This window comes from Elephas maximus, chromosome 23, assembly GCF_024166365.1.
Source record: "Elephas maximus indicus isolate mEleMax1 chromosome 23, mEleMax1 primary haplotype, whole genome shotgun sequence".
In the NCBI taxonomy this organism is placed as follows: Eukaryota; Metazoa; Chordata; class Mammalia; order Proboscidea; family Elephantidae; genus Elephas; species Elephas maximus.
This window is the reverse complement of record NC_064841.1, coordinates 30675951-30820129: the sequence shown is the minus strand read 5'-3', so window position 1 is coordinate 30820129 and position 144179 is coordinate 30675951. Positions and strand designations below refer to the sequence as shown.

Sequence of the window (144179 nt, the reverse complement as noted above, 5' to 3'; positions counted from 1 at the left end):
TTGTACACTTAAATGGTAAATTTTATGTTACATATATTTTAGGACAATTAAAAATATACACACCTTTGTTTCAGATTACTGAAAAACTATTAATTTTTGAGGGAGGAAAAAGACTAATTCTTAGTTCCTTGCTCTTATAATTTAATAAACTATGTTTTGGAGATCTTTTCATATTAGTATATGCATATGTACCTCAATTTTTAAAATAAATGCATGATATTCCATTCTATGGAATAACAATTCATATAATTAATTCTCTCTTTGCTTGTATGATTAATACTGCAATGGACATCTTTATGTGTATATATGTGTCCTCTTTCCCCCTTCAAATTGCTCATAATCTGCATTTCAATGTGATTCTCCTGAAGAGAGATGTTGGGAGAATTATCCTAGCCTGCACTTTTTTTTTTTTACCCCAATTATTTTCTCTTTGAATTTTTTTTTTTTTGACACCATGTGTTTTCATTAATGGAAGACATGCTGAATCAAGGAGTATTTCGGAAATATTGTTATGAAATATGGATTTTGATACATATTTTGTGGGGCCCATATTTCCCTTTGGACTCTGGGGGTAGGTTATTTGGGGCACATATATCCCTCTGGACTCCACACTGCCGTGTAGATCCCTTGATAGGCACCTGAAATGTATGTATGGCACCTGAAAATGAGGTAATCATGCAAACCTGAAACCACTGCAACTTCCAAATAACTCACAGGCTTATCTCCCAGTAAAAAAGCTAAGAAAGGGGAAAGTTTTGTAAAATCACACCTCTGGGATGCAACACCTAGTATAATACCCCCTCCACAGTAATGCAGCGCCAAGGCTCGTTTCTTTTTTTTTTTTTTTCAGTTTCACACAGTTAAACAGGTCCTCACCTTGCAGCACGCACTATAAGTGGAAAAGCAGCTTCCCAATAAACTTCAGAGACAGAAAATGTAGGTGGTGATATATGTCCCAGGGGTTGTAAAAGGGTTACTAGGATAGACCAGGACTGATAGACTTCAGGCAGTAAAGTTGAGTTGGTAGGAATTTTTGCAGGACGTTTCTATCTACCAAAAACAGAATGGATCCCACTACATTTTTCCAGGGAAGCATCTAATTAATAATGTCCAGTTTCATCTGAGAAAGTTATTTAATCAAACAAAATGGGAACATTATCAACTTGCTGAATAGCAAAAGTGTCCTTGACAGCAATAAGTTCAACTTATGGCAAAGAGAAGGCCATCCCAATACCCTGGTCAGATGATCCGTGCTCTACATCCTTGTCCAACCTCCACTCCCCACCCCAAACTTGCTTCCTGTGGCAAACAGCAAGCTGAATTGGCCAAATATTTTCCTCTTGGTCCGGAATCTGTATTTTAAGGGAAATTGAATCCTTATGCTTCTGAGTCATTTATGCTTAACTCATTAAAAAAAGAAAAAAAACTTCACAATAGAAACTCTTTGGTTCTCTCCTTTAAATCGCAGGTGGGAAAATGTAAAGAAGTTTACAACAAGTATTTCAAGCACTTAACGCAATGGTGAATCTAATTTCAGGCCTGGAAATCACGAATAATAATCTCAATGTTAACAATACCATATGGTACATAGTCTTTTAGATCTAGCATATTCAGACCACACCATATCCACAAACCTTTCGGGGGCAATCCCAGAGAGAAAGGATGTCTCAGCCTTTTGAATGCTCAGACCGCTGATTGTGTCTACCCACCTCGGCAATTACTTAAGGTTACCCCCTCTGCTTTCTCTACGACTGGAGTGTCAACTCCCCAGAGCACGACGGTACCTCCTAGCTAGGTACGGACACTGCATTGCCCAGCACAACACACTTTAATAACCACTGGCCAAGCACATAGTGGGGGTTCAAGAAGCATTTGTTGAGAACAAAACAATTTATATTGTTATAGGTTCCTTTTGCGTATATTTATTTGATCCTCACAACGCATAGTAAGTTCCTTTGTTCTAAGCATGGAACATATGCTCCCCCCCTCCATTCTTTAGTTCCAAAGTCTAAACTGGTGCAAATGGCTAGGCACTCAGCTGCTAATCAAAAAATTGGCAGTTCACAAGTCTACCCAGAGGCTCTCCTGAAGAAAGGCCTGGAGATCTACTTCTGAAAGATTATAGCCATCGAAAACCTATGGAGCGCAGTTCTATTCTGAAACACATGGGGTTGTCATGAGTAAGAATCGACTCCATGGCAACCGGATTTTTTTAAATATGTATGTATCACTAGTTCCAGTAAGAACCAACTCTTCGGCACCTAACAACAACAGCCGTTCCAGTAGAGCCCTCAGGAATAACATTCTATACCTAAAAATCACACATCTTTTGCACTACACTGACAGAATGAAACTAAATATGATTAAATGGAAACAGAAACAATCCAAAAGAACTACCGGGGTGTGGCCAAGAGGGATTTTGCCATCAGGATTTTGCTCTGGTTTCTAATGAAGGGTGTTTTATTTTTCTCCCCCACTGAGAAAGTATGCAGTTAACCTCAGGAACGAACACACATTCAAACCCTGCAGACTTTTGTTCCGTACATAGCCTTTACGTAATTTGTAGATTAAATTAAGTTAGACCTTTTCTGGAGACACAATCGCTACCCATTTTCAAATTCTGTGGCTGGAACCAGCATCATTTACACACTACTGGGTTTCTGTTACATAATTATATAAATTAATCCTCTGGCTTTGGCATGCTGGGAAGACCATGTTCTGACCTAAAGGGGCCCTTAATGACTAACTTGTTGTCCAGGAAAACACTGGAAACTCAGTCGCCATTCAGGAAAAATGTGGTCAGGGAACTGCTCCTTTCGTTGCTAAAACAAGTCCAGGTGTTCGATTTCAGTGGGTCAATTTTCAGAAAAGTCTGACCATAATAAGGATGTTAAATATCCAGTATCAGATACATTCTTAAGGCTTTGGGACAAATATTAGACATACAACGTTCCTCGTAAAGTTTGACCACACACGCATTTTTTCGAGCCTTAACATTTCTGAGGCTCCAGCTGGTTTATCTGGTAAATATTTTGTAAAACTGGGCAAGTGTTGACTGTCTTTCAATGGTGCTCTTTTAAAACAGGATAGATTTTTCGGCTGTGTGCTGTGACTTAAGTGTCATCCTACAAGACAGGAACTCCTGATCTCTCCTAGAGAAGAGAACTTGGCAGACAAATGCTTCATCACTGAGGTTCCTGAAGTCAAAACAATTTTCATAACAATACTGAGATGTTATTTGCCTGCTTCACTCTCATTCTCACCACTGTACAATGGAGTTTCCTAGGGAATACCTAACAAGTGACATTGCTGCAGATTGAATGAAGAAGCAGATCTAAGAATTAGCTGGCTTTCAAGTCAGACATTACAAAGGCTGGCAAAAATGTTAAAAAAAAAAAAAAAAAAAAGCCACTCTTCTCTCTAAATATTTTTTTGTTTTGGAAAATAGTTATTTTTCATAAAAATATGTTTTTATGTTTATTATTGCTATTTTTATATGAATTGATAATTTTTTAGAATTCTGTTTTAATTTCTAATATGGCAAATATTGATATAGGAGTCTCTGGGTGGTACAAATGATTAACACACTTAGCTGTTAACCTAAAAACCTTTAGTTCAAGTCTACCCAGAGATGCCTTGGAGGAAAGGTCTGGAGATCTACTTCCAAAAAAATCAGCCATTGAAAGCCCTGTGGAGTACAGTTGTACTCTCTCTCATATATATATAGAGAGAGAGAGAGAGAGCACTGGTGGCATACTGGTTAAGTGATATAGCTGCTAACCACAAGGTCGGCAGTTCAAATCCACCAGCCATTTCTTGAAAACTCTATGGGGCAGTTCTACTCTACACACACACACACCCATTTAAACAAAAACTTTTCAAGACACTAAATAAATTTTAAGAGTGAAAAGAAATTCTGATACCAAAAAAGCTTGAGAACTGTTGATACAGGAGAAACAGCAATGGCTTTGAATTGAGACAGCCTGCCATTTACTGGCCCTCTCTCCACATACTCCACCCTGAAGAGCACACATATATACACATCAACCAAGCTCTTTCTCATTTCCTACTTAAAGAAAACATCAACAACAAAAACCCAGTTTAATTCAACAAATACATATTAAGTGCCTTGACAAAGTAATTAAAAGAAAAAAATTCCCTGAGTAATGAAGACATGCTTAGTTTGGATTTCAGAGTAGTGAAGGAAAAGTACAAAACAAGAGCTAAAGGCAAATGAATTTTAGATTATTGTGGTATTATATGTTATATTTACTCAAATTGACTGTATTTGAACATTCAAAAAATTTTAATTTTTCTATTAGCTTATTATGGGTGCTTTAACTCTTTTTGTTTGGAATACTGTGATGGTTAAGATTGTGTGTCAACTTGGCTGAGCCATGATTCTCAGTGTTTTGGCAGTCATATAATGTTGTGATCACTTCTCTGTTGACCTTTGATATGTGATCACCCCCATGATGGGATCTGCTATGAGTAGCTGATTAATTGAAAGGGAGTTTCCTTGGGCCTGTGGCCTGCATCGAATATAAGCAGTCATTCTGACAAGGCTGGGAGGCTTCTGCAAGGCTTGGGACTTTTTGCTTGAGCTGCATCCTGCAGCTGGCTCCTGTTCGCCTGACCTCTGGCTCTTGGGACTTGAGCCAGCAACTTACCTGTGGTCTTGCCTGCCAATTTTGGAATTCATCGATTTTTGAAGCCTGTGAGAAAGAGCCCTGCTCTCTGACCTGCTGATCTTGGGTTTGCCAGCTTTTTGGGTAGCTACATGAATCAGAAGAGACCTCTATCCTGAACCATGGACTTGGGATGTTCCAGCCTCTACAACTGGGTAAGCCATTTCCTTGATATAAATCTCTATGTATATTTATACACTTTACTGGTTTTGCTTCTCTCGAGAACCCAGCCTAACATAAATACATACGGTCATTTTCTCTGTTCCTACTCCAAATGTACTGAGATACACTTAAGTATATTAAACCACATATTTAGACTGCACAAATTGATAAGTTTTGACATATGCATATACCTGCGAAACTATCACCAAAATCAGGATAATAAATATATTCATCCCTCCCCAAAAGTTTCTTTGTACCTTTTGTAATCTTCCCATCTCCTCATCTCTGCCTCCGACAAACACTGACCTGCTTTCTGTTCACTATAGAGTAGTTTGCATTTTCTAGAGTTTTATATATCAATAGTCTATACTCTTTTTTCGCAACAGTATTTTGAGATTTACCCATGTTGTACTTATTATCAGTTGGCCATTTTTATTTCAGAATAGTGTTCCATTGTACAGATTTACCAACATTTGTTTATTCATTCAGTAATGGACATTTGGGCTGTTTCCAGGTTTGGGCTATTGCAAATAAAGTGCTATGTACATTTGTGGACAAGTTTTTGTATAAACATATGTTTACATTTCTCTTGGGTAAATACCTCGGAGTGGATTGCTTGAAGCACATGGCAGATGTTGAACTTTATAAAAAACTATCAAACTCTTTTCCACCAAGACACACCATCTTACGCATCTATCAGCAGTGTATAAGGGAGTTCCAGACACCCCCCAGCCTCTTCAGTGTTCACTATGGTCGATCTTTTTTATTCTAGCCAATTAAGGATTGTACTGATAATTTTTTACTTAAATACCACCCTTTTTCTAATTTCTTAATCCTGCTCATCATTTCAGGTTGAGTACAATGCAGTATGCTCTTCAATGAAATATTAAGCAATTATTAAAAAGAGTAAGATTCCTTCAGCTGTGATGATATGGAACAATCTCCAAGATATATTGTTAAGTGAAAAATAGCAATACCTAACACATATTGCGGAGCCCTGGGTGGGGTGGTACAGTGGTTAAGAGCACTGCTGCTAACCCAAAGGTCAGCAGTTCAAATCCACCAGCCGCTCTCTGTGGGGCAGTTCTACTCTGTCTTGGTGGGTCGCTAAGAGTTGGAATCAACTTGACAGCAATAGCTTTGATTTATGGGTAATACATAATTGCAGTGCTTTCTACATGCCAGGGGTTGTTTTAAGCATTTAATGTATATTAACTCATTTAATCCTCAAAACAGACTTGTGAGGCAGATACTCATATTTTCCCCCATTTTAAAGATCAGGAATCTGAGCCTCAGTATTTGCCCAAGGTGTCAAAAATATGCAAAAAGCTGATAATATTGATTGCCTTTGAGGAGAGAAGTTAAAATTGAAAGACAGGGGAGAAAAGATCTTTGGAATTTTGAAACTGGTGAATATATTATTTACTCAAAATTTGAAGTAAAAAAAAAAAATACAAGTCCAACTTTCTTCCAAAGTGCCTCCCAGATACTCAATCCCAGATCCACATTGCCCACCACTCTGACATTTGATTGTTGCCTCCTTTTGAAAGGCTCATGAAGCTTCAGCTTGGGCCTTTTGTTTCCAGTTCAAAAAATTGGTAGTATTTTATTTTTCAGTAAAAGGTCGGCATTACAAAAACAGGACTTAATTGCTGGTATAGAAACTAATCAGGAGGCTAAATGATTTCCTGTCAATTGAAGAGGTTATCATCCAAATGTTGCCAAGAGCCCCTGCCAGGGTCCCTCTAATCAGTAAGAAAATACTGGCTCCCTCCAATCAATAGGGTCGCTACGAGTTGGAATCAATAAGAAAACACTACTGATTCACACCAAGGGTTAGCAACTTCATGGTATGCTTCTCAAGCATACTTACATTCTTATAAAGCCAACAATCCTTAACTCATAGGAATGTCTATTTCAGGGTGGAATTTCAGTTGATGGACTATTTAGGGTTTCTACTTCCTTTTAAAGATCAGCCCTTCCAACTCTCAACTTTCTTTGCTGCAGTTGCAAATTACCAGCAAAGTTCCGTGTTACATTTAAGTTTAGAAGTTGTCAGAAGAGAAATTTTATTTTATCCAAGCTTGCTTTTACGTGTTTTTGAAAGACAGGCAGGGAACTACGACTACTATTTCAAAAGCAAAATGCTATTTGGACATTTTTAAATGGTTTTATTGTTTTGGAGAATAAAAGACTTTTTCTGTATGTGGGAAACATCAGAGTTGGTCTTAAAACAAATCTCAAGAGATGACAACAGACTCCTTGCATCACTCCCCATACCAGCTTTACCTTTTGATAATAGTTCATAATTTTCTAAACTTACTTCAGAGTTATTGACAAAGCCAAAGGTTTGCAATTTTGATAGATATCAAGAATTTGACGGTCCTCACATTTTAAACTGAATGCCATAAAAACAGAGGAAACCTGCTATTTGTGAGAGCAAAATCTTGAGTCTTGAGAATTTGTCTCAATAAGATTACTTAGAAAATAAGTCTTTTGTTTAGCAACCTGAGTCAATTTTTTTTTATCCTTTAGTTTCCTTTATCAGCACAGAAAGCCCATAAAAAAAGTACTTTCATGATAATTTGCTTTATCAATTTTTTTTTTTTTTTTTTCAGTTAAAGCCGATTCCTTCTTAAAGGCAGTCAGACTTTTCTAACTTGCAAATTTTTCCTTCTCAGAGAGAGGAATATATGATTCTGTTTTCACATCTATGAAGCCAGCCTTGTGTCTTTAGTCTTTTGAAAATTTAACCAATAGCCCTGCTCACCAGATTGTTGGATGTGGAAAGGGCCTAGCTGGCGGCCAGGACACTTCAGGAATCTCGGCCCTGTTCGTGGCCAAGCTATTGGCAGGAAACTAGGCTGAGTGCTCCAGGCCCCAGGGCAGGAACCTAGCAGCAGGGCCTCCTTGGTTTTGCCTGGCCTCTCACCATGCCAAGGTGGAGTTCTCTGTCATTGCCGAGATTCTTTCCCGCTCTGTTGTGTTGGCTAAGAGAGCTATACCAATGACCACATAAGTGCTTATCACTTTTACGACATTGTTTCTTTCATCTTTATCTCATCAATTAAAATTTCTACTTAGGGGTGTTTTATTATGTATATCGTATGTTAGGAAACTAATAATTTCTTTTATAAGGATCAGCACAAAGCTGGTTCCTGTGAGGCAGAGGTTAAAGATGTCCCAAATGTCCAACTTTTCCAGGCTGCTGTACCACTCCACCATCTCTAACATCAGCTACTCCCTCTTGCCCAGGCCTCTCCCTCTGTCTTTGGGTTCCCTAATTTCTTGCAACATTTCACAGAACTCATGGACCATATAAAGGAAATGGCTCACCAGGTTTTGGAGGCTGGCAAGTCCCAAATCTGTAGGTTAGGCATAGACTTCTCCCTGGCCCTCAGTCTCTGCCCAAAGGCACTCAGCTTTCTCACTCCGTGGGGCAGGAAGCCCACTGCGCCATCTCCTGTGGGTCCCTGCGACCAGTTTCTGCTGCGGGTCTTCTTCTATTGATGGTGGTGGGCTCTCCTCTTTGCTCTGGAATTGGCTTTTATTTAAGGCAAAACTGACCAATTACCTTGGTACACCACAATTACCCTATCACATAATCACCTGTGTGGGAGTTAAAAGACCATGGGTATAGAGGCCCCGCACAAAAGTAATTAATTCACAATTAGGTAATAGTAATGTCTATAATAGGAAACCCTGGTGGCTAGTGGTGGGCAGTTTATAATCCACCAGGCGCTCCTTGGAAACTCTATGGGGCAGTTCTACTCTGTCCTATAGGGTGGTGATAAGTCGTAATCGACTCAACGGCAATCTTTTTTTTTTTAATGTCTATAATTTATAAATAAACACATAAATACAAAAACAAGTATATATAGGTGATTCATGCTTGAAAATATTTTCTGATGGGCGCTCACAATCAAAAAAGTTTGGATATCACTGCTCTATAAGTGAAAATTCTAGAAAGATCCTCGTCCCATAAACAGTTAAGAACCTTATTTCAAGTCTCAAAAATCAACATAAAAGGGCTCCAAATGACCAAAAAGGCACAATTTTAGCATTAATATCAACAATGGATTAAAACATATCAAATAAGATAAAAATTTGCGAGTTCATCTATTATTTTAAAAACAAACTCATTGGTCCTTTTTGGAGGATATTAGCAAACCAATTAATTCTGGGAGGAACCAAGAACTTAAACGGCCTTTCCTGTGTGAACTGTACCCTAAAACAAAAACAAAAAATCAAATCCGTTGTCATAGAATCCAAGTCATAGTGACCCTATAGAACAGAGTAGAACTGCCCCACAGGGTTTCCAAGGAATGGCTGGTGGACATGAAATGCTGACCTTTTGGTTAGCAGCCAAGCTCTTTTGTCTTTTTTTCTGTGTGTGTGCTTTAGATGAAGGTTTGGAAGCCCTGGTGGCGTAGTGGTTAAGAGCTACGGCTGCTAACCGAAAGGTTGGCAGTTCGAATCCACCAGGTGCTCCCTGGAAATCATATGGGGTAGTTCTACTCTGTCCTATAGGGTCACTATGAGTCAGAATTGACTCGACGGCAATGGGTTTTGGTTTTAAATGAAGGTTTACAGAGCAAATCAGTTTCTCATTAAATAATTAAGACACATATTGTTTTGTGACATTGGTTGCCAGCCCCGCAACATGTCAACACTCTCCCCTTCTCGACCTTGAGTTCTCCATTACCAGCTTCCCTGTCCCCCCCTGCCTTCTTGTACTTGTCCCTGGGCTGGTGTGCCCATTTAATCTCATTTTGTTTTATGGGCCTGTCTAACTTTTGGCTGAGGGTGAACCTCAGAAGTGACTTCAGTACTGAGTTAAAAGGGTGTCTGGGGGCCATACTCTCAGGGTTTCTCCAGTCTCTGTCAGACCAGTAAGTCTGGTCTTTTTTTGTGAGTTAGAATTTTGTTCTACATTTTTCTCTAGCTGCGTCTGGGACCCTCTACTGTGACCCCTGTCAGAACATTAGTGGTGGTAGCTGAGCACCATCTAGTTGTGCTGGACTCAATCTGGTGGAGGCTATGGTAGTAACGGGCCATTAGTCCACTAGCAGCTGAGCTCTTAACCACTGCACCACCAGGGCTCTAAATTGTACCCTAGAGTACCAAATATTTTATGAGTAATAATTTCTTTCTCTGTCTACACACACAGAGTAATAGAATTAGTATATCATCAAATAAAATCAGGTCTAGGCTATAATTATCAATAGTCACTAACATCACAAGGAGAGAACCAAACATGGTGTGCCTCCTGATGGATGATCCTTGTGCAGCAGTCCTGCCAAAGAATCAAACTTCAATCTGAGCAAGCATCTAAATCTAACAGCCAGTTTTTTAGGAAATCCGAAGGCCTGGGGAACATATTAACAACATCATGGGAATGCAATAAGCAAAACCAGACTGTGGGAGACTCAACAGGAAAATTAACCTTTTTTCTTAAACAAACATATTTCCAGGAAAAAAAAAAAAAAATGAAAGGAGAGCCTATAGCTTAAAAGAAATTTAAGAAACATAAACCAAGTGCATTGTGTGTAGACCTTTTTTTTTAATTCTCATTCAAAAAATCAACTGTTTAAAACTTATTGAGATAATCAGGAAAATCTGAACACGGACTGGATGATAGAGGATACTAAAAATTTTTGTGTTTTAGGTGTGCTTATTGTACCATGGATATTTTGTTTATTTTTAAATAAGAGGCCTGTCTCTCTTAGCAATGCATACTAAAATATTTGTGGATGAAATGACATCATAGCTTGTACTGGCTTCAATGTAATACAGGGAAGAAGTAGAAGAAATGAAGCAAGAATGGGTAGAGTTTGTGATTGTTGTAGCTACATAACTGGTACATTTAGATTTACTGTTCTATTCTCTCTCTTCAGTCTGTTTGAAATTATCCATAATAAAAGTCGTTTGTTTGTTTTTTTAAGGGCTTATATCCAAACACTATCTTCCTTTGTCCTAAACCATACGCCAGAGAAAACGTTTCTCAGGTAAAGGAATTTCAAATGCTCTGGTGAAATCCAGCAACAAAATAACTAGATTAAATGGACCTGTGAATCTCTGCTCTGACCTCATCTCTGGGGAGAAGCCAAGAAAAAAAAAAAAGGAGGATGTGATTACCTTGATCCTTCCCGTTCTAGGAAGAGAAATCGTAGCATTTAGTGCTCTTGATTAATTATTCTAGAAATCACAAAGTGTTGTTGAAGGAAGCAAAATCTTGTTGTATGCAGTTTCCTGCTGTCTACTACTTTGAGTTCTCTTCTCTACCCCCAGCATACATCTGGAAGCCTGGTCAGGGCAGCAATGTCAAGATATGAATCTGTTCATTCAAACGTTTTTAAAGGGAGACTCCTGAGTTTTCCTACCACCCATCTGTCAGTTCATTGTACTGTGGAGGTTTGTGTATTGCTGTGGTGCTGGAGGCTATGACACCGGTATTTCAAATACCAGTGGGATCACCCATGGTGGACAGGTTTCAGCAGAGCATTCAGACAAAAAAAAAGACTAGGAAGAAAGGCACGATTATCGACTTCCCAAAAATTGCCAAAGAAAAGCCTATGGATCACAACAGAATATTGTTCAATATAGACCTGGAAGATAAGTCCCCTAGGTTGGAAGGCACACAAAATACCCAACAGCCACAACAACGAATTCGAGCATAACAATGAATGTGAAGGTGGTGCAGCATCAGGCAGTGTTTCGTTCTATTGTACACAAAGTTGGCGTGAGTTGGAACCAACCTGACTGCAACCAACAACAGTAACAACTGAGTTTTTGACCCAATTTTTCTTGTCATTTTTTTTTTAAGTTTTAAAGGTTGTTGGATATACAGTAGCCCATAAGCGTTCACTGAATGAATATTTGCTTGTGCTTCAGCAGGGAGGAGATCCTAGCCTTTCACCGGAATATGACCTGGACAGTGAACATAATTTAAGGGGCATAACCTCATTGTGAAAGTGACAGCTGCCATCTGTATGGTTTCCTGGTATAAATAAAATATTCCAGTACCTCATGCTCTGAAAGCTTTACTGGGTGACACTTATATCCCTAGGCCTCCCCGTCTTTGGGGATGATTATAACCAGTTGATCTCTGAGTTTTCCAAGCAAGTCACTGGGCTACAAGGCCCCAAGGTCACTTCTTTTTCGTGTTGGCTCCAAGGTAGCCAATCTTGGTCTTTCTCCCGAAGACGTCTCAGTGCTGCTGTGGCTAAAGTTTCCTGTTCTGGCTCCGGTGGCCTGGTTTTGCGGCTGTTATTTCTCTATCGCTGGGATATGGTTCTCAGCTCTCTCTTCTTTTCCTGCTGATAATCCTTAAAATCAAAGAAGGGTTTCTCCCCTACCAGCAAACACAGCTTTTTTTGGGGGGGGGGGGAGGGGTGTTAAACTTCCAGTGATTTAGCCTTATAATGGCTATTATATTAGTCATGCCCTAAATTTTTTTTTTTTTAATAGGGTACAAAATTACTTTACCTCAAGGAATTTGGCCTTTGTCTTTCCTTCCTGAGAGAGAACTCTAAACACTTGGAATTTCCTTAAAAATTAAAATGCCTTTCTTATGTAAACTATATCTGAGGGTTTGTGCACTTGGCCTGATATCAGCTAACCTCAGCGAAGAGGGGTGGGGACTGACCCAATCAATCATGACTTCTTAATGAAGCCAATAAAGGCTCTCAACACAGAAGCTCCATGGGCTTCCTGGTTGGTGAGACATGATGTACATGGGAGGGTATCAGGCCCGTTGGGACACAGATGTTCTATGCTCGGAACCCTCCCAGACCTCATCCTATATGTCTCTGTATCCTTTTTGCTATAATACAGCTGTAATCATAAGAATAGCACTTTCTGTGAGTTCTATGAGTTGTTTCAGTGAATTTTTGAACCCAAAGAAGTAGTGGGAGCCAGCCAGTCAGAAGTGAGGGAGCCCAGGGCAGACTCCTGAACTTGCCACTGGCATCCTGAATGGGTAGAGGAAAACCCCAAATTGGTGGCCAGCAGGTCAGAACTGAGGGTGTCATATGGGCTCCCAAACTTGAAGCTGGCATCTGCCTGTTTGACAGTCTGAAGGACCTTTTAACTTGTGCTATCTGGCTCTGGGTGGCAGTTGGTGTCAGAAGCGATGCAGGCCTCTTGCAAAAGGCAGCCTGATCTTTTAAGGAACTTGAGTAACATTTTCCTGAACTAGAGAAATATCAGCAGGCAATACAGTATTTCTCCCCGATGGGCCTTGAACTCTTCTTCCAGAATGGGATCAAATGTCCCTCCTTCTTTAACCCTTTGAGGACCCAATTGTTTTCTGCTTTGAATTTTTTGTTGATACCATGTTTTCATTAATGGAAGCATGCTGAATCATTGAGTATGTCTGAGTTTTTGGTAGGCAGTATGGATTTTTTGGAAACCCTGGTGGAGTAGTGGTTAAGTGCTATGACTGCTAACCAACAGGTCAGCAGTTCAAATCCACCAGGTGCTCCTTGGAAATTCTATGGGGCAGTTGTACTCTATCCTGTAGGGTTGCTATGAGTCGGAATTGACTCGACGGCAGTGGGTTTGGTTTGGTTTTGGTATGGATTTTTTTTCTTGCCCCTTCCCACAAGCCTACCCTAAGTGTTTAGTGGTACTTTGTATGTACCACTAATTATACCCCAGAGTTCCCAGCAGGGTCTATTGGTACATATGTGTAACATATAAAAATTTTCAAAATTTGAATTTTTCTTACCAAACTTTCAGATGCCTCATACAATACCTTGTAAAAAAAAAAAGGTAATCTGCACCACATTCCCATTTCTTTGGTTTCAGTCATAAAGGCCCCTGCCTTGTGGCAGCACACACTGCCAGTGGTACAGGAGCTTCCCAATAAACCCCAGAGGCTTATAAGTACCACCAGGCATGAAAAGGTTAAAACAAAAAACCAAACCAAACCTGTTGCCTTCAAGTCGATTCCAACTTATAGACATGGTATATTTTTTCCTCTCAGGGTAACTGAATCCATCGAAATTGGGGGTAGCCTTTATCTATTTGTTTGAGATACTTTATCTTGTTTCTCTAGGGATCTATTGCTTCCCGAAATTCACTACTCCATTTTCTCAAGAACCTGAGGGACTGTCATGCAAATAGGAGACCTAGTAGCCTGCCATGATACTCAAGACTTCCCATGGCCTATGTACAAACCAGGTATCTACCTAGCCCTCACTACAGGAGAAGCATCTTCCCTGATGGTTTGGGGTTTGTGCCTCAGCAAGCAAACAAAGAGAAAATCTTAACTTTTCACATATGCAAATTATACTTCCAGCTAAGTCAGCTGAATTTTTTAATCACAATGCTTCCAAAATTAGAGCGAGAAAGATGGCAGCTCTGGACTTCTGATTCGTTGGCTAAAGTGTGCCAAGCATCGTTAGCATAGATCTTTAAGAAACTTACATTTCTTTGTGTTTCCTAAGCATGGACAGTTAGTTATACTTCCGGTCACCAGACAATGGTAATACTTGCATGCTAAGGCCTCAACTGCAGGAAAATGTGAATAACCTGGGTAGACAGGGCCAGTGAGGGGCAGGAGAACCAAGAAAATATCAAAAAATTGCAATGGCAGAGTCCTGATGTCAGCTGGGGCATGCCACAAGTTTTGCTCCAATCCACTCAAATCCAGGCTAAAGCAGTGTGAGCGGTGAGGAGCTTTGTGAGGGCAGATAGACTTGAGTTTGAATCCCAGTCTTACCTCTTACTAGTTCTGTAAGCTTAACTGTATCTTTGTCTCAGCCTCTTCCTCTATAAAATGAAATTAATAAAATTTTCCTGCCTCACACTTCTGTTGTGATGAATACATAATATAATGTATAAAAAGTACATGTCATAGGGCCTAATATGGAATAAGTGCTCAATAAATAAATGTTAGTGGCCAGCTAAGATACATTTATTGGTCACATCCTGTCCAGATTAAAGGAGAATGAAGAAAATCAAAGACACAAGGAAAATGCTAGTGCAAAGGACTAACAGGACTACATGAACCACAACCTCTATGTGAGCTCAGAAGATGGTGCCTGGCTAACACCACTGACGGCTCTATCAGGGATCACAACAGTGAGGACCCACTGAAAAATGTAGAACAAAATTCAAAATCATGAAAAAAGACCAGACTTACTAGTCTGACAGAGGCTGAAGGGACCCACGAGACTATGGCCCCCGAAAACCCTGCTAACTGAGAACTGAAGCCACTCCCGAAGTCCATCTTTCATCCAAAGATTAGACAGGCCTATAAAACAACAAACAATAACACACGTGAGGAATATGCTTCTTAGTTCAATCAAGTATACAAGACCAAATGGGCAACATCTGCCCAAAAGCAAAGATAAGAAGGCAGGAAGGGACAGGAAAACTGGATGAATGGGCTCAGGGTACCCGGGGTGTAAAGAGACAGGGGGAGGGTGCTGACACATCCCAGTATTGCAACCAATGTCACAAAACAATCTGTGTATAAATTTTTGAACGAGAAACAAATTTTCACCTAAAGCGAAATAAAACTATAAATAAATATTAGCTATCATAGGGTCACTATAAGTTTGAATCTACTCAGTAGCAAAGGGTTTTTTATCGTTAGTACTACACTTACTTCTAAGCTCAAAGTGGTGTGTTCTGCCTGAAGCAACAAGCTCCTTTGGCCTTGTGTTGTTAACTGCGTTGAGTGGGCTCTGACTCACAGTGACCCCCTGTACAGCGGAATGAAGCGTTGACTGGTCCTGCGGCATGTTCATGATCTTTGGTATGCTTCAGTCAATCTTTGTGGCCACTGTGTATTTTGAGCGCCTCCCAGTCTGGGGGTTCATCTTCCAGTCTATACAGGACAATATTCTGTGTCCCACAGGTTTTTCACTGGCTAATTTTGGGAAGATGATCACCAGGACTTTCTTCCTCGTCTTTCTTAGTCTAGAAGCTCTGCTGAAACTTGTCCACCATGGGTGACCCTGCTGGTATTTGAAACATTGACATCATAGCATCCAGCATCATAGCAACACAAAAGCCACCACAGTACAACAGACTGACAGTCTGGTGGTAGATTTTGGCCTTAGATGGCTGCATTACAGACCAACAGTTTCCTCCCTCTAAATTCAAATTAGCACCAGACGTCAGTGTCATCCTATGAAAAACATACTGACAAATTTCTCCCAAAGTCCAGGGCGGAAGAGCTGAATTTGGCATTTTGTAAGATGGCGGTGCATTTTCCAGGGTTACATTTCATACTTGCCTTCTCGTCACAAATTCAACAATTTATCATAATAAGGCTATCTGGCCAATTTAACCAAACTAAAAAAAAAAAAATCCTTGAAATTGCATCCCAAAAGGCAAGGCTGGAGAGACTTGGCCAGAGGTGCTTTTGCTAATTGAGGGCAGCCTTTTCTTCAATGAATAACAAGGGTCAAACTTTAGCTGTAATCTCCCAGGTGGAAAGGCTGTTCCCATGGTTTCTGAGGCTGGTGTAGAGGCAGAAATACCATTTTTGCACTAATAAGTAGAAAGGGTAAGACCTCACCCTTGCTCCTCTTAGTACATCTTTCAGAGGGCAGCCACAGATGAACACAAAGTAGGAGAAACTAGTGATAAGAAAGAGCGATGCGTTAACCATAAGGGACATTATTGTCTGTTCTACCTAATAATTCGTGATTTGCCACAGAAAATCAATCGACATACTGGCCAGCCAGTTGCTGTGGCGTGGCAACCCCCACGTGTGTAGAGTAGAACTGCTCCACAAGGTTTTCAAGGCTGTGGCTTTTGGAAGCAGATTGCCTAGGCTCCTATGGGTGGGTTTGAACCATCAACCTTTTCAGTTAGTACTTGAGCACTTAACCGTTTGCACCACCTAGAGACTCTTGACAAAGTAATGGTTACTTGTGTTTTTTGATTGACTCTTGCCTGCTTGACTGACTGGTTTTGGTCCATGTGGCTGGTCCCCATTGCCCCAGGTCTCGTCTGGGCTCTCCCTGTGTGGGCGAGCTGAAGGAAGTCATGCTCCTGGGTTAATCATCACGGTACCCTGCTGCAACTTGTTTTTCCCTCTGAAGGGTGTTTTTTTTTAATTTTTTTCATATTGGGAAAGCCTGGTTTTACGGCCACAGGGTGTGACACCCAGTACCTGCCTATGATCAGGGTTTGTTCCTGTTGCGTCAAGGTTAATTTTGTCTAGTTAAAAATTTGGAGCATTTTATTATCAATTTTTTGTGTATCTCTGCTGCATTTTTGACCAAAGACCTAAGAGGCGGACACTACAAAGAAATGAAAGCATAAACAGTACTTGTGCAAAATGGTGACTAATGTCTACATGTTTGGGGGGCTCTGGGTGGTGGGGGGAGTATGGGAAGGTTGTGGTCATGTGTGTTTGCTGAATAATAAGTGCCAGGGTGTTTTTCAATTCAGGACTTCCCAGATAAGTTTTCAACCACTTCATCTGTCATTGGTTTCTAAACCTTGACTCAAAACCACATGGTATTTAGAGCCTTCCTGCGGGTGATGAGTTAAAAAAAAACCCATTCTGTTGTAGAAAACAGAACTCTGGCATGAGATAGGAAGGAGAGGAAGCACAAATGTTTAGTCTGATGCCTGGGGCCTGAACTCCAGTTCTTAGGACTAAAGCTAACATCAAAGATATTATTTCCTTCTGTTGTTATTCTTTCCAGATAACATCCATAGGTGTATATTTAAAACTACATTTCGAAGTGACATCTAAGGTAATAACTCCCTTCGTTTTGCCAGGTATTCCCATTGTGCTTTGCAGTCATCGTTATTAGCATTCATTTCATCAGACACACTGGCTGCAGTGTGCCAGCTACACATACCAGGCCTTGGGGCTCGAGATGACAGAACACAAACCCTGCCGCAAGGGTTCAAACAGTATCAAGGAAGGCCGGCAAGCAAAACAAATAAAAACCACAGCAAAGAAACCAGTTTCTCATAGAGATAAAAATATGACCTGTCTACTGAAGGGAAAGAGATCACTACTTGAGGTGGTTTCAGGCTGGTGTGGGCCCTCTTCAGTGGCTCTCATCCCTGTCAGATCGAACACCTCCTTCTCATAACAAATATTTTAGAACACTCCCTAACATCCTGAGATGGAATTCATAAGTATATACCCTACCTAGCCAAAAAAAACAAATCCGTTACCATTGAGTTGATTCCGACTCATAGCGACCCAATAGGACAGAGTAGAACGGCCCCATAGGGTTTCCAAGGAGCAACTGGTGGATTCAAATCTACCAGGTGCTCCTTGGAAACTCTGTGGGGCCGTTCTACTCTGTCCTATAGGGTTGCTATGAGTCAGAGTCGACTCAGCAGCAGTGGGTTTGGTTTGGTTTATTATCTGCCTTGCCATTGAAGTAGGTAAGGACAAAAATGGTGGGAGTATTGATGCCACAGAAATTGAGAAATGCTAAAAGCTGGAACTTGGTTTATTGTTTTGTTGACTGTCCAGACTTAAGAAAGTGACAGAGAAAATGTTAATAATCCAAACTAAAACTTAAAAGTGTGTCATGACTGTAGCTATCACTTAGCGAATAGCACAAAAAAATTTAGGAAGTGTTCTTCCAATATTTGTAAGATTATTTGATTTAACAAAGAAGTTGCTCACACCATTGACTAATGAGTAAAGTTCCAACACATACCTTTGTTTTATTTCACTTTTGTCTTATTCATTAAGGTAGATGAACATATGAATCCACATTCATGTCAGAACTATACTTCTTCATCAGTTGTAACCATAGGCTGGCTATAGATACAAGAGTTCAGCAAAAATAAATGAAAGCATTCAGTGGGAACCAATGGATTCTTTGGAATTTACAATTAAGAACATTATATACTTTATTATTACTTATAAATCATGTGCTATATATATCCTTTGGGGAAGATGGAAGGAATACACAGAGTCACTGTACCAAAAAGAATTGTTCAATATTCAATCATTTCAAAAGGTAGCATATGATCAAGAACCAATGGTACTGAAGAAAGACACCCAAGCTGAACTGAAAACACTGGCAAAAACCAAGGCTCCAGGAATTGACAGAACACCAGTTGAGATGTTTCAACAAACAGATGTGCACTGAAAGTGCTCACTCGTCTGTGCCAAGAAGTTTGGAAAGCAACTATCTGGCCAACCGACTGGAAGAGATCCATAATTATGCCTATTCCAAAGAAAGGTGATACAACCTAATGTGGAACAATATCATTAATATCGCATATAAATAAAATTTTGCTGAAAGTCATTCAGAAGCAGTTGCGCCAGTACCAAAGCCCAAACCCAGTGCCGTCGAGTCAATTCTGACTCATAGCGAGCCTACAGGACAGAGTAGAACTGGCCCATAGAGCCTCCAAGGAGCGCCTGGCAGATTCAAACGGCTGACCTTTTGGTTAGCAGCCATAGCACTTAACCACTACACCACCAGGGTTTCCTGTGGCAGTACATCAGCAGGGAACTACCAGAAATTCCAGCCAGATTCAGAGGAGGACTTGGAACCAGGGATATCATTGCTGATATCAGATAGATCCTGCCTGAAGGCAGAGAATACCAGAAAGATGCTTACCTGAGTTTTATTGACTATGCAAAGGCATTTGACTGTGTGGATCATAACAAATTATAGATGACATTTCCAAAAAGCGGAATTTCAGAACACTTCATTGTGCTTATGAGGAACCTGTACATAGATTAAGAGGAAGTCATTTGAACAGAACAGGGGTATACTGTGCAGCTTAAAATCAGAAAAGGTGTGCATCAGCGTTGTATCGTTTCACCATATGTCTTAGGCTGGGTTCTCTAGAGAAGCAAAACCAGTAAAGCATAAAAATATACAGAGAGATTTATATCAAGGAAATGGCTCACACAGTTGTAGAGGCTGGAACGTCCCAAGTCTGTGGGTCAGGATAGAGGTGTCTCCTAATTCACATAGCCACAGGGGCCGGCAAACCCAAGATGGGCAGGTCAGAGAGGAGGGCTCTTGCTCACAGGCTGCAAAGATTGATGAATCCCAAGATCGACAGGCAAGATGTAGGTAAGCTGCTAGCTCAAGTCCCCAGAACCAGAGGTTAGATGAACAGGAGCCAGTTGAAAGATCCAGAGTAAGCAAAAGCCCACCAGCCCTGCCGGGATGTCCACTTACATTTGATGCGGGACTCCCTTTCAACTGACTGGCTACTCACAGCAGATCCTATCATAGAGATGATCACTTTATATCAAATTTCATTGTGGAAGTGATGACAATATCATAAGATTGCCAAACCACTGAGAATCATGGCTCAGCCAAGTTACACACAACCTTGACCATCACACCATACTTATTCAATCTGTATGCTAAGCAAGTAATCCAAGAAGCTGGACTATATGAAGAAGAACTTGGCATCAGGATTAGAGGAAGACTCATCAACTACCTGCATTATGCAGATGACACAACCTTGCTTGCTGAAAGTGAAGAGAACTTGAAGCACTTATTGATGAAGATCAAAGACTACGACCTTCAGTATGGATTACACCTTAACATAAAGAAAACAAAAATCCTTACAACTGGACCAATGAGCACCATCATGATAAACAGAGAAAAGATTGAAGTCGTCAAGGATTTCATTTTACTTGGGTCCACAATCAACACCCGTGGAAGCAGCCATCAAGAAGCCAAAGGATGCATTGCATTGGGCAAATCTGCTGCAAAAGACCACTTTAAATTGTTAAAAAGCAAAGATATCACTTTGAGGACTAAGGTGCACCTGACCCAAGCCATGGTATTTTTCAATCTCCTCATAAGCATGTGAAAGCTGGACAATGAATAAGGAAGACCAAAGGAGAATTGATGCCTTTGGGTTGTGGTGTTGGTGAAGAATATTGAATATACCATGGCCTGCCAAAAGAACAAAAAAATCTGTCTTGGAAGAAATACAGCCAGAATGCTCCTTAGAAGGGAGGATGATGAGACTTCATCTCACATGCTTCGGACATGTTATCAGGAAGACCTAGTCCCTGGAGAAGAACATCATCTTGGTAAAGAGCAGGGTCAGAGAAAAAGAGGAAGACCTTCAAAGAGGTAGATTGACACAGTGGATGCAACAATGGGCTCAAGCATAACAACGATCATGAGGATGGTGCAAGACCAGGTAGTGTTTCGTTCTATTGTATACAGGGTTGCTATGAGTTGGAACCAACTTGACGGGACCTAATAGCAACAACGTACATCCTTTATATCAGTAAAATTGATAATAAACTTATGTATGCATATAAACGTATACTTTCTTTTTTTGAGAATCTATTGTTAAACAATTATTTAAGCATTGGGAAGTGACAAAATGGAATAGTGATTACACACATAAATGTTAGGCCAAATAGCCTGGTGTTCAAATCCCAGCTCTGCCTCTACTAGGCTCTTGGACTCTCTGTAAAATGAGGCAATAATAGTGGGTGCCTCAGAGGATTTATTCTGAGGATAACATAAGCTGATGCATATGAAATACTTGGTGCATAATAACTATTTGATAAGTATTGATCATAAGAAATGTTAACTGTATGAACCCAGAACTCATAGGGTGCATAGCGTGGGAAAGTATCTTGAGGATCCTGTTCTCTGGTCATATTCTTTCTTTAATTATTTGGTTCATAGACCTGCTATTTTCAGGGGTGGTAATTAAGGAAAGTACTTGGGAGGGTATGATTTTCCTGGTATGGAACTTAATGTTTGTTGGTAATCTGTTACTCCTTTTGTTCCTTTCATAGAAAGGAAAATATTGGCATAACAATAAGGCTGTGGCACAATTACTGCATAGTCTTAAAAATAGGTTTTTTTTTTTCTTACAGTGCATGTGGGGGAAGTCTTAGGCAGAGAGGAGCGCTTTGAAGTTATTTGAGCCAATCTTTAGAGATACTGGGTGTGTCAACATATCCCAAAGCTGCATGAATATAACAATCAGCCAGGGTACTTGTTAAAAATACAGATCTCCACCCCGCAAAACTACTGCTCTGAGATAATCTTTAAACCTTAAGCTTTAAACCAAAACTATGCCCTGAAGTCTTCTTTAAGTTAAACAATAGCTTAGCTTAATTAATAAAGAATGCCTGCCTTGAACATTATCTCCATTAAAGAATTAACTGTATGGGATCAGACTGACAATGGCAACTTGAAGGGTTAGATGAGAAGCTTAGGGATTACCGAGTACATGTTAATGGTGGTGGAATAATTTGGAAAGGGATAGGGAGAATGGTTGCACAATTTGAAGAATGTATTCAATATTGCTGAATTGTACGTGTAGAAGCTGGTGCATGTTTTGCTGTGTCTATTTTTACCAAAAAAAAAAATAATAAAATAATAATAATAAAAGGAATTAAAATTTAAAAAATAATAATAATTTGTTAAAAAAAAAAAAACAGGTGGCCAGGCCTCTTTCCTAGAAAGTATAGCTCAGTAAAGCTGGTTTTTTTGCTAAAGCAATTATAAAACTCAATAATAGTTGCTAATGTTTCAATGCCCACTATGCACCAGGCATGGTTGCAAGTTCTTTTTATGTAAAAACTTGTTTGATCTTTGCAGTAATTCCAAAAGACTTGTTCTAATACTGTCCGCATGAGATGAGATTAGAAGCTGAGACATAAAGAGGCTAAGGTTACAGAGCTAATAAGTAAAGGAACCAGGATGTGAGCACATGTAGTCTGGCTCCGTAGCCCATGCTTTTAACCATTACAGTTCCCTGTCTTACCTTACACAGTAAAACCTGAGAAAGCTGGAATCTGTGTGTCTTAGTCATCTAGTGCTGCTGTAACAGAAATACCACAACTGGATAGCTTTAACAAAGAGAAATTGATTTTCTCACAGCCTAGTAGCTAGAAGTTCAAGTTCAGGGCGTCCACTCAAGAGGAAAGCTTTCTCAGCTCTGGAGGAAGGTCCTTTTCATCAATCTTCCCCTGGACTAGGAGCTTCTCTGCACAGGGACCCCAGGTTCAAAGGACATCCTCTGCTCCTGGCAGTGCTTTCTTGGTGGTATGAGGTCCAGCCCGCCCCCACTAGCTTTCTTTTCTTTTTATCTCTTGAGAGATAAAAGGTGGTGCAGGCCACACCCCAGAGAAACTCTGTACATTGGATCAGGGATGTGACCTGGTGAGGGTGTTACAATCCCACCCTGATCCTCTTTAACATAAAATTACAGTCACAAAATGGAGGACAACCACAGAATACTGGGAATCATGGCCTAACCAAGTTAATACACACATTTTTGGGGGGACATAATTCCATCAGTGTCACACCATGAGCCCGTGTAATCTGGCTCCATAGTCCATGCTTCTAACCGTTGCAGTTCCCTGTCTTACCTTACACAGTAAAGCCTGCAAAGCCTGAACCTGCATAAGGCAAAAACTTGTCAGAGAAGGAAAACTCAAATATTTTCCGCTAAAACAAGTGATGGAAAAGTGCATTCTGTCAAAGGCGGAAAATTTATGAGATCTGAAAAAACAAGGCAGGCCTGTTGAGTTGGGGCTCTCACAGGTTTCACTGTATAAAGATATTTTATGCTATAGCTTCAATGCTTTCTTGATCTCACCAAAGCAGGTAAAAATGCGATGTTCTATTTTGCACATTTAGTACTATGTTGTTGTTTTTTTTTAAAGTACAGAAAGAATCTTTGAAGAAATATTGGCAGAAAATTTCCCAGCATCATGAAAGACAAGGTTTCTACCCAAGAAGCCCAGTATAGATCCCCAAAAGAAACTCAGCAAGACATATCATAATCAAACTTTACAAAATCAAAGACAAAGAATTCTGAAAGCAGCTCATGGAAAATGAGGCACCAGTAAGACTAAGCATGATTTGTCAGAAACCACGCAGGCAAGAAGGCAACGGAATGACATATATGAAACCCTGAAAGAAAAGAATTGCCAACCAAGAATCCTATATCCAGCAAAATTGCCTTTCAAAAATAATGGTGAAACTAAGACATTCCCAGGTAAGCAGAAATTAAGGGAATTGCAAAAACCAGACCAGCCTTATAAGAAATATTAAAGGGAGTCTTTTGGATAGAGAACCAATGACATCAGACAACAACCTGAGATACAAAAACACAAGAGCATCAACCAGACACCAACTCAGATAAAGATTTCACAAAAGTAAAATAAAGCTACGAAACTGACTACAGGGAACCAGAGGTGTTAAGCTGTAAACAATGACAACTTCAAAACAGAAAGGGGGAACAAAACGTGTGGTTGTAGAACTTCCATATGGAGAGGAAGTCAAGGAGATTTCAAGATATAACAGACTGTTCTAAATTTAAGGGAATAGTACTACGTTTAAGACAGTAATGCTTTGAACCAAAAAATAGCTTAATTAGTAAAGTACATCTGCTTTGAGCTTTGTGCTGTTTTAAAGAATTACCTAGTAAGCTCCATGGATACATCCAAACTCCCTGAGAGACCGAATTGCTGGGCTGAGGGCTGTGGGGACCATGATCTCAGGGAACATCTAGCTCAATTGTCATAACATAGTTTATAAAGAAAATGTTCTACATTCTACTATGGTGAGTAGCATCTGGGGCCTTAACAGCCTGTGTGCAGCCATCTAAGATATTCCATTGGTCTCACTCCTTCGGGAGCAAGGGAGAATGAAGAAAACTGAAGACACAAGGCAAAGGTTAGTCCAAAGGACTAATGGACCACAATTACCACCAGACTGAGTCTAGCACAACTAGATGGTACCTGGCTACCACCACTGACTTCTCTGACAGGGATCACAATTGAGGGTCCCAGACACAGCTGGAGAAAAATATAGAACAAAACTGTAACTCACACACACACACACAAAAAGCCAGACTTATTGGCCTGACAGAGACTGGAGAAACCCTGAGAGCATGGCCCCCGGACACCTTTTTAACTCAGTAATGAAGTCACTCCCAGGGTTTACCCTTCAGGCAAAGATTAGACAGGCCTATAAAACAAAACAAGACTGAAGGGGTACAATAGCCCAGGGGCAAGGACTAGAAGGCAGGAGGGGTCAGGAAAGCTGGTAATAGGAAACCAAGGACAAGAAGGGAGAGTGTTGACATGTTGTGGGGTCATTAACCAACGTCATAAAGCAATATATGTCTGTTTAATGAGAAACTAATTTGTTCTGTAAATCTTCATCTAAAGCACAATAAAAAAGAAACAAATAGAATTATCTATGTGAGATCAAATTGACAAAGGCAACTCGAAAGGTTAGATGGGAAGCTTAGTGGGCAATGAGTTTAAGACAACGGTGGTGGAATATTTCAGAAAAGATTACAGAGAATGGTAGCACAGCTTAAAGAATGTAATCAATGTCACTGAACTGTACATGTAGAAATTGTTGAAATGAATACTTTAGCCAAAATAAAAAAATAAATAAAGTATGTATAAAACAACTTAAGAGAAAAGGAGTATGTATAAAAATGAACAGAACATCAGCAAGAGGCTTAATAAATGAGCAACTGGCCTTTTGAACCAAAAGGGGAAAGAGAAAAACTATTTGAAGAAATAATAGCTGAAATTTCTGAAATTGAAGAAAACTTCAATGAATCCCAAGCACAAAAAGCATGAAGAAAACTGTACCAAGGCACATCATAAATAAATTGCCTAATACCAGTGGTAAAAAGAAAAATCTTAAAAGCAGCCAGAGGGGGGGAAAAAAAGACACATTATGTATAGAGGAACAAAGATTTAAAAAAAAAATACAGCAAACTTCTCATTGAACAAAATGTAAGCAAGAAATAATGGAGCAGTATCTTTAAAGTACTGAAAGAAGAGAAAAATGTCAATTTGGAATTCTATACCCAGTGAAAATATCTTTCTGATATGAAAGTAAAATAAACTATTTCCTCTCAGACATACAAAAGCTGAACAAATTCATCACCAGCAAACCTGCATTATAAGAAATATTAAAAGAAGTCCTTCAGGAAGAAGAAATTGGTACCAGATAGAAACCTGGATCTACTCAAAGGAATGAAGAACACTGGAAATGTTTTCATGGATGATGATGATGGCTTGAGTCTCATTGATCTCATTGGAGGTCCACAAGTATTGAATTGTTTTCTACCTGGATCTAGTAATAAATCTAGCAATGATGCCTTGAATAATGTGAAATATTCTGCATTTCAATTTTCCCCAACCCTAGTAACACTAATCCTAAATAATCCCTCAGAGACGTAAACTTGGAAAAGGGCCTAGTGGACAGACTGCCACTTTCGAGTAGCCTTCAGTGTCCTGACAACAAACTTGAGTTTTCTCCTCTTCTCAACATTCTTTTGAAATTTTTATAGGAGGCTAATATCAGTGAACATACAATGGTAGAAGAGGCATATTTGGATGACAGTATAGACTCAAGTCAGTAGTTTTCACAAGATCAGCTTCATCCTTCTTCATTACCATCCTTAACTCAAGCCTCCAATGTTTATAATTACTCAGGTGACTTGCTGCATTCTTCGTAGGTGACTCACTTGCCTGTTGGAGCATCATTTGCAAACAATGCAGTGGGTGTGCAACATGACTTTATGCAACATGTGGAAATCAGTGTTCCCACCCAGCATTTGTCTAATAGCAGTCATTTTTGTGGGTCTGGAGCCCTGGTGGTGCAGTGGTTAAGCATTCAGCTGCTAATCAAAAGGTCAACAGTTTGAATCCACCAGCCACTCCTTGGAAACTTCCTGGGGAAGTTCTACTCTGTCCTATAGGGTTGCTATGAGTCAGAATTGACTTGACAGCAGTGGGGTTTTGGGGGGCCAGATACAGCTAATTGGTTCATTGGGTAATCACCCTCCTGTGATGACTACTAATAATCTAGATGTATTTAAAATCATGTTAAAGGGAAGTGCATAGCAAGCCCCAACAAATGTGAGTGGAGGGCTTCAGATTCATAGACTCCAAATGGCAACTTCTTGTTTGGGAACTATGCTTCCAGTCCACTAGCATAGCCTGCCATCAGTCTATTTAACAGAACAAATTTTCAAACATCTTTACCTGTGCATAACATCATCATACAAAAGGGACTTGCACAAAATTTGAATAAATTCCCAATTACTGTCCAACCAAAATGTATCAGCAAAACACAACATGAACAATTCGGGACTACAGCAACACCATATGCAACAAGGGATCTCTTTTGCATCTGCATGCTCACCCCAGGGCCCTGTGCTTAGTCCCCATATGTCAGTGAACATCATAAATTAACAGAACACAAGAATATCAGGCAGCGAGCAGTGCTAGAGATAGTAATCATTATTCATACTCCCATGGACTGGCTTCACACACCCTAAAGTCAATTCCTTATACCACAGTCAACTCCAACTTGGTGCACCACATTCCAAACCATAAATGGGCAGCTTCTTCAAACTCAGCCCTCCCAGCTCATTTAAAAGCAGGTTAAACAGAAACTCTTCCAACACTCTCAGGACCAACCGACCATCTTCTGTACAAATGCTTAACTAACTGAACACTACTGTCCAGACAGCATCTGGATAGTCATTCAGAGCCTCTGGTAGCCCAGTAATGGTCAATCATGCTTCTCCCCAGATAGTTGGTGGACACATATCCTTGCAGCAGGTGTCACTAGCTAACACCTATTGCCCGGGCAGAGCGGCATCTCTCAAGGAAGACCTGGGGTCACCACCATGCCCTCAGTGATACCTATGTCAGAGCCTAGTCAGTTCCTTGCTGTCAACTCACCCAAAACTGCCCATCCTAGGCTTGGGTCTGCACCTCAGTCTGGCGCATTAGGATCAAAGTTTCCTGGAGATCCACTGACCCAGCCAAACAAGACTTCAGTGCCCTTCAGTGTGTCTCATTGTCTTCCAGTTTCTTCTTCCAAATCTACTAGCACTTTCAGAAAGAACCCAGCAACAGTTCTTCTTTCAGGTATTATTCCCTTAAGAAACGTTTGAGTGATTACAGAATAAAATATGTATTTAATAGAAAATAATTTTCATCCTAGTTTCCCAATGTGTTAATTGAAAAATTTGAACATATGGTTGATGGCTTTTCTGTAATTAAAATTTTATGTCCAGCACACAGAAAAAACTACATCGGGAAGGTTTACAATGTAATAACAAAAACGTCCAAGTATGTTTCCCCCAAATCTAATATTCTTCCTCTGTTTTTTACCCCTAATGTCACGAGTTTCTTCATGGACCTTATCCACACCTATCTGTACTGCTTCATGAAGGAGTGAGGAGTTGACTTCCTATTTTTCTTTTCTGGTGTTTGCTTCCAGAGTTCCCTGGCCAACAGAAACAATAAAGAAGATAACTAGAGCTTCCACATCTGTTTTCATGCTCTTCCTCTGAGAAGATCTACTGTCTCAGATCCAGTTTCCAGACACTACCCTGATTTAAAAGACAGCATTAAAAAAATATTTCATAACATGTGACACTCATAAAAGTGATTCATTATTTAGTTACAAAAGATTGACATTTGAGGTTGCTTTAAACAGGAGGTTGTTCATGCCAGGAGTTAGAATACTGAGCTGGAGGAGTGCGACCTCAGAGAGCCTGACGGACACTTCTGATTTCATCAGTAACCCACTATGTGTGAAATATATTATTCCACCTTTTCAGGATTTGATCAAATGCTATTTCTGCCTTCCGAAAAACTGAATGTTTTGGTACAAATGGGGCAATATTTATAAAACAGAGGCTCTTAACCATAAGGAAGCCTTTAAGAAAAAAATATTATCATTACTGTCCTTAGGCTGCTTCTGTAAACATAGTTACACTGTTAAAAGAAAACCCATCTATTTAACTGGCCTGGGCTAAATATCAATTAATGATAGGCCCTTTGTTACAGCAAGTGATATTTAGTTTCCAGGAATGAATCTTTAAAAGCCTGCTTTGTACAACTGTTGAAGTCTATCATTACAAGGGTTTTTTTGGCACTGAATCCTGGAGCTTTGGCTAATAGCAGTCAACTGGGGGTAATTCTAGCTTAATTTTGCAAGTGTTCTAAGGGCGATAAAAATGTTTCCCAGGAATCATAATGACACTCAATGAAAGAGCTCAACGTTTTAGAGAGCCAGAGAACATGGCAACTGCAGTTCCCATTTACCACGGCCACCCCCTCTTAAGAATATTTTTATTATTTATAGAAACAAAAATCAAATTTTGCTGGAACAAATTCCACTGTGATTAGTATCCACATAACAAAAAATGTGTTCAATTCCAGAAGCTTTTGTGGCATGGCCAAGTAGCCTAGATTCAAATTCCCTGGAGGAGTTTTCATCCTGGGATCTTGGTACTGAAGAAAACATCACCATCAACAACCAGTTTACAAGTGCAATTGTTTTAATGATTTTTTTTTTAACTCAATTTACCTGTCTGAGGATGCAGAAAATGTCATTTCTTCCTGTTTTGTAGTCTATCTTCTTTTCCATACTTCAGTTATTTTGCATTTTTAATTCGTATGCTATATCAGCATAAGAATGACATCATGTAGTTTCTTGGAAGTATTGAAGAGGGAAGAATAGACAATTCAGAGTAACAGAATTGCAAAAAAAAAAAAAAAAAAGGCATAGTGTATAAGCTAGAAGCAAGGACCATGCCTTCAGCATGCACCTCAGCATTTTATGGCCCTTCAAAAACTGTTATTTAAGATGCCAATTGTGTCTTAAAATCACTTTGCCACGCAGGAAATAATTTTTGGGTATTATTTTTATTATTCAGGATCTATGGTCCTCCAAATCTTAATAATTGTTTATTTTTTTAATAGTATAATGAAAATTTGGAAATTAAAATTTAGTATCTAAAAAAATGAAAACCTCTATGTTGGTTATCTTTCTCACCTGTTTCCAAATTATATGTTCACTTCTACAATCTTTATGAGCAAGAGACAAACCAAAGTTCACTAAGTCAATGGAATTGCCATTGTAACAACAATATACTTACAGGTAAGACGACATGCAAATTAATATAAAGAATGATTATCATTTCTAACTTAATTATCTACATATGCAAATACCTTCATTTGTGCAAGGTTTATGCCAAATATTCACTAATGCCCAGGATATCAATCTTCAAGTGTTCTGTTTTATTTTGGACAACTTCCAATTTCCTAGATTTGTACTTCGTACATTCCATGTTCTGATTATTAATGAGTTTGCAACTGTTTCCTCTCGTTGAGTTGTGCCACATTAGCAAATGAAGATCTCAAAAGCTTTACTGCATCCATGCCAACAAGGCCAACTCTTCTTTGAGTAGGCAGCTCATCCCCAGCCATATTTTGAGTGCCTTCCAACCTGAGGGGCTCATCTTCTGGCACTGTACCAGTGTTCTGTTGCTATTCACAAGGTTTTCACTGGTCAGTTTTTTTAGAAGTAAATCCCTCTTTGCCAGGTTCTTCTTCCTAGTTTGTCTTAGTCTGCAAGCTCTGCTAAAACCTGTCCACCATGGGTAACCCTGCTGGTATTTGAAATACCAGTGGCATAGTTTCCAGCATCACACACACACACACGAAAACCAAACCTGTTGCTGTCAAGTTGATTCCAACTCATACTGACCCTATAGGAGAGAGTAGAACTGTCCTATAGGGTTTCCAAGGAGCAGCTGATGGATTTGAACTGCCTAACTTTTGGTTAGCAGCCTGAGCTCTTAACAACTACACCACCAGGGCTCCTCCAGCATCACCTCAACACACAAACCATCACAGTATGACAATGTTTTATTGACAATGAAAAGGCATTCAGCTGTGTGGATTATAAAAATTATAGATAACATTGCAAAGAATGGGAATTCCAGAACATTTAACTATGCTCATGTAGAACCTGTACATAAACCAAGAGGCAGTCATTCAAACTGAACAAAGGGATACCATGTGGTTTAAAATCAGGAAAGGTGTGTGTCAGGGTTGTATCATTTCACCATGCTAAGTCAATCTGTGTGCTGAGAAAATAATCCAAGGATCTGGACTATATGAAGAAGAAAGCGGCATCAGAATTGGAGGAAGACTCATTAACAGCCTGCAATATGCAGATGACATACCTCACTTGCTGAAAGTGAAGAGAACTTGAAGGACTTACTAATAAAGATCAAAGACCCTCACTTGCTGAAAGTGAAGAGAACTTGAAGGACTTACTAATAAAGATCAAAGACCACAGCCTTCAGTATGGATTAAGCCTCAACATAAAGAAAACAGAAATCCTCGCAACTGGACCAATAAACAACATCACGATAAACAGAGGAAAGATTGAAGTTGTCAACGATTTCATTTTACTTAGATCCACGATCAACTCCCACGGAAACAGTGAAGAAATCAAACGATGTATTGCATTGGGCAAATCTGCCGCAAAAGACCTCTGAGAAGTGCTAAAAAAAAAAAAAAAAAGATGTGACTTTGGGGATTAAGGTGCACCTTACCCAAGCCATGGTATTTTCAGTTGCCTTATATGTGTGTGAAAGCTGGACAATGAGTAAGGAAGACCGAAGGAGAATTGATGCCTTTGAATTATGGTGTTGGTGAAGAATACTGAATATACATGAACTGCTAGAAGAACAAACTAATCTGTCTTGGAAGAAGTACAACCAGAATGTTCCTTAGAAATGAAGATGATGAGACTTTGTCTTACTTGCTTTGGACATGTTATCAGGAGGGACCAATCCCTGGAGAAGGACATACGCTTGGTAAAGTAGACCCAAACCCAAAAAAAGTAGAGGGTCAGCAAAAAAGAGGTAGGCCCTCAACGAGATGCATTGACACAGTGGCTACCACAATGGGCTTAAACACAGCAACGTTTGTGAGGATGTGGGTTGTGTTTTTTTCCACTGTAAATAGGGTCACTGTGAGTGGGAACCTACTTAATGGCACCTAACAATAATGATATACCGAATATAGTCTTCTCTTGATTGTTAACAGCATATAACAATTTCAGAATAATCTATTTACTGTTAGCATGTTTTTTAAAAAATGAATCACAATCTCACTGATCTAGAGATTTCAGCTTTTTGATAATTCCTTAAAACATAAAAAATTTAACATTCTGGGCAAAGAGAGGGAAAGAAGAAGAAGAAGGAATATTTCCTATTCTTTGTTTGGAGGTCTTCTGTTTACATAGAAAAAAGTATATTTGGAATAAGTTCTATTGCTTTCGATTTCTATATTTACACGTCTGTCTTCCAGAAAAAGAGCTCTCAACACTAAAAGAGAAAATAATTTCAAGCACATGGAGGGTAAGAAACCAATGATGATATAAAATAGTTCTAAAGCAATCTCTTTCTAATGTATCCTGACCACATTTAAAGAAGTCACTGATGGTATGTCAGTAAAAGTTTTAGTAAAAGATGAAATTTGAAAGCTAACTTTATATCTTTGAAACAGATGGAGATAATGTAAAGATGAGAAGCTATAAGGGCAGCCATTTCTTAAGATGGCAAGGAGGCAGAGGCATAAGGCTTATTGTCCCAGGGAGGGAGAGGATGAGAACTCCATCATCAAAGAAGCTGGGGTGGACTGGTGTTGAGCCTCAAGTTCCTTCTTTACCTACTTAGTTGAGAAATTTGCCTTTAAAAGTAGACTTTGTGGAAAAAGAATAGATAAGTTCATTCCAGATCATTCCCACTGATTTATCTATAAGGAGCCAGAACTAGAGAACCTGATTATAGTTACATGTAAGGGAAGTCCCAGCAAATCAGAAAGTAGTTGGCATACTCTTTGCATCCCGGAGCATCCAGAGTATTACAGAGTCCAAGTGTGGAAAGGTGTGTTAATGATTTGAGAGGAAAGATAAGTGCCAAGGGGCTCTTGTCCCACGTCTTGTGTGGTTTCTTGGAAGAAAACCTACAAGCAGGATGTCTGTCACAACCCAGGGTGGCCAAGAAGCCAGGCAGAGAGAGAGAACCCAAGTTAGATTTCCTGAATGACTCTGAATGGTAGGTGTAGAAGGGACCCAGAAGTGCCTACATCTCCCTGGGTAAAAGTAGCAGAGACTGTCTGGGAAGTTGCTATGGTGGATCACTAAGGCCTTGGCCAAAAAAAAAAAAAAAAAAGAAACAGTGGTTAAGAGCAACAGGGAGGACCACCTAGCCCAGGGGATGAACAGGTGTCAAGGACAGACCTCAGGGGATCTTCTGTGGCCCTGACACAACAGGGGACAACATGTGCTGAGTCAGCAGAGTGGGCCACCTAGCAGGCTGACCATTGATGTTGTCCACATTGAAGCCTGCGGAGTCTCCAGGCTGGAGGCAGCAGGGAACAGTGTCAAAGGGCAGTACGTGACCCTCAAGGTCCGTTCTCTCACTCCCCCCCTTCACAAGGACTCTGTAAATTCTCCCCTACACTCAGGTGCCATCTTGGGAAAGAGAGGAAGATGGAGAAAAAAACCCTAAGGAGACAATTTAACCTCAGAACAGACTGGGAAACTGTTTCTTTACATTATCAGACAGGTTTAAATTCACCAGATTGAACTAAATATAGTTTTCTTACCCCGTACCTCAAAAGCAGGACTTTGAAGGAAATTAGATGAACTGTGGGAAATAAAGAGGGTTTTCTTTGCACTGGGTGTAGTGTGAAACCTTACAGCACTCCTGAATGATTAACAAATAATTCCCAAGGCTTCTGCAGGTCACCTATCCTCACTCATTCCTCTCTTCCTGTGGAGCATCTATTCCCAAAATAGCCAGTACCCTGGGAGCCCTCCATGGCCCTCTCCTTTGGCAATCATCAGAGAGCCCACTGCTTCTCACGCTATGGTCTTTCTCATTCAACCATTTGTCCTGGAGTCAACTCTGACTCATAGTGACCTCATATGTGTCAGAGTAGAACTGTGCTCTGTAAGGTTTCCAATGGCTGATTTTGGGAAGTAGATCTCCAGGCCTTTCCTCTAAGGTGCCTCTAGGAAGACCTGAAACCTCCAACCTTTCAGTTAGCAGCTGAGCACATTAACTGTTTGCACCAACTGGGCACTCCTATCTCACTCAAAGGCCCCCAGTACTGACCAGTCCGATTGGATGCTGGACCAGGTGCTGGTCTGTTGTACCTGGAAGTATTCCTTTAGATGCTGTACTGTGTGGAGGTGGGAACGTCCAGGTGGAAGCCTGGAGCAACTGGTGTGGGAGAGCACTTGGGGACTCAGGCAGTGGCAATTTTCCAAGCTGAATGGGAAAAATTCAGTACTTTAACAATCAGCGTAGCCACACTGCTGTGTACTGACTGAATACCCGCTGCTTCCACACTTTTTCCCACTTTCAATCAGAGCCTCAGATTGCCAGACTCCCCAGAAGCCACTGTTTCTCCCACTCCCCCTCCCCAATTCCACCTGTTAGGGCTCTAAGCCTTCCCTCCTTCCTTAACATAGTCTCAGCCCTACACTTATACCAGGAGTAAGAGTAACAACAACTGCAAATGGGGGAACAGGAGAAGCTAAGTGTCATTCTGAACCCCACTGGTCCTCTGATCACATTTTCCAGAGAAACAGATATATAAATAGTGGCTCTATATTGGAATGAGTTACCACTGTGGCCTTGTTAAGTGGCTAGGAAACCTAATTAACCTTCATGATATTGTTTGCATGAGAAAAAATGCAATTGTAAGTTTTCCCTGAACAATGTAGAAGCAAGCCTTTTAAATATAAGCTCTGCTAATTTGGGGACTGCCAGAGTGATGAAAAAATATATGTATTCATTATTTATTAGTAGAAACTTTAAAAAATATATACAGCTCAATAAGAAAGACAGCTTTGCAAAGAAATCAAGGCAAAGGGAAAATAATGTTAGGAAAAATAAGGTGAAGTCATAGTTAATTTCTGGTCTTAAAATGCATGCCTAAAGGCTGGCCACAAATTTGACCCTGAGCTTTCTGGAAGCCAATGCAGAGAAAGAAATACGCCAGTTATATGATTCCTAAGATTTTGTTTGGCCTAACTGCTCAGGGAAAGCCAATTATTCCTAGTCCTGAAGGCCGAGAAAAATTTCTTATATAGATCCTCAAAAGAGGGCTGTGCGTACTTAATTATATAACGTAACAGCTAACATTTACTGGGAACTGTCCAAGCACTTGGAGTACCTGGGTGGTACAAACTGTTAACATGCTCGGCTGCTAACCAAAATGTTGGAGGGTCAAGTCCTCCCAGAGGCACCTCAGAAGAAAGGCCCGACGATCTACTTCTGAAAAATCAGTCTTTAAAAATTCTGTGGAGCACAGTTCTACTCCGACACACCTGGGGTTGCCAGGGGTCAGAGACGACTGGGAGGCAACTGGTGTCCAAGTGCTTTGTCTACATCGTTGCCCTCGCTTCTCAGAAAAACCCTGCGAGACTCTTCTGAGATGAGTAAACTGAACCGCAAAGAAGTCCAGTGACTCGGTGGGTCACACAGCTCATAAATGGTGGGGCTGGAACTTGACCAGGTCTGTTAGTCAGCTAAGCCCCTGCCGCTGGCCACTGCTTTAAGAACAAGAACCCTAGAGCAAGCATAACAAGTTCCATATGGCAAATTCTCATACCTAACGCAATAGTCAATGATAAAAATGTTTGTCAACAAAGGAGCATGTTATCTTCAAATTAGAACCATAAAACATTACTTGTAGCACAACATTAATTTTCTCTAGTAAATTACTACAATTAAAAAATATGGATGTTTCTTTTGAAGACTATAAATATTTCTCTAGTAAAGAAAACAGGTCATATTTGCAAAAGTCCATGTTTTATGTGAGCTGCAGTTCCCACACAGGCTCTGAAGGGTTTTCTCACTCACTATGAGAATTAAAGTACATTTGTCAGTTCTAAAGCGTCTTCCTTAAATAGACTGCCATATTTTATTTAATTTTGCAGCTCTGTGGAAAATAACTTTCTTTCCTACTCGCCAAAGGAATTGTGCCACTCAAAATTTGTTGTAAGTATGAAATAGGTTATGTATCCATCAAAGAAAAGCTCATTGCTTATTAGTGTAGTATTTTCCTTTTTGTCAAATTGAACAGTGGCACTAAGTGAATGCCTACAAAGCATCTTAAAGGCTAAGGAAGGATTAAACTAAAGGCTAAACTCTGAGATAGCTTTATGTACACTGTAGTACACTTTCCTTGAGCTTAAAGTCTTTGAGCCTATCTGTAGAGGATATCAGCAGGCAAGGTGTTTCTGTCATGAAACAGGACTAATCGAATTAGTTGAATTTGTATATAAAGCAAGGTTAATGTTAACTAAGACCGGTTCTGAAACAGTTGTCAGATGTGTTTTTCAACTTTCAATCAGAGAAGCTTCTGCAGTTGAAGAACAGAAAGTCTTTGGATCGTTCTTCCATTTGCAATGTCAAAGTCAAGAAGTCTTCATAGAGCAAGTAAGTATATAAATCAATACAACGATTAGCCCAGGACTGAGACTAGCTACTCTCAGTACAAAGTTTGCACACATAAAATAAAAGGACAATTTTATCTTAAGCCTAAAACAGTTCTATTTGGGTCTAATGAAAGATGGAGAAGTAAGAAAACAATCGTGTGTAAATACTGTCAACAGCGTTCCTCCCAAGATCACTGTGCAGACGAGGGAAAAAAAAAAAACAAAAACTCAGTGTATTTTGGCAAGATAAATTTTCATGCAGAAATGCTTAGGTTCACCTATAAACTCCATTGGCTCCATTACTAACAGTATGTTAGCTAATAACGTTTTAATTTGGCCGACGTCAGTAAAGAGTAAGGACGATACACTACTTCTGCCAAATAAATACTGTCTAGACTTAGGGTCACTGTGAGTCAGAATTGACTCCATGGCAATAGGTTTGGTTTGGGTTTGGCCCTAGCTTTTAGTTGTCGCTGCTGTTACTGGGCTGTTACTGTTTTTTAAGTGAAAGTAAAAGGAAATGTATCTGAGATGAAGCCAGTTCAAAAGCTGTATATGAATTTCTTGTTCAGAGTTTCATCACCTTCAACTGGGTTAAGTACCTACGTTTTTTTTTTTTTTATGTGTGTTACCGTTAGAACATACATTTACTGTACCTGACTATTTTAATGACTTCCCATTACTGCATATAACTTGATTCCCAAAATCATCATGGACATTATATGTCAATTACATGAACCTTGAAATGTCAGAGCAGAAAATTTCAGAGACAACATCCGGGAACAATCATGATAATCATGAAAAAATCTCTAAAATTGTTATTTCTTAACTCATTCTAACGTAACTAAACTAAGCTAAATTATCTTAAACCATCTAAACTAAAACTATCTAACTAAAATTTAATTCAATTACATGAGTGCTATTAGAGTTTCATTTTAGTCTACGTACAAATTTCTGTGTACAATGGCCTTCACGATCTTTTGGAGAAAGTGAACATAATGCCTGCAAACTGTGTTGTTAGTTGCTGTTGAGTCCATTCTGACCCGTAACGACCCCGTGTGTGGACAGTAGAACTGCTCCACGGAGCTTTCTAGGCTGTGGGACCTTTCGGAAGCAGATCCCCAGGCCTGTCTTCTGAGGCACTTCTGGGTGGGTTCGAACCACCAATTTTGTAGCTAGTAGTAGAGTACTTAACTGTTTGCACCACCCAGTAGCACATAAATTATATTGAATCCGAGCAGTAATGTGAAATTAAAAAAAAAAATTATATAATTTCTACTTTTTAATATAACAAAGATTTATCCCTTTTCATTAAAATATCTGTGAGTGTGCCTAGAACTCCACATTGCAAGAAGGCACGGGTGGATCTAATGACAGTGAGCTTCCGGAATGAAGGGAATAGAGCTGAGAGGAAGCATGCACGCAACCATCTGTCTTCAACAACACTTTTCAGAACATGCACTGTGGTGTCAGGCATTTAGAAATGTGCTAAAAGCATATGCCTTTAGGACAAATAAAACATCCTCTAGGGCCACTGCCAAGTGCTTTGATATTAACTGCTTTGTTGGTAGCACTCACTACTTAACACTATCTGATAACTCATTTTCTTTTTATTGTTCTAACATAACAGAGAAAGTGCTTATTGTTGTTTAAAACCAAAATTAAGTTTAGCTGCTTCCTAAAATGGGGGTGGTAACAGAATTCAAATCAGTAGAAAATAAATTTTCTAAGCTTCTTCCCCATACCTGGCAGAGACGGGGAGGGAGGGAGGTACAGAGAGACCCAGAGTTGCAAACCCATTTAGAAGATGCTCAGAGAAGTCTGGACAGAGAGGCTAGAGAGGCCTCTGCAAGACAAAGTGGAAGAACTGTTTTGGAGTTGTTGGGGGACCAACTAGGAAAAGGTCAAGAAAAAAAAAAAAAAAGCCAGAGTCTGAATTGTTCAAAGCAGTATGCAATTTTAAGTTGGTTTTGATACCCCCTCACACACACACCCATCAGCCAAGACCTTGGTAAGCTGGCAACACTTACATCTTGCCTTGTGTGAATGGTTTTATGTAGCTATTAAGGAAAACGGAATGCATTCTAGGTCACAGTAGAGCAGACAGTAGGTCCATTCGTGACACAAATGGTTTGTGCTCAACTGCTAACCTAAAGGTTCACAGTTCAAACCCATCCAGAGGTACCAGATTACAGCCAAGAAAACCTAATAAGGCAGTTCTGCTCTGTAAGACATGGGGTCACTGAGTCAGAATCAACTTGGTGGCAACTAAGAACAACAATAGAGCCAAGATAAGGGAACAGCTAAGGAAAGTCAGCCTTGGGGTGGATTGGGGGCCACACAAGAACATGAACTCAGAACCAGAAGTGGCTGTGAGGATGTAATCTCCAGGATGGGCAGACGTCTGGCAAAAGTTGTGGGATGGGGGATGAAGGTGACACTGGGTTTACATGTATACGCATTGCAGATTCAATTTAATTGTCCTATTACATATGACCATAAGGCACATTTGGGTTGAAGATACATTAAATGTAATAGTTTCTTCCACTTGAAATGCAGCTGGTCTAATTTTAGAATTCCTTTATAATCTTTTCAGGAAATATGTGTATCTATAACTGGAAACAGTAAAATATTTTATGCCAATTTATTCATCTAGTCTTACCTTAAATTTTGTTTCAATTACAAGATATACTTTGAATATCAGAAGTCAATTTTAAAAACTTTTTTCTTGATGGATATAGACTGTTCACACTTCTATTTATAGCTATGAGACATTTGCATGATCTTTATTCTCAGATAAATTTTTCTGTGAAAAGCATTAGATAATGAGTGCAGCTCTCTTAGCCTTCCTATTTTTAAAAAGATCTCCATTCGTTATTATTAAAAACTGAAAATATACTTAAGGACATGTGAATTAGGTTTTCTCATTAATACGCTTTTCAGAATTCACATTAGTACAGAACACCTGGAATAGGGAATACGTGAAGCTACTGAGGATTGGTTTGTGAAAACATCTTAAATGCCTTAAATAAAAAACCCCATGGGAGACACAAAAAGAGAGAATGGAGGGAAGGAGTGTGCTGTCTCATTAGGGGGAGAGCAATTAGGAGTATATAGCAAAGTGTATATGAATTTTTGTATGAGAGACTGACTTGATTTGTAAACTTTCACTGAAAGCACAATAAAAAATTTTAAAAAAGGCCATGAGAACCCTCCCTCTTATTTAGTTTATATTTATTTTGCTCAGAAGAATTGTGGAGACACCTAGCATTACTGATATACTTTTCCAATGGTGTCCCTGGCTAGTGCAAACAGTTAAGTGCTCAGCTACTAACCCAAAGGTTAGCAGTTCGTGTCTACCCAGAGGAGCCTCAGAAGAAAAGCCTGGTGATCTACTTCCCAAAAATCACCCACTGAAAACTCTGTGGAGCACAGTTTTATTCTGCCACACATGAAGTCACCGTAAGTCAGAGTCAACTCAGATGACAACTGTTCTTTTTACCTTCCAAATGCAAAAACATAGCCACTACCGCAGTTATTTAAAAATTAATTAACTTTAATGTACATAATCCTAGGATACATACAGGCAACAAATAGTCTATATTTAATTACTCAAACCCAAATTAAGCAAACTCAGATTGCACTGATAGTCATGAATAGTCGTGGTACAGCCAACGAGAGACGGAAATATAATCAAGTCGGCGCGCGGACACTATGCAGAAGGCAAGCGTTCAGAGAAGATCTGCTGACGTGGCAAGCGCTCCGGGTCATGAAGTTCACGTCTTACTTCTACAGCCCTAATGAGTTGAGACAGAATTAGCACTGGCTAAGTCGTCTGTGTGCTGCCCAGAGGGGTTCATTGAGGGTAAGAGTCTGAAGGTAGAGATTAAGGCGTCCTCATCCCGCTAATGTGCTGGCATCCAGGATTAGAGCTCTGGGTCAAAGAAGTTCGACAGGATGCAGACCTGAGCACCACTGCAGTCCGGGACTTCGGGATGACTACACACTGCATTTAAAACTGGTCGCCGAGGCTGCACTTCCGTCCACTCCAGAGCGTTTCAGCTGCTGCAGCAAAGTGACCTTTGTTCACAGTTTGTCAACGTGTTTCCAAAATAGAAGCAATGCCCTGTCAATGTGAGCATTAATACTTGAAGACTCACTGGCTGAGCATATATATGATTCAGTACCCCGAAACGGTGGGTGTGTAGAAGCACAGATTTGAAGCTTCAAACATCTACCTGGCTGACAAAGGGAAAGATCTGGTCAACGTGAGAATATTTTTCTTGGTAGTGCCCTGATTGTAGTTGCTTTAAAATATAATTTGGGACATACAGATGATAATAGGCATAACATTAGGAGATAAGACTTTTTTTTTTCTTTTTAGGAAGTTTGGGCACAGTAAATATGGTTGTTGATGTAGTGTGCCATCAAATTGATTCAGACTCTTAGCAACTCTATACGACAGCGTAGAACTGCCCCATAGGGTTTCCTAGGCTGTAATATTTATGGGAGCAAATCACCAGGTCTTTTCTTCTGCAGAGCTGCTGGTTGGTTCAAACCACTGACCTTTCACTTAACAACCAACCACTTAACTGTTGTGCCATCGGGGCTCCTTACAGATATTATGATGATAAGTAAACAAGTACTTGCTTACAAGTGTGAGGATGAAAAGAAACCAGGAAAGCAAAGTGGAGCCCACAACCCTAAAATGCAGGTGTTTGGGATGTCAATGACTCATTCTTCTCCCCAGGGGCCTTTATGACCTATGGACTGTTATGGATTGAATTGTGTCCCCCAAAAATGTGTGTCAGCTTGGCTAGCCCATGAGTCCCAGTATTGTGTGGTTGTCCTCTATTTTGTGATCTGATGTGATTATCCTATGTGTTCTAAATCCTAACCTCTATGATATTAATGAGGCAGGATTAGAGGCAGTTATGTTGATGAAGGACTCAATATACAGGATTAGGTGGTATCTTGAGTTAATCTCTTTTGAAATGTAAAAGAGATAATTGAGCAGAGAGGAGAGAGACATCATACCAACAAGAAAGAAGAGCCAGGAGTGGAGCGTGTCCTTTAGACCTGGGGTCTCTGCACTAAGAATTTTCTAGACCCAGGGGAAGATTGATGACAAGGACCTTCTCCGAGAGCTGACAGAGAGAGAAAGCCTTCTCATGGAGCTCTTTGCTAAAGCCATTCACTTGTGTTATTTCTGTTATAGCGGCACTAGATAACTAAGACAAGCACACTTCCCTAGATGTTGGGAATAGTTTGCATCTTAGGTAAAAATTTGGTGGGTTGATAAAAAAAAAAAAAATAAGCTACCATATCAGAACTACAGAAAAAATTTGTAGATTAGGTTCAACCCTTCTAGAATTGTAAAGAGAAAGAAAACCAGACCCAAAAACCTGAAATTGAGAACAGGTATGGTACTAAAACCCATACTTTTTTTGTTCTGATGGTACTAAAAAGTCCCTGGGTGGCACAAATGGTAAAGCTCTGAACCACTAACCAAAAGATTGGCAGTTTGAATCTACCCAGAGGCACCTCAGAAGAAAGGCCTGGAGATCTACTTCCAAAAGGAAAGCCCTAAGTTATACAGTTATACTCTGCATGCATGAGGTCACTGTGAGTCAAAATCAATTCAATAGCAACTGGTTTGGGTATTTTTGGAATGGTACAAAGGAGGGCTTTAAGCACAAAGTGAATGAAACTTGTCTTTGATGCTTCCTTTCTTCATCCCCATTGGGCCAATAGCCTTCAGTACCTCCATTTATTTCACAGAACTTGTGACTAGTGATGAGAAAAACCCTGCTGTGTTGTTGCAGACAATGGATTCCACAGAGCCTCATAGAAATATACCTATGCTTGGTAGGCCTGGTGCTTCAGAAGAAAGGCATTTGTGCCGATTATCCAGTGGAATGACATTAGAAGGTAAGAACATTGCCTGAATAGACACTGTTGCTGCCCCATTCCACATCCCCTCAGCCCCCTCTTGTTCACCTGCAACCATGGAGTCTCTTCCCATCAAGCACCTGCATCTCTCTGCTTCTCAGCCTGAAGGCTTTCTCCCATATCACAGGAGCTTGTTGGATCTAGCACAGGCATAACCTAGAAGTGATAGGGAAGTAGTGCCCCAGGAACAACCATCGACCAACAGGGGATGAGAAGCAGTGGGTAAATGGCTAATTCTTTGTCGTCTATGGACAATTCTGAGACGTGTCCCAGAAGGTTTCTCAGAGGCTTCCAGCAGGATTGAGCCTCAGCTGCCCACACATTAACTCATCGCTTATTGCCATTTCCCTTCCTGCTTTCACTTTCCCATTCTCTTACTTGGGCTTCCAGGGATCACCTCCCAATTAAATTGTCTGCACTCAAGTCCCTCTCTCCGGGTCTCCTTTGGGGGATCCCAAAATAAAACATTCTCATCTACTTTTGATGACTCATCTCCACGACATTTCCAAAGGGTTACATGTGTAGGGTGGAAGAGGTGGTCAACCTCTAGGCAATCCTTGTTTGGTGATATTCTACACTTCCCATTCATCTCTTCCTTCCCCTTCCTCCTGATTTGTTTCAAACCTCACACAAAATGCAAGATGAAGGCTATATTTTATAACTTCAAACATTCAATCTCACGGGTGAGTTTAAACTTCTGCTAGACAGCATCAATTCACGACACAAATCAGAGTTGACCAATTTTTCAAAATGTAACACCAAGTTGTGTCCCAAAGTGCTCTATTGTGTAATGGACTTAGGGAGAAGAAGGTGGCTGTGCACCCTGAGATGTTAAGCCATGGAGCAGTGTTCAGCCAGAGGTGCAAGCCCACATCAGGCTTACCCTAGCCTGTGTTCTTTGCTGGAATTATCACTATGGCTTGTAGGCACCTGGCAGATATTTTCATCCTAATAGTGACTATGACCCAGTCACTAAACTGTCTTTGTTATCTAGTGCTGCTATAACAGAAATACCACAAGTGGATGGCTTTAACAAAGGGAAATTTATTCTCTCACAGTCTAGTAGTCTAGAAGTCCGAATTCAGGCTGCCAGCTCCAGAGGAAGGCTTTCTTTCTGTGTTGGCTCTGGGGGAAGGTCCTTGTCATAAATCTTCTCCAGTCAAGAAGCTTCTCAGCCCAGGGGCCAAAGCGCGTGCTATTCTCCTGGCTCTTAAGTCTTGGTGGTATGAGATTTCCCTGTCTCTGTGCTCACTTCTCTCTTTTGTATCTCAAAAGAGACTGATTTAAGATATAACCTAATCTTTTAGATTGAGTTCTGCCTCATTAACATAACTGCAGGATTTACAACAGATAGGAAAATCACATCAGATGACAAAATGGTGGACAATCACACAATACTGGGAATCATGGCCTATCACACATTTTGGAGGGACACAATTCAATCCATAACACTGTCTGAGGCCACTATCAGAAAACTATACTGACCTCACAGAAATACAGTGAAAATAAGTGAGCATAGGGAACCTGTTAAAAAATTGGTGAATTTGACTTGAATTTCCGATTTGGTCAGTAAGTTTAGGTCTGGGGGAAAAAAAAAAAAAAAGCCTAAAGAAGTAATTGTTTATTTTTAGTTTCTGAACTATATGAATGTATTACCTATTTTAAAATTTAAATCAAATATACAAGAAGGAAAGACAGACCACTACTTTGAAAAGCAGAACATTTCTTCCCTAATTTACGTTTTTCAAACATAGCTATAGGTATCTCAGATTATTTTTAAAAAGTTAACAATTGAGAACGAAGAAGAAGCTAAAATGATCTGTTTTAACTAGTGCTTATTTAATATTTAAAATAATTTCAAAGGACATTAATAATTAACAAGAAAATATAAGGCAAAATATTATCCCTTCAACCATAATCCCTTTTTCTGAATACTAGGGTCTGAAGATAAAGCATATGAGTACTTGTGTTTATGTATATGTGACTATAACTTGGGCACTTGTCCTAATTAAATACGATCTTATACAGCCAGCCATTAAGAAACCCCCTCCCCATTTTCTGTTTTAATCTTATCCACTAAGTAGGAGTATTTTTCCAAAGATTGAGCATATGGAAAAATTTATGCATTTATACCTCTGGAAAGATAAAAATTGAAATAAGTTGCAAGAAAGGAGTTGGTATTTCTGGAATCTTGGCTTAATTTTCTTATTGCTTGTAGAGTGGTATGACATTATCCGTGGACTGTGCAATAAATTCCAAGGGCACATCTATGAAACACTGAGCTCTACAATTGTGCCTGGGTGCTTACTCTGGAGATGTTTTCGTGTAACTGGAAGCTTGGTGTGTAGTCTTCCCAGGTGCTGGGAAAATACCAAGGGTTTCATTGTGTTCAAGAAGAATTCGAATAGTTCTCAAAAAGTAGAGTTATTTGCTGACACACCTCTCTGGTTCTTTTCAGAAATCCATCAGTGGCAAAAGCTATTGATGATAAATCCAACCATGGCCATAAACCCTTTATTGACAATATCAGGGCAGCAGAGAAACCCACTGGCTCCCTCACCATTTGAACTTCAAACAGTGGACAGGTATTTCTCTCCAATATGATATCCCAAAGGAGAAAATAGATAATCTTTGGGTTTGGAATGATGTTATCCCCTGTATTGTTTTATTACCTAATACTATTTCAGTAAACTGCAGTGTAATAATTCACATCAAGATACTCTGCTGGCCACACTTTCAAGATACCTCCCATCACTTCCCCTTCCAACTCTGCTTGACCTCCTCACTCAGCAAAGAGCTAATGAGCACTAGCATGTGGCAAGCACTGCACAGGAGCAGACACTAGATACCCTAGATTTCCTGTAATAGAACTCTTTTCAGTAACAGTGAAATTACAAGTACTTTGGTTGCATGCTCTGGTAGTATCCTGTCTTCCCTTTTTAAGAATATTTTGACATTCTGAAGAGAAAGTAAGATCCATTATTTATTCTTGTTCACTAAGTGTGAACAGGAAAGTTGGACTTCTAGTGACCACTGAAGCTTGGTAAAATAAATAAATTGTCCACCCAGGTATCATAAACTGATCCCAGATGGCAAACCCAAGCCAAAATGTGTCCATTAAATGAGAAAAGAATATTGTAGTTAAAAGAGTATGATGGTCATGGAAAATATGAGAATGGCATTGATTTGATTAGATCTGCTGTTCCAGACACCCCTAAAACTTTACTTTCCTGCTTTCTCGGTCATTTTGTCTACTAGGTCAATCCTTCCTTAGTAGAGTCCTTCCTCCTAATCTTTCTTACCATCTTTCTACTTAAACCAATAGAGGCTACAGGATTTTGCACTTTATTTTAGGAAGATATGATAGAATCCCATATGGCAAAACAAACACACACACACACAACCGTGTCAGCAATAGCAGTGAGGAAATTTTGTATGACTCCATCTCCATTTTATCTACTTTGTCTTTCGTTCCTAGAGATTTATTGCCTTCTACTGTAGCTCCAGCTGACCCAAGACACTTTTGTGTTTCTTCCCAATTTGGATCCTCTGTTATGCCTAATGCAAATATGCCGAACATGTTGTCCAATCATGCCTACTCAGGTAGGAGTAATAGATGCTTGGCTTTTGTGTGTGGTGCCACTTTGAACTGGTTGGCTGCAGTAAGCTTGCTATCAAGTTTACTGCCAAATTTTGAAAGCAAAACTGTGGTCATTATGCTTATAATTTCTGCAGTTGTTACCTGAGTTCAAAACATTGTTCCACCATCATGTGACTACAGGCAAGTTGCTTAACCCTTGTAAGGATCCATTTATTCTTGCCTAACATGAGGAATTACATATTACTATCTGTGTACCTTACACATGAGTAATGATGAAGTCACAAAAAGATGAGATGTGAGAAATAATGGGACTGAGGGCAGTTTATGTTTGTCCTAATAGGTCATAGTGAGGACTTCAGCTTTTATTACAGTAAGAGGGAATGACTTTAGGGGGACTGAGTGACATGGTCTGACTTGCATTTTACCAAGTCACTGGGGAGCAGGGTCAAGCAGAAACTCATGGATATAGTTTTTGAGAGTAAGATACTCCAGTTTTGATTTTCGATGTTGGCAGGAAATTTGTGGCACAAATGGTTTGTGCTTCAGTACTAACCAAAGATTGCTGGTTCAGACCCACTTAGCAGGGCTTTGGAAGAAAGCCCTGATGATCCGCTTCTATAAAGATTACAGCCAAGAAATCTCTATGGAGTTCAGTTCTACTCTGTGATATATGGAGTCACCATGAGTTGGAATCGACACAATGGCAACGAGTTTGGTTTTTATTCTCTCTTGAGCCCACTCTAGTCATGTTTTCACTGACCCCACTCTACTGAAATTGCTCTTATCAAGATCACCAATGACCTCCACATAGATAAATCTAATGATATATTCTCAGTCCTGTCTTACTTGGCAGCCCTGGTGGTGCAATGGTTAAGACCTATGGCTGCTAACCAAAAGGTTGGCAGTTTGAATCTACCAGCTGCTCCTTGGAAACCGTATGGGGCAGTTCTACTCTGTCCTACAGGGTTGCTATGAGTTGGAATCGAGTTTACCCCAATGGGGTTGGTTTTTGTTTTTTTATCTTACTTGACCTATGAGCAACTTGCTTGACACAGTTGCTCACCCTATTCTTAAAACACTTTCTCCCCTTGGCTTCCAGACCTATTTGGGTAAGAGGAAGAACCTTGGAATAAATTTAATGAGTCCAGATTTCAGACTGTCCTAAAATCCAGACAATTAGAATTGTGCTCTCTACACAGGCCTTCTCCAACAGACTTTCTCTGCATCCTTGGGCAGTGGGCCGCGGGTTGGTAGTTTCATGCACACTAGTTGTCTAAAGGAGACTATCTTGAAGCTACTGAAACTGTAAAAAACATAGAGTGTTAAGGTTAGAAGAACCCCTAGAGGTCGCTCATCTAACCCCTGAATTTTAGAAATGTCAAATACTCTCAAAAAAAAAAAAAACTATTGTATGGTTTATTTCTAGATTTCTCATTTTTGCCCTCATAATACTTTCTCCTATAGGGTCACTATGAGTCAGAATTGACTTGATGGCAGTGGGTTTTTTTTGTTGTTGTTGTTAATACTGACCCCATGTTAGGGAGAACAGATTTATACATATAAAACTATCAGTGAACAAAACTGGGTAGAGTAAGCATAATTTCTGTGTATAAATCACTGTTAGAGTTTAGTCTATAGCCCTGTGCTGGTCTGTGAACTGTTTGTACAAGTTCATAAATGGAGAATAAGGGCTTAGAAACTTTTATAGCAATTTTATAGGATAATTTTATATATGTTAATCTAATAGTTAAAAAATTGTGCTTTTATTTTGTCCTTGTTTTTATTTTCATTTCATTTTCCTAGAAATCCATTTTATTATATTTTACAGAAATATTGGTCCATGATGAATAGGAAATTTTGAAAGAAAAAATGAATCCTTCACCACAGATGGTTTGAGAAGTAACAGTATAACATTAACCCATTGACATCGAGTTGATTCTGACTCACAATGACCCTACAGGACAGAGTAGAACTGCCCCATCGAGTTTCCAAGGAGCGCCTGGTGCATTCAAACTGCCAACCTTTTGGTTAACAGCTGTAGCACTTAAGCACTGTGCCACCAGGGTTTCCATAAGTGCGTCAGAAGTCCAGCTCGGCTGTTGACTGAAATGTTGGCAGCTTGAACCCATCCAGCAGCTCCATGGGAGGAAGACCTGGCGGTCCGCTTCTGTAAAGATTGTAACCTAGAAAAGTCTGCAGGGCAGTTCTACTCCGTCACATGGGGTCACTATGAGTTGGAATTGACTGGACACCCGACGAAGAACAATAGGAGTCCAAAAAAAAGAAAGAATGTAGCATGAAGTTATCAGACAAGAAAACAGCCTTGAAAAATTTGGTGGTGCTGCTGTTATTTCAAGTTATTTTGGAAATTTGGCCTGAACAAAATAATGTAATTTCTGCTTAACCCCATTGAAACCATTTTGGAAAAAGTGTTTACCTCAGATATACCTACCAGCCTAAAGAGAGGGTTTTGTGTTTTATCCACTCGAGTCTTCAGTGCATTTATCTCTAGGGATTTCCAGGCATCAAGAAGCACTTAGTTAACTTAAAAAAAAAAAAAAAAAGGCCAACTAATCCCTGTTATACAAAAAAAGTATCAATTTTTACTTCAAATGCAAGTGATTCACAGGTCATTTCATCTTTTTTCTTTAGAAGTATGACAGGAAAATGTTGCCAGTCATGAGACCAACGATCAAGGAAAAAAAAAATTATCTAGTGTTTATCATGCCATCGCCAAAGCAACTCTGAAATGCTGAACAGCAGTGATCTGATGCCATTTCCAACTTAAGTGCTCAACTGATAGCTTTTTGAAGATAATTTATTATAGCATCATATTTTATTATTTTCAAATGCATGTGGTTAATTTGTCGGGATGCGTGATGGTTTTCTTTTTTTAAGGTTGGGGCATTTTACCACCTGAATCCATAAAAACAATGGCCAGAAGGAATGAAATGATTCAAAGGCATAATACTGCCAGGTAACTTAACAACATTATTTTATTTTTCTATTCATTCGCTTGTTCATTTATTCATTTATTCCACATTTATAACACACACTCTGATTACTTACAAAAAGTATTTCAGGAAGATCATAAACAAGGACACATACAAAACTGTATACAGGCTAGTTAAGGATAAAAGCAAATCAGAAATCACATAGTGAAGCTAACAGTGGTATTCGTCTACAGATTATACACAGTTTGCTAACATCCCATAATTATAGTATCTAGTTATGAATCTTCTGCAATTCATACTGGCATTCCTTCCTTAAACGATTCCTACTCTGCCCAAAGGAGGATGCCAAGCTTGCCAACCCCACTTTAGATTGCACCATCAGAGCCCAGGCAACCTCATGTCAGCTCATCAGTGGTATGATTTGATTAGATTTGGTCAGCCGTAATGACCCGGAGAAAGAAAAAAGCACACCAATAATGATGATAATACTAGGGTATGGCCCAAGGGTGAGGGAAGGCATCAGGGTCAGTTTGTTCATCACTGAACCCTCAGGGGTTCAGATGACCCTTAAGCAAAGTGATTTAAGCGAAAACACCACCAAGTCCTCCCACTCCCCCCAGTTGTAAATAGGAATAACTTGCATTGACTTGTATGGCCTTGATTTATAACAGTTGAGACTTGCATGATTTATTGCCTTTCTTGAGTCCCACTAAGGTTGTATTACAGAGTTCAGAAAATCTCTTCCCATAACTTCAGATTTTTTAGGGTTAATCTCTGGCAAGAAACTACCCTATGCTGCATTATCTCTATCTCTGCTAAATTTGCCATATTGCCATTAGAAGTAAAGCTCTAAAGACTGGCCTTGAACTTCCACTGTGAGATTCGGCCAAACCTTTACCCTCAGATCTTATTCCAGACTCTTCTCCCCTGTGGCTTTGTGGGTGATGCATGTTTCCACCTAATAAACTTCACCTGAGCCTGTGGGGACTCACAGGAAAAGCAGAGGTGCTATCCTAGGGAGGGTAGAGGGCCATTAAAATTATATTTCTAATGGTTTTCTTGGGTTGTATAAAATATGTTATTTTGTTTTTAGGACAGAAATGGAAATGTATGCCATTTATCAGCAAAGGAGGATGGAAAAAGTTAATCCCAAGGGGCTAATGGGATTAGGGATGCCATTCCTCTATGGCTCTGGTATCCCAGCAGGCCCAGCCACATACCATGGCAGAAGCATGCTCCCAGCCAGTGACCTGCATTTCCACAGAAGCACCTTGAGAAACCTTCAGGGAAACCCCATGCTAGGGGCAACTGGCCTGCATTTTCTAGAGACCTGGGAGCAGAAATGTCATCGTTTCAGGAGAGGTGCAGGGAATCAGAAAGTTGTAGACAGTGATACTGATAGTTCCAAAAGTCAAGAAGAATTTAAAATCCCAGGCCGGGTGCAGCCAATTCCCTATGAAGAAAATGAGTTTGCAAAAGACCCTGAGACTGAAGCAGTCAACAATCAGAAGTCAAGAGAAATCAATGAAAAGCCAACTGCAGCTCCTGCCAAAACCTGTGCAGAGCTCGAGCCCATCTGCAGAACGACCTGGGCAGCCCACAGCACCTCCCTGGAAGCAAAGACCTGGGACTGTGGGAAGGAGAATCCCTCAGAGCAGTCTTCTGCAGCCTGCAGTGAAAAGAACCCAGGGCCTCCATCGGCTCTTCCAGGTGGGTGTCTAGAACCAATAGCAGATCCTCATTAACCACACGTTGACAAATCCTTACGTTATTACATAGTGAACTGTAACAATCATGCCTTTTTTATCCTACTTTTTCTTAATCCTGACTCTAATGATGTCACTTTACTGAAGTCACTTTATTAAGTTAGTTACAACAAGCTATGTCAATGAAACCATATATATACACATACATATACATATACAGAAGGAATTTTCAGTAAAGGCTAGGAAAGTAAAGTATAAGGAAACCCATCAGAATTCCATTTAATATATATTAAATTAAATTTGGAAACCCTGGAGGCATAGTGGTTAAGTGCTACAGCTGCTAACCAAAAGGTCGGCAGTTCAAATCCACTAGGTGCTCCTTAGAAACTCTATGGGGCAGTTCTACTCTGAGCTATAGGGTCACTATGGGTTGGAATCGACTCGACAGCAACGGGTTTAAATTAAATTTAAATTTTCATTTAATGTACTATTAATTTTATCAACAAAACAAAGGGGCTTCTGACTTTAAAGTATGAATTTTATCTCCCTTCTAACTGTGTTTTGAAAAACATAGGCAATTGAACAGTAGCACGAACTTGTGTTGTCTTCTAACTTCAGGGGGCTCGCAGTGGTTAAGAGCTCAGCTGCTAACCAAAAGGTTGGCAGTTCAAATCCACCAGCCGCTCCTTGGAAACCCTATGGGACAGTTCTACTCTGTCCTATAGGGTCGCTATGAGTCAGAATTGACTCAATAGCAATGCCCCAAAAAACCACACACTGAATAGTTTTCTAGAATTTCTTTAGATAAAAATATTTTAAAACAGTGATCTTTGGCTACGTGTCATCTAGCCATCACCATACTAACTGCTTCCCTGTCAAGTGTTCATACGCCATTTTGATGGAGACGAAACTAAATTCTTACTCACCTAGAGAGCCTCATAGACCACGTAATACCGTAGAACATGTAGTATTAACCTGGAGGATGAAATCCACCTCATAGACCACGTAATACCGTAGAACATGTAGTATTAACCTCAATTCTTACCTAGAGAGCCTCATAGACCACGTAATACCGTAGAACATGTAGTATTAACCTGGAGGATGAAATCCACCTCATAGACCACGTAATACCGTAGAACATGTAGTATTAACCTCAATTCTTACTCACCTAGAGAGCCTCATAGACCACGTAATACCGTAGAACATGTAGTATTAACCTGGAGGATGAAATCCACCTCATAGACCACGTAATACCGTAGAACATGTAGTATTAACCTGGAGGATGAAATCCACCTCATAGACCACGTAATACCGTAGAACATGTAGTATTAACCTGGAGGATGAAATCCACCTCATAGACCACGTAATACCGTAGAACATGTAGTATTAACCTGGAGGATGAAATCCACCTCATAGACCACGTAATACCGTAGAACATGTAGTATTAACCTGGAGGATGAAATCCACCTCATAGACCACGTAATACCGTAGAACATGTAGTATTAACCTGGAGGATGAAATCCACCTCATAGACCACGTAATACCGTAGAACATGTAGTATTAACCTGGAGGATGAAATCCACAGGACATTTTTATTATAATCTAAGAGAAGCTGGAAGAGATCTGAAGCTTCTTTGTGAGCTTACGATAATGATATCTGTAAAGATTCTTTCATAGAAAGAAAAGAAAGAAGACGGCGAAGTTTTTTTTTTTTTTTCAGTCTCCTAGTAACTCTTTATATCTCGTAGGTAATTTACACCCAGATCTGCAGAAAGGGACCACCCTGGAGAGTACAAGGAAATCATACACAGAACTGTGCTCTTGGCTTCCCTTTCCCTGAAAAATGTATAACTCAAAATCATTTCCTTTCCTTTTGAAAGGAATACATGAACTGGTTACAACTGGGGAACATCTTTCTTTGAATGAAGACATTCAGAAGTGGACCGTGGATGATGTTCACAATTTCATTAGAGGCCTTCCAGGCTGTTCCAGCTATGCTCAGGTGACTTAAATAGTATTTAAGTGTTTTTATAAAAGTATGACACTCTGAAATATATTTCCTTGATAACAAATTCTGTCAAACTTATATTTGCTCCCAGAGAGGATTCCCAGTAGTCTCCCCTTTTTATGCCATGGGCTCCCCTGGGACAGGTGTCTCTGCTTAGTGGAGCCTATGTCACGTGCCTGCGCCCCAGCTGCAGGGGAGGCTGGGAAAGCCAGTGTCTGGCTTCAGTTTCTCTCCTGGGAAGCAGGCTCTATCCCCCATCAAGACTCCTGAGATGTGGGAATTCTCCCAAAATTGGAAGGAAGTTAGGAGGTCAAACATCGAAAAGGCATGAGAAACGTCTGCTACATTCCCTACTCATCCACATAGCAAACAATTTTCAAGCACGTAGTCCTGTGTCGGAAGTTTGGGCCTATTCTCATAGCTAGCAGAAATATACACTTCATTCTGAAAAGGACAAGAAGAAAAAATTAATAATAATTTTAAAAAAGGAAGAAAAACAAACAAAAAAAGGACAAGGTGGCAACAGACCTAAAAAGTAGGAAGTTAACAGTTTTTTAAAAATGCTATAGTTATGCTCAGACTATCTGTAAAAATGCACATATACCAGTAATTTAGTCTGGTAGATAAATGCTGTCTTTTAAATTACAATGAACTGTTAGGACAGTTGGGAAAAAAGCTAGCCTCACTCCTATGGGAAAACTGATGACAAAAATCATGGGCTGGTAAGTCGTTTATGCCAATGGTGGATTTTCATGTGCATAGTTTATATTTTCAAGTGATTTAATAACACGATTCCAAGCAACAACATGCCTACTGAACCTGGTAGCATTATCTTTGGTTTCCATGTTAAAGGAGAATAAAACGAAAAAAGGACATTATGATTTAATTGCATCATAATTGACTGATGTTCAAGCTGATGTTTTTCAGATCTCAGTTTTGTGATAATGTTTCTCTTCAGAATAAAGAACAACAAAAACAAAAACGCACTGCTGTTGAGTTGATTCCAACTCACAGCGACCCTGTCGGACACAGTGTAGCTGCCCCATACGGTTTCTAAAGAGCCGCTGGTAGATTTGAACTGCTGACCTTTTGGGTTGCAGCCAAGCTCTTAACCTCTTTGCCACCAGGGCTCCTTCTTCAGTATAATGCTGTTATTTTTTTTTCTTTCTTTTTTTTTTGGTTCTGGTTCTGGAATATATGGAAAAATCTACATAGAAAGCTGTTATTTTTTTTTCTTTCTTTTTTTTTTGGTTCTGGTTCTGGAATATATGGAAAAATCTGCATAGAGTAGTAATTAAATATATGGGTTCTGAGCCAGAAAGTTCAAGTTCAAATCCTGGCTTTTCTACTTTATGGACATGTAATCTAAGGCAAGTTATTTTCCTTTCCGTTCCTCAGTGTTTTCATCTGTACAATGGGGATAATAGTAATAATAGTTTTCAAGGATTGTCATAAACATTAAAGAGTGCAGGGCACATTGTAAGTGCTCAGTGAATGTTTTTTTGACATTTTTTCATTTATAAATATAAATGAATGCCATTAGAATTTCTTCATCATATCAGAAAAAAAAAAAATACAGGCTCCTATAAATAGCAGAACCTCAAGGAAAAGTTGAATTCTTCACATCACACACTTGTGTTTTCAAATAACCTGATGAAAAATGTTGTCATATTTGCTTCTGCTCAGTGAGTATAACCTTATTATTTTAATATTAGTCATTAACAGTGGATAAATCACTTTTTAAATTCATCTGTGCTACTCATCAAGTCAAGTGCCACACCAACCACAAGTACAATGACGTTGTATCATTCTGATGACTGCCAGAAACAAGCAGCTCTGTGAGTAATGGACACGTGATTGTTAACTCCTCGTGGGTTGAATTTATTTGAACTCTGATTGTTTTTAAACAGTGATCCAAAATCACAAAATACAGTTTATAATAACTGCTCTTACAGTGAATAATGTTGCATGCATTTTATACTTTATAATATAGGGTCGTTATGAGTTGGAATCAACTCGACGGCAACCGGTTTTTTAATCCCAAATGTCCCCACACTACTTGTGGGTACACAGAAATCACTTAAACACTGCTGACTCGTGATCTCTCACAGGATAGTGTCCCCTTTCTCACTCCAAGAAATGGTACCCTTTACTCCTAGGAGCTTCTCACATGTGTTCAATATCAAGACCTGCTCTTTTTCCCTTGTTCAAGTTCCCACAGGCGAGTGCTGGTGATGTCAACTACAAGATCATTGCTGTGCACACTCCCTGCTGTGCTCCGTGACTGTGCTCTATACAGAAAGGGGGAGAACCCCCCTACCCTCACCTCTGTGCAGCAAACCCTCAGGCAGCACTGCTTGTGCACAGCTCTCACAAAGACCCGGAATGCTGAAATGGTCCATCACCTTTTCTTCGCAGCCTTTTTTCTTTAAACAGGTCAGGCCAAGCCCCTGGGACTAGACTGAGTTCCATCTACTGTCCTACTCTCCATTCTCCTCTTCCTCACCTCTGCCTTAGGTGTCTACTCATCAGCCTCCAAGCATTTGCCTCTGTAGGCGGAAAAAGAAATTCAGAAAAAATAACCACTGTTAAAATTCAAAGCCCCTGTGCAAGTGAACTCTTTCAAACCGATGTAAAGAGAGGGTTGGGTGGCTCAGCTTTTAAGGGATGTCCAGGAGGACCTGTCACATATTTTGTTTGTCTAACTAAATGTCCTGGTGGCGCAGTAGCTAAGAGCTAGCCTGCTAACCAGAAAGGTCGGCAGTTCAAATCTACCAGCCACTCCTTAGAAACCCTACGGGGCAATTCTACTCTGTCCTATAGGGTCGATTTGAGTTGGAATCGACTCAAAGGCAACAGGTTCAGTTTAACTAAACGTCTAGTGCAAAGAACACAACAGATAAAAAATATCCTCTCTATTGAAATAACTGAAATTACCAAAAACAGGTGCACTTGGCCTGAAATGCCCTGGTGAGAATGGAAGGGAAACATCTTCCGGGCGCCAGTGGTGTGTTCTACACCCCTGCTTCGGTGCCTCCACCATGGCTGAGGCTTAGGCCCACACAGGTTTCCGGCCCTGGCTGCCACTTCACCTCTGTTTCAAAAATTACCCATGATCTTCCTGGTTTCTTCTTCTTTGGATGCTCCTTTCACTGCTCACCAGAAGCCATGCCACGGAAAGAGAAAAGAGGTAAAACTTCCATTAATTAAACGCAGGTAACTGTTTTTAATCAGCACTCCTTTTTTGGAATGGCAGCGCCTACGATAAGAAAAATCCTGGATCAGAACCACAAAATACCACTACCGCCACCAGTGGCTATGGAGTCCATTCCCACTCATGGTGACCCCATGTGTGTCAGAATAGAACTGCACTTGGTAAAGCTTTCTTTCTCTTTTTGTATTGTGATTTAGGTGAAGGTTTACAGAGCAAATTAATTTCTCACTAAAGCGTTAATACACAAACTGTTTTGTGACGTTGGTTGCCAACCCCATGATGCCTCAACACTCTCCCCTTCTCCACCCCAGTGTCTCTGTTTCCACTCATCCAGTTTTCCTGTCCCTTCCTGCCTTCTCACTCTTGCTTTTAGGCTGGTGTGCCCATTAGCCTAGTACACGCGATTGAATTATGAAGCATCCCTCACGTGTGTTATTGTTGGCCCTATAGCCCTGTCTAATCTTTGGCTGAAGGGTGAACCTCAGGGGTGACTTTAGTACTGAGTTAAAAGGGTGTCAAGGGGCCATACTCTTGGGGTTTCCCAAGTCTCTCTCAGACTGGTCATTTTTTTTTTTTTTTTTGGTGAATTTGAATTTTGTTCTACATTTTTCTCTCGCTTTGTCTGGGACCCTCTATTGTGATCCCTGCCAGAGCAGTCAGTAGGGGTAACTGAGCACCATCTAGTTGTTCTGGGCTCAGTCTGGTGAAGGCTGTGGTAGTTGTGCTCCACTAGTCCTTTGGACTAATCTTTCCATTGTGTCTTTGGTCTTCTTCATTCTCCTTTGCCCCATCTGGGATGGAACCAATAGATGTATCTTAGATCCATAAAGTTTTCAATGCTTGATTTTTTGGAAGTAGATTGCCAGGCCTTTCTTCCATGATAACATGTTTAAAGTACATGAGACAAAATCTCACCATCCTTACTTTCAAGGAGCACTCTGGCTGTATTTCCTCCAAGATAGACTTGTTTGTTCTTCTGGTAGTCCATGGTGTACTCAGTATTCTTCACCAACACCGTAATTGAAAGGCATCAATTCCTCTTCGGTCTTCCTTATTCATTGTCCAGCTTTCACGTTCATGTGGGGCAACTGAAAATACCACGGCTTGGGTCAGGCGCATCTTAGCCCTCAAAGTGATATCTTTGCTTTTCAACACTTTAAAGAGGTCTTTTGCAAAAGAATTGCAATATGTCATTTGATTTCTTGACTGCTGCTTCCATGGCATTGATGTGGATCTGAGTAAAATGAAATTCTTGATGATTTCAATGTTTTCTCTGTTTATCACAGTGTTGCTTACTGGGACAGTTGTGAAGATTTTTCTTTTCTTTATCTTGAGGTATAATCCATACTGAAGGCTTTAGTCTTAGATCTTCATCAGTAAGTGCTTCAAGTCCTCTTCGCTTTCAGCAAGCAAGGTTGTGTCATCTGCATATTGCAGGTTAGTAATGAGTCTTCTTCCAACCCTAATGCTCCACTCTTCTTCATATAGTCCAGGTTCTCTGATTATTTGCCCAGTATACAGATTGAATAAGTATGGTGAGAAAATACAACCCTGACACACATCTTTCCTGATTTTAAACCATGCACTATCTCCTTGTTCTGTTCAAACAACTGCCTCTTGGTCTACACACAGGTTCCACGTGAACACAGTTAAGTGTTCTGGAGTTTCCATTCTTTACAATGTTATCCATAATTTATTATGATCCACACTGTCAAATGCATTTCCATAGTCAATAAAACACAGGTGAACATCTTTCTGATATTCTTTGCTTTCAGCCAAGATCCATCTATCATCAGCAATGATATTCCTCATTCCATGTCCTCTTCTGAATCCATTAGAGTCAGAATAAGCAGATCTTGTTGGAAAGGTCCAGCGGTGACAGCTGTCGCCTGCACATTCTTCCTCCCTTCATCTTACATCTAAGGCAGAAAACACCCCACTTATAAATAAGCGAGATGAAATCTGTCTGTGATGGCTTTTACCTACATCCATTTACTCAGAGTATTTGTCCATTCATCCTCTCATTGATTCATGCAGTAATATTTATTGCACATCTTCTACCATGTGTCAGCCATGATTGGGGTACATTGGTAAATAATACTGAGCCCTGCTCTCAAATAATTGCTGCATGTTGGAACTGAGACTTAGAAACAGAAAATTACAATGAACTCTAAGGATTATTAAAGAGCACAATCTAATTAATATAATGCCTAATAATGTGATTAGTGATTCCGTTCTACCTCCTAGTTCCTCGCATAGTGCCTGGGGTCTTAAAAGCCTGCCAGCGGCCATCCAAGGCACAACAATTGGTCTCTAGTCACCCACAGCAACAGAGGAAGAAGAAGAATGAGGAATAGGAGGAGGATATGGAATGTGTGGCGCATTGCCTCTATGAACAACTTTCTCCTTTGCCATGAGACCAGAAGAACTGGATGGTGCCTGGCTACCATTACTGAACACTTTGATCAAAGATTCTATAGAAGAAACCTGGTCAAAAAGAGAAAAATGCAGAACAGAATGTCAAATTTTCACAGACTCTAGACTTTCTGGAGCCATGGAGGCTCGATGAACCCCTGAAATAATCTTTAAATCTTAAACCAAAAATATCCCCTGAAGTCATCTTAAAACCAAACAACCGTCCAGCTTAACTAGTAAACAAAATGTCTGCCTTGAGCATTGCACTCTTTTAAGAACTATCTATATGGGATCGAAGTGACAACAGCAACTCAAAAGATTGGATTGGAGATTTAGGAGGCAGTGAGTTTATGTTAACGGGGGAGGAACAACTCAGAAAAGGACAGTGAGCATGGTCGCACAACTCAAAGAATGCAGTCAGTGTCACTGAATTTGTACATGTAGAACCAGTTGAATGGGTGTGTGTTTTGCTATGCATACTCTCAACAACAAAAACAAAGTAAGTTAAAAAAAAAAAGGAAAAAATATGTACACAGTGGCCCAAGAAGCTTTAAAAAAAAAAAACAAAACAGCACTATCAACATGCTATTGGACCACAGAAGAGAGAACTAAAAACAAGAAATTTAATCAATTTTTCTGTCATCCTCAAGCAGTGTTAATGTTTTCCCCCAAACCAAAATATCTATCTATATATATATATAGATATAGATATAAAACAACAATTTTTTTTAAAGATTATTTGGACAAAGTTAACACCTTTTGTGTTTAATAAGGTATTTAAAGATCATGCAATTGATGGAGAGACTTTGCCATTGCTCACAGAGGAGCATCTCCGGGACACGATGGGATTAAAGCTAGGGCCAGCACTAAAAATTCAATCTCAGGTATGATGACTTTGTGTAAGTACATGTGTATTAACGGCATGAAGCATAAGATAAATATGTTACTTTTGTCCTGGTTCGATATAAATGATACCTATTTAACCCCTTCTTGGCTTTTCTCCTCCATAGGTGGGAACATGATAGAAGTCAGGGAACCTAAAAACATTGGATGGGTTGGTGATACACTTTTCTAGGTATAGTTAGGAAAGTTATAACTAGTGGTATACTAGTAAATATTTAACAACCATATCTTTTTTAAAAAGAGAAAGGGAGCCCTGATTTGTAGCATTTGCCAATTTCTGTGGTGTAAATACTCCTACCATGGCTGATTTCAAGCTACCGATGTGATGTCACTGAACACAGAATTGGGAACAGATGCACAGCAGCAGACCATTTCATACTATTTTCATCCTACAGATACAATTGATGTAAATAACCTCAAAAGCAGAGATAATAGCAAATAATAATAGTAAAATAATTAGGTAAAAAATAATTAGAAAGTGATGAGGTTGGAATATTTATTACCTCTATTTTCAATATAATTTATTTAATTGTAATTTTATGTAAATTTTTGATAGTGGTATATTAAAAAAAAAATTTTTTTTTTTATATTTAAAAACTGGCTTGTAAACTTCCTAAAAATTTAACTCTCAGCTGTTGTGAGCTGGCATAAGCCAGTTTCAACACACCACTGTGTGTAAATGCATGTGTTACATAATCTCTAGAAACCAACCACTTCTCACCATCTCCACTGCTTCACCCTAGTCCCAGGTGCCATGATCTGTCACTGCATTACAGCATTAGCCTTCTAACTCTTCTCCCTGCTCTGCCCTTGCCCACCACCCACAGACTATTCACAAAGAATAAAGAATGGTCTTTTAAAATGTTGCATCAGGTATAGAACGTACATTTGATGAGAGCAGGGATCTTTATCTGTTTTGTTGACTGATATATCCGTAGAAGATGAGAGACCCATGATAGCACAATAAATATTTGTTGAAAGAATGAGCTTCATAACAGCAACACTGAAAGTGAAACCAAGAAGCAGTCACTACTCTTCCCCAGGATTTATGCAGGACTGCACCTAAACTACTTACAAAAAACATACCAGGAGCTGAGATTTCAGAATCTCCTTCAAAAACTATTTTTATTTGCCTAAAATTTTTAGGTAAAGAAGTTCTTTATTTCTCATGTAAATACTTCAATGTTTCTACTGGCATTCTCTTTTTAAAAACTTTTTATTTTGAAATAATTTTAGATTTACAGAGAAAGTAGCATAGACAGTTCCTATATACCCTTCACCCACCTTCCCCCAATATCTTATATAACCATGGTACATTTGTCAAAGCTAAGAAAATAACATTGGTACAATACAGTATGCCCTTTGTTTTATTATTGTGGTTAATATATATATTTTTATATATATATATTGCCATTTCAAAATTTTTTAGAAGTACAGTATTCATTTTTTAATTCCTTATTTATGTATAGTAAGTATACTGTATCTTTTGGCATCCTTACAATGACACTGAACTGTCTTCTTTCAAATCATAATTTCCATTCTTTTAAGCTTTCACCATAGATTTCACTCTTTTAAAAAAATCACCTTCAAAATGTTTCATCCTAACCTGTTTGTTGCTGATGATGACGCCCTAACCTGTTTATAGTATAATAATCTAGAATTAGATGAAACACTCATCCTACAGGATTTTGTTATTGTTGTTAGGTGCCATGGAGTCAATTCCTATTCATAGCAACCCCATATACAACAGAACAAAACACTGCCCGGTCCCGCACCCAGCGTGCAGATCCTCACAATTGTTGGTATGTTTGAGCCCATTGTTGATGCCGCTGTGTCAGTCCATCTTATTGAAGGTATTCCTCTTTTCCCTGGCCCTCCACTTTGCCAATATTCTTTGCCAACACCACAATTCAAAGGCGTCAATTCTTCTTCGATCTTCCTTATTCACTGTCCAGCTTTCACATGCATATGATGCGACTGAAAATACCATGGCTTGGGTCAGGTGCACCTTAGTCTTCAAGGTGACATCTTTGCTCTTCAACACTTTAAAGAGGTCCTTTGCAACAGATTTACCCAATGCAATGTGTCTTTTGATTTCTTGACTGCTGCTTCCATGGCTGTTGACTGTGGATCCAAGTAAAACGAAATCCTTGACAACTTCAATCTTTTCTCCGTTTATCATGATGTTGCTCATTGGTCCAGTTGTGAGGATTTTTCTTTTCTTTATGTTGAGGTGCAATCCATACTGAAGGCTGTGGTCTTTGATCTTCATTAGTAAGTGCTTTAAGTCCTCTTCACTTTCAGCAAGCAAGGCTGTGTCATCTGCATAATGCAGGTTGCTAATGAGTCTTCCTCCAATCCTGATGCCCCGTTCTTCATGTAGTCCAGCTTCTTGTATTATTTCCTCAGCATACAGATTGAATAAAAAAAAAAATATATAGGTATGGTGAAAGAATACAACCCTGATGTACACCTTTCCTGACTTTAAACCAATCAGTATCCCCTTGTTCTGCCTAAACAACTGCCTCTTGATCCATGTAAAGGTTCCTCATGAGCACAATTAAGTGTTCTGGAATTCCCATTCTTCACAATGTTATCCATAATTTGTTATGATCCACACAGTCGAATGCCTTTGCATAGTCAATAAAACACAGGTAAGCATCCTTCTGGTATTCTCTGCTTTCAGCCAGGATCCATCTGACATCAGCAATGATATCCCTGGTTCCATGTCCCCTTCTGAAACCGGCCTGAATTTCTGGCAGTTCCCTGTCAATATACTGCTGCAGCTGTTTTTGAACGATCTTCAGTAAAATTTTGCTTTCATGTGATATTAATGATATTGTTCTATAATTTCCACATTCGGTTGGATCACCTTTCTTGGGAATAGGCATACATATGGATCTCTTCCAGTCCGTAGGCCAGGAAGCTGTCTTCCATATTTCTTGGCATAGATGAATGAGCACCTCTAGCACTGCATCTGTTTGTTGAAACATCTCAATTGATATTCCATCAATTCCTGGAGCCTTAAAAAAAATTTTTTTTTTCTTTTGTTTTTCACCAATGCCTTCAGAGCAGCTTGGACTTCTTCCTTCAGTACCATCGGTTCCTGATCATATGCCACCTCTTGAAATGGTTGAACATCAACTAATGCTTTTTGGTATAATGACTCTGTATATTCCTTCCATCTTCTTTTGATGCTTCCTGTGTCATTAAATATTTTCCCCATAGAATCCTTCACTATTGCAACTCGAGGCTTGAATTTTTTCTTCAGTTCTTTCAGCTTGAGAAACGCTGAGCATGTTCTTCCCTTTTGGTTTTCCATCTCCAGCTCTTTGCACATGTCATTATAATACTTAGTCTTCTCAAGACGCCCTTTGAAATCTTCAGTTCTTTTACTTCATCAATTCTTCCTTTTTCTTTAGCTGCTTGATGTTCGAGAGCAAGTTTCAGAGTCTCCTCTGACATCCATCTTGGTCTTTTCTTTCTTTCCTGTCTTTTCAGTGACCGCTTGCTTTCTTCATGTATAATGTTCCTGATGTCATTCCACAACTTATCTGGTCTTCAGTCATTAGTGTTCAATTCGTCAAATCTATTCTTCAGATGGTCTCTAAATTCAGGTGGTATGTACTCAAGGTCATATTTTGGCTCTTGTGGACTTGCTCTGATTTTCTTCAGTTTCAGCTTGAACTTGCATACAAGCAATTGGTGGTCTGTTCCACAGTCGGCCCCTGGCCTTGTTCTTACTGATGATATCGAGCTTTTCCATCATCTTTTTCCACAGATGTAGTCAATTTGATTTCTGTGTGTTCAATCTGGCGAGGTCCATGTGTATAGTCGCCATTTATGTTAGTGAAAGAAGGTATTTGCAATGGAGAACCACAGGCATAGAGGTTAGGATTTATAACACATATTTTGGGGGGTACATAATTCAATCTATAACATTCTCCTTGTCATCTGTGGTTAAGCAGAGTAACCTGGGTAATTGAAAGAATCCATAGACTTATTACTGTAATTATTTTGTCTTCAAAGGTATCTCAGCATGTGGGAAGTATGTTCTACAAGAAAAGTCTCTCACTCCCTATCCATACAAATTCTACAAGGCAAGCATTTGACCAACCTGCAGATACATCCTCTCTTTTGGATTTTAATTCCTGGGGTGATTCATCAGGCATTCCTTGTTCCCAGGATATAATTCCTAAAGGGACTGAGCAAGATAGTTTGAGAAATTAAAAACCCTCAAGGAACAAAAACAGTCTTTACCACTTTTCCAAACAGTGGAGAACCTTCCAAAGGGGATGTGAGGGGTTTCCCAGGACCAAAGAAGGCCATGGGGAAGAGAAAGCCCTCCTGGTGCCCATCAGGCTTCCCGTCACGGCTGAAGTGACATTGGCACAAAACAGCTGGAGATGTATCCTTGAAGCAAATGCTAAATAATGGAGAGAATTTGCAAACATCAAGAAAGCTACGGTTGGATGATCCCAGGAGGAAATCTCTGAAAAAGCCTGAACAGCCTATGCTGAAAAAAAGAGCTCCTTACCTCTCTTCATAGTTCTGCTATGACATACCTGGGGTCACCATGAGCCAGAATCTACTCTATGGCAACTTCTCTTCATTCATTTACCTTCCCAACCCTGGAAGATACAAAGACAACCCAGCAGGGTCGGAAGGAAGCAGAGGACAAGGGCAGAAGTACAAAATAGGGACATGAAGAAGCTGACAAGGCCTCTACTTTTTCTCATTGTAGGTTTCCAGCCTGAAGCAGGCCCAAGCTATGGAAAAGGGTGACGATCTAACCTTAAGTTCACAGTCTGACTATTAGTCAGGACGAGGCATTTTATTTCTAAAACGAAAACTATTTTATGACTAAAAGTGACTGGAAGACTCCTTATTAAATGAGAGATGAGAAGTCATAGCACACACCTCAGGTTTCATCCAAGGGGTGGAAAAGAGTTATCTCCACAAAGCACTTTTGAACTCACAAGATGGAGGGGAAAAGGTTAAAGTGGCTTTCTGCTGCACCCCACGGAGTCCCACTCTTTCATGTTAACATTTAACAGAAAGTCTCTGAAATGATACAGAAGAATCTAGTAGTACAATTTGTTGAAGGAGGGAACTGGCAGGGATGTGAGGGAGAATTCTCCAATACTTCTTGCATATTTTGAATATTTAACCATGAGAATGTATTTTCTATTTTTAAAATGTACATTTCAAATAAACAAACTGTAGTAGGCAGCTTCTAAGATGGCTCCCAAATTTTCCCACTTGCTGGCATTCATGCCTTGTGTAATCCTCTCCCCTCAGGGTGGACTAGACTTACTGACTCTTTTCTAGCAAACAGAGTACAGAAGACATGAGGCAGTGTCCCTCTGTGGCTTCTGCCTACTCTCTTTGGATTGCTCACACTAGCGTAAGCCAGCTTCTAGGCAGCTCTGTGGAAAGGCGCAAGTAATTGCATTCGGAAAGGGATCTTCTGAGGACTGCCAACAATTCCCTGAAGGAATTTGAAGTGGCTGCTCCCCCAGTGGAGCCTTGGGATGACTGCAGCTCCAGCCAATAGCTTGAAAGCACCCTCACTAGGGAGCCTAAGCCAGGGGCACCCAGCTAAGCTGCTCCTAGATTCCTGAGCCACGGAAACAGCCCCTAAGCACTGGAGTAATTTGTTTCATAGCACGAACAAATAAATTGCTTTTGATAAACACAAATAGCATGCTACCCATATTCACTTTGTGATTTAGAAGGTAGATTTTTTGGAGTTGTTTCCCTACCAGGCGTGCTAATTTAGTTGAGTTTTGCTTTCTTTCATTTTTACTAGAAAAACAACAGCTTTTCGTTTTTTTCTGACATATATTTGTGAATTGCTAGTTTACTCTCTTTATCCCTTTTCTAAGAGAGAGAAGAAAAATATCTCCCAAAATTTCAAAATGTTATTAATTTTGTATAAGATACTTAAGTAGCATAAGATGCTTTGTATAAAATAAAATAAGCTGATAAATAATGTCTCAGAGTTTTTATCAAAAAGATATTTTGATAAGTTGAAAAAGTTCTGCTCTCTCTCCCCTTCTTTTTATTCTTCTGATCTCCAGTATACTGAAGACTGTTATATCACTTAACCTTTCATCTGCTATAATTTCAACAAAGAAGTTTCCCAAAATGCCAGATGTGCTTTAACGGGTGCTATGATGGAATCGACTGGATGGCAACAGGTTTGATTTGGCTTTCGATGGTGGAAATGGTTAACACACTCGGCTGCTAACCGCAAGATTAGAGGTTTGAGTCTGCCCAGAGGTGCCTAGGAAGAAAGGCCTGGCAATCTACTTCTGAAAAATCAGCCGTTGAAACCCTGGGGAGCACAGTTCTACTCTGACACACACGAGGTCACCAGGAGTCAGAACTGACTCCGTAACAATGGTTTTTTGTTTTGTTCAAAAATGAAAAGCTTAATATTTTTAGTTGGCAAAGAGATTATGTGATTTTAACTTCTGAATTTCTTAGTCCTGCTAAATGAGTCAATTGAGTTGGTAACTGATTCATTTGAACAGGTGTGTTTCAATGTTGCTTTAGGGAAAGTATTCTGGTATACCGTCCTGGCCTGTACTGTCACCAAAAAAAGCACTGTACTTAATTTTAGACCCACGCATAAAAAAAGAGCCAGAGAACACGTATAAAGGAGGCCCTCACCAGTTTTACTAGTCTTCACTGGAAGAAATGGAGACTGAGATTGCTTCTCCATGGCAATGTTTCTTTTCAGATGAATGATGCCTAGCACCTTTTAACAAAAAAATACTTTAGTAACAGAAATGGTTTTCGAGGGTGAAATTTTTAATTATGTTATCATATAGAAACATTTTCACTTTTCCTCAAATGCTACTTTGGTCTTGAACATGATCTCTATTCTTTGTGAGAATTAAAAAAAGAAAAAAACCAACTGCAACAACAAAAAAAAACTCTCTTTTTTTTGAAAACCAATCACAGTAAAACACTGATAAATGGAATCTCTGACACAAAATATTGTTTGGACTGCAGAAACATCCGTACGAGTGAGCACTATGCAACGGTTCCCTCTGTGAAAGCACTACAGTTACTAAGAAGAAATAATAGAATTTGAATATCACCATTTTATATCCCTAAAAAATAAAAGATCCAGGCAATGATCAAAAGTGGCTGCTAATGTCACAAAAAGAAAAACAACCAGACGTGTGCCGGCTGATGGACATCTGTAAAATTTCTATCAAGTAGCTTACAAAAAAAATACAACCTGAATCTAATTAAAACTCTAGATCCAAAAACCAACTTACAGGAAAAACAAGGGACAGAGGAATGTGTTAAGCATCACCACAGTTAAGAAAATAGCAAAGTCCAGGCTGTGAGAAATTGTATAAGAGAAAGTACTTAATTTCTTCAACAAAAAAATTGAAAAGAAAAATAGGGAAAGGGAAAACCTATAGATTAAAAGATCCTTAAGACTGACACTTTAAGATTGACATGGAGCCCTGGTGGTACAGTGGTTAAGGGCTATGGCTTCTAACCAAAAGGTTGAGAGTTCGAATTCACCAAGCTGCTCCTTGGAAACCCTATAGGGTAGTTCTACTCTGTCCTATAGGGTTGCTATGAGTTGAAATCGACTAGAGGGCAATGGGTTTTGTGTGTGTGTGTGTGTGTGTAAGATTCAAATCACCTGAATTACAGGTATCCCCTGCTTTTCGAAAGTTCACTTTACACGACTTCACTTTTATGAAAGACCCATTTTCAATAACTGAAGATTTTTCGATAAAAGAGGATTTTTGCTTTTACAAAAAAAGGTGAAAAGCGGAAATAGCATTCAGCATGTTCTGCAGTGAGCCGTTGAAGAGGCAGCCCACACCCAAGCAGCGAGGGTGGTGTCCCTGGAACAACACTCAGATTCCTGCTTTTATCATATGTTAGCATTAGTGTAGGCTTTATGTATTATCCGGTACGATTTGGTAGGCTATTTTCTGAGTCTAGGAACACTAGGAAAAATTTTCCCGTATAAATTAATGGTAATTACTTCTTCGCTTTATGCTGTTTCAGCTAACAAAAGGTTTTATAGGAATGCTGTACTTTCAGATAGCAGGAGAAAACTGTACAGACCATATTTGGATCCTTATTCAAAGACATTGAAAAAAAACTATAAAGCAATGAAATGTGAACAAAAATTGAGGATATTCAATTAAATATCGTTATTTTTAAAAATATGGTACTAGTATTGTGGCTATTTTTTTAAGTTCTTATCTTTTAAAAATATGTATTGAAATATGTACAGATAGAATGATATATGTTGGGTGTGGGATCTGATTTTACCCTACCTAAAATCTATTAAATTAGCCTGTTATATTTTATGGAGGGTGGCAGAATACACGAGACTCCTGAATCAGAGACAAAGGACTTGATTACTCATGAAACTAAATGGTGAGGACATCAGCATATTTGCCTTGGTTCCCCTTGTGGTCAGGTGCCTATAGGATGCCTGCATAGGTAGTGGATTTGCTTCACAGCTGAGGAACACTGAGCTTGAGGAATCTACCAATTTTATAGCAAGTAGTAAACAAGCCATTTCTTTTTCCAGGGGAATGGGAGTGGTGTTAGCTCATTTTTTTTTTTAGGGTTACCAGCTGCATAAACAATCCTGACAAATGACGCTGGTAAAACAGCAGTCATGGCCTTGCAGTCTTGGCACACCCAGTAAAATGGGTATGAACAAAGGAAGCCCAAGAAAGACCGTGTCTCCCAGCAATATCATGTCATGGATTTGCTTCAAAAATTCCATTGAGAGGGGGAGTGTAGGTAAGTCAGTGGAAGTACAGGTGGAACAAGCTTGGCCATTAGGTGATACTTGTTGAAGCCAGGTTATTAGTACATGAGATTCACTGTACTATCTATTTTACCTTTGTATATGTTTAAAATTTCCCATAATGAAAGTTTTTTTAAAAATCTGTTTACTAGGACCTATACAAAGAAAACTACAAAGCTCTACTACAAGAAACTAAAAAGGACCTATTTAAGTGGAAAAACATACCTCGCTCATGGATAGGAAGACTTAACATAGTAAAAATGTCTATCCTACCAAAAGCCATCTATACATACAATGCACTTCCAATCCAAATCCCAATGACATTTTTTAATGTGATGGAGAAACAAATCACCAACTTCATATGGAAGGGAAAGAAGCCTCGGATAAGTAAAGCATTACTGAAAAAGAAGAAGAAAGTGGGAGGCCTCACTCTACCTGATTTCAGAACCTATTATACAGCCACAGTAGTCAAAACAGCCTGGTACTGGTATAACAACAGGCACATAGACCAATGGAACAGAACTGAGAACCCAGATATAAATCCATCCACATATGAGCAGCTGATATTTGACAAAGGCCCAGTGTCAGTTAATTCGGGAAAAGATAGTCTTTTTAACAAATGGTGCTGGCATAACTGGATATCCATTTGCAAAAAAATGAAACAGGACCCATACCTCACACCATGCACAAAAACTAACTCCAAGTGGATCAAAGACCTAAACATAAAGACTAAAACGATAAAGATCATGGAAGAAAAAATAGGGACAACCTTAGGAGCCCTAATACAAGGCACAAACAGAATACAAAACATTACCAAAAATGACAAAGAGAAACCAGATAAATGGGAACTCCTAAAAATCAAACACCTATGCTCATCTAAAGACTTCACCAAAAGAGTAAAAACACCACCTACAGATTGGGAAAGAATTTGCAGCTATGACATCTCTGACCAGCGCCTGATCTCTAAAATCTATACGATTCTGTTAAAACTCAACCACAAAAAGACAGACAATCCAATCAAAAAGTGGGCAAAGGATATGAACACGTACTTCACTAAAGAAGATATTCAGGCAGCTAACAGATACATGAGAAAATGCTCTCGATCATTAGCCATTAGAGAAATGCAAATTAAAACTACGATGAGATTCCATCTCACTCCAATGAGGCTGGCATTAATCCAAAAACACAAAATAGTAAATGTTGGAGAGGCTGCAGAGAGATTGGAACTCTTGTACATTGCTGTTGGGAATGTAAAATGGTACAAACACTTTGGAAATTTATCTGGCGTTTTCTTAAAAAGTTAGAAATAGAACTACCATACAACCCAGAAATCCCACTCCTCGGAATATACCCTAGAGAAATAAGAGCCTTCACACTAACAGATATATGCACACCCATGTTTATTGCAGCTCTGTTTACAATAGCAAAAAGCTGGAAGCAACCAAGGTGTCCATCAACGGATGAATGGGTAAATAAATTGTGGTATATTCACACAATGGAATACTATGCATCGATAAAGAACAGTGACGAATCTGTGAAACATTTCATAACATGGAGGAACCCGGAAGGCATTATGCTGAGTGAAATTAGTCAGAGGCAAAAGGACAAATATTGTATAAGACCACTATTACAAGATCTTGAGGAACAGTATAAACTGAGAAGAACACATACTTTTGTGGTTACAAGCGGGGGAGGGAGGGAGGGTGAGAGAGGGTTATTTACTGATTAGTTAGTAGATAAGAACTACTTTAAGTGAAGGGAAGGACAATACTCAATACAGGGAAGGTCAGCTCAACTGGACTGGACCAAAAGCAAAGAAGTTTCCGGGATAAAATGAATGCTTCAAAGGTCAGCGGAGCAAGGGCAGGGTTTGGGGACTATGGCTTAAGGGGACTTCTAAGTCAATTGGCAAAATAATTCTATTATGAAAACATTCTGCATCCCACTTTGAAATGTGGCTTCTGGGGTCTTAAATGCTAACAAGCGGCCCTCTAAGATGCATCAATTGGTCTCAACCCACCTGGATCAAAGGAGAATGAAAAACACCAAGGTCACACGATAACTATGAGCCCAAGAGACAGAAAGGGCCACGTGAACCACAGACTTACATCATCCTGAGACCAGAAGAACTAGATGGTGCCCAGCCACAACCGATGACTGCCCTGACAGGGAGCACAACAGAGAACCCCTGAGGAAGCAAGAAATCAGTGGGATGCAGACCCCAAATTCTCATAAAAAGACCAGACTTAATGGTCTGACTGAGACTAGCGGAATCCCGGCGGTCATGGTCCCCAAACCTTCTGTTGGCCCAGGACATGAACCATTCCCGAAGACAACTCATCAGACATGGAAGGGACTGGACAACGCGTTGGAGAGAGATGCTGACGAAGAGTGAGCTACTTGTATCAGGTGGACACTTGAGACTGTGTTGGCATCTCCTGTCTGGAGGGGAGATAGGAGGGTAGAGAGGGTTAGAAACTGGTAAAATTGTCACGAAAGGAGAGACTGGAAGGAGGGAGCGGGCTGACTCATTAGGGGGAGAGTAAGTGGGAGTATGGAGTAAGGTGTATATAAGCTTATATGTGACAGACTGACTTGATTTGTAAACTTTCACTTAAAGCACAATAAAAATTATTTAAAAAAAATAATTAAAAAAATCTGTTTACTAAAGAGTTATATACTATATGTGGGTCCAACATTTTTTAACAAAATAAAATATTTAAAAATACGTATTTGTTACATGAATCACATGGAATATATTATTCTGGCCATTATTACTAAAAATGTACTTGGAAAAATCCAATTCTTCATTATGGTAAATATTTATATTGTTATTTTATTACAGATACATAAAAGGGCTGTTCTATAGAGAGTTATAGTCCACTGACTATACTTATCCAGCCTATCTTACACTTTTATATTATTCTCTGAAACCTGAATCCCTCTGTACTTTATCTAAACCACAACACAAGGTCTGAGGTCTTTGATGTGCCTGATATTAGCCATGAGATGTCATTGTGCAGCTGTGAAAAGTTAATCTCCCCAGGAAAGACAATAGTTAGCTTTGACATCACTGGGCACCATTTTGAAAAAAAAAAAATTTTGAATGTTTTTAGGCTCTGCACAAATTTTTTTTTAAACTTGATTTCTAATATATTTCATCTCCACCTTTGGCTCATTCCTTAATAGATTATTTTATTTTGATAGCTGTAACTACAAAAAAGTTTACAAAACTGATTGTCGAATTAAATGGTTATTTCTTTCACAGTGCTAGAAGGATATTCTCATCAAACAAAATGTAAAAGCAAGGGCCTAAAATACCTTGTTGCTGTAAAAAAAGAAAAAAATATTGTCTCAATATAGATTAGCCCTTAGTCCTTGTGGTGCGGGGTGGGGGGAGGTATTTAGGGGAGAGAGCTGGGAAAGAGGAGGAAGAAGGAGAACCAGGAGGTGAATGAAGGCAGAAGATGCAGCCCCAGGCTACTTTCCAGCTTCTGACCACCTGTAGAAGCAACATAGCTATTGAAATTATGTTACCTAGTATCCTGATGCACCTATATTTTAAGCTAATTCCAACCCCCAAAGAAAAAATAATTAGAATCATTTTTCACCCATTGGTGGTCCAGTAGGAGGACTCTCACCCGCCCTGGGAAGAGCCAGATTCTACTCCTAGCAAGTACACCTCCTGTGCAGCCACTGCAAGTCTATCAGTGAAGGCTTGTGAGTTGCTATGATGCTGAACAAATTTCAGTGATGCTTCCAGACTAAGACCAACTAGGAAGAAAGGCCTGGCAATCTACCTCCAAAAATCAACCAATCACAACGGTCCAATCTGCAACTGATCATGGGCAAGGCACAGGACCCAGCAATATCCTGTCCCCATTGTGGATGGGGCCCCATGAACAAAGACAACTTGAGGGCAACTAACAACAACAAACTCCCAAAGGGAAAAATAACGCAGATTTACCCCTCACACGTATACCATTCTTGGCCAGACTCTCTACCCTGGCTCATAGAAAAAGAGGAAATTTTCTGATTGTGTCCCAGGTAGAGGGTAAGGGAACACAACAGATGGCATAGATTGAATTGTATCCCTCAAAAATATCTTTCAACTTGGCTATGCCATGATCCCCGGTATTGTGTGATTGTCCTCCATTTTGTGATTGTAATTTTCCTATGAGTTGTAAATCCTAACCTCTGCCTATGGTTAACAAGGCAAGATTAGATTGTGTTAAAGAGTTTTAGGGTGGAATTGTAAGACCCTTACTAAGGTCATATCCCTGATCCAATGTAAAGGGAGTTTCTCTGTGGTATGGCCTGCACCACCTTCTACCTCCCAAGAAATAAATGGAAGGGGAAGTGAATGGAGAGTGGGGGACCCGGGGTTCCTGCGTGGAGAAGTTCCCAGAACAAGGAAAGACAGATGACAAGGACCTTCCTCCAGAGCCGACAAAGAAAGCCTTCCCCTGGAGCTGGTGCCCTGAATTTGGACTTTTAGCCCCCCGTAGGCTGTGAGAAAATGAACTTCTCTTTGTTAAAATCATCCACTTGTGATATTTCTCTTACAACAGCACTAGATGACTAAGACAACAGGCTTTAATTTTCACACTGCCAGGGAAGATGAACGCCCACAGGAGGGAGCCTTTCCAATGGTTGTCCATTTATTGCTCACGGCTCCTCCCCTTTACCAGCCACTTCCTCCCGTTGAAACCATCTTGCAGGTCTCTTAAATTAGGGCTCCTAGTTCTCCCTATACCTTTCCCAGACAAGTGCATTCACCCAAAAAATTTTGCCCACCATAACCGTATTTCTCTTCTCAGAACACTTACCCATCTCACCCTGTTGAGGGGTATTCCTCCCTGTCCTAGTGACCAGCTTGACAGCAGATGTATCTTCTTCATCCATTGTCCTACCTCTTGATTTCAATTCCTTAGGCCACTAAAGCACCTATTCTAATTCAGAGTATTTCACCTCCTAAGCACTACCTATAATAGTAAAACATCTGTTCTTTCTTCTAAATTGTTCAATTTTCTTACAGTGGATATCTCAACAAGCCTCCCCTTGAGTGTGCCAAGGTTCCAGGGAAATTATGTCAATGATCCCTGGGGGACAGGGTCATGACCTCCCCTTTCCTCAAGGGCAGAGGCCTCTTCAGTGACACAAACTAGGATGCAGGATCTATGAGCTACTTATAGTATGGCATTGAAATAGCCTTTTTCCCTATGTTTGCAATCCATCCTACCTCTTCTCTCTGACTTATCTGGGTCCTCAAATTCTCTGTCTTAAGCATTTCTAACTCTTTATTCCATACTGTTATAAAGCTATTTTATGAGTTTCAGTCCACAGGACACGTTGCACAGTATCTACAAGGCAAAGTTTAGGCCTGTGTTATAAATCAAAGCCTGTTTCCCTCCTAAGGTAGGCTGTGTTGCCAGCTGCCTTGAATTGTAGAATAGAAATGCCATTCAACTGTTCTCTGAACACTATAAAATGTTCTGTGCAAACTGTAGAAATATCAGTGCTTCCTATATGGGACAGGTGGATAACTTGCTAAACTGTCAACCTGCTCTTTGACATTTGTATAAGTAATTTAACCAGTTCTGAGCAGGAAGCACAATACTTGCTGGAGTCATTTCAAATGCAGTGCTGTGCTTTACCTTGATAACAGGACTCTGCTGCAGTTTTCCCTCACCTACAAAACAGAGATTACAGTGTTTACAGAAAGCATTGGTACAGTTTGATAAATAATAGTTGAAAATGGTTCCCTGATATTTTCAAGACCTCAATCACAGTCCTCTACAATACCAATATTTTCTTTACAGGCACATATTTAGGTCCCTGAACACTGAATAAATAGAAATAACTTCCTTCAAAGCAGCAGAAAGAATGTTTATCCATGTTAGTTGTTTTTATGAATTAGGTGATGATCAGATGGTTAGTTGTTATATGAGATTGGAGTTACTGTCAGAGTCTAACAGTTGATTTAGATTCCTTTAATCACTCAGTTTTTCCTAAATAAGCCACTTGCCTCTTTGTGCTTTGTATTAACACCAGGGGTTTGTCACTAAAACCACTCATTTAATTGAGCAAGCAAAGTAAGTAAATAAATATTCACGTCACTGGAATCAGAATGAGTCACCCAACATCTGATGGTACAGACTGTATAGATGCGAGAGCAGTATCAGTGACTCTAAATGACCAATCTGATGTCTATTCGCATGCCACGGGCATAAAACATTATTCACCAGGCTTTGTCTATACTCACTGACTCTCTAAGTAAACATCTACCATATGGATTCTAAGCACTGTTTCCCTAACAGAGAGCTTTCCAAAGTGGGTTACTTCTTGTTATGACTATCACTGAAATGTTTGCTAATTCATAAATCAGGACTTTATTTAAAAATTTAAGGTGGAGGATAACCGTAGGAGCCTTTTTTTTTTTAAAAAAACCTAAGGGTATCAGTATGTGAAAGGGTTAACTGAGTAGATCCTATGAAAAACAAGATGTACAAAATGGAAGAATTCTTGTGATGACTCCAACACTTTTACGAACATTAAGGTATTTTATCTAAAAACAGTAGTTTGTTTCAATTGTTTTGGGATGATGTATCAATTTGGATGCTTTGTGGCACAAATGACCAAAAAAAAAAAAAAAATTCAAACCAGCTTAAACCGTAAACAGAACTTAGTGGATCTTGTAACAAAAAGTCTAGTTGCCTGGCTTCAAGCAAAGCTTAATCCTGTGATGGAAATGATGTCGCCAAGGATCCAGTTTCTCTCTGTCGACTTCGTCGTCTGGCTCTACAGAAGCGGCTTCCAAGTAGCTCCAGGCCCTCCTCTCAGGGTAGTGAAATGACCATAGCAGTCCGGACTTTACGTTCTCAATCACAGGGTAGAAAGGAAGAGCATATATCTCTTTCTGTAGACTTACACAAAGTCCTGGGAGTCACTCTGTCTCATTGGCTTCTTGGGCTCACATGCCCAATCATGGTGGCCAGGAGGGTAGGATACACTGATCGGCTCAACCCTGCAGCCTGAATTTTTAATGCTGTTTAGCCCTATGATTTTGTTTTTCATATTGTAATATCCCATCTAATTCTTTCGGTTGTTAATCCCTTATAAAATAAAGTATGACTTTTAATTTCTATCCTGTTTCAAAACAGCCAAACAACGAAAGCTCAATAAATGGGGATGAATGCCAGAATAATTTAATGTGATTGTTATATATTGTGATGATCGTAACAGTCACTGATTCATAAACTGATCTCTACTATCTCAAGGTACTTTGTAAAACATATACAGTATTAGACTCACAGGATGATGAACGCCCTCCATCACCCTTACGGATTCCTCTCCACCCACTCCATCCTGCTCAGTGCCCCAAGGGGTTGACTTCAACAGGCTTCCTTCCCTCTAGCTCCAATTTGGGGTCAGCCAAGGGGAACCACCAACAGGAGAGCAAGGGATGGGAGGAAAGACAGGTCAGAGTACTTATTAAGAGCGGTTATTCCTCCAGTGTCCTCCGTGCCAGGCTGCGTTCCTCTCTGCTACAGCTAGGCTCTTCTCATATTCTAACCAGTCCCTCCCCTTGTCATTTCAGGCCAAAGAACAACAAAGCCTCCCTGCTATTCCTAGCTCTTGTTGGTTCCCCTTAACCCCACCCATACTTGTGCAAATGATTCTTCCTTAAACTCTCCTCAACTACCTTAAGAATGACATTTGTGTCCTGCCAAGACCCTGACTCATCCACACAGACTATTAGAAAACTCAACTCACACCGGCTTAAATCTTAAGTAGAATTTATTGAACCATGTAACTGAAAAGGATAGGTGTCTAGCTTCAGGTCATACTAAGTGCAGTGCCTCAGATGACGTCATCAAAGCTATGAGAACTGGAAGAGACTTTATTAATCAAGTTGTTGCCCTGATTATAACACGCAAGTAGTCCGCGACTTAGGACAGGGTTGCATTCCGACGGCTCTGTTGTAAGTTGGCGCTAACATAGTTCAACGTCTCTCTCTCTTTTTTTTTTAGTTCTTGTTATTGCTTTTATTATCAGTATCTTTATAAATCTGATATTTATTTGTTTTGGGGGGTTGGAAACATTACATATAAATTTACAGATGTATTTTAACATTGTAATAAGTATATACAGGTTTCCCCCGATATTCAAAAGTAGAGTATTGCCGTGAAACCTTCTGTAAGCCACCATGGCATTAAAAAAAAAAAAAAAAAAAAAAACCCAGTGGCATAAAACGAAGACGCAATTACCATTAATTTATATGAAAAAAAAAATTTGAGTGTTCCCAGATCCAAAAAATAACCACCAGATCATACCAAATAACACACAAAACCTAAAATAACACTAACATACAGTAAAAGCTGAGCGTAGCCCCTGGGGAAGGAACTTGGCGACGCCATTCTCGCTGCTCCGGTATGCACTGCCTCTTTCACGGCTGGCTGCAAAACAAAAACTGAACACTATTTTCACTTTTTCGTAAAAGGGAAAATTCTCAGTGAATTTCTTTCAGTTAGTGAAAACAAGTACTAATGCAGGTCTTTCGTAAAAGCGGAGTAAAGCGAACTTTCGAAAAGCGGGGATTACCTGTATTCCTAACGCTAAATTGTGAGAAGAAAACCCAGACTCGGTGGTTAAGTGCAGTTCCTGGTAACTCCACAACGTAAATAGGGGACTACCTGTAGTTAAATTTCCATACAGGAAGGCTGGAGGGGAAGTAGTCTCGCCTCCAATTTTCAGTTAAGGATACTAAAGAATGAGGAATGTAGTTTTACTGGCCCAGTTGTGGCAGAATCCTATCAGAGCATTCTGAAAACATTTGAAACAAATGAGAACTTTCAGATGTAAAACGCAAAAATGAACTCTACAGAATTATACAGAAACTAAAGGAGCAAATAAATAATCAGTTAAGTATTTACATCTTTATATATCATTAATGTCATTAACTTTTATTCCTCACAGTACCTACCACCATCCTGCACAGGGTTGGTGTTGAGCAAATGGATGGATGATGCAAAGTCCAAGCTAGCTCTTTTCTTTCATGTGATACAGGAGATGTATAGCAACCGCTGTACCTCTGTTCCTATCTGCTTGCTGCCTCCTCCTGCCGAATTCATATAATGGAGACACTGAGGAAGACAGACCGCAAAACATCCACCACTTCTGGGGATTTGAAATTGAAAGATTTTCACCGTGCACACAACGTTTCTACTAACACTATAATGCCAAAGTTAAAGAAGAAGGTGACATAAAGTCTGGCTAAAATCTTTCTATTGTTTCTAGTATTCTGAACTGTTTCTCTCTGCGAACAATGAACAACTGCCCCGTTAAACTAAATACTTCCATGAGTTTTAAGACACAGCTGACTCTCCTCTCAAAAAAAAAAGTTCATCTTTTCCACTTTTAAGTTGGAAAAAGATTTTTAAGTGTTTCTGACTCCCTCATTTATCTTTTGTTTAGGTATCCAATGAGTATGTCTCTGTTGTTCCAAAACCAAACCCATTGCCATCAAGTTGTTTCCAACTCATAGCCACACTACAGGACAGAGTAGAACTGCCCCATAGGGTTTCCAAGGCTGTAATCTTTACTGAAGCAGAATGCCACATCTTTCTCCTGCCAACACGTGGTGAGTTTGAACCACTAATCTTTCTGTTTGCAGCTGAGTGCTTAACCGTGGTGCCACGAGGGCTCCTTTCTGTTGTTCCAGGCTATGCCAATGTCAGTAGTTTGTTCCTTATTGTAGCATGGACAGGTGTAACAAACAAAAGAATTAGCGCAAAAGATAGTGCCACGCGGATACAGGGGCGGTTCCCTCCAAGCCCATGCTCCCAACCAGCCAGGGCTTCCTTGAAGCCACAGCTTTGGGGGAGATTAGAGACCATCAAGGACAGTTTGGCCTCAGGCTTGAAAATACCTGAGCACAGCCGGCTTGGCTCTCTGAAGGACCTAAGCATAGAGTATATCTTAGTCAATTTTTAAAATTAAAAGTAACTTTTTGTCTTACTCCACAAGTACTGCATGTTTATTATACAAATGTAGAAATGTAAGATTAACAAAGGAGAGAGAGAGAGATGGATAGCTCTTAATTTCACCCTTTAGAAGTAACCGTGGCTAGCATTTTTGTGTATATTCTTCAGGCTCACTCTCTCTCCCCCTCTCTCTTTCGAGCATCTTTTCACATCACTCATTTTATTCATCTTTCATTCCTTGGAACCCAATACAGTCCCCCACAGAGTCGGTGTTCAGTAAAAGGATGAGTCCAAATCAGGTCTTTTTTTTTTCTTTTCATGTGCTGCTGAGACAATACATATAGCAACTGCTGCCACTCTGCCCTTATGTGCCTGCCAAAGGAATACCATGTCCAAGGCTTATCTTCTACCATTAACTAGCTGCACAGGTAAACCCCTCCTTTAAATGAGTATACCTACACAAGCCTTTTGGCAGTGCTCTAAAAGTTAAAGAGCCCTTAACTTAGAGCTAGAAGACCCAGGTTTGAATTCCAACTGGGTCATTTTACTTCTTTAAATCTGATTTCTAATCTGTAAAACGAAAGCAATGACCTACGACCTATAAGATCCCTTGATGTCTTCGTGGTCATCGCTGTTGTTGTTGTTTGTTGTCATTGAGTCAACCCCCTGACTCATGACGACCCCATGCACAACGAAACGCTGCCTGGTCCTGCGCCATCCCCATGATCTGTTGTGGACCAGACTGTTGTGATCCACAGGGTCTTACTGGCTGCTTTTCTAAAATAATCTCCAGGCCCTTCTCCCTTGTCCACCCTATTCTACAAGATCTGCTGGATCCTGTTCAGTGTCATAGCAACACACAAGCCTAGTGGTTTACACTCTGTAATATATGCTCTGTCTCTCTCTGCCTGGGAGGAAGATATGGCCGTCTGCTTCAGGAAAGATTTACAGCGTCGGAAACCCTATAGGGCAGTTCTACTGGACGGTACAGGGTCCCCAAGAATTGGAATAGACCTGAAGGCAGTGGGTTTAGTTTAGTCTGGTCTCTCTGTCTGTTTTTTATTTATCAGTGAGGAAAGGAGCCAGGATCTATACTTTAAGGTGCTAATATGACAAAATCTGATTTGGGCTGTTTGTTTTCTAAAAACTGAAAGTCTTATAGGAAATCCAGCCAACATGTGTTCCATCCATATAAGCACTTTCTGAAGCTAGGCTGGCAAAATTGAAAGCAGGAAACCCAACAAAGAACAACAGAAAAATCATAACACTCTTCTATGTGTGGCTTTTGTTAATTCTCAGTCAGATTCTCAGATTATTGTTCTAATCTGAGGCTCCTTTCCTGTTTGATGGCTTTACACTGTGTTGTGCCATTTCCTAAATACTCCCCAATTTCCGAGGTTATAAACAGAGAACAGCTCTTCACTCATCTGAGAACAATGAGCTCTGTTTGGTAAGAAAACTTAAAACTCAGCAAAAGAAATCCTAACATCAAAACAGTTTGACACAACGCTAGCAAGTGGCCATCTAAGATGCATCAATTGGTCTCAACCCACCTGGAGCAAGGAAGAATGAAGAACACCAAAGACACAAGGTAATTATGAGCTTAAGAGACAGAAAGGACCACATAAACCAGAGACTGCATCAGTCTGAGACCAGAAGACCTAGATGGTGCCAGGCCATAACAGATGACTACCCTGACAGAGAACGCAACAGAGAAACCCTGAGGGAGCAGGAGAGCAGTGGCATGCAGACCCCGAATCCTCGTAAAAAGACCAGACATAATGGTCAGACTGGGACTGGAGGGACCCTGGACGGCATGGTCCCCAGACCTTCTGTTAGCCCAAGACAGGAACCATTCCCAAAGCCAACTCTTCAGACAGGGATTGGACTGGAATAGAGGATGGAAAATGATACTGGGGAAGAACGAGCTCCTTGGATCAAGTGGACACATGAGACTATGTTGGCATCTCCTGTCTGGAGGGGAGATGAGAGGGCAGGGGGGGAAAGAAGCTGCCTGAATGGACACGAGGAGAGAGAGTGGAGGGAAGTACTGTGCTTTCTCATTAGAGGGAGAGCAATTAGGAGTGTATGGCAAGGTGTACGTAAATTTCTGTATGAGAGACTCACCTGGATTTGTAAACTTTCACTTAAAGCATGACAAAAATTAATTTAAAAACAAAAAACAGTCTGACACAAGAAAATGACTAGTAACTCAAATGTCTGAGTGGTAAGGGAGCATTAACTATCATAGCCCATCTGTCCCTTTCCATCGGGCTAGAGGCCCTTTTTAAACCCCACATCCAGTTTCCTGAAAGTATTCAAGAAGAGACAATGTTTCCATCATGATCTGGCTTATACCGAGGTCTCTTTCCTGCACTTGCCTCTTCACCTTGCGGAAGCGGCTGGTAGGGTAAGCATGGAGGGGGGGGGCAGGAAGTTTGCCCACTCCTGTGCACCACAGCTCAGACTTCACCACCCTCAGAGTGTCTGCTTTTTCCAAATGACCAATCACCCTGTGGGTGAAATGTACCCAATTCTTATTCATTTCCTTTAGCTTGGGTCATTTTGCCCCTATGCTAGTGGCACCGCAGTGCTGGACCTAGCTGGAGGTGTTGTCTTTCCCTCCTGGATCTAGGCCAGGCCTCACTGACTCAGCTGTCACTGCCATGGCCACCAGATGGACCGTGCCCTTCGCACCTGGGCCGCTCCTGTTCCTGAAGTCAGGGAGGGTGACTGCCGCTTCCCCTTGGGCCAGTAAAGGAGTCCTCTTTCTCCAGTAGCAGTGGTGGCTGCTGCAGCTCCTTCTCTTGATCTTTAAATTTAAATTCTATAAATGAAAACAAAATTAGGCACTATGGTTACATGACTCGGGAGGGCATACAGTGAAAAACCTCTGTGGAAACCCTGCCCTCCACAGTGTGTGTATGTGTGCGTGGAACAGGGGTTCAGTATAGGGATAAGTCCAAACCAGATCTTTTGTCCATAAACTTGGACACAATTTATTAGCACAGTTAGAGACACATAGGAAAAAAGTCCTGAATACAGACAAAGCGTAACTACCATCTGCAACAAGATCATATTTCATGAAGAGCCACTTACTTTACAGGTGGAAAAATTCCAGGCTAGCAGCAGCTGGAGCCTTCTGACACACCTAAGCCTAAAGGGCAAAGCGAATAAACCGTTTCCAGAAACCCAGCTGAGCGAGCTGTGTGGAGAATGAAGTTTAGCTGTAGCTGTGACTTTTAGCTGAGGGGTACAGCCAGATCACCGACTCCCAGCAGGGAGGGGAGCCAGCTGACTAAATGACCAGACCTCTCCTCCCGTCCTCCAATCACTTGCTGGGGCTCTCCATTGACCAAACCTAACCAAAACCCAGAGGGCAAGGGAGTTCATTGATGCAGTCCCTACAGGTCAGCCTCCAGATCAGAAATCAGGTGCAAAAGAGTGGAGAAGGCACCTTCAGAGGCAAATAAAGACACTCAGCATGCCCACAGAAACCCCAAAACCAAACCCCAGGTTCCTTTAGGAATTTGTTCCCTCCAACTCTTTACTTTCAATCCTGAAGTTTCCAAGCTCCTGAAAAATCAGGCTAATGGCCCTAAGGCTTTCAAACATGCCTGCCCATGCTTTCCCTTACTAGAGATTTTCAGGTAGATGGACACTCAGCTGCACAGCAACCATAACTGCCTCTGGGTTTCTTGTAAATTCTTACAAGGTCATCATCTGAATCTTGGACACAAATTATTAGCACAGTTTGAGTCACGTGGAAGAAAAAGTCCTGAATAAGGAAGACGCGTTATTATCATTTGCAACAAGGAGACAATGTTTCATGAAAAGCCAGTTACTTCACAGGTTGTAAGTAGCTGAAGTGTGTGCTCTGGACAGCAAGTAGGCTGGGATGAATTATTGTTTTACCTCTAGAAACCTGATGTCTGACCATCTCAAGACAATGGGTATAAACAAAGCCCCACTGATATTAACATCTAAATTTCGATAGTGCCTCAGCCCTACTTGCTCAACTGTATGTTAGAGGTCCAGTTTTTAACAATATCCCCATTTCCTGAAATTTGCTAGAATCCTCAGATATCTTACATGGGCTCATGAGTCTGCCATGTCATTATTTGCCATTCCGGTAAACTGGACTAAGATTCCACAGCCTTAGATCCAGACGGTTCCACAGAAGCAGCACTCAAAGCTGCGACTGCTCCTGTGCCCATGGCCAGCTCCAGAGTCCTGGTGGTGTGGGGACTCATGAATGCCTCGAGCTCCATCCAGTGTCACTGAGCTAGAGTCACGCAGCTGTGCTAGTGGAGTTAGAACGAAAATGTTGTCTTTGAGGCTAAGACTCAAACCAGTGCCATCGAGTCGTAGAGGTCTAAAAAGTCCACCTCACAAAGTGAGCAGGATGCTTAGTGCAGGGTCTCACAGCAAGATTGCTCAAAATATTAGAGCATTTAGTCTCACAGTTCTTTGAATTGATGCACTAAGAAACTTTTGCCAAGGGACACACCTGCTGCCAGAAGTCTCGCTGAGGTAAGTTCTACAGTGGTGGTCTAAAATCTCTAACTCCTCTGAAGCTCGTCCTCAGTTTCCACGTCTGTTGCCAGGCTAGGCTCCTTCTTCCCTCATCAGGTGCTCTGCTCCCATTGCTCTCAAGCCCCCAACTGTTCCTCCTGAAAAAATCTGTCCTCCACAAGTACCACACCAGTGTGTCAGGCATGCTGTATATGCCTTAACAGAGTTCAGATTTTCTTCTTGGAAAGATGTTCAGCTCCACAAATTGTGGATACACACAAATTCACAGCAGAGAGATACTTCCTAGGTCCTTTCCACAGAAACCAGATGAGCTCCTTTCCACACAAACAGATGTCACAAAAGGGAGTAGTTCTGTGGGTGGAGGTGTGGGAGTGGGCAGTGCCCTAAGGTCACCACAGTGGCTCTCATCCCCAAACCATTCCTGAGTGACAGTTCTAGAGGACCAAGCCAAATGGATATAGAGCTGTTGATGTTAGGGTAACATCAATAATCAATGCCCTTCTAGGTAGAGAAGGAGCCCTGGTGGTGCAGTGGTTAAGCTCTAGGCTGCTAACCAAAACATCAGTGGTTCGAAGCCACCAGCCACTCCACGGGAGAAAGATGTGGTAGTCTGCTTCTTCAAGGATTACAGCCTTAAAAACCCTACAAGGCAGTTCTACTCTATCCTATGGAGTCATTTTGAGACAGATTTGAATCTTTGGCAATGAGTTCTAGGCAGAAAGTTAAGCTGGTGAATACTATTTCCTCTGCCCCCACTTTCCTTTTAGACAATAAATTTCCTTAAGGCTATTTATTCAAAACACAGCTGAGCAAAATAGATAATGATAGTAATGAATTATAACATTTTTGAGAATTATAACATACAGAATGAAAAAAATCCATGAGTCGATATTAATATATGTAGATAATTGAATGAATAAAAATGAATGAATAAACTCTTCCTTACAGTACTATTCCAATTAAAAAACGTAAAGGGAATATGGAAATAGAATTTGACAAACACCACAATAATAATTACTTCAGGCAGGGATCATTAATGGATGCTAAAATTAGTGGGCAAAATTATGATGAGAAAGAGAATATTTACATAGTTTCAAAGTATCCCCTCCAACGGACTAATGGACCACAACTACCATGGCTTTTACCACACTGAGTCCAGTACAATTAGATGTTGCCCAGCTACCACTACCAGCTTCTCTGACAGGGATCACAATACAGGTTCCAGACAGAGCTGGAGAAAAATTTAGAACAAAATTCTAACTCAGAAAAAAATACCAGGCTTACTAGCTTGACAGAGACTAGAGAAACCCTGAGAGTATGGCCTCTGGACACCCTTTTAGCTCAGTAGTGAAGTCACTCCTGAGGTTCACCCTTCAGCCAAAGATTAGACAGACCCATAAAACAAAACAAGACTAAAAGGGCACACCAGCTCAGGGACAAGGACAAGAAGTCAGGAGGACAGGAAAGCTGGTAATAAGGAACCCAAGGTCGAGAAGGCAGAGTGTTGACATGTCATGGTGTTGGTAATCAATGTCATACAACAATATGTGTATTGTTTAATGAGAAGCTAGTTTGTCCTGTAAACCTTCACCTATAGTACAATTAAAAAAAAAGTATCCACCCCATAAGATGGTTATTAATTTCAAAGGGAAAAATTGTAACTCTACACAGTGGTGAACGCTGGCAGATACCACCTTAGCGCAGTGATCAAAGTTAGCATTACCACTGATGAAACACATTAACTACATGTACCTCTTGATAGGATGCACCAAAAAGGGCACAATGTCACTTCTGCCATATTCTTGCAAAAACTGCATGACCTAAATTTAAACATGAGGAAACATCAGACAAACTCGAACTGAGCAACATTCTACAAGATAACTGGCAGTACTCTTCAAAAAGTCAAAGTCATTGAAGACAAAGAAAAACTGAGGACCTGTCCCAGATTAAAGGAGACTAAGGAACTGTGGAGTCTTTGTGGCATAGTGGTTAAGAACTCAGCTGCTAACCAAAAGGGCAGCAGTCCAAAACCACCAGCCATTCCTTGGAAACTGTAGAGTCATGCAATTAGTCAGAACTGACAGCACCTAACAACAACAACAACGAACCATGAAAACTACAAGCAATGTGAGATTTTGGATTAGATCCTGAGCAGAAAAGGAAAATCAACAGGACAATTAATAAAATTGGAATAAAACCTGTAGGTTACTTAATAGTACTGTGTCAATGTTAATTTTCCATTTTGAAAATTGTACTGTGGTTATATAAGACGTTAATATTTGGAGAAGCTGGGTGTAGAGTATATAAGGATTCTTCATAATTTTGCAAATTTCTCCTAAATCTGAAAATATTTCACAATGAAAAGTTCAAAAAAATAAAATAAAACTTTTAAAAACTATGGTTGACTATAATTCACTTATTACAATATTGTTTTATGGATGGAGTGAAAATACATACTAATTAGAAGAGATATCTTCCCTCTTAAATTTAAGACTAGATAAGCAAACTTCTCCTTTGATTAGTCATGTGTAGGATTATTCAGGCATTTCTTAACAGTACACTCTAAACTTTCAACATTTATTTAATCACCAAAAGTTGAAAGTCAGAATGGCAATTGCATGTGAAAGTGCTGAAGCGGCCCTCATCTACCCTTCAGTGATATGAGTAGACCTCTGCTGGGAACTGTGTTATTGTGACAGTTAACCACTGAATACACTGGTCTTCACATCAATTCCTCAGTGGAAGGTGGATAAATGAAGAAAAATTTCCATTTGGTAGATGAAAAATCAAGACCTCAAACCCCTTTCTTTAGAAAGTATGGCTTAGGAAAGGAATCTAGTACATTTTTTTTTTACTGTTTGATCTGAAATATGGCACTTCAAATGCAGTGAGTTTTATTTCTGAAAGACACATTTACAAATTAAAAAACAAAAGTAACTGGAGCCATAGGAAGCAGAACATTTTACATATCACACAAGTCTCCTATTTTAGTAGTTTCTAGACTCGACGGCACTGGGTAGTAATGAAGATATTACCACCACCTGTCTGTCAGTTTGTCTTACAGTGGCGGCTTGCACGTGGCTATGATGCTGGAAGCTATGTCACCAGTATGTCAAATTCTAGCAGGGATATCTATAGTGGACAGGTTTCAGCAGAGCTTCCAGACTAAAAAAGACTAGGAAAAAAGGCTTGGTGATCTAATTCTAAAAGTTAGCCAACAAAAACCCTGTGGATCTCAACAGGTTATTGTCTGATATGGTGCTGGGAGATGAGCTCCCTATGTTGGCAGATACTCAGAGTACACATTGGACACAACAATGAACTCAAGCACACCAAAAATTATAAAGATGGTGCAGAATGTTTCATTCTGTTGCACATGGGGTCACCATGAGTCAGAGGAGACTTGACAGCAACTGATGACAACAAATACAGATATACAAGCAAAAATAATTGAATAACTAGCTGCCCTTAGGGATAAACCAGAAAGCCAAACCCGTTGGCGTTGAGTCAATTCTGACTCATGGTGACTCCATAGGATGGAGTAGAACTGCCACCATAGGATTACGAAGGCTGTAAATCTTTACAGAAGCAGACCGCCACATCTTTCTTCCACGGAATGGTCTTCTGGTTAGCAGCCGAACACTTAACCGCTGCACCACCAGGGCTCCATTCCTTAGGGATAGATCCACAATCACCAGTTATAACAGCTTCCACCAAATGATTTAGATAACCATCTGAAAGTTAGAATACCCAACCCACAAGGTTTATCTATTGTTCTTTTCCTTTTAGAGACATCTGCATTACTGAACTGTACTTGAGTACAAGAGCTGTCAGAAAATTAGCAATTTTAAAATTTAGCCAATCTAAGGAGGAAAAAATGCTAGGGTGGATTTTTCTCCCAAGCTCCACGTGAGGTCCAGGTCTAGGAGCCCCGATTTCCTTGGTCCTCCTGACTTCAGTTTCGTGAATTCTTTTTGCCAGCTGAGGCTTCATTCTTTACTCCTGCCACCATTCTCTCCTCTTGCCACCTTAATTGATGTTGAGTTTACACAGAAAGGAGACCCCGGTGGTGTAGCAGTTAAGTGCTACAGCTGCTAACCAAAACGTCGGCAGTTCGAATCCACCAGGGATTCCTTGGAAATTCTATGGGTTAGTTCTACTCTGTCCGATAGGGTCACCATGAGTTGGAATTGACTCAATGGCAGTGAGTTTTTGGTTTTACACAGAAAGGAAGTTCTAGGCATACTAATAACCTATGAGGTTTAGCTGACTTTCCATGTCTAAGAAGTTTCCATTTTAGAGATTTAGCTTTACCAAACCCTGTATTTCCTCTCAAATTGCTGGGTTGGAGGTGGATTGAAAAGGCAGATTTTTCATGTCTTTGTTCTCAGGGTAAGACTAAACTTAGAGGAAACCAAGTAAAATGACTGATTCCTAGAATTGTTCTTATTGCACAGGGAAGTGCTTCCTCAACAAAATCTAGGAAAGTTTATTGTTAAATTGGATTCCTTTAAATTCCATCGAGGACAATATATTTTCCGCAAATAACGCGTGGAAATGATGAAATTAAACAATTCTGCCACAGTGCCCCCAAACTGTGCAAATCTTGTGACATTTCCAGAAGGGAATTTTGCCCTCATTCACCCATTCTCCCATAAACTCAATCCATGACTTCTGAAGGAAGAACTCACAGCAAGTTTTACTGTGGTTGTGACCAGAACCTGTAAAACCCGTTACTGTTGTCGAGTCGATTCTGATTCATAGCAACCCTATAGGACAGAATAGAACTGCCCCATAGGGTTTCCAAGGAGCAGCTGGTGGATTCAAACTGCTGACCTTTTCGTTAACAGCCGAACTCTTGACCACCGTGCCACTAGGGCTCCAGGTAGAAGTGACGTGTTACCTGAATGTGAGGGAAAGAGATAAGTCAAGGGTTTCCCAGACGCCCTTGTGGCTAGAGTTCTGAATTTCATTAGATGTACTGATGGGATATCAGGAAAACAAAAGTGATGAGGAGGCCATCTTCTTGCTTTACTCTGCTGGCAAGCAAAGTCAAGACATGGGGTCTTTGCACAGTAGAGCTTCAGTGTCCAGTCTTCATCTTCATCGGTGTTAAGAGGTGGTTTCAACAGTACTGGCTTCCTGTCCACTGAATCACAACTACTCTAGTAGTTTCTTGAACTCGGTTGTGTCCTCACTCCCCAAAGGTAGAGGTTCCCCTGGCTGGTCAGTTTTTCAGGATTCTGGCAGTCACTCAAGGAGGACTTAAATACCATCTACATGCTGATGACTCCCATATTTGTATTTGCAGCCTGGACCTCTCCCCTGAACTCCAATTCTCATATAACCATCTGTGCATTCTGCCTATCCCTTGGAGGTCTGTTGTTGTTGCTGGGTGTCATCAAGTTGATTCTGACTGTAAGAACCCTATGTAACAGAGAAGAACTGCCCCATAGGCTTTTCTTGACTGTATTCTTTACAGAAGCAGATCTCCAGGTTTTTCTCCCACAGAGCTACTAAAAAAATTTTTTTTTTTTTTTTTTAACTAGGTGGGTTTAAACAGCCAACCTTGCTGTTAGCAGCTAAGTGCTTAACCGTTACACCACCAGGACTCCGTGGATGGCCATTAGGCATCTCAAATTTACCATTCCAATGAATTCCTAATCTTCCCATACCAAACATCTTCTTTTCCTTATTTTAATAAATGGCAACTTAATTCTACCAACTGGTCCTGCCAAAAATCTTGGAGTCATCCTTGACTCATCTCTTTCCCTCATATCCAGAGTCCCATTAACTAGTCCTTCAAAATATATCAGGTATCCAACCACCTCCATAGCCACCACCCAAGTCCAAGCTGCCAACATCTCTGACCTGGTTACTGCTGTATTCTAATAACAAAGCCCAAAACCACTTCTATCCCTGCACCCTCCTCCCACTGTCTATTCCCAATACAGCAACCAGAATGGTCCTTTAAAAGTAGAAGCTATACCATGTCACTCCTCTGCTGCTAGTCTCCTCTGACATACCCTCCAGTATTCCTCCTACCCTCAGAATGAAAGCCAAAGTCATTACAAAGGCTTACAGAGCCCTAAACAATCTACAGCCATTTCCTCTCTGAATCTATCTCCTTCTACCATCTTCTTTTTAATCTCTTCAGCCACTGAAGAGTAATATGTACGGAGCCCTGGTGGCACAATGGTTAAGAACTTGGCTGCTAACCAAAAAGTCAGCAGTTAGAATCCACCAGCCGCTCCTCGGAAACCATAGGGGGCAATTCTACTTTGTCCTATGAGTCAGAATCGACTGGATGCAACAAGTTAGAGTCCCACTCCCAGACTCTATGTTTTTTTTCTAAGTCTTTTCATATATGGGTAGTCCCTGACTTAATGACAGGGCTCCATTCTGATGACTCAGTCATAAGTAGGTTCTGACTTAAGTCAAATACCTCTTTTTTTTCTAGTTTTCATTATTATTGCCTTTTATTATCAGTATCTTTATGAATCCTATCTTTGAAAATCTTCAAGTGAACATCTGAGAATGACAACATTAGCAAATTATGCACTGCAACATTGTATGTCGTACATATTACTAAACTGATTGCCACTGAATCTATTTCAACTCATAGTAACTATATAGGACAGAGCAGAACTGCCCTATAGGGTTTCCAAGGAGCAGCTGGTGGATCTGAACTGCCGGCCTTTTGGTTACAGCCATAACTCTTAACCAAGCGTCACCAAGGCTCCATACATTATTACCAAGATGTACAAAAAATAACCCAGGAAGTCATAGGTGTGCTTCATTGTAACTTGAATACATTATAAGTCAGGAATACCTGTAGTATACGCTTTGCTGACTATAATTACCTTTTTTACTGTCCTCTCCTCCCTAAAACATAAGCTTCATGAGGGCAGGGATTTTTGTCTCTTGCTCACTAGTCTATCCCCAGTGCAAAGAACAGGGACTGGTACATAGTAAATCTTTAATAAATGCATGAGACGAAATTGACTTGACAGCAACAGCTTTGGTTTTTGTTGTTTTTTTTTTTAAAAAACTGAATGAATAAACGTAACTCTCCTCTCTTTCCCAAAAGCTCCAGTCAAGTCTCTTATATGTAATACTTCCGTTTTGACAAAAGAAAGACGGCTTTGGCGAAGGGTAAGACAGTACACAATACTGGGAAAGCCAGCAAAAAAAAAAAAAAAAAAACGGCAGTGCATAATATTCACATGGGAATCAGAGCAAGAAGTTGCCGAGAGGAACTCCCCATGCCTCCACCAGAGATATAAATAGCTGCTGGGAAGAGGGTTAAGCTATTTTTATATAAATGGAAAGGGAGCCCAGAATGTTGACACTTGGATTGTACATACTAACATTGCCCATCATTCATGCTGCTATAAACAATGGGGAACCACTTGTTTTAAAACTAAGAGAAGATCACTTGGAATGTGGAGAACAAATAGGCTCTAGTAACAATAATTTTTTAGTAATAATAATTCAGGTAAAAAGAAAAAAAATACCAAACCTGTTGCTGTCGAGTCGATTCCAACTCATAGTGACTCTACAGGGCACAGCAGAACTGCCCCACAGTTTCCAAGGAGCACCTGGCGGATCTGAACAGCCAACCTTTTGGTGAGCAGCCATAGCTCTTAACCACTACACTACCCCGCAAAAAAGGTTTCCATGATTCAGGTAGGTAATGATAAAGGTGCTACCAAGGCAATGGCAGTAGAAATGATGGAAGAAGGGAAAAATTCCAAACATCAATAGGCTCTGGAGATCGACTGAAAGAAAGGCATGGTAGAAATACCTCCACGGATTCTAACTTGAGTAACTGGGTGAATAATGATGTAGTTAAATTACCAAACCAAAACCAAATCCATTGCCATTGAGTCAATTCCAACTCACAGCGACCCTATAGGACAGACTACAACTGCCCCATAGAGTTTCCAAGGAGCGTCTGGTGGATTCGAACCGCTGAACTTTTTGGTTAGCAACTGTAGCTCTTAATCACTACATCACCACGGTTTCCAGTTAAATTACCAGTGTATAGAAATACAGGAAAAAGGGCAGATTTTATAGGAGAAAATCGTGATTTCTAGTTGGACATCCAGTGGAGATATCCAGAACACAGCTGGAAATCAAAATTTCTGTAGTATTTTGGAATCAAGCTGTGTGCATGAATAAGATCCCCCAGATGAATAGGCAGAACAGAAGAGGCTAAGCATAGACGCATGGCAGCTAGGAGCATTTAAGAGCTAGTTAAATGGAGAGAGGCCAAAGAGAAATCCAAAGGAAGAACCTGATGTCATAAATGCTGAAAAAGGAAAATAAGTCAGGAAGTGAACAATCAAAATTGTTAAATGGTACTAAAAAGTCAAATCAGAAAAGAAGCCATTGGATTTGAGAATTATCAATGAATGGTAGAGGTAGAAGCCAAATTGTTGTCAGCTAAGGAGTGAATGGAGCCCTGGTGGTACAGTGGTTAAGCGTTTGGCTGCTAACCAAAAGGTTGGCAGTTTGAATCCACCAGCTGCTCCTTGGAACCCCCTGGGGCAGTTCTACTCTGTCCTATTGGGTCACTATGACTTGGAATCGACCCAACAGCAGTGGGTTTTGTTTTTGATTTTTAAGGAATGAATAAGGAACCCCGATGGCATAAGTGCTAGGCTGCTAACTGAAACGTTGGCGGTTCCAAACCACCAGCCACTCCTTGGCAGAAAGATATGGCAATTTGCTTTCGTAACGATTACAACCTTGGAAATCCTATGGGGCGGTTCTACTCTGCCCTATAGGGATGCTATGAGTCTGAATCAACTCGGTGGCAACAGGTTTGGTAAGGCGTGAATGGTAGTGAGGGCATGGGGGCAGTAAATTAAAACTTTTCTCAAGACGTTTGGAGGTGTGAAGAAGATGGTAGGGCATTAGATTGAGAGGGACGCATTGTCCGCAAAGGATTTTTGTTCCCACTATAGTCTTAGCCTAATGTTTTGTATCTAGCCCTGGTGACACAATGGTTAAGTGCTCAGATAGGCTCCTAACCAAAAGGCTGCCAGTTCAAACCTACCCAGTGGCTCTGCAGAAGAAAGCAGAACTGTCTCATAGGTTTCCAAGAAGCAACTGGTGGATTCAAACTGCTGACCTTTTTGTTTAGCAGCTGAGCTCTTAACCACTGTGCCACCACCAAAACATCCAGAAGGGAATTAACGAGAATGTTAAAACACTGTGAAAAATGTAACAATGTCTCTGAACAATTTGTTTGGTAATTGTTAAATGGGAACCTAATTTGCTCTGTAAACTTTCACCAAAACACAATAAATATCATTTAAAACACATACACACACACGTTTATCCTTGGCAGTTTTGGAGGCCAGAAGTCCAAAACCTTACGAGAAGGAGGCAGGAGGGTCAGAGACAGACAGAGATATTGGAAGATGCTATGCTGCTGGCTTTGGAGATAAGGAAGAGGCCACAAGTCAAGGAAGGCGGGTGGCCTCTAGAATCTGGAAAAGGCAAGGAAACATGAATGGTGTCTGGCTACCATTACTGAGCGTTTTGATCAAGGACTCAACAGATGGATTCTGATCAAAAGGAGGGAAGGTGTGGAACAGACCTTCAAACGCACATGGAAACCAGACTTACTAGATCCATTGAGACTGGGAGAACCCTTGAATCTACCCATTGCCATTGTGTTGCTTCAGTTCCTACTCATAGCAACCCCATAGGGTGGAGGAGAACTGTTTTGCACAGGGTTTTCAAGTCTGTAATCCTTACAGAAACAGACTGCCACATTTTCTCCCACAGAGTAGCTGGTGGGTTTGAACCACCAACTTTTGGTTAGCAGAACACTTAACTACTGCACCACCAGGGCTCCTTCCTGAATCTAATGCCTGGCAACAATCTTTAAACCCTGAACTGGAATGATCCCAGGAAGCCATGTTAAACTGACAACAATTTAGCCTAATTCATAAAGAATGTTTGCCTTGAACACAGTGCTCTGATGAAGAATTATCTATATGAGCTTGAACTGATAACAGTTGATCTAAAGCACAGATGAGAACTTTAAGGGGTAGAGAGCCTAAATTAATGGTAATGAAACAATATGGGTAGAGATAGTGAGAAAGGTGACACAAAGTGAGGTATGTAACCAATATTATTGAACTGTTCATGTAGAAATTGTGAGCGGATGTATGTTTGGTTGTGTATACTGCCATCAAAAAAAAAAAAATTTTTTTAAAGGCAAGGGAACAGATTGTCCCCTAGAGCATCCACAAGGAACACAGCCCTGCTAACGCCTTGATTTTAGCCTTATATGATTCATGTTGGACTTCTTACCTCCAGAACTGTAAGATAACAAATTTGTGTTTTAAGTCAAAAAAAAAAAAAAAAAACCCTACAGGGCAGTCTACTCTGTCATATGGGGTCACTATGAGTCGAAATCGTCTCGATGGCACCTAACAACAGACACTCAGCATCTATCAACTGCAATAATATATCATTCATATACCAGCTGTCCTCTGAGAACAGTCTGTGTTCTCCGAATAAAACAACACAAAACAGACGGATCATCATGTTGGGTGGGGAGATGGACTGAGGAAGTAAAGACATTTCTTATCTAAATTATAAGGTTATGTTTTGGGTTAATTTCTAAGAATCGTCACTTTTCTCACCCCCTCCTCTCCCACACACACACTAGTTACAGATTATAGAAGAGAAAGGAACCAAATGGCTTGCTGACTCTGCAGTGGCATCACTAGGGTTGGTGTCACCCAGCACAGTAACTCATGGTATCACTCCCCATGCTAATTGCCACAATATTATAGCTAAAACACAAGAAATTTTGACAAAATCAGCAATTTTAAAAACACCGGCAGAAATGAAACAACAGTGTGTGCATGTAGCACATGCAGACAGAACCACGCGATTTGAAGCATCACTGTAATGGGGTAATAATGACAGCTCTAACTGGAGTGCATTATTAGTTAGAGTTATTATTAGCATAGAGTTTTTGCCTTCTACGTATATTGATACATGTAAGCTGGGCTTACGAAAAATGCTTTTGTTGTTATAACTATAACTAACTACAGGGATATTTTTATAAAAAATAGTAAATTTCTGCTGAAACACTGCACAAAAATTTTATAGTCATTTTGGTGCCACCCCACATGGTCAGCACCCTGTGCACCCTTGTAGTGACACCACTGTGATCCTGTACCCTGAGGCCAGAATTGCATAATCCAAAAGACAAGTGGCACCAAGATACCACAGTCTGCCTTAACTGCATATTTAATTTCTATTAGGTTACATACGTAATATGGGAAACCTGAAGGATTTCACAACATAAGAAATGCTTACAATACTAAATATAATATAAACATTATATTACACACAATATATTATATACAATATAATATTAAATGAAAAAAGCAGGCAACCATATTGCATATACAGAATGATCTCCATTTGGGAGAGAAAATGTATAAATATAGAAAATAAATACTAGAAGAAAATAAACTAAAATTTTTAACAGTAGCTATATCTCTTGCTGGAGCCCTGGTGGTACAGTGGTTAAGACCTTGGCGGCTAACCAAAAGGTCATCTGTTCGAATCTACCAGTTGCTCTTTGGAAACCCTAGGATCACTCTGAGTCAGAATTGATTTAACGGCAATGGGTTTGTGTTTTTGGTGATACGCCTTGGTAGGAGCCCTAGTGGCACGGTGGTTAAGGTTAAGGCTGGGCTGGCTAACAAAGCAATCAGGGGTTGGAACCAACCCACTGCTCTTCAGGAGAAAGAAAATGCAGTCTGATTCCCTAAAGACTACAGCCTTGGAAACCCTGTGGGGCTGTTCTACTCTGCCCTACAGGGTCACTATGACTCAGAATCCACTACAGAGCAGTTGGTTTGGTTTTTTGGCTTATATCTCTTGGTGGTGGAATTTTGAATTCTTATTTTCTTATACTTCTTTGTATTTTCCCAAATTTCTACAATTAAAAAAGAATGCTTAAAAATCTCCATTAATGTTATGGGAATTTCCACCTAAGCACTTCTTAACAATTTTAGCCCTTTTTTTGGGTCTAAGTGGCTCTAAAAAAAAACAATAGTTACAATAGTTATTCACCAGACTTGAAAATAGCCTACAGCCTGTCACCTTCTCAACTTCTTAGAATCTTTTTCCGATTCATTTTACTTGGACTTCCCTGGGTTCTACCTCCTGGGTTCCAAAGGTGAGTTTCAAGAAGCAAGGTGGAGAATGGAATAGAGAATCCAATTTGTTTTCGATCAGCCACACTACGAGAACATTGTAGGGGGAAAAACAACTGACTTAGGGCTTGGCTCTGCCACTTACCAGCTGCGGAACCTGAAATAAGTCAGCTCGTATCTCTAATCCCCAGCTGTCTCGGTTTTCCCATCTTTAATATGGGGTTAATAAAGGTACATGTGGTGAAGGGTTGGGTGGGCTCTTTGTGAAGATTACAGGAGCTACCATAGGTAAAACACCTACGACTTGATCGGTCTCAATAAATTCCTTCTGTGAAAGGCCCCACCCAAAACAAACTGAATCCAACTCTGAGGGGGTGGGGCCCGGTAATCCGTATTTTAGGCGCTTCCCAGGTGATTCAGACGCTCTGCCAGGTTAGTGAACCAAGAGTTCTTGCCAGCCCTCTCGTTCTCGGACCCACTTCTCGACTTCTCCCTGGACCCAGAGCTCTTCAATTTCCGAAACAACAGATGCCGAGAGAAGACACGAGAAAAGGCCCCCGCCAACGAGCGCACCACCTGCCTGGATCCGGGCGTCGCCGGGCCTCCCCCTTTCCCGGGCCCCAGCCGGTGAGTTACATAACGGACCGCGAGGCGCAATCTCGCGAGGTTTACACCGCCCCCTCCTCGCTCCACGAAAGAAGGAAGCGGGCGGAGCGGCCAACATGGCGGAACGCAGGCGACACAAGAAGCGGATCCAGGTAGCAAAGCAGTGTCCTGGGTAGGGGGCTTCAGGGTGCTCAGAAGTGAAACAAGTAGGAAAAGCCCCCTTGAAGGGCGAACAAAACCGAGGGCGAGGTGGGGTGTTATTCTGCCGCGAGGCCGCGGGCTGTAGGGTGTGTCGTTGTGAGGGGCCCGAGTGGGGGGTGGTGGTGGCGACGGCGGAGACCGAGACGGAGGTGGCGGGGCCACGGGAGAAGGAAGGAGGCGCCGCGCTCGCAATCCGGACGTGGAGGCCCGGCTGCTCGGCCTGTCTCCACAGGAACCTGTGGCCGTGCCGACCCGGGCCTGTGTTGGGAGGTCTGCCCTTTCGGGAGCGCAGACACAGACCCTCCCCGAGACCCCTTCTCCTCTCCCTCCACCCACTCCATTCTTTCTCCTTAAAAATCAAGGCCACGGTAATTAGGGTGAAAGGAGGCAGAGGACTGACCCAAAGCAGCCTGTTCTTTGTGCGTAAATAGAAAACGACCGTAGAAGGGAGATTGATCTGTGCTTGGTCAGCTGCCTATTGGGGCCCAGGCGTCAATCTGCCTACCCACAGGTGTTCATTTGCCTTCCTTTCTCCTCATTATTATTAACTTAAGAGCCTACCTGAAGCTTGCCGGCTTTCTTCCAAGCTACACAGTGTAAATAAACACAACCTCGTTGGTGCTGCAACGAGCTGGTGGCGCCCCGGAACCTTTCATATGCCAGTTTGTCAGCTTCATAACCTACATAATAATCGCTCCCTCATTCCACATGCATGTGCATTCCTCCCTGTATTGCCACCCTGCTCCCCCGTTGTCGTTGGGTCTCATCAAGAGGATTAAATATGTGAATCATCTTCCACGCGGTGTTTATTAGTGGTTGTCTCATCATCAGCTAATGTGCCTAGAAGCATATGGCATCATAAATTGATAAAAAAAAAAAAAAAGAAGCATATGGCATCATAAATTGATAGCATGTTGTAAATTGGTAGTACGTTGATCACAAATTCATACACTGGCTGTCTTTCTGCTCATTACTATTTTACTGTTTAGAATGATTTTGTAATGTCATCTGTTTTATTAGTCAATTTTTTTTAATTTTGTTAATTAGTTTGTTGACCTAAAGCACATGTAGTCCGAGCTATGCATATTAATATTATCAGGAAATCTTTGAAGTACTAGGAAAAATGTCAGTGATCAAAATTTGGAATTTGGCAGATTAAGGCAGGTCATGAAACCAGGGCTTAAGGTCGGTGTGGAGAAAGTTTCTAAGTTTACTATTTCTAGTCTTAAACTAGAGGAGCCCTGGTAGCACAGTGGCTAAGAGCCATGGCTCTTTACTAAAAGGTGGGCAGGTCAAACCCACCAGCCGCTCCACCTTAACTGTAGGCAGGTCAAACCCACCAGCCGCTCCACTGGAGAAAGATGTGGCAGTCTGCTTCTGCAAAGATTACAGCCTTGAATACCCTGTGGGGCAGGTCTACTTTGTCCTTTAAGGTCGCTATGAGTCGCAGTAGACTCGATGGCAGTTGGTTTGGTTTTGGTTAGTCTTAGTAGATTTAGTGCTGTGGATTAGAGGTGGTGTCTGAAATTTTAATTACAATTTATATTGAAGTCAAATTTTTACTTTCTGACTCTATGGTACAACTTTATGCCCTTGAATAGACTTTGTTTTACAATTTCAATTCAGTGTTCTTGTTATAAAGGTAATCTAATACACTTTTTGAATAACTACTATTATTTCAGTTGGGACCTTACAGATTAAACAGAAAGGTAGGTTAAAAAGTCTGTATAGTACTGTTTTCATATTCTGTTGGATCACCTTTCTTTGGAATGGGCACATATATGGATCTCTTTTAGTCAGTTGGCCAGATGGCTGTCTTCCAAATTTCTTGGCATGGACCAGTGAGCGCTTCCAGTGTTGCATGCATTTGTTGAAACACCTCAGTTGGTATTCCATCAGTTCCTGGAGCCTTGTTTTTCACCAATTCTTCCAGTGCAGATTGGACTTCTTCCTTTAATACCACTGGTTATTGATCATGTGCTACCTCCTACAATGGTTGATTGTCGACCAGTTCTTTTTGGTACAGTGACTCTGTATTCCTTCCATCTTCATTTGATGTTTTCCTGACTCATTCACTATTTTGCCCATGGAATCCTTCAGTATTATAACCGGGGGCTAGAATTTTTTCTTCGGTTCTTTCAGCTTGAGAAATGCCAAGCATGTTCTTCCTTTTGTTCTCTAACTCCAGGTCTTTGCACATTCCATTATAATACTTTGTCTTTTCAAGCCATCCTTTGCAATCTTATGTTCAGCTCTTTTACTTCATCATTTCTTCCGTTCGCTTTAGCTACTCTACATTCAAGAGCAAGTTTCAGAGTCTCTTCTGAATACAGTATCATTAGTATCACTGGCAAGTAGAATTTTGCTGAAGATAATTGAAAAATGATTACAACAGTACATGGACAGGGAACAGCCAGAAATTGAAGCTGGATTCAGAAGAGGACGTGGAATGAGGGATATTATTGATAATATCAGTTGGATCTTGGCTCAAAGCAGAGAATACCAGAAAGATGTTTACCTGTATTTATTGACTGTGCAGGGCATTCAACTTTGTAGAGCATAACAAATTATGATACCATAGGGAATAATGGGAATTCCAGAAAACGTAATTGTGCTCACGTGGAACCTGTACACAGACCAAGAGCCTCTTCGAACAGGACAAGCGGATACTGTGTGGTTTAAAGTCAGGAAAGGTGTACATCCGGGTTGTATCCTTTTACCACATTTATTCAATCTGTACACTGAGCAAATAACCTGAAAAGCTGAACTATATGAAGAAGAACATGTCATCAGGATTGGAGGAACATTTAACAACCTGCGTTATGCAGATGACACAACCTTGCTTGCTGAAAATGAAGAGAACCTGAAGCACTTACTGATGAAGATCCAAGACTACAGCCTTCAGTATGGATTACACCTCAACATAAAGAAAACAGAAATCCTCACAACTGAACCAGTAAGTGTCATTATGATAAATGGAGAAAATATTGAAGTTGTCAAGGATTTAATTTTACTTGGACCAACAATTAATGCATATGGAAGTAGCAGTCAAGAAATCAAATGATGTATTGCATTGGGCAAATCTGTAAAAGACCTCTTTAAAGTATTACAAAGCAAAGATGTCACTTTGAGGACTAAGGTGTGCCTGACCCAAGCCGTGGTATTTTCAGTTGCCTCATGTACATGTGGAAATCCTGGTGGCATAGTGGTTAAATGCTCTGACTGTTAACCAAGAGGTCAGCAGTTTGAATCCGCCAGGTGCTCCTTGGGAACTATGAGGCAGTTCTCCTCTGTCCTGTAGGGTCGCTATGAGTCAGAATCGACTCGACGGCAGTGGGTTTGGTTTTGGTTTTTCATGTATGTGTGAAAGCTGGACAATGAAAAAGGAAGACCAAAGAAGAATTGTGGTGTCGTTAAATGCTGTGGATTCCAACTTGTAGCAACCCTGTAGGATGGAGTAGAACTGCCCCATAGTGTTGTTCCCAAGGAGCGGCTGGTGGATTTGAACTGCATAACGTTTTGGTTAGCTGCCAAGCTCTTCTTCACTACAGCACTAGGGCTCCAGAGAAGAGGCATTGATGCCTTTGCGTTATGTGTTGGTGAAGATTATTGACTACTGTGAACTGCCAGAAGAACAAACAAATCTGTCTTCGAAGAAGTATAGCCAGAGTGCTCCTTAGAGGGGAAGATGGAAGACGTCGTCTTACGTACTTTGGACATGTTATCAGGAGGACCAGTCCTTGGAGAAGGACATCATGCTTGGTAGAGGGTCAGTGAAGAAGAGGAAGACCCTCAATGAGATAGATGTACACAGTGGCTGCAACAGTGAGCTCAAACAGCAATAATTGTGAGGTCGGCGCAGGACCAGGTAGTGTTGCCTTTATAGGACTAAGTCGGAACCAATTCAACAGCACCTAACAACAATAGCAACAATAACACAGAATTAGTTTGTTTTTTTTTTTTTTTATGTGGTGGCAGTGGCTGAGAGCTTGAGCCAGACTGGGCCAGCTTGTTCTCCAGCTCCAGCAATTATTAGCTGTGCAACTTTGGGCAAATTACCTTACCTGAGTAGAAATTGTAAGAAAGGAGTTGTAAAAAGGGACCTTTACCTCATAGGGTTTTGAAAAAGTGAGTTATGCTTGGCAGATAACCTTTTCCTCTTTCCCAAGGAGGAAGGGTTTGGGATGGATTGCTGTTTTGTTTTTTTAAACACTCTGATATGCTGAAAGAAAGATTAACAGCTATCTGTGCAGTAAATGAACCACTAGGTAATGGGTTACATAAGCTATTTACTTATAACTGTTTTTTTGAATATTTGAGGATCCGGTAAACATGTGAGGACCTGATTGTTAAAAATCAGCTTGACATACTGCTGAATGAAAATACATGTGGCATTTATTTCCTCATCCTAGAAGTTCTACGTGGCTGTATAGAAAAACGTTATAGGAAATTTTGGAGCACAGTTAGTATTGCGCTGGGCCTATACTGTTTTTAAAGACAGATTCATGTTAAAGGAAAAGCCAAGGAACATAAAATCAAACATACACAATAATTGCAGTTTTGAAGGAATAATGCCTATAAGTTTATCATCAGAGAAGGCCAATGAGAGGTAAATATTAATTGCTGTTGTAGTGGGAAATATTTTCAAATTTATTATGTAATGTTTTAAAAACTTTAAAGATTGGAACTTTCAGCTCTACCTCTGCAGTCTGATAAATTCATAAAGATAAACAGTACCCTATAAAATTAGTTTCTTGCTGTTCCCTCACCCCTCACAGAATCAGAAACTCTAATATTGACATCGCTTGGCACCTTGGGGTTAACAGCTCGCCTCCTAACCAAAAGGTTGGTAGTTTGAATCCACCAGCTGCTCCTTGGAAACTCTATGGGGCAGTTCTACTCTGTCCTTTAGGGTTGGTATGAGTAGGAATTAGCTCGACCGCAGTGGATTGGGTTTTATTAATTTTTCTAAGACAAAAAATCAAGTGTAATGACAAAGTTCAGAGTTTTTTTTTTAATTGTACTTTAGATAAGATTTATAGAACAAACTAGTTTTCTCATCAAACATTACACACTTTGTTCTGTGACATTGGTTAACAACCCCATGACATGTCAACACTCTCCCTTCTCAACCCTGGGTTCCCTGTTACCAGCTTTCCTGTTCCTTCTGCCTTCTAGTCCTGCTCCAGGGCTGGTGAGCCCCTTTAGCCTTGTTTTGTTCCATGGGTCTGTTCAGTCTTTGGCTGCAGGGTGAACCTCGGGGTGACTTCATTACTGAGCTGAAAGGGTATTCATGGGCCATACTCTCAGGGTTTCTCCAGTCTGTCAGGCCAGCAAGTCTGGTCTTTCTTTTTGAGTTAGAATTTTGTTCTACGTTTTTCTCCAGCTCTGTCCTTGACACTCTATTGTGATCCCTGTCAGAGCAGTCAGTGATGGTAGCTGGGCACCATCTAGTTGTACTGCACTCAGTCTGATGGAGGCTATGGTAGATGTAGTCCATTAGAAGTTCAGAGTTTTTTGAGTTACAGAAAGGATTCTATTGTAAAGACTTGTAGACAGAAAGGTCTGCAATATAAACTGAATTTTCTGTCATTTGTTACTTGATGTTTCATGTTTAGAAAAGATTTTTGTTTAACAGATTTGAATTGACCTTGAATTATATTTGTACTTTGAAGGGGAAAATGCTTGAAGCAAACAAGTTCAGGGTTAAAAAAGCAGCTAATTCTTCCGCTTTTTCTACTGAAGCATAATTTCAGATATTGGTGTCCCATTGTCATGGGTTGAATTATCCCCCCAAAATATCTGTCAGCTTGGCTAGGTCATGATTCCCTTGTATGATTGTATGATTGTCTACCATTTTATCTTCTGATGTGATTTCCCTATATGTTGTAAATCCTATCACTGTGATGTAATAAAATGGATTAGCGGCACTTACATTGATGAGGTCTGTGAGATTCAGTAGAGTCTAAAGCCAGTCTCTTTGAGAAGCGAGCAGAGAGATATGGGGAACCTCATACCACCAAGAAGGCAGTGCCAGGAGCAGAGCGAGTCCTTTGGACCTGAGGTTCCTGTGCTGAGATGCTCCCAGGCCAACAGAAGACTGCCGCATCACAAGGACCTTCCTCCAGAGCCAACAAAGAGAGAAAGCCTTACCCTGGAGCTGACCCTGAATTCGAACTTCTAGCCTACTGGACTGTGAGAGAATAAAGTTCTCTTTGTTAAAGCCATCCACTTGTGATATTTCTGTTGTAGCAGCACTAGATGACTAAAATACCCATCAAAGTTGGAAGTAAGGAGTATTTTGTCACATTCCCTTCTTGGGTTCACTTTACTGGCCCCTGAAAACCAGAAGTGAGCTGCATGTTTACTGACATCATATAATTTTCATGATTGAGGTTCTCAAATTGAGAGTAATCCCAATCCAAATAAATGAAAAATTTAAAAATAAAGAATTTTTTAAGAACTGCAATTTTGTAACTTTAAGAACATACAGTAACTGTATATAGGTTAACGAAGTGTTGCTTCCTGGAAGGCTTGATTTAGAATCCTGTTATGAAATTTTATATTTGAAAAGAATCTTCAAATATGTATTGAATTTTTTTTTTTTTTTTTACTTTTTTATAGTCATAAAATATATAATTCAGTGACAGTCGTGTTCATCAGGTTGTACAGTTCTCACCTCTTCCATTTCCAAATTATTCCACCACCATTAACAAACTCAGTTTCCTCCTGAGTAAAGACTGGATAGAGTAAGAATTCCTCTAAACCAGAAATTCTGTAGGAAATGGTAACTCCCATTTCATTATAGTATATGATCGTTGTGTAGTAAAAATAGTATTTGTTAAATAATTTTAGCAGTGTTCTAACCAAACTTTTTTTCTTTTTATTTTTTTTATTCTGCTTTAGGTGAAAGTTTACAAATCAAGTCAGTCTCTCATACAAAAAGTTATACACACCTTGCTATGTACTCCTAGCTGCTCTCCTAATGAGACAGCACATTCCTCCTCTCCAGCGTGTATTCCCCGTGTCCATTCATCCAGCTCCTGTCCCTCTCTCCTCCTCATCTTGCCACCAGATAGGAGTTGCCCACATAGTTTCTTGTGTCTACTTGAGCCAAGAAGCTCACTCCTTACCAGTATCAATGTCTGTCTTACAGTCCAGTCCAATGCATGTCTGGAGAGTTGGCATCGGGAGTGGTTCCAACCTTGGGCTAACAAACGGTGCAGAGAGCATGACCGTCAGGGTTCTTCCAGTGTCAGTCAGACCATTAAGCCTGGTCTTTTTATGAGGATTTGACACCTGCATCCCAGTGTTCTACTGTTCCATCAGAGATTCTCTGTTGTGTTCCCTGTCAGGGCAGTGATTGGTTATAGACAGGCACCATCTAGTTCTTCTGCTAACCAAACTTTCAAGTAATTTTGGATTGTGAGTTGCAGCAGCAAAAATCTTGAGATTTGAGTATAAAGAAAGGTAACCTAGCTTCACAACTTACTGACTCTTCTTAAGCTTCTTCCATCTAAGACAGTTGAGCTCATTCATTGAGCTAAAACAAGTTTTCTTCCTTTGAGCATTGTTTGGCTGGTTTCTCTTTTATTAGTAGGTGCTACTGTTCCCAAAAGGCCTTCACTTGTTAGAAGGCTTCTCAGCACACAATCCATGCTGTGGAGTTGATTCCAACTCATAACGACCCTATAGGACAAAGTAGGACTGTCCCATAGGGTTTCCAAGAAGCGATTGGTGGATTCAAACTGCCAGCCTTTTTGGTTAGCAGCCAAGGTCTTAACCACTGTGCCACCAGGGCTCCAGAAGGCTTCTAGAACTATGAAAACATTCTGAAGGCCTGTTCACATCAAAAGTGAACAAAGAGGGGAGGCAGTATAGTCTAAACAGGAAGAAGGTAAGACTGTTTATAGCTTCATGATCAGGCTGCTTCAGGGGAGCAGTGAGAGTGAAGACTCACGGCAGGGTTTCCTATAAAACCAGCTTCCCCTGGTCATGTTTTTGCTACACTAAAACAATCTTCATGGCCCCCAAACCCTAGCAAATGCACAAATTTTGTAATCTTCATCACCATCAGTCTACAGTGTGGTAGTTACGTTAAGTGTTTCTTAATATTTCACAAGGGAAAAAACTTGAAGGAGCAAGAGAAGTTTCAGTTCTTATACCAGTATCTTGATAGAATTTACTGCTCCTCATTTTGTAGTCCCAGTTTCAGGGGAGCTTAGTGATACCTCAGGAAAGTATTAGGGGGATAGGTAAGTCTAAATCTATTTGGGAGAGATTATCCAATTCCGTGTTTTCTGGGTCTTCTCTGTTCTTTGTTGTTTAGTAGCGCCTTTACTAAGTTCTAGGAAAGAGTTTGGTGAACTTGTTAATTGTTAAAGTGAGATGTAAAACTTCTGTGAGTTCATGTAGTATCAGTTTCCCTACTGTATAATCGACTTGCAGTTTTTTATGTATTCTAATTTTTAATCAGATTTTACATACGATACTTCTGTCAGCAATTAATATGGTAGATCACTACCTTTATGCCTGTTTTTAGTAAAGGGTTTGTTAGTAAAAGTAAAATGTCATGCCTAAAGTTGATGTGATTGCTTTTTCCTCAGAATCACTTCTCTCCCAAATTTCCTGTTATTAAAACCTTTCTTTCGATCCACCAAATTAGAAATTTGGCATCATTTACTTATCTATTTCATTCATCCTTTTTCATTGAGTCCTATATGTTCTGCCTTTGAAATATTTCAAATATCCACATTTCCTTCTTGTTACTATTCCTAACATGTATTATAACACATCTTATTTGGAACTACAGTAGTAGTCTTGTAACTAATTTCCTAGTGGTCTTTCTGCTACTTACAGGGTAAAATTGAAATTTCTCAGCCTGCTCTGAAGGCTCTTTAGTCCCATGGCGCAGGACCACGTAGCATTTTGTTCCCTTGTGCATGGGGTCGCATGAGTTGGGCCAGGGGCCAACAGCAGCTAACAATTTGCACATGCTTACAAAACTAAAGAATACTTGCGCTTCAACAGCATGGCGCAGTAAGGCAACTTTTGAAAGTATGTACATCAGGTGTATACAGATGTGGACTGTCTTGCTTTCCTTGAGTACTTGCATGGGTGGGGAAGACTACACAGGAGGAATTGTCAGATCAATGAAGTTCAGAATGAAAGGGAATAAATGCAAGTAAAAGAAGATGTGAATATGGGGGTTGATGCACTCAGTGAAGAAAGTAATAGGGAAAAGGAATAGTTGGGAGAAATGAAACAAGGGTTAAAGCAGCCTTTCTAAAATTACTGTTTATTTTAATTCACTTCCATTAATTAGTTCTTCAACTGAGATTGTAATTTCTCTGCCTATTATATTTTTTCTTTTTGCCTCATTAGTTTTAAAAAAAAAAAAAAAGTCAGGAAGGAGTCTCAGATAGTATCTTGAGATTTGTAACCACAAGGGGAGAGGAAAGGGAATAATAAAACTTCAGCGTCTGGGGTACTAGTTCTTATGGCTATCATGCTATGGTAGCTGTATTTGGCTCTTTTGAAACTCCTCCTATGGTCTGTTGCCCATTTTTCGGGGTGCATAGCTTAGCTTTAGATGTTGTTGTTTAACATTTATTTATGGCACCTGCTTCTTGGATGTTTGGGCAGTCACTGTTGGCAACCTCTTATCTTTTTAATGATAGCTTTGACAAGAGTGAAGGTGAACTGGTACAAAGTAGTTACTGGAAAAACAACTGAAAATAAATGTCGTCTAGCTGAGGGCAAGAGGCAGGCAGGCTTTGGCCCTATCAACTTGTGTTTGAAAAACATACAGTTTAATTAAATCTCAGTTCTTTCTTGTGTATATAATACTAGGCCTGCTCCAGAGACAGCTTGACAGCAAGGCCTATACAGTAAGTCCCTAGGTTACAAATGAAAGTCCGATTTATGGACAACTTCACCTTGCTCATTAACGTTAGGTGAATTTGCCTTGACTTTGAAACAATTGAACCAACCCCTACTCTAAACAAATTCTTCATCACTGTCACCTTCCTTTGCTGCATGTGCAGCTTTTTAAATCATTGAGAAGGCTTTGAGCCTTATCTTGCGCTTAAAGTAAGGCTAAATAAGGACTGTGTGCACCTGCTCCAACTTACCTACAAATTCTGGCTTAAAAGCAGACTCAGGAATGATCTGGTTCATAATCTGGGGACTGCCAGTACTTGAAAAGATTTATGGAACAGACCTATAAATTTTTCTTCAGTGCATGAATTTCTTAAATAAACAATTACACTAAATTAATACTCTTATTTTGCAGGAAGTTGGTGAACCATCTAAAGAAGAAAAGGCTGTAGCCAAGTATCTTCGATTCAACTGTCCAACAAAGTCCACCAATATGATGGGTCACCGGGTTGATTACTTTATTGGTAGGATTATTTATAGCAGTAAAACCATTTGTGTATATCTTATGAAGATACTTGGGATTTTGGGAAGTTCTTTTAATACTCTCTAAGTGTAATTGTTGAAGCTGGGTAATGGGTTTGTGGAGATTTATTATTCTTTTTTAAAATGATTGAAAATTTCTATAATAAGGTAAAAGTGCTTTCCAGTAACAAATATTTGTTGGAAAATTTTTAAATGGGATTTATTTCCACTGTTACACTACCTTTGTTCAGATAGTATGTGTACTTAATGTTAATCTTTATAAAACTCTGGAGTAGAATTCAGTGTGAAACTACACTTCAGTCTGTTGGAACCAACTCAGGAGCTTCGGTTCTTCACATTATCCAGATAACCTCATTATAAGTTGAACTCATCTGTAATAGAGCACATAGCTTAAATAGTGGTTAAATTTGCCTATTTCACCAATTAAAATTGAAATGCCATTACAGAAAAGAAATTCTTTTATCTTCTCTCTAGTGTTACAATTGATTTTGCTATTCACTAAAAAAAGAAAAGTACACATGCCACTCCCTTCAGATCTAACATATTTAGCTATCTCTAGTAGCAGCAGCAGTAAAGAGCCCTGGTGGCTCAGTAGTTAAGTACCCAGCTGCTAACTCAAGGTTTATAGTCAGGACCCACCCAGCCTGGTTCCTCAGGAGAAAGACATGGTGATTTGCTCCCAAAAAGATTACAGCCTAGAGAATCCTGTGGGGGCAGTTCTGCCCTGACACATGGGGCCGCTATTTATTTTCTGTTGCCAGAGTGTTGTAATGTGCTTTATGTAATTTGACCTTCATAGGCGTGAATTCCCAGGTATACTAAATGTAAAATAATGTATTTTTAGCTTCAAAAGCAGTGGATTGCCTTCTGGACTCAAAGTGGGCAAAGGCCAAGAAAGGAGAGGAAGCTTTATTTACAACTCGGGAATCTGTGGTTGACTACTGCAACAGGTAGTGTTTATTTCTTAGCAAAGAATAACATAAGTAGTAATTTTAAAATATGTTATGCATATTGAAGCTTCTTAACTATTCTCATCATTAAATGTAGCAGTATTGCAGTATAGCTCAAGCATAGCTTTTACGTGTAACCTGTATTTATTCAGTACCTCTGGAGATATTTTTTTATTTTTATGTATGAGTATTATAGTTTTTAACTATAATTTTTATTTTTTCCATTCCATTCCATTTGTACATTTGCCAGGCTGACAGAAACCATGTAGAATTCCCTGAAGGGTAAGCCGTAAAATCATACACCAGTGCCTACATCAAAAAAGTTCTTTTCTAGAGCAGATGGTTGTAGAGGGAGGTCTCTTTCCCCAAACCTTTAGCAGGAATTCCTAGCAACTGTTGTTCCTGGTTTTTTAGTGCCTATTCCCCGAGCTATAAGCCGGACTTGTTTCTCTGTTTGCTTGTTTAATGATTGCTAATACAGTACCTCGTTGTAAAATCAAGACAACTGCATCATTTACATTGTCTTATCTTGAGGATTCTAAGAGGAAGTAGAGACGGTTCAGTAAACATGGCTTTCATAACAGGTCCTGTCCTTTGAAAAAATCTATGGTAAGCTGTGTACGTAAAAAACAAAAATCACTGTCTTCTTTCTTGGAAAAAAGTGTGCTGATTTTTTTTTTCCTCTTGATTTGCTTAAATAAATATATTAAATACTTAAATAATTAAATATATTTATTAATAGATATTGACAGAGTTTTGCTTTCATGACGCTAAAGCTTAAATTCAATGGGAATTGAGATTTTAGGTTATCTTCTGTGTTCGCTAGGTAGGTGCACATAGCATTTACTAGTATTTTGTTTAATGGCATTAAAATATCTCAGCCACATGATAGAACCCTCTCAAAGTCACTGTTTCACAACCTGTTTTCTTAAACTATGAAATTAATTATCAGGTGTTTCTAAAAGTTATTAGTTACCAAAGACTGGAATCACAAATGGACCTTTCAGAACATAAGTTTCATTGTTAGGAGTAGGGATGAGCCAGCAGTGGTATAGTTCACGTTTGCCTTTCCTTTACAGCGGTTTGTATAATTAGAATTAACCAAAGTACAAACTTCCTGCTCTCTGCTTGCCTCAAAATAGATTTATTTTTATGTATCGTGCAAAAATTAAGAGATGCTACAAAGGCAGAAACTGAGGCCCAGAGAAGTTAGGTAGCTTGCCCGCAGCCTGTGCCCAGATCACAGAGGAAGTAAGCGGCAGAGCCAGGATTCTAAATCCAGCAGTCTGGCTTCATAGTCCGTGCTCTTAACCACTGCACTATACTGTCTTCATGTCAGGTTAATCTGCTTTGTGTTCTTTCTGCATTAAAATAGAAGAGAGAAGCATAAGTCATAAGAGTAGCTTCTAAGACAACCACAGATACCCTATGGTGGCTAGCCCTCCTGCGTTCCTGCCCAACCACAGCCATTTTCTTAAACTGCGAAGTGGGCTTGACGGAGTTTGAGGGAAAACAAGAAGATGTAGGATCACACACAAAACTATTTTCTAATGTGTCTAGAAACAAATGTTTACTGTACAGATTCTTCAACCTTTAATCTTAACCGTCCTAGCTCCCTGTGTCTTCACGTCATCAACCCCCAGTCCAGTAATGTCTTTCTCACTCGTGTATGCCACACCCGTTCTCTTGTCTGGTCTTTCTTTGATCATAACCTGCCACTTCCCCTGAATGGTTCTCCCTCTTCTATCCTGCCTGTCTCTAAATATTAACAAGTACATCCCTCAAGTCCCACCTCTACCTGGTCCTCCAGCCCACGTTAATCTTTGTATCTCAAGTTCTCCCACAGTTTTACCTTTAACTGTTTTAGAGTTCTGCCTAAATTAATTTTTTCCAGCTAAATCTGAAGACTGTTGTAGGACTGTTTTGTACTATTGTAACTTCATGCAATTAGCATAATGTGGACACTTAATAGAAACTCACCATTGCCACGTAGTGGAGTCCCTGACACTCGTCTGGCATTCAGTAAATGTTTCTAAAACCAGAAATAAAAAATTGAGATGAGGGAAAAGTATAGATATAATTCAATGGCTTAACAAGCTGTTTTTCAATTTACTAATTCAACAATGAAATTGAATACCTCCTATATTCCAGACATCAGGAATACAGGATGGCTGTAGCTTGGTCCCTGCCGCAAAGCTCATTCCAGTCTATTGGGGAAGGAGATACATAACTAATTACAATGAAGTGGTATAAGGTCTGTAAGGAGTTATATTAAGGAAGGACATAGATGGAGAACCTGTCAAGAATAGCTTCACAGAGAAAATGTTATAATCAGTTTTTGAAACAAATCAGCAGACGGGGAGACAGGAGATGCATTCAAGGCAAAAGACGCAGAGCATACTGAGTAGTGTGAGTTGCTGTATGAAAATGTCAGAGAGCTTTGTGTAAGTGATTTGAGTATCATGCATTTAAAGCCAATTGGGGCTCTGATTTTATTACGAATGTTAAATAATGTTGATTTCCCTTTTGTAGGCCTAAAATGAACCAGATAGTCTCTCTAAAGACCAATCAAGGAATAAGCCAATGATTCTGTTTAATACAGAATGGAATGATGCTTTAATTATTTTGAACCCGTGTGTGTGTGTATTCTGTAACTATTAATGAAATTCAGAAGATGTTGTTATTTAGCAATAATAATAATGGCTAACACGCCAGGCACATATTCTGCAAACAGCCCCTATGAGCTAGATGCCATTAGTAACCCCATTTTTGAGATTAAGTAACTTAAGCAGCATCACACAGCTAGTTAAGTGGTAGAGGTAGTATTTGACCCTTCCTGAATGTGAAAGTTTAACGTCGCCTTTTCTTTACTGGAGGTGGGGCAGCTGTGCAGGAGGAATGACAGAAGCAAATGGTCCTGCTGGGGCTGTGCCATTCTATACCTCTCTACTCAGGAGAGAGGAGGCTTTTTCCCCCCTAAGAAGTTGTATAGGAAATGCTTCCTATTCTACTTCTGAAGGAAGTAGAAGGAAAGGATGAGGGATATGATACTAGCTTTGAAATCTGAATAGTGAGGAGCCTGATCACTTCTCTTTTCCATCCTATATTTGATGAAACTAAGTTTCAGGGATGAGCAGGAAAGAATCTAGTGATATATTTTATTCTTACTGGTATGGACAAAAGTCCCAGGATAGGTAGAGTGAAATCAGGTTTCAATAGACATTGGCAATAATGCATTCAAAATGTTTCTTAAAGCTATGAGTTACTATAAATATAGGTAAATAAACCGATTGGGTACTAGATTTTATAGTATAGATTATGATCAATAGACATAAATTCCAGAGGTTCTAACTTTTTATTTTATAAAAGGAATAAAACCATTATGCACATCGTTATGACTGCGGAAAAAAGAACCCATGTACTGTCACCCTAACATAGTCCCGATACTGATCTGTTAGCACAGTCATTCTTAGCAGGTCCTTTCCATCTTTTCGTAGGCATCTTTTTAATGTATTTAGAATTCTTATTGTTCTGTAAATTCATGTCCTTTTGTGTCTTAGTGTATGTTTTCAATAACCATATTTTGATTTTTCCTTCTAATTCAAAAATTGGAGTTACTTAAAGTTAAGTGTAAACATCCTTAAACCTTATGCATATAAGCACTTCTGTAGGAAAGTGACAGTTGATGTTGATAGCAGCAAATGTGTAGGAGAGTCAGTTTCATACTAATCTGATTAGCATCAGGAGTGTGTGTGTGTTTTCAGGAAAAAAAAGAAAGTCTTATTTAAAGTTGTAGTAAGGTTGAATATTTTTCCATGGACTTAATGTTAGTAATTTCTCTTGTAAGTTGCCAGTTTGTCTTCCTTTGCTCATTTTATTGGTGTGTGAACATATTTTAGTCTATATCTGTAAAATGGGTAGGGAGTAGAACGTCATTTATCTTTTGTTTCCAAGGCTGTTAAAGAAGCAGTTCTTTCATCGAGCACTAAAAGTGATGAAAATGAAATATGATAAAGACATAAAGAAAGAAAAAGAGAAAGGAAAAGCCGAAAGTGGAAAAGAAGATGATAAAAAGAGCAAGAAAGAAAATATAAAGGAAGAAAAGATGAAGAAGGAAAAAGAGAAAAAGAAAGATGGCGAAAAGGAAGAAACCAAAAAGGTGAGCTCAACTAAAATTAAGTAAGAATCAAAAGTCATTACATATAAATGATCCGTATTTAGGATTATTATAAAAGCCATGGTTGAGAATTATTATTTCTGTGTCACATATGTCAGACCTTCTTGACTGTATGTGTATCATTTTTTGCTTGTTTGTGTTTTTCCTTTGCATAAAATCATGTTTGTTTTCATAGGAAGAAACTCCAGGAACTCCCAAAAAGAAGGAAACTAAGAAAAAATTCAAGCTTGAACCACATGATGATCAAGTTTTTCTGGATGGAAATGAGGTGAGTGTAGATAGCCTATGATTAGAATCCAGATTTCAGTAGGTTTAAGGATTATGTTTTCTATGTCACTAAGGAAGATAGTTTATATAAATCTAACCCTGCACTTAAGTATATAAAAGCTACTTTACTTTTAAAAACCAATATTTCCTCTGAATTTAGATTTTAAAAAAAAGATTGTCAGTCAGAGTCAGGTTCAACTGTGAGTGATAGGAAACCTGAAATAACAGTGGTTTTAACAAAAGTGCTTGTTTCTCTCATGTTCAGGTATGGCAGCTCCATGGTGTCAGGAGACCGGGGCTGCTTTTATTTTTTTCCTCTTTGTGAATCTAGAAGCAAAGATTACCCCATAGTCCAAAATGACTGCCAGCCTTATATCTGCATCCAAAGGAGGGAGGGAGACTACAGGACATGCCTCTTTAAGGACACTTTACAAAGGGTTGACAGTTTTCATTTCTGCCTGGATTCCGTTGGAAAGAACCTGGTCGCATAGTCATGCCTACCTGCAGTGAAGGCTTAGAAATGGTACTTTATAAACCAGGCGGTCATGTACACAGGTAAAATGTAGGATTTCTGTCACCATCCAAGAAAGAAGGGCAGAGTGATTGATGGGTCACCTATCAATCTCTGCCGCTTAAGAGGTTAGAAGGGACTCCTATAGAGGATCTGAAATACAGAATTAAGCTTAATTTTCTCATGTGGCCGTAGAACTTTTAAGCACTTAGGCTTCTTGATTCTTTTAGGTATTTGTGTGGATCTATGACCCAGTTCACTTCAAGACATTTGTCATGGGATTAATTCTTGGTAAGTAACAGGGTGTATCTTTAAAGTACAATCTCAGAAATTTAGAGAGGGAAATAAAGGTGCCCAGCACTCTCAAGTCATAAAGAAATAGTGACTAATAATCATAAAGGATACTTAATCTCATGCACACTAAATATAAGTTAAAACAACAATGATTAAGAAGATTGTAAAATTTGGTAGTAACCAGTCTTTGGGAAAAATCAGGACTCTAACAATTGATGGATTGCTAGGTGTGGATAACACATCCACTGTTTGTTTTTATGGAGGGCAGTTTGAAAATTTATTTCAAATATCAAATGCATTTATACCTACTAACTTGTCGACTGTCTCATTAGCCGACATTTCACATTTACAACAACAGTAAAAAATCTATTATCCCACTGTTTAGCACATTAACAAGGCAGTGGGCATGGTGGCAATGGCAGTGGAATGCCCCCTCCCTTTAGAAGGGTCTCCAGGCAGCCCCCAGGAAGCTGGGTTGCCCCCCACTCCCTCCTGCATCCAGCTGCTGCTTGGGACCTGCCTCCTCCGTGGCCCTAGTCTCTGGTTGGATGCCCAGGCAGCACCAAGCCAGCAGGCACCTGTTCTGACTTCCCAGCTCCTATGAGTCGAAATCGACTTGAGGGCACTGGGTTTGGGTATGTGGCCTGAAGCCCTGCAGCTCACAATTGCTGTGGGGTGAGAAGGAAGGAAAGAAAGAGGCATCAGGGAAGGCATTTGACAGAAATGTGTGTGGGTTTAACGATGTCCCAGAGTGAGCCGAACTGGGCCTGAAGCCTCTACCTTGATGGAGCTGGGTGCTTGACCAGGCTCCCAGTACTCTCACAGGAAGCCCTGAGCCTTGGTGACTCGCCACGCCTGGAGGGCAGAGGGGTAGGAGTGGAGGCCTGGAGGTGACTCTCCAAGGGAAGCTTTGACCCAGCACAGGAGGAAGGCGACATTGTTAAGCTGTAGGCCCTCTAGTCACACAGCCCAGCTTTATCCAGCTTTGTCTCCCCCAAGCCTCTTCCCCAGAGGAATAATCCACAACTGGACTCATCACAGTGATGAGCACATCAGTAAATCTTAGGTGTTATTATTTCTGTGAACGTATTTTCTAAATAAAATTGGGAAAATGGATGGTCTAAAAACAAAACCCTCCATTTTCACATAAAGCCAATTTTTGCATAATGATCTGGTCTTTGGCACCTAACCATGTAAGTGAGGAGTGGGTGTACTCCATGTGTGTCTGCCCGCGTCTGCCGCTGTCTGCCCGCATCTGTCTCTGTATGTGTGTTCTTTGACCCAGCAAGTCTACTTCTAGAAATTGAGCCCATTGGTATTCTCATACAGTTACACGAAGCATCTGTTCAAGAGTGCACATTGACATACTGGAAAATCGCGAATCCCTCAGTAGAATATATTCAGGAGAGTAATTTAGCAAATATCTTAAAATTCTTAAATGCCTATACCTTTGATCTGGAGTCCCTGGGTGGCACAAATTGGTAGGAGCTCAACTACTAGCCAAAAGGTTGGCAGTTCAAATCTACGCAGAGGCACCTCGGCACATTGCAGTGTGCCCCTGAAAGGTCACAGCTTTGAAAACGCTATGGAGCACAGTTCTCCTCTGACACACATGGATTCTCCATGAGTTAGAATCACCTGGGCAACTAACAACAACATCCCTTTGGCCTAACAGTTTCAGTCCAGGAATTTTCCTATGCCATACTCACATAGTTGCACAGATAGTCTTGTTTGTTGCAGGTTGCAGGGGGTGTTTATTGCAGTATTGTCTATAAAAGGATAAAACTGGCAACAGTTGAAGGTCCTCAATAGAATGGTGAAATAAATGATAGTACAGCTGTACCGTGGAATGCCAAATATCTTTTGAAGAAGTAGGGTTAACTTTAATAGAGTTAAAACTATTTGTATCTTAATTAAACCCAACCCAAATAGCTAATATCTGTCCATCACTGTGTGTTAATCCCTTTGCTAAATCTTACATGTGTTTCATTTCATCCTCCCAACAGCTTTTTATTATTACCCACTTATTAAATACAAGGTAACTTAGCTTCAGAGGGGTTAAGTAACTTGCCCAGGTAACTCAGCTTCTAATTTGAATCCTGGTCTCACTTAACACCAAAGACGTAATAACCATGCTTCTAGTTTCTGTGCATTTATGCTCCTTAAATGAATTATTGGTAATAATTATTCATTGTGGCCCCACCTTGATTGGAAAAAAAAAGTTGGACAATCTTTGATCAAAAATATTATTTAAAAATGCCCTTTGAAATCTGAATTGTTTGTAATTCGTCAATCTAATATCTTGCTTTTGTTCTTTTAAAAAGTAATTTATATAACTTGTCCTGTGTGGTTTGGCTTTTATATTAGGTCATGAACGATATCCTGGAGTGATACTTAGCAGACTCAGTAATAATAGAAGAAAGCACAATTTTGAAATGAAAGGAAGTTCCCTGAATCCTGTTATTTCATTCTTCTAATTCAAAAGACGGATGTTTTATTATACAAAACATAAGGTGGACATCGCATGAAAACAGCTGCAGTTGATAATTTAAGGAGATAATTTAACACAGTTAAGGAGTAATTTATACCACAAAAATCCTAACCTAATTTAAGAACAATGTTGTTGTTGTTAGGTTCAGTCAAGTCAGCTCCGACTCAGCGACCCTGTGTATGATAGAACAAAACGCTGTCTGCTTCTGTGCCGTCCTAACAGTTACTGCTGTGCTTGAGCCCATTGTTGCAGCCACTGTGTCAGTCCATCTCGCTGAGGGTCTTCCTCTTTCTCACTGACCCTCTACTTTACCAAGCATGAGGTCCTCCTCTAGCGACTAATCCTTCCTGATAGCGTGTCCAAAGTAAGTGAGACAAAGTCTCACCGTCCTCATTTCTAAGGAGCATTCTGGCTGTACATTTTCCAGGACAGATTTGTTTGTTCTTCTGGCAGCCCATGGTATATTCGGTATTCTTCACCAACACCATAATTGAATTCTTTGATCTTCCTTATTCATTGTCCAGCTTTCACATGGATATGAGGCAATTGAAAATATCATGACTTGAGTCAGGCATACCTACACATTAGGTTGAACTGTATAAATTGCTGGTAACTGACCTTTTTCTTTTTTCCTATGAAAGTGGCTGTTTTATGTTTCAACCTAGTATTTCAGAGTTTTTTCCCTAGGAACGTGTTAGTGGTATTGTAACTGTAACTTTGTCATTTGTTGTTCCAGTGATTGCAGTGATAGCCGCAACTCTCTTCCCTCTTTGGCCAGCAGAAATGAGAGTGGGTGTTTATTACCTCAGTGTGGGCGCAGGCTGTTTCGTAGCCAGCATTCTTCTTCTTGCTGTTGGTAAGTGTTGTTATTAGTAAAATTGACCTCAGTAAGGTAGGTATTGAGCAGTTTGGACTCTGTAAATTCAAATTTGTAATACTGATCTGGAGCTTCAGTAAAGCTTTATAGCAAAATTGCGGGCCAGTCAAGAAGTTACACTAAATATATGGACCTTTTTGTACAAATCCCCCAAAAATAATGCAGGCTGAAGGAATGAGTATATGTGCTTGATTGGCTATGATCTAAAGACAAAGGATTTAATCATAATCTAATGCACGTAGATGTACTTTAACAGTGGCAAAGACTTAAAAATATTGGCTGTTTTGCTTTTATAGAAGTCATTGGTAAAACATCTTTACGTTTTGACTTAAGGCAAATGAAACTAGTTTTAGAACAGTTAAGGACTTGAGTGGTTTATAAACATCAAGCGACAAAATGTAAGTGAATGTTTTCACATTTTAGGATGATTGAGGTGTTTCATAACCAAAAGGTAAATAGATTTGATCACATAAGAATAAAAAACAATATTAAAAGGTGAGCTTCAGACTCACAGCACTGGCTGAAGATTAACATTCCCATTTCCTCATACCCATTGATACGGCTGCCAACCAAAGGGTCGGCAGTTCGAATCCACCAGGCACTCCTTGGAAACTCTATGGGGCAGTTCTACTCTGTCCTATAGGGTCGCTAGAGTCAGAATTGACTTCGACGGCACTGGGTTCATACCCATTGATAAGAGAAACCATAGGTCCCTAAGGTTAAATTACAAAGACGTGAAGACCCAATTCAGAAGAGGAAATAAAAATGAAATGACTTTTGAATGTATGAAGAGTGCTCATTACTAAAAAAAATCAGTAAAATTAAAATAATGACGTGAGGTATTTAATCAATTTAAAATATATTTGCCTTTTCTGTTTCAACCACTGGATTCTAATGTAATGTATGAGAGTATTTCAAGATATTTATATTCTCTTGTGAAAATAAAAATAGCTACTTTATAAAAAAGTCAAGGCAGTCATAGCCATTTCCTTGAAATTTGTCCATGGAAGAAATATAGATGAGCTTTTTTCAATCTTTATATAAAAACACTGACATAATTGTCTTTAAAAACAAAATAGAAGCCATAACATTCACCTAATCACTATGATCTTAAAAAGTGTTCACCTCTACACAATGGCAAATTAAAGAGAAAACTATATGGAATCTCGTGGAAACCCATTACAACAAACTTAATTTCAGCCTACTTAATTCTTCCATTATCGCACAATTTTGTCATAATATATTGTTCAAAAAGAGTAACCTCATAAACCTTATGTGTTTAAGGGATTTGGCTTTCGTTAGTGTTGTATTGTTTCCTGATAACAGGTGAGGGCTGGTTCTTAAATAAACGAGTACTATAATTACCATATTAACAGGATTGTCACTTCAGGAAATGTTTTCTTATTATTCAGATGTGTTTTTACTAGAAGATGAACATGGAAACTCACCAATACTGGCATCCTTTGTCTCAGCACCAATTTCGCCTTTTGACACAGTGCTTCAGGCTCATAATACTTTCAGGGACCCATTGAAATGTTTTTCTTTCTTTTAAAATCAGAAGGAAAAAAATTATGATATTAATGTATACATGATAATGAGCCTAGGCTGGGTTATAGTTGACTTTATACCAAATGTATTAAAGGTACAATTCTTTTGTCTTTTAATGGAGAGAAGGGGATTAAGTAGGGCGAAGTACATAGGGCCTAAGAAATTCATAATGAAGCCCTGCTTTTTAAGGGTTTATTTCATAAGATAGCCTTCATCCGTTACTCACATTTATTATTTTTTTAATACTAAGTGCCCATGAATATTTTCTTCCAACTGATTGCTGGTTTTTGAAGTGTAACATAGCAAGATCCTGAAGTGTATATCCACGGAGGAAATTTATAGTGTTTAAAGGTAGTTTTTGAGAGTAGCATAGCATTGTGCCCTCAGGTTTAGAGGATGCTCTTTCCCTAGAATACTGTGATCCCTGTTAAACGAGTTAGGATTTAAGTGTTCATATTCAAGGTGTATGTAACATGCAGATAATAAACTAAATGTTTTCACAGGTTTTTTCCTAATTAACAATTATTCCCTATCTGGCTCAGTGCTTGAATCATTCAGTTAGAGAAACTTTTCTCCCCACAGCTCGTTGCATTCTGTTTCTCATCATTTGGCTGATAACTGGAGGAAGGCATCACTTTTGGTTCTTGCCAAATCTTACTGCTGACGTCGGCTTCATTGACTCCTTCAGGCCTCTGTACACACATGAATACAAAGGACCAAAAGCAGACTTAAAGAAAGATGAGAAATCTGAAGCCAAAAAGCACCAGAAGTCCGACAGTGAGGAGAAATCAGACAGTGAGAAAAAGGAAGATGAGGAGGGGAAAGTAGGACCAGGAAATAATGGGACGGAAGGTTCAGGTGGAGAACGACACTCGGACACGGACAGTGACAGGAGGGAAGATGACCGATCCCAGCACAGTAGTGGAAACGGGAACGATTTTGAAATGATCACGAAAGAGGAACTAGAGCAGCAGACAGATGGGGATTGTGATGAGGAGGAGGAAGAGGAAGACAATGACGGAGAGACAACTAAACCTTCACATGAAAAATCATAAACTTAATGTAATTTTGGGACTGAATAAGTGCAAGAAGTTGGATTTTCTCTGTTGGCTGATCATCAAAATGTACACTTGGCGTTTGTAGCATCCTTTTAATCCATTTGCTGAAATGAGCTTGACATCCACACAGTTCTATTCAGTCCTTCATGTTACAGACTAGTATTACTGGTACAGTCTAAAGCCATCAAAACATAAGTTTTATCTATTTGATGATAATTTTACAGTACGCAGGACTCATTCCTTTTGATAGTTATCAGTGATGCAGTTTCCACAATGACATTTAGATTAATGGCATTTTTGATAGTTGTATGGCTTTTTACTGTTAGACTAATCAGAATAAAAAGGATAAAGACCAGCATTTCAGATTATGCATAGTTATGTAGCCATTTGTCTGTTTTCTGTAAGATGAAATACTCAACTCATTGTTCTCTTGATAAACTTTTGTTTTTAATGTTATAAAAGTAACCAGGAAATTTCTCTTAAGATTCTGATTTAGCAGAGTTCAAAAGCGTTTTGTGGAAACATGCCAACTAGTAATAATGCAACACTTTTAGGTTAGCTACAAATTCTCCTTTTCCAACTTAGGAAATCCAAACTGGTTTGTACATCTGATTCAGAGGAAATGGTCATCTCCAACTGACATTGCAGTGACTCTTCCCCGCCTTCCCCATTTCCTTGTCGTAACATAAAATGTATTCTGTACATAATTTACAAATAAACATTTTATTTTCATTGTTACTTATTATTTAGACATTTTCTCAACACTTAAATTTGTAAGATTAAAACCATGTAAGGGTATGTTTTTAGAGAAATGCAAGTTTCGATAACCCGCAGAATATCTGTGATCGATCTTTCTACAGCAGCTTCAGTTTTGTGCCAACATTCCATGTATTTCAATGAGTAAAAACTGATCCTTACTAAAAAAAGAGCAGACTTAAAGTAGCTGTTTGTACGCCTTAATGTTCATTTTATCTCAAATCTCTACATTCAGAAATGGAGTACTGTATTATCAGACCAGGAGGCACTGCTGTGAAAGATAATTTACTGTTCTAAAATATCAATTTAAAATAAAGGCTACCAGAGAACCATTGGATTCTAATTGCTTTGAACTAGTTTTGCAGTTCAATTTTATGTCTTGTATACCTTAATTATAAGTTTTTTTTTTAAATCTTGTGTTTACTTATGAACATTCTAAAATCATTCCTTGGAGTTACATTCTTATGAACTGAAATAATGAATATAAAGTTATCTTCTTCCTTCAGTCACAGTGAGTATTTTGCTTTGTAGTTGAAATAGGTGGTGTGTGTAGGTTTTTATTTTTTGTTTAGGCTGTTTCCCATCAAAGTGCTTTGACTAAAGATGTTATGATTTTTCTAATTGTGAAAAAATGCATTTTCTGTAAATTAACACATTTTATTAAATGTGGCTTAATTGCTTCTTTATAGTATTCCTTGTAAGTGGACAGAAATGTGGCTATTCAATGTCAGTACAACTTTATCAAGGATATAGTCAGTGATTTTAAGAGATTTCCCCTTGGCAAATGTTTATTGAATCAAGTGACTGGGTGTTTTCTCCTCACGTTTATAGAGCACTGTTGCTGATTTCCACAGTAAAGACGTGTGCATTTATAGCTTGTGAGCCTAATCACCAGTAACAATAGCTATTTTGGGGTACGAAAATGGTACCAGAAGCGTTTTTCATAAATGGCTTAGTAAACCTTTGCTACTATGATAATACCCAGGTATCCAATATTTACCTTAAGCTCTTTATAATGTATGTACTGTGTCTAGTCATTTGGAGCATGGCAGTCAGGATAGTCAGCTTCTTACTGATGTTTGTAGATTGTTACATACTATTACTATGGGAAGAAAATGAGAGAGCTCAGTGCCTGTTTTACTATTCAAGGCTGTATACTTTAAACAAATACATAAAAATCAAAAGGCTGCCACTATCACAGCCCTCAGAAGAAGAGGCAGCAGTTTTTGTCGGCTGACATTAAATACTCTTGTGCTAGCACAGGAATTGCGTACACTAGTCAATGGCATAGTGATTTTAAAAACTTAAGGTTTGCCCTGCTACTGTAAGGAGAAGCATGATGCTTTTGGATGATGTAGGCCTTATTGTGAAGTGGGTATAAGCGGCCTAACTAAGATTGGAGTAACCAGAGGTTGAGTCCAGACGGTAAGATTAAAGCTTATGTGGGTGTTCCTTAAATCAGTGTCTTAAATAGAATGTCTTTCCTTTTCTCTTTCCCTGAATTTTTAATTTTCAAGTTATAAGGCCTTTTCTAAACTTTAACTGAAAATCCATATTGAGAAGAATGCTAATCAGAAAGTAATAAATGATATTAAACTGAAATTATGTAGTGCTGATGGGTTGGTGTCTTCCCCCTTTTTCTAGTTAACCAGTGACTATGGGAGAATCATCTATTTGTAAATTGAATTTTCCTTTTTGAATCTTATTACCATTAGGAACTGGAAAAGAGCAAATATTTTACTGTATTATAAAGCTCATATATACCTTATCTACAGGATAGAATTCATTACTGAATGATGATCCAGTATTTGAGTAACATTTTAAATATCCATTCTGTCTGAGAGTACTTAGTTCCTAATGGTGTATCCTAGATAATTTGCTTTTATTCTTCGTTTCAGCAATATTTCATCTCTTTGTTGACTCAATCATACCTGCTTATTCATTCCATATTAGTGAGCACTTACATGTGCCAGAATTTTACAAGGCATAGGTGTGAATTAAAAAACAGTTCTGCCTTCTTGGAGCATGGAATGGTGCTATAGTAGGGATTTGCCAAACGTGCTGGATGTCTCTCATTTACCCCTCCAGATCCACTCTCTCCCACGAGACCGACCTGAATGGACCACAGCAGCAGGCTCCTTTGCCTTCTGGCTTCTAGGTCAGTTTGGCCAAGGAGTGTCCTGGCCAAAGATCTGAGGACCCTCAGGGTGTTTATTCTCTTGGCTGCCCTTTAGTAGTCACTACGGCTCCCAAACTGCCCTTCACCACTCTCCTTAAAATTACCATTCTCTGTTCCTTTCTGGCCGAGGCTGATGATGTCTGCTCAACTACTATTAGACTTGAGTTGCTGAAGCTACTGTGCTTTCCTCCGTGGTTCCCCTACACACACACCTTTGTATAGCATCTCCTCAAAGTCAGGACCACCTGTTTGTTATTAGAACCCAGACTGATAAACTAAGGAGAAATTTCTAGGTGAACAGGAATTCCAGTGAGGAACTTAACTCTTCAACAGGCTCTTCTCACCAAACATTAGGAAGGATTCTACAACCTTCAATAACTTTCAGTTACAGCCTCTCAAGAGTTTCGATAATCAGAATATCTTGTTCTGGTAGATGTGTATGCTGATAATTACGAGAGGAAATTAAATTTGTTTGACGAGCCCCAAACCAGCATTTAGTTGTGAGTTTTCTAAACAGATGCAAATGCATTTACTCCACTTTTCCTGCCTAGCCTCTCTGTCTTTTCCGCCTGGATGAAATTTTCACCTTAAGACATTCTTTAGTTGTAGTGTTAGAGTTGTCCAAAAGGCTCATGGTCTCTACTGTTAGCATGACACTAGAATGAGAGGGCAGGGTGGGCTAAGTTTTCCTGGGGTGAGGTCAGTTGTCACACTTGGTCCATTACCTCATTTTAAGCAAATGCCTAGATCACTTCGACTTCTTCATGCCAACTCAGAGTTCAAGTGAAGAAAATACATGGGATTACAAAGGAAGCCAATTATGTTGAAGTACAAGTTATCAAACATTTGTGATATGGTAATATATGTGTGCATCACATAACCAGGTCTAGCTGGGGGTCTAGTAATTGCTATGACGTTGAAGTAGCATAAACAATATATTGAGATCTTTACAACAAGTGTAGTGTAACAAAAATACTTAATCACAGTTATAGCTAATACAACTATGGATTGTCTGCATTTATAATTGAAGGAAATATTTTCAGTTATAGTCTAGTGAAAAAAAATTTTTTTTTCCCCACAAGTTCATGTGTCCTCTGAATTTTATCCTTGAATTCCTTAGAGGCCTGTGGATTCCAAGTTAAAAAACCCTGACCTAGCTAGTTAGATCTGCCAATATTTCAAATAGGACTATAAGATTATATTTAAGGATCAGTGATAATTTAGCATTTAATGTTCACATTTTCATTAGCACAAATTTAGCAAATCACATGTGTGAGTGTTAAGATTATATCTTACTCCTAAAAAAAAAATCCAAGATATTTTGCACCATTTTTTAAAATGGCATGAGGGAGGGATCTTATCCATATGGAGGTTATCTTTTAGTCAGCAAACATTTGTGGGGCGATTACTATGTGCCAAGCATTGTGCAATCACTGAACTCAAGGAGCTATAGTTTACTGAGGGAGAGACAAGAAGTACAGTTGCAATAGAGTGTTAAGTGTTATGTCAAGAATATGGCATGCTTATGGTATCACAGAAATGAATGCCAGCCCACATTGGGAGGGTCAGGAAAGGCATCCTGTAGAAGTATCATGAGCTAGATCTTGAAGGGTAAATTGCTAGCCAGGAAAAGAACAGAGGAATGCTACTCTGGGTAGTACTTTGCACATGCTCTCAGGAGGGATCAGTCCCTGGAGAAGGACATCATGCTTGATAAAGTACAGGGTCAGTGAAGAAGAGGAAGACCCTCAAAGAGGTAGATTCACACAGTGGCTGCAACAATAGTCTCAAGCATAGCAACGATTGTGAGCATGGTGCAGGACCAGGCAGTGTTTCATTCTGTAGTACGTAGGGTCGCTATGAGTTGGAACTGACTCGACGGCATCTAACAACATTCTGGGTCAGTGGAGCAAGTTGTACAGAGTAAGAGACAATGGAGTGGGCTTGCCATGTTCCTGAATGAAAATAGTTCAGGTCTAGCAGAAACGAGTCTGGAGAGGGATACGGGACACAGGTCATCATTTGCCTAAAATCCCTTTCTTTGGGGAACACCTCATCCCATTCTAGGGTGACTGTAGAACTCCTCATCCCATTCTAGGGTGACTGACCCCTAGGAAGGGCATGTGACCCAAGCCAGGCCTAAGTCATCTCACTTCCTCAGGGATCTAGAGTTCTAAGGACCATGTGGGCCTGGAGATTCCATTGGCTATGTTGCCTCCATGTGGGTGGAGACTGCCTAAAAATAAAATCAACAGGAAGAAAACAGCCAAGGAGTGGACCATGAAAAACAAGGCCTTGATGCCGTCTTTGAGCTCCTAGATCTAGCCGTGCCTAAAGCCACCCTTAGACTTTTCAGTTACGCATGTGAGCCAGAAATTCCTCATTTTTTGCTTAAGCTATTCTGAGTTAGGTTTCTTCACTTGGAAATGAAAGATAACTGGTTTACATGATAATAAGTATGAACAGTACGCAGAATACCTTTGGAGGATATTGACTTAGAGTGGGGAAGTAACACAATCAAATTTGCTACTTAGAGGACACTGTGGAAAACAGGTTGGTGAGGGGCATGTCTAGAGGGAGAGAGAACAATGGCTATTGGAGTAATCATCAAATTCTTATGAAATTTCTAATCTTAGATATACACTTTCCAACCACAGCTCCCCTCTTTTAAAATAACTTTTTAAATGTTTTATTGTTACTGAAAACTCAGAAAATACAAGCAAAAATAAGGAAACAAAAAACCCCAAAACTTACCCTATAGAGACAACTACTGGTAAAACTTATACATCCTTCCAAATAAACCCTTACGTGTGTGACGTGTACCTGTGTATTTATTGAGGTGGGAAGATGTATAAAAAAGGATTATGCTGTACACAGCTTGCATGTAAAATATGCAGAAATTGATGATCTGGAAAAAGGACATGTTGTAAAACCAAAGACAACATTTTCCCCAAAGAACAAATCATTGACCAGCTTATGATTTTAAATTGTATTTCTGCTCATCAGCTCCAAGCTTTGAAATGTGAACTCATGTTAACCTTGGACTGAATATATGCCAAATGCATGTTATAGCCTACGTATTTCACCTGATAGCGTATTTGGTGTATCAATGTGGAGGGGGTTAGAAGACAAGGATTTCGTGATTAACGTCCGCACATCTTCGAATATACATCTTCACCTCTTACAGTTAGTGCCGCTTTGCACTGGAAAGAAAAAGTAAAGCTAATTTTTAACCAAATTAGTCTATAACTGAGAATGAGCAATGAAGTATGTAGAAACTGATCTATATTTATATAGAGTCCTTATAATGGCTATCGGACTTCACAACCAAAACTTTGTGGCTGAACACCAAAGAGGCATTTTACAATATGAATTTAACAGAGAAGCACAGGAAATTTAAATAACAATGGAATGCAAAAATGTAAAAGCTGTCCCCAGAATAAACAGTATTCTGTGAGTTGAAATCGTCACAATAAGTTTCATAAAGTACATAAAATGTACACTGGAGAAAAACTTGCTTGACAGAGAGGGAATAAGGACATGAGCAAAGGTCTAGAATCCTTAATATTTGCTTCTGTTCTCTCAGTGCCTTGCAGACATTCGAGTGTACTTCATCCATGGAAATCACTCACAGTATGCCCTGTCTCACTCTGAGAGAAGAAGAATGTAAGTTCACTGGAAAAGAAGGGAGCATAGAGAACATAGAAACCAGAAGGCCTCTGAACAGGTCTTCTAGTCACCCAGTATACAACAGGAGTATTTTGAATACTATGCATCGATAAAGAACAATGATGAATCTGTGAAACATTTCATAACATGGAGGAATCTGGAAGGCATTATGCTGAGTGAAATTAGTCAGTTGCAAAAGGACAAATATTGTATGAGACCACTATTATAAGAACTCAAGAAATAGTTTAAACACAGAAGAAAGTATTCTTTTATTGTTACAAGAGTGGGGGGGGAGGGAGGGAGAGGGGCATTCACGAATTAGGTAGTAGACAAGAACTATTTTAGGTGAAGGGAAAGACAACACACAATACAGAAGAGGTCAGCACAACTGGACTAAGCCAAAAGCAAAGAAGTTTCCTAAATAAACCGAATGCTTCAAAGGCCAGGGTAGCAGGGCCAGGGGAGTTTGGGGACCATGGTTTCAGGGGACATCCAGGTCAACTGGCATAATAAAATCTATTAAGAAAACATTCTGCATCCCACTTTGAAGAGTGGCGTCTGGGGTCTTAAATGCTAGCAAGCAGCCATCTAAGATGCATCAATTGGTCTCAGCCCACCTGGATCAAATGAGAATGAAGAACACCAAGGACACAAGGTAATTATGAGCCCAAGAGACAGAAAGGGCCACATGAACCAGAGACTACATCGGCCTGAGACCAGAAGAACTGGATAGTGCCCGGCTACAACCAATGATTGCCCTGGCAGGAAATACAACAGAGAACCCCTGAGGGAAATGAGACTTAATGGTCTGACTGAGACTAGAAGGACCCCGGAGGTCATGGTCCCCAGACCTTCTGTTAGCCCAAGACAGGAACCATTCCCACAGCCAACTCTTCAGACAGGGATTGGACTGGATCATAGGATAGAAAGGGATACCGGTGAGGAGCGAGCTTCTTGGATCAAGTAGACACATGAGACTATGTGGGCAGCTCCTGTCTGGAGGAGAGATGAGAAGACAGGGACAGAAGCTGGCTGTCTGAACATGGAAATAGAGGGTGGTGAGGAGCGTGCTGTCTCATTAGGGGGAGAGCAACTAGGAATATATAGCAAGGTGTATATAAATTTTTGTATGGGAGACTGACGATTTGTAAACTTTCACTTAAAGCACAATAAAAATTAAAAAAAAAAAACAAACCTGCAAGGAATCTGAAACTAGTGTTTCCCTCAACCTCCAACCAAAGTTATAAATAACACTATTAGAAGGGGGCCAGGATGTTTGTTTTAAAGATTCCATCAATGCCAAGCTACAACTACACAGAGATAATTTCCCCTTAGTAAGGGAACCAACTCCTGGGAAATGAGCTCAAATTTTCAGCCTCATTGTCACTTCATATTCTTTATTCTGCCCTGGTGGCATAGTGGTTAAGAGGTATGGTGGCTAACCAAAATGTTGGCAGTTTGAATCCACCAGCCGCCCCTTGGAAGCCCTATGGGGTAGTTTTACTCTGTCCTGTAGTGTCACTATAAGTTGGGATCAACTTGATGGCAACAGGGGAACAGGGTGTATAGATTGGGGAGTGCAGTGATCAGTAGGGACAGAAAGGCTGTATTTAAATTCCCAGTTGTTGTTGTTAGCTGCTGCGGAGTTGGCCCCCGACTCACAGGCAACACTGTGTGTTACAGAGTAGAACTGCTCCATATAATTTTCTTAGCTATCATCTCTATAGGAGCAGTTTGTCAGGCCTTTCTTCCACGGAGCCACTGGGTGGGTTAAAATCACCAACCTTTAGGTCCAAAGCCGATCACAAACCACTTGTGCCATCCAGGCTCCTGACTCCCAATACAGACAGCTTTTTCAGGAGGCAGTTACAGTTTTCTGCATCCACTCAGGAGGCAGGCAACCTGAAGAGCCTTGAAACTGGGAGGCCTGATCCACCACCACTCCCTTTTCTTCATTTAGCAACAATTTACTGAGCCCTTCTATGTTCCAAACAATTAGAATACAAAGATAAGGAGCCCACAGTCCCTGCCCCCAAGTAGCTCACAGTCTAGGGAATGAGCAAGCAACTACTGTGTGCCCACACATAAACATAATGCAGGAAGAGATCCATCTTCTATTGCACAAGCTACAATCTCTGCCATCTAAAAGCTTCCAGCCTGCCTGGGGATAAGAAAGTACAAAGCAGAACATAAGTGCCATAGAGATATAAACCAAGTGCTGTGGAGCTTAGAGAAAGAGATATGAAGAGGAGAGTGGGGAGGCAAAAGAAGACTGATAAGATAGCACTTGCCTAACAAACGGGGATTTTACAGCCATCCCCTCTTATTCCCTGTTTCCTTTTTATCATGAACAGGTACTTTCCAAAACAGGGGAAATTTCCCTGTAGGAGTTTAAAAATCCAAGTGAAAAATAACCACAAACTTAGAGCAGAAAGGAAAAAAGAAGAGTAAACCCCTTGGGCCCTTTTGTTATAGAGGCTTCCAGTGCACAGCCGTAACATCTGGGACAATCTCAAATAAACATTCTATTTATCTCTTAAGTATTTTGTGCTTAAACCAAACCAGAACCCACTGCCATCGAGTTGATTCCGACTCACAGCAACCCCATAGGACAGGGTAGAACTGCCCCATAGAGTTACCAAGGAGTGCTTGGCAGATTCGAACTGCCAACCTCCTGGTTAGCAGCCATAGCACTTAACCACTACACCACCAGGGTTTCCAAGACTTTTAACCAACTAAGCCATAGCGCTTTTACAAACACGAGGCTTAGTACTATTTTGTGCTTACAATGGTTAAAGTTAAGCCTTCTTAAAATAAAATTCAACAAGATGCTCATTTTGTCCAGACACTGTGAACTCAGAACTGAAGCCACTCCCAAGTCCACCTTTCAGCCAAAGATTAGACAGACCTATAAAACAAACAATAACACACGTGAGGAACGTGCTTCTTAGTTCAATCGAGTATACAACGCCAAATGGGCAACACCTCCCCAAAGCAAATATGAGAAGGCAGGAAGGGACAGGAAAACTGGAGGAATAGACATGGGGAACCCAGCGTGGAAAGGGAAAGAGGGAGAGTGCTGACACATTGTAGGGATTGCAACCAATGTCACAAAACAATTTGTGTATAAATTTTTGAATGAGAAACTAACTGCATTGTAAACTTTCACCTAAAGCACAATAAAATAAAATAAATGTTCATTTTGTTTATCCTAACCCTACCTGGCACATTACAAAAAGGAAGCAACAAGACATTGTTCTATGCTGCTGAGAACAATTCCATGTCCTTCCTGTTGGCTGCTTTTCCTTGATACAACGTGTAGTTCTTACTTCCAGACAAATTTTTGCTATAAGCTCAGTCCCTCCTGTAGCAACAGTAAGCTCCCTGCAGATCAAGGCAGCTAGGAACTGTGCAGCTAGAGAGTGGTTTGCTTTAACATTGTGTGTGACCAACTTCCTGTTGCCTTTTAATATTCTACTACTCACTCTCTAAAACTCACTGCCATGGAGTCAATTCTGACTCATAGTGACCCTACAGGGCAGAGTAGAACTACCCCATAGGGTTTCCAAAGAGCACCTGGTGGATTCAAACTGCCAACCTTTATGGTTAGCAGCTGTAGCTCTTAACCACTACGCCACCAGGGTTTCCATTCTGCTACTAGTACAGCTTAATTGAATAACTAATTAAGAAATATACATGCTGCTGATTTTGTTTCATTAAAACATTTACTAAAGCTCAAAGTTAAGAATATGGAACACCTAATTGATTTTTGTCCTCCGTTGCAGTCTGTTTGGGGACAGTGGTGGTTCAGTGGTAGAATTCGTGCCTTCCATGTGGAAGATATGGGTTTGATTCCCAACTACTGGACCTCACATGCAACCATCACCCATCCATCAGTGGAGGCTTTCATGTTGCTATGATGCTGAACGAGTTTCAGTGGAGCTTCCAGGCTAAAATGAATGAGGAAGAAAGGCCTGGTGAACTACTTCCCAAAACCAGCCAATGGCAACTACATGGATCACAACCATTCAATCCCCAACCAATCATGGGGATGGCACAGGACTGGGCACCATGGGGTCACCATGAGTCAGGGGCCAACAACAGTCTGTTTAGGGCATGACACATGCACAGTGAATTTTTTGAAATAAAGTGTAACATACCCACAGGAAAGTGTATAAATCATAAGTGTCAGAGTCAATGAATTATCTGTCACAAAATGAACACACTCACAGAGCCATCACTCACACCAACACCTAGAAACCTCTCGGGCCCCCTCTCAGCCACCTGATTCTTCCCCTCTCCTCTATCCTCATCTATGACAACATGGATTCGTTTTGCCTGTTTTTGAACTTCATGTGAATGGAATCATATCATATACTCTTTTGTGTCCAGCTTCTTTCTCTCAACATTGTAAGATCCATAGTGTGTGCAGCAGTCATTCCTTCATTTTCTTTGCACAGATGATTAATCGCATTCTGGTTGGGTGAGAGAACTACACAGATGAATGAGGTGTCCCAGAGATGGGGCTCCAAGTGCTACTTCATAATCCAGCATTGGATAAACAGCCACCATTATCCACTGAGGGTGTATTTCTTGTTAGAAGAATAATTTCCAGTGAATTCTCTGATCATTGTACTTCAAACCTTATTAAACTTTTTCTGTTCTTTTCACTGGGAATTCAACTAGTATTTGCTGAGCAATTCCTGTGTGCAAATCCTTGTGTTGTGTGAGCGTTGCAGGGAAGACAACTCCAGCCATCAAGGAGCTCACATTTAAAAGAGAGAGAGTAAGACCAGTATACAAGCAACTATAATTCAAGGCACAATCTGATTAGAGATGGTAAGAAAGATACGAGGTGCTTTGGATATTCTGAAGTCAGAGGAAATCATGCCCACACGAGGGATCAGTAAAAGGCTTTAAGATGGTGTTTGAGCCTTTGGAGGACCAGTGGGATGAATAGGATGATGTATGAAAATCTTCCAGTCCAAGCCTATATCATGAGTTTAAAAAAAAGAATAGAGAAAGGAAAAGCAGACAATGGGTGTTTTGTGGGAAATAGTAAGTGTCCTGGTTGGCTTAATCATAGGGAATATTAGGAATTGAATCTAGAAAGCCATGCGGGAATCGTATCTCAGGATACCTTAAATGTCATGGTGAGGGAAGAATGTACTCCAGTGGCTTCTTCCACTGGTTTCTGTCCATTAGCCTACAAATGTGCTCGAACTTCTCTTTTCCAAGAACTAATTTCATTCATCTTGCTCTTTTCTCAAGTATCTTGAGATAAAGTGTCTTTCCCTTCACTCCTCATCTTTTTCAAGGATTCTTATTCTCCAGTTGACTCATCTGTCAGTTTGTTGTACTTTGGTGGCTTGTGTGTTGTGATACTGAAAGCTATGCCACCAATGTTCCAAATACCAGCAGGGCCACCCATGGTGGACAGGTTTCAGCAGAGCTTCCAGACTAAGACATACTAGAAAGTAGGACCTGGGGGTCTACTTCTCAAAATATTAGAAGTGAAAACCTCATGAATAGCAGCGGGACATTGTCTGATACATTGTTGAAAGATGAGCCCCTCAGGTTGGAAGGCACTCAAAATATGACTGGGGAAGAGCTGCCTCCTCAAAGTAGAGTCGACCTTAATGACGTGGATGGAGTCAAGCTTTCAGGACCTTTATTTGCTTATGTGGCACAACTCAAAATGAGAAGAAACAACTCCAAAATCCATTAATAATCGGAATGTGGAATGCATGAAGTATGAATCTAGGAAATTGGAAACTGTCAAAAATGAAATGGAGCACTTAAAGACTGATATCCTAGGCATTAGTGAGCTGAAATGTGCTGGTATTGGCCATTTTGAATCATACAATCATATGGTCTACTATGCCAGGAATGACAAATTGAAGAGGAATGGCATCACATGCATTGACGCCTTGAAATGAAAAGAACATTTCAAGATATATCCTGAAGTACAACACTGGCAGTGACAGGATAATATCTATATACCTACAAGGAAGACCAGTTAATATTCAAATTTACACCCCAACCACTAATGCCAAAGATGAAGAAATTGAAGATTTTTACCAACTTCTGCAGTCTGAAATTGATCAAACATGCAATCGAGATGCATTGATACCCAAATCCAAATGCCAACAGCATTCGTTAACCAGGTGGTAAAAAGAATCTTTAACTTTATATGGAAAGACGAGAGGTCCCAGATAAACAAGGCATTATTGAAGAAGAATGGCAAAATAGGAGGCCTTGCACTACCTGATCTCAGAATTATACAGCTACGGTAGCCAAAATATCCTGGTACTGGTAAATGACAGACACACTGACAAATGGAACAGAATCAAGAACCCAGATGTAAATCTACCTACCTACAGCCACCTGATCTTTGACAAAGGCCCAAAGTCTATTAAGTGGGGAAAGGCAGTCTTTTTGACAAATGGGGCCGACAAGACTGGATATCTATCTTTAAAAAAAGGAAACAGGACCCATACCTCACACTATACACAAAAACTAATTCAAAATGGATCAAAGACCTAAATATAAAACCAAAGAAAAAACAGGGTCAATGCTAGGGGCCCTAGTAAAAAAAAAAAAACTGGTGCTGTCAATTCCAACTCATAGTGACCCTATAGGACAGGGTAGAAGTGACCCACAGGGTTTCCAAGAAGTGGCTGTCAGATTTGAACTGCTGACCTTTGGCTAGCAGCCATTGCTCTCAACCACTGTGCCACCAGCTCTCCTAATATATTAGGGACCCTAATACATGGCATAAATAGGTTATAAACCATAACTAACAGTACACAAACACCAGAAGGTAAGCTAGATAACTGGGATCTTCTAAAAATTAAACACTTATGCTCATCAAAGGACTTTACCAAAAGAGTGAAAAGAGAACCTACAGACTGGGAAAAAAAAATTTGCTATGACAAATCCGACAAAGGTCTAACCTCTAAAATCTGTAGGGAAATCCAACACCCCTACAACAAAAAGACAAATAACCCAATTAAAAAATGGGCAAAGAATATGAACAGACACTTCACCAAAGCAGATATTCAGGCAGCTAACAGACAAATGAGGAAATGCTTGTGATTGCTAACCATTAGAGAAATGCAAGTCAAAATGCATTGAGTTACCATCTCACCCCAACGTTACTGGCACAAATGAAAAAAAAAAACAGAAAATAACAAATGGTGAAGAGGTTGTGGGGAGACTGGAACTCTTATGCACTGCTGGTAGGAATGCAATAAGATAAAACCATTTTGAAAAACGATATGGCGCTTCCTTAGAAAGCTAGAAATAGAAATACCATATGATCCAGCAATCCCACTCCAAGAGAAGTAAGAGCCACCACACAAAGAGACATAAGCACACCCATGTTCATTGCAGCATTATTCACAATAGCAAAAAGATGGAAACAACCTAAATGTCCATCAATAGATTAATGGATAAACTATGTACATAAAACATTTTTTTTTTTTTATGTACATACACACAGTGAAATACTTCACAACGATAAAGAACAATGATGAATCTGCGAAACATCTCACAACATGGATGAATCTGGAGGGCGTTATGCTGAATGAAATAAGTTAGTCATAAAAGGACAATTACTGTATGAGACCACTATTATAAAAACACATGAAAATGTTTCCACACAGAAAGAAACAATCTTTGATAGTTATGAGTGAGGGGAGGAGTGGGCAGGGAAAAACACTAACTAGACACTAGATAAGAGGTAACTTTGGTAAAGCGTAAGACAGTACACAAAACTTGGAAAGTCAGCACAACTTGACCAGGGCAAAGTCATAGAAGCTTCACAGACATGACCAAAAGCCCTGAGGGACAGAGCTACTGCGCTGAGGGCTGGCGACCATGGTCTTGGGGGACAACTAGCTCAACTGGCATAGCATAGTCTATAAAGAAAATGTTCTACATTTGACTGTGGTGAGTAGGATCTGGGATCTTAAAAGCCTTCGAGTGGCCATCTAAGATGCATCTACTGGTTCCATCCCGGCTGGAGCAAAGGAGGATGAAGACAACCAAAGACACAGGGAAAGATTAGTCCAAAGGACTAATGGACCACAACTACCACAGCCTCCACCAGACTGAACCCAGAACAATTAGATGGTGCCTGGTTACCACCACTGACTGCTCTGGCAGGGATCACAATAGAGGGTTCTGAACAGAGAGGGAGAAAAACATAGAACAAAATTCAAATTCACACACACACATATACAAACACAAGGCTTGCTCGTCTAACAGAGACTGGAAAAACCCCAAGAATATGGCCCCTGGACACCATTTTAATGCGGTACTGAAGTCACTCCTGAGGTTCACCCTTCAGCCAAAGATTAGATTGGTCTATAGGGACAACAATAACACACGTGACAGTCATGCTTCATAGTTCAATCATGTATACAAGATGAATGGGCACACCAGCCCACAAGCAAAGACAAGAAGGCACGAAGGGATAGGAAAACTGAACGAATGGAAACAGGGAACCTGGGTAGAGAAGGGAACAGTGTTGACACATCCTTGCGTTGGAAACCAATGTCACAAAATAATTTGTATGTTAAGTGTTTAATTAGAAATTAACTTGGTCTATAAACTTTTGCCTAAAGCACAATAAAAATAAATAAGTAAATGATGATAGCCCATTAAAAAAATATTAGATATTTTATCATAGCTAAGCTGCTATAATAAAGAAACCCAAAAATACAGCATGGAGGAAAAAAAAAAAAAAGATGCATCGAGAATTACTGTTTACTGGAATTCAAAAGTTGGAAACAAAGACTGATCTGTAGTTGGAAAATATGGCCTTGGTGATAGAAACAATGCCAGAGATTGCAAGACAGAATTTTGCAAGACGAAAGATTTATTCATAGCAAATACCTTTTTTCAACAACATAAATGATGACTATACACGTGAACCTCACCAGAGGGAAAACACAGGAATTAAATAGACTACACCTTTGGAAAGAGACAATGGAAAAGCTCTATATCATCAGTCAGAACAAGGCCAGGAGCCAACTGCAGAACAGACCATCAATTTCTCAGATGCAAGCTGAAGTTGAAGCTGAAGAAAATCAAAACAAGTCCACAGGAACCAAAATACGACCTTGAGTATATCACACCTGAATTTAGAGATAATCCCATGCATTGATTTGACTAATGATAGGAGACCAGAAGAGCTGTGGGATGACATGAAGGATGTAACACATGAAGAAAGCAAAAGGTCATTAAAAAGACAGGAAAGAAAGAAACGACAAAAATGGATGCCAGAAGAGACTCTAAAGTGAATGGAAGAAATGATGAAGTAAAAAAGCTGAACAGAAGAGTTCAAAGGGCAGCTCGAGAAGACAAAGTATTATAATGAAATGTGCAGAGACCTGGAGTTAGAAAACCGAAAGGGAAGGACAGCTTTGACATTTCTCAAACTGAAAGAACTGCGGAAAAAATTCCAGCCTCAAGTTGCAATATTGAAGGATTCTATGGGGAAAATATTAAACGACACAGGAAGCATCAAAAGTAGATGGAAGGAATACACAGAGTCACTTTACCAAAAAGAACTGGTTGATATCCAAGCATCTCAAGGGGTAGCATATGATCAAGAACCAGTTGTACTGAAGGGAGAAGTCCAAGCTGCACTGAAGCCATTGGTGATAAACAAGGCTCCAGGAACTGACGGAATACTGATTGAGATGTTTCAACAAGCAGATGCAGCGCTGGATATGCTCACGTGTCTATGCCAAGAAATTTGGAAGACAGCTATCTGGCCAATCTGTTGGAAGAGATCCGTATTTGTGCCCATTCCAAAGAAAGGTGATCCAGCAGAGTGTGGAAATTATCAAACAACACCATTAATATCACACACAAGTAAAATTTTACTGAAGGTAATTCAAAAACAGTTGCAGCGGTACATTGACAGGAAACTGTCAGAAATTCAAGCTGGATTCAGAAGAGGACATGGAACAAGGAATATCATTGCTGACCTCAGATGGGTCTTGGTTGAAAGCAGAGAATGCCAGAAAGATGTTTACCTGTGTTTTGTTGACTATTCAAAGGCACTTGACTGTGTGGATCATAACATATTATGGACAGCTTGCAAAGAATGGGGATTCCAGAACAATCAACTGTGCTCCTACGGAACCTGTAAACAGACCAAGAAGCAGTGGTTCAAACAGAACAAGGGGATACTGGTTTAAAATCAGATAAGGTGTGGGTGAGGGCTGTATCTTTTCACCATACTTATTCAATCTGTATGCTGAGCAAATAATCCAAGAAGCCAGAGTATATGAAGAAGAACAGGACGTCGGGATTGGAGGAAGACTCATTAACAACCTGCATTATGCAGATGACACAATCTTTCTTGCTGAAAATGAAGAGGACTTGAAGCACTTACTGATGAAGATCAAAACTGCAGCCTTCAGTATGGATTACTTTTATCATAAAAAGAAACAAAAATCCTTACAACTGAACCAATAAGCAAAATCATGATAAATGGAGAAAAAAAATTGAAGTTGTAAAGCATTTCATTTTACTTGGATCCACAATCAATGCCCATGGAAGCAACAGTCAAGTAATCAAACGACGTATTGCATTGGGCAAATCTGCTGCAAAAGACCTCTTTAAAATGTTGAAGCCATGGTGATTTCAGTTGCCTCATGCAAAAGCTGGATGATGAATAAAGAAGACTGAAGAAGAATTGACGCCTTTGAATTGTGGTGTTGGCAAAGAGTAGTGAACATACCATGGACTGCCAAAGGAACAAACAAATCTGTCTTGGAAGAAGTACAACCAGAATACTTCTTAGAAGCAAGGATGGTGAGACTACCTCTCACATACTTTGGACATGTTATCAGGAGGAACCAGTCCCTGGAGAAGGACATCATGCTTGGTAGAGGGTCAGCAAAAAAGAGGAAGACCCTCAATGAGATGGATTGATCCAGTGGCTGCAACAATGGGCTCAAGCATAGCAACAATTGTGACGATGGCACGGTGTTTTGTTCTATTGTGCATAGGGTCACTATGAGTCAGAATCGACTGGACAGCACCTAACAACAACAACAACAAAGTGCTGAAAAGCAAAGATGTCACTTTGAGGACTAAGGTGTGCCTGACCCAAGCCATGATATTTTCAATCGTCTCAGATGGATGTGAGAGCTGAACAATGAATAAGGCAGGCTGAAGAATTGATGCCTTTGAATTATGGTGTTGGTGAAGATTATTCAATATACCATGGACTTCCAGAAGAACAAACAAATCTGTCTTGGAAGAAGTACAGCCAGAGAGCTCCTTGGAAGAAAGGATGGTGCTTTGGACCATGTTATCAGGAGGGACCAGTCCCTGGAGAAGGACGTCAAGCCTGGTAAGGTCAGAAAAAAAGAGGAAGACCCTCAATGAGATGGACTGACACAGTGGCTGCAACGATGGACTCAAACATAGCAATGGTTGTGAGGATGGCGCAGGACTAGGCAGTGTTTCGTTCTGTTGTACATTGAGTCGCTGTGATTTGGGAGTGACCTGACAGCACCCAACAACAACATTCTCCCCTTCAACTTATTCCTTTGCAAGCTGGTTTCTGTACCTATTATTCTTCTGAAATTACTCCTGCTGAGATTTCCGTAGGTCTCAGAGTTCTGTGTTGCAAAGAACTGAACCAACTCTGGCTATAGGAAGCAGAAATGGCATTTAGGGGGAAGGATGTCAGATGGCTCCCAAGATTGAAGAGGAGGCTGGAAAAGCAAGCTTAGAAAACAAGACAAACCAAGAAATTTCTGGAAGCCTAGGACCCAGCCAGAAGAACAGGGTACTCAGGTCTTCGATGCCATTGAATCTTCCCACCTCTCCTCTGCCAAGATTGATCTCACTGCTCCAGATTTTTGCATCAATCTTTCAAGAATCAAGGTCCTGAGTAAGATTATCACTCTTGGATCAGGAATCTGACCTCTCACTCAGTTGTCAGGAGGATGAATTATTTATCCCCATCTCTTTTTTAGTGAGACTTAGCATCTCCCAAATAGGAGGGTATTTGGATGAATACAACCTCTCCCAACTGTTAAGCCAAATGATCTCTTTGTAGTCTTTATCGCACATTATCACTGCACCATTCATCACCATTAGCCACCCAATTCCCCACCTCCTACTTTCTTAAAAATCTCTCTTTCCTCAGCATCTAGGAATCAGCTTTGCTCGGTTCTTCTCTACTTTTGACCACTCCTTCACCTCGGTCTGCTTCTTAAATGTTGGTGCTCCCAAAATTCCATTCTCACATTTTACACTCTCTCGAGTGATTGCCTTCATTTCCTTGGCTCAACTGTGACTCTAAATCTTTTTCTCCTGCCTTAACTCCCATCCTGGACCTAAGTTCCACAGGCACCTCAACATCAACATATCCAAAATGGAATTTTACTCTCCATCCCTGTGGGGCTAGTTCCCTTACTGAACTCAAGTCACGATCAACCCAGCTAGAAACTCAGTCATCCTCAGTCCTCTCATATAATCAGTCACTAAATATAATCACTCTGTATCAAAACGCCCTTTCACTTACTGAAGTATTTAAAAGAAGTCTAGACATTGCCTTTCTGCTTCACAGTTAGCTTAAGCCTTTATAATCTCTGGCCTGGATGAGGGTGGTGGTATGAAGTATTAAGATAGGGTAGATGGGAGTCCCTAGGTGGTGCAAGCAGTTAAGCACTCAACTACTAACCAAAAGTTTAGTGATTTGAACCCACCCAGAGGTGCCTCAGAAGACAGGCCTAGAGATCTGCTACTGAAAGGTCACAGCCTTGAAAAACCTATGGAGCCATTCTACTCTGTCACATGGGGTTGCCATGAGTCAGAATCTCGATGTCAACTAACAACAACAATAAGATACGAGAATGACTAAGAAGTTAAAGGATGCAAATATGGATTGTATAGGAGAGAGAGAGGATAGAGTCTAGGATGATTCCAGATTTCTGGCCTGAACAACTCAATAAACCAAAAGAAAACAGTAGGGATTTAGAAGAGCACATGGTTTGGAAGGTAGGGCAAGACGGTTTTATTTTGAACATGTTATGTTTGAGATGGAACATTCAGATGAAATGTCCAGCAGGCCATTGATCTAAGAATGAAGTTTGGGAAAAAGGAGAGTTGAAGCCCTAAATTTCGGAGTTATCAGATCAGTTATCAGCTGGTGTCTGTCAGTTTGTCGTACTGTGGGGGCTTGTGTGTTGCTGTGATGCTGGAAGCTATGTCACCGGTATTCAGATACCAGCAGGGTCACCCATGGAGGACAGGTTTCAGCTGAGCTTCCAGACTAAGACAGACTAGGAAGAAGGACCTGGCAGTCTACTTCTGAAAAGCATTAGCCAGTAAAAACCTTATGAATAGCAGCAGGACATTGTCTGATATAATGCTGGAAGATGAGCCCCCCAGGTTGGAAGGCACTCAAAAGATGACTGGAGAAGAGCTGCCTCCTCAAAGTAGAGTCAGCCTTAATGACGTGGATGGAGTAAAGCTTTCGGGACCTTCATTTGCTGATGTGGCACAACTCAAAATGAGAAGGAACAGCTGCAAACATCCATTAATAATCGGAACCTGGAACGTACGAAGTATGAATCTAGGAAAATTGAAAATTGTCAAAAATGAAATGGAATGCATAAACATCGCTATCCTAGGCACTAGTGAGCCAAAATGGACTGGTATTGGCCATTTTGAACTGGAGAATCATATAGTCTACTATGCTGGGAATGACAACTCCAAGAGGAATGGTGTTGCATTCATCGTCAAAAAGAGCATTTCAAGATCTATCCTGAAGTACAACGCTGTCAGTGATAGGATAATATCCACACACCTACAAAGAAGACCAGTTAATACGACTATTATTGAGATTCACGCACCAACCACTATGCCCAAAGATGAAGAAATAGAAGATTTTTATCAGCTGCTACAGTCTGAAATTGATCGAACATGCACTCAAGATGCATTGATAATTACTGGCGATTGGAATGCGAAAGCTGGAAACAAAGAAGAAGGATCAGTAGTTGGACAATATGGCCTTGGTGATAGAAACAATGCCAGAGATCGAATGATAGAATTTTGCAAGACCAACGACTTCTTTGTTGCAAATACCTTCTTTCACCAACATAAACGGCGACTATACACATGGACCTCGCCAGACGGAACACACAGAAATCAGATTGACTACATCTGTGGAAAGAGAAGATGGAAAAGCTCAATATCATCAGTCAGAATAAGGCCAGGGGCCGACTGTGGAACAGACCATCAATTGCTCATATGCAAGCTCAAGCTGAAACTGAGGAAAATCAGAGCAACTCCACAAGAGCCAAAATATGACCTTGAGTATATCCCACCTGAATTTAGAGACCATCTGAAGAACAGATTTGACACATTGAACACTAGTGACCACAGACCAGACGAGTTGTGCAAGGACATCATCCATGAAGAAAGCAAGAGGTCACTGAAAAGACAGGAAAGAAAGAAAAGACCAAGACGGGTGTCAGAGGAGACTCTGAAACTTGCTCTTGAGCGTCGAGCAGCTAAAGCAAAAAGAAGAATTGATGAAGTAAAAAAACTGAACAGAAGATTTCAAAGGGCCTCTAGAGAAGACAAAGTAAAGTATTATAATGACATGTGCAAAGAGCTGGAGATGTAAAGCTGAAAGGGAAGAACATGCTCGCGGTTTCTCAAGCTGAAAGAACTGAAGAAAAAAATTCAAGCCTCGAGTTGCAATAGTGAAGGATTCTATGGCGAAAATATTAAATGACACAGGAAGCATCAAAAGAAGATGGAAGGAATATACAGAGTCATTATACCAAAAAACATTAGTCGATGTTCAACCATTTCAAGAGGTGGCATATGATCAGGAACTGATGGTACTGAAGGAAGAAGTCCAAGCTGCTCTGAAGGCATTGGTGAAAAACAAGGCTCCAGGAATTGATGGAATATCAATTGAGATGTTTCAACAAACAGATGCAGTGCTAGAGGTGCTCATTTGTCTATGCCAAGAAATATGGAAGACAGCTTCCTGGCCAACTGACTGGAAGAGATCCATATGTATGCTTATTCCCAAGAAAGGTGATCCAACCGAATGTGGAAATTATAGAACAACATCATTAATATCACAGGCAAGCAAAATTTTGCTGAAGATCATTCAAAAACGGCTGCAGCAGGATATTGACAGGGAACTGCCAGAAATTCAGGCCGGTTTCAGAAGAGGACGTGGAACCAGGGATATCATTGCTGATGTCAGATGGATCCTGGCTGAAAGCAGAGAATACCAGAAGGATGTCGACCTGTGTTTTATTGACTATGCAAAGGCATTTGACTGTGTGGATCATAACAAACTATGGATAACACTGCGAAGAATGGGAATTCCAGAACACTTAATTGTGCTCATGAAGAACCTTTACCTAGATCAAGAGGCAGTTCGGACAGAACAAGGGGATACTGATTGGTTTAAAGTCAGGAAAGGTGTGCATCAGGGTTGTATTCTTTCACCATACCTATTTAATCTGTATGCTGAACAAATAATCCGAGAAGCTGGACTACATGAAGAAGAAGGGGCATCAGGATTGGAGGAAGACTCATTAACAACCTGCGTTATGTAGATGACACAACCTTGCTTGCTGAAAGCGAAGAGGAGTTGAAGCACTTATTAATGAAGATCAAAGACCACAGCCTTCAGTATGGATTACACCTCAACATAAAGAAAACAAAAATCCTCACAACTGGACCAATGAGCAACATCATGATAAACGGAGAAAAGATTGAAGTTGTCAAGGGTTTCATTTTACTTGGATCCACAATCAACAGCCACGGAAGCAGCAGCCAAGAAATCAAAAGACGCATTGCATTGGGCAAATCTGCTGCAAAGGACCTCTTCAAAGTGTTGAAGAGCAAAGATGTCACCCTGAAGACTAAGGTGCGCCTGACCCAAGCCATGGTATTTTCAATCGCATCACATGCATGTGAAAGCTGGACAATGAATAAGGAAGACCGAAGAAGAGTTGACGCCTTTGAATTGTGGTGTTGGTGAAGAATATTGAATATACCATGGACTGCCAAAAGAACGAACAAAGCTGTCTTGGAAGAAGTGCGGCCAGAATGCTCCTTAGAGGCAAGGATGGCGAGACTGCGTCTTACATACTTTGGACATGTTGTCAGGGGGGATCAGTCCCTGGAGAAGGACATCATGCTTGGCAGAGTACAGGGTCAGCGGAAAAGAGGAAGACCCTCAAAGAGGTGGATTGACACAGTGGCTGCAACAATGAGCTTGAGCATGACAACGATTGTAAGGATGGCACAGGACCGGGCAGTGTTTTGTTCTGTTGTGGATAGGGTCGCGATGAGTTGGAACCAACTCAATGGCACCTAACAACAACAATGAAGGAAGAGCAGCCAGCCAAGGTTGGACCCTGGAGACACCACCATTTCAGAGCATGTAGAGAAGGAGGAGAAAAAGCTTCAACAGGTAGAAGATAACCAGGAACACAGTGTCAAGAAGCTGAGCAAGGGAGAGTCAAGGACAAGGCTGCTAATAGTAGAGTCAAATGCAGCAGGGAGGTGCACTGGGTTTTGCAAGATGGAAGTCAGTGTAGTGCTTGCAAAAGCAGTTTCATCAGAGCCTGGGGAAGAGCCAGATGGCGAGAGTTCAAGAGTCAACAGAAAGTGGGAACAGCGAGTACATCTTTCAAATGCCTAGCCTAGAAGTGAAGACTTAATAAGTAACTAGGGAGAGAGTAGGATCAAAAGAATCCCCTTTTCTTAAGGACAAGAAAGACTTAAACTTATTTAGGGTGAGATTGAGAACATGGGTGCATATGAGTAAGAGAGAGAGAGCAAAGTCGAGAGACAAACTGAAAACACATGGAGGAAATGGAATAACCATTGGAGCCACACCCAGAAGAAACAGTAGAGGAAATCAAGAGTCTTTCATTTCTTCCATCCCTATAGGTATACTTCTATTTTTTTTAGGCACAAATAATAAAGTACAAATAAAGATTATTTTCACCTTTTTGCCAAAAAAGCGCATACTTCATCTTCTGTTCTTACTTTTTGTCATTTAGCAATATGTCTTGAAGAATCATTCCACATCACTCCATAGAGAGCTGCCCCATTTTAAGAGCATTTTCTTAATATACTGATATCATGAATGCTTGAAAAGTGTGTGTGTGTGATGTATGTCTTTTCACTCCATTGGGTTGAGCTGCCTGTCATTTAATACCGTAATAGTCAGGCATTTCATTTTTTGAGCAGAGCAAGTTTAGAAACAATTTGCTGGCAATATTAACCAGTTCTGTCCTTTTCTGTATTTCCAAGTCAGCTAATTACATATCCAAGCACCTATAGGAGTAAAAGAAATTTAAATAAATATCAAAGATTATTATTCCACATGACAAGACAGGGTGCTAAAACATTTCAGAATGAATGCCCTGTAAAAGGGGCAGAATGGGGAAAGTGTGAAGAAATCTGTCTTTAGGTTAACAGCAAGAAATCAGCAGAACCTCAATGCCAATAGAATTCTGAGGACTGGAATGGGACAGGTGATTCAGAATTAGGCAACTGTGAAAAATGTCACCATCAGCCAAGGGCAACTGAAGAAGTGGACGTGGTTAGAGCAGAGTAAAAATCAAGGCTGTCAAGCATCTGAACTCTCACCTCCTAGACTGGTGACTAGCTTAGTTTTCTGGAAATATAATAAGCAGAAGCATTCTGCTTCTCCAGAAATGTTTGCACGGAAAAAGGAATATTGAATGGGATGCCTTGCTTTGAATAAGTTTATGTCATTGTTGTTGGGTGCAGTCAAGTCGGTTCTGACTCATAGCAACCCTATATACAAGAGAGCAAAACACTGCGTAGTCCTGCAGCATCCTCAAAATCGTTGCTATGTCTGGGCCCATTGTTGCAGCCACTGTGTCAGTCCATGTCATTGAGAGTCTTCCTCTTTTTCTCTGACCCTCTACTTTACCAAGCATGATGGCCTTCTTCAGGGACTGGACCCTCCTGATAACATATCCAAAGTATGTGAGACAAGCCTCACCATCCTTGCTCCTAATTGATATTCTGGCTGTACTTCTTCCAAGACAGAATTGCTTGTTCTTTTGGCAGTCCATGGTATATTCAATATTCCTCACCAGCACCGTAATTCAAAGCCATCAATTAACTTTGGACTTCCTTATTCATTGCCCAGCTTTCGCACACATATGAGGTGATAGTAAACACCATGGCTTGAGTCAGACACACCTTAGTCCTCAAAGTGACAACTTGGCTTTTTAAGGCTTTAAAGAGGTCTTTTGCAGCAGATTCGCCCAATGCAATATGTTGTTTAGTTTGTTGACTGCTGCTTTCATGGGCATTGATTGTGGATCAGAGTAAAATGAAATGCTTTACAACTTAAATATTTTCTCCACTTATCATGATGTTGCTTAGTGGTTCGGTAGCGAGGTTTTTTTTTTTTTTTAATGTTGAAATGCGATCCATACAGAGGGCTGTAGTCTTTGATCCTCATCAGTAAGCATTTCAAGTTCTCTTTGCTTTCAGCAAACAAGATTTTTGTCATCTGGATATCGAAGGTTGTTAAGGAGTCTTCCTCCCATCCTGATGCCATGTTCTTCTTCATATAGTCCGGCTTCTTGGATTATTAGCTCAGCACATGGATCGAATAAGTATGGTGAAAAGATACAACCCTGATAACACATCTTTCCTGATTTTAAACCACTCAGTATTCCCTTGTTCTGTTCGAATGACTGCCTCTTTGTCTACGTACAGGTTCTGCATGAGCACAATTAAGTGTTCGGAATTCCCATTCTTAGCAATGTTACTCATAATTTGTTATGATCCACACAGTCAAATGCCTTTGCATAGTCAATAAAACACAGGTAAACATCTTTCTGGTAGTCTCTGCTTTCAGCCAAGATCCATCTGATACCAGCAATGATATCCCTCATTTCATGTCCTCTTCTAAATCTGCTTGAATTTATGGCAGTTCCCTGTCAAGGTACTGCTGCAATAGTTTTTAATTATCTTTGGCAAAATTTTACTTTCGTGTGATATTAATGATATTGTTTGATAATTTCCACATTCTGTTGAATCACCTTTCTTTGGAATGGGTACAAATACGGATCTCTTCCAGTCGGTTGGCCAGGAAGCTGTCTTCCAAATTTCTTGGCATAGACAAATGAGCACTTCCAGCATTGTTTCCATTTGTTGTTGATCATATGCTACCTCCTGAAATGGTTGGACATCAACCAATTCTTTTTGGTACAGTGACTCTGTGTATTCCTTCCATCTTCTTTTGATGCTTCCTGTATCGTTCAGTATTTTCCCCACATTGTTGTTGTTGTGAGATGCCACTGAGTTGGTTCTGACTCATAATGACCCTATGTACAACAGAACAAAACACTGCCTGGTCCTGCATCATTCTCACAATTGTTGTTATGCTTGAGCCCATTGTTGCAAGATCTAGGGATAGGCAAAGTCTTCTTAGACTTGACACCAAAAGCATCATCCATCAAAGGAAAAATTGATAAATTGGTATGGAGTGATGGATCACTTTTGTGTAGCCTTTCTAGCCATAGTCCTATAACTCCCACTCAAGCAATTGGTGGGACTGTAATTGTGACCCACCGAAGGAATTGGTCAGTTTTACCATCCTGCTGGGCTTGAAATGAGCCAACCCAGAGGCGGGAAAAAAAAAGAGCCCATCACCACCAATGAAGGAGAGACCCAAAGGAAAGACTGGCAGGAGAGACACGTA

At 40.1% G+C, this 144179-nt stretch overlaps 2 protein-coding genes, 1 long non-coding RNA gene and 1 pseudogene across 4 annotated transcripts; 3 read left to right on the top strand and 1 right to left on the bottom strand.

The window, feature by feature from the left end:
• The first annotated feature begins 25839 nt into the window (after positions 1 to 25839).
• LOC126066233 (BRD4-interacting chromatin-remodeling complex-associated protein-like) lies at positions 25840 to 27749 on the top strand (annotated as a pseudogene).
• Positions 27750 to 44569: 16820 nt separating this feature from the next.
• Positions 44570 to 63101, top strand: SAMD7 (sterile alpha motif domain containing 7). The gene is made up of 7 exons (XM_049867427.1): positions 44570 to 44655; positions 45549 to 45673; positions 48570 to 48648; positions 49719 to 50335; positions 52212 to 52333; positions 58742 to 58852; positions 62901 to 63101. The coding sequence occupies exons 1-7, from the start codon at positions 44570 to 44572 to the stop codon at positions 63099 to 63101; spliced, it is 1341 nt and encodes a 446-aa protein (XP_049723384.1).
• Positions 55412 to 94934, bottom strand: LOC126066403 (uncharacterized). Its single transcript, XR_007515076.1, has 3 exons — positions 94548 to 94934; positions 80364 to 80493; positions 55412 to 55491 (listed from the first exon to the last, which is right to left on the bottom strand). It is a non-coding gene; the product is annotated as an uncharacterized LOC126066403 (long non-coding RNA).
• SEC62 (SEC62 homolog, preprotein translocation factor) lies at positions 94832 to 118889 on the top strand. 2 transcript variants are annotated; one of them, XM_049867425.1, is made up of 8 exons: positions 94832 to 95029; positions 105504 to 105612; positions 106476 to 106581; positions 110536 to 110740; positions 110934 to 111026; positions 111767 to 111827; positions 115058 to 115177; positions 117329 to 118889. In XM_049867425.1, the coding sequence occupies exons 1-8, from the start codon at positions 94931 to 94933 to the stop codon at positions 117799 to 117801; spliced, it is 1266 nt and encodes a 421-aa protein (XP_049723382.1). In that variant the 5' UTR covers positions 94832 to 94930; the 3' UTR covers positions 117802 to 118889. The 2 variants fall into 2 exon arrangements, with proteins under 2 accessions (XP_049723382.1, XP_049723383.1); XM_049867426.1 differs by lacking the exon at positions 94832 to 95029 and adding an exon at positions 95067 to 95160.
• Positions 118890 to 144179: the final 25290 nt, after the last annotated feature.

Coding starts and splice junctions, on each gene's coding strand:
- SEC62 (XM_049867425.1), top strand. CDS start 94,931: ATGCCGAGAGAAGACACGAGAAAAGGCCCCCGCCAACGAGCGCACCAC. Junction 105,613..106,475: donor CCGGGTTGATTACTTTATTG/GTAGGATTATTT, acceptor ATGTATTTTTAG/CTTCAAAAGCAGTGGATTGC. Junction 110,741..110,933: donor AAAAGGAAGAAACCAAAAAG/GTGAGCTCAACT, acceptor TTGTTTTCATAG/GAAGAAACTCCAGGAACTCC.
- SAMD7 (XM_049867427.1), top strand. CDS start 44,570: ATGGCCATAAACCCTTTATTGACAATATCAGGGCAGCAGAGAAACCCA. Junction 48,649..49,718: donor CAAAGGCATAATACTGCCAG/GTAACTTAACAA, acceptor TTTTGTTTTTAG/GACAGAAATGGAAATGTATG. Junction 50,336..52,211: donor GCCTCCATCGGCTCTTCCAG/GTGGGTGTCTAG, acceptor TCCTTTTGAAAG/GAATACATGAACTGGTTACA.